This window comes from Microtus pennsylvanicus, chromosome 5 (assembly GCF_037038515.1).
Source record: "Microtus pennsylvanicus isolate mMicPen1 chromosome 5, mMicPen1.hap1, whole genome shotgun sequence".
In the NCBI taxonomy this organism is placed as follows: domain Eukaryota; kingdom Metazoa; phylum Chordata; class Mammalia; order Rodentia; family Cricetidae; genus Microtus; species Microtus pennsylvanicus.
In genome coordinates, this window is record NC_134583.1 from 82578889 (window position 1) to 82715511 (window position 136623).

Sequence of the window (136623 nt, forward strand, 5' to 3'; positions counted from 1 at the left end):
TCAGAGTTGAATGGAATGTGTTATGTGGGCAGAACTACTACTGAGGAGGGTGGGCACCAAGAAATTGGAAAGAAAAAACACAAGCTCAAAGAAAGCCTCTGGGAGGGAGGGGTGATCAGCAAGCTCCTGCATGCCAGCCTCAGTAGCCCCTAGCATGGGGGGGGGGGAACCAGGATGGTGTATTCCAAAATGAGCCTTGCTCTTTGCAGCCCGCTACCCCACAGCCTCACAGCTGGAGCCATGAAGAGTTCCCATGTGCTGAACACCAGGTCAGAATGGACTGAGAGCTGTGGGAGAGAAGTGACCAGAGGAGGAAGCCTGCCTCCACTCTGCATTTCATGGGTGAAGGGGGCCCTCCTTGCTGACAGGCAGGATTTTTCCTTTTAGTTTTCCAAGACAGAGTTTCTCTTTGTAGCCTTGGCTGTCCTAGAACTCGCTCTGTAGACCAGGCTGGCATCTAACTCAGAGATTCACCTATCTCAGCCTCCTAAGTGCTGGGATTAAAGGTGTGTGCCACCACCTCCCGCCTGGCAGGCAGTTTCTTTTCTCTTTGTAGCCTTGGCTGTCCTAGAACTCGCTCTGTAGACCAGGCTGGCATCTAACTCAGAGATTCACCTATCTCAGCCTCCTAAGTGCTGGGATTAAAGGTGTGTGCCACCACCTCCCGCCTGGCAGGCAGTTTCTTTTTCTTTCTTTCTTTCTTTTTTTTTTTTTTTTTTTTTTTGGTTTTTCGAGACAGGGTTTCTCTGTGGCTTTGGAGCCTGTCATGGAACTAGCTCTGTAGACCAGGCTGGTCTCGAACTCACAGAGATCCGCCTGCCTCTGCCTCCCGAGTGCTGGGATTAAAACGCCACCACCGCCCGGCCTGGCAGGCAGTTTCTAACTGAGGAATGATTCCAGTGCACTGTGGGCAGCAGTCCAGGTTGAAGGGGGGTTGCATTGTGAAGTTTCTGGATGTCCATCTGGGTTCAGGCTCCCACAAAGACCTGGGAAAGGGGATGGAACTGTGGGTGCCCATAGCCCAGAAGGATCAGGGCATGAAGGAGGACCTAGGACTTCCTGGAAAGCCCATAGGATGAATCTGTGACCCACACAAACTCAAGTAGGAAGTCTCTGTCCCTCCCAGCCCCATGCAGGTGAGGACACCAGCCCAGCCTTTATATTGTAACAGTTTATTTCACACTCAGCCTCTGCTCAGGCCCAAGGTCCCTACAGCCACTGGCCAGGTGAGGGCAATGTTTCCTTAGAGCCCACTGTAGCCTTCCGGAAACCTGCCCACTGTCACCACACCAAGGGGCAAGCTGGGGCCAGACGCACTATGAGGGGCTGCACAGCAGGTCTTCCTGCAGGCAGTGGGTGATTGTCACCCACTGGGCAGTTCTACTCTACCTGTGTTATTGCATTTATACGCTGTGAGACTCAAGGGGGTGTTGGGTGCAGGCAGGCAGGGTAGTCTTTTGGGGGGTATTGGGCTGGCACAACTGTAATGTAGACCCTCCATATTTCCTACCTCCACGCCAGGCTTTCAACCTCCCCCCCCCAAAAAAAACCAATTGCTGCTCTGGGCATGGAGTAAGGTGGTCCTAGCCTCAGGAGCTCTCCTGGGGCACGTACTGAAAAAGGGAAGGATCCCACCCCAAATTTAGCTGTTAAGCTTGGCGTTTTCACTCAGCTAGGACAGGGACAGTGGGTGGAGGTAGCTCTGCAGATTTGAATTCCCACCGCAGGTCGGTTCCCCTGCATCAGGCCCAGACAGACAGCCCCCAGACGCACAAAATAGAAGTGGGGAGAGAAAAACAGCCGTGCCCTTAATGTCCCCACAGGGCCAGTCTCCTCCACCACTTCTCTTTCAGGGCCCCACCCAGTGACCGTTCCTAGTCCAGGCTATCCCTCCTGCCCCATCCTAGTGCTTCCTGCAAACTGCAGAGCTGGGCTCTTGCCCCAGGACTTGGGAGAGAGTGTGCTGGGGTCAGTGGAGGTGGGTTCACTGTCGGTCTCTCTCCTGCTGCGTGGATGTATGTAGCATACATATACGTGTGTGTGTGTTTTTGTGTGTGTGTATAGATAAGTATCTAGGACCTTGCATGCACTATATATTCAGGTCTGTACAGAAAGTGGCTCTGTGCCTCCACCTGGACACCAGGCATCATTTTTTCCGGGCTAGGAAGACTACACCAAGAATTAGGGCCATGGTGGCCACAGCCACGCCCCCAGCCACTAACAAAGGGGTCAAGTTCTCACAAGGCCAGGGACCTCGGGCTCCAGTGTTGGACTCATCCTCCTCTGCCCCATCCCCAGGACCCTTCGGCTCTGAGGTTGCATCAGGACTGCTGGGGGCTGCAGGCACTGTGGGTGTTGGCTTCAGATTGCTGTGATTGTTGAGAAGAACAGGGTCTGCCTTGGCTGGCGTCTTCTTGGTAGTTGCTGGCCCAGGGGCTGCTGGTTGCTCCTGCTTCTCTGTTTGGGTGTCCTTCTTCACAGGCTTGGTCGAGGGGGCTTTCCCATCAGCAGCTGGAGTGGCCTTGGCCTCAGCTGTGGCCTGAGGCATCTTGGTGTCTGGCTTGGGGCTGCTGGCTGACTTTCCTCGGGATTCCATGATGATTTGTGCTGGCAGCTGGCTTGGGGCTTGCGGGACTGGCAGGCACTGGATCACAATGTCTCAGGACAGCTCACCTCTGGGCATTATATGGGTCTGGAGGGAGATACAACGAGGTGGTAACAGGGACGAGGCACCTTCTGTATAGCTCTCCTGGCCCTGCCTCTGCCCCTGCCCCTTGGAGATACCCTTCTCAATCCCCTGGACTCTCCAGGGGCTCCAACCAAGGAGAATCCTGGAAACCCAATCCTTCCTCTTCCTAGGCCTCGCCTCTGTTTGCTTCTGAGCATTCTTGGGGAAGCCCCTACAACTGCTGAAAAGTTGGGAAGGGGGAAGAACCAGAGGCCTCAGTTTCCTCACCTATAACCTAGCTTTGTTTCACATACACTATCTACCCCACACTGTTGCAGACAAGGATCTAAGCCCGGAAACTGGAAGAGAGAGTATTTGCTCAGGGGAGGCAGGAAGGCGTCATGGTGAGCTCCGGCAGAGCTGAGTGCTGCGTGCTATCTCGGGGAGCTTGTTGTGTTTCACAGAACGGGATGCTCTGGGGCCTTGGTCTCAGCCTGACCAGAGTCTGAGAGGAAGGGAAGGCCAGGGAAGGAGCCCAGAATCTGGGTTCTCAGATTCTGTCGGGGGGAGAGTGGATCCAGGTCACCAGGACTATCAGAACAAGAAAGGGATCAAATAGAGGCAGAAAAACCATTTGGGAATCTGCTAGCCTATGCTTCTGGTCAGCCATCCGCCCCACCCAGCTTAGATCTGGTGCTCTTTCCTCAGCACAGGCCTCCGCCTCATCCAGCTCAAGGGCAAGCATTTTTTGCTGTGCTATAGTAGTGCAGAGGGTCCCTGGCAGTAGCACAGAGTGGGGGTGACACAGAGTATGGTCCCCTCACCTTGATTCTCTGTGTCCTAGCTGGGGAGACTGGGGCCTGGCTACCCTGTCCCACAGGGGCTCCTGTCTGAAAGACTCAGGACCACCTGTCTCCCTCCATCCTGGGAGGACAATTGGCCCACGTACAGGGAGGGGGAGTCACTGCGAGAAGCCAGATCTCAAGCTCCAAGCCCCCCTCCCCACCAGGCAAAATGAACACACCGAAGGTCATTTGAAGGTCACAGCATGCGGAGATGACCAGTGTAGAAACCCAGATGCTGCCCACCTCCCAAGAAACCCTGGCGTCCCCTCCATGCCACAGTTCTGGAGAGACTTTAGCCTTTGGGCATCAAGTTGGCACAGGGCAGATCTGCCCCTGGTTATCTTTGACTTGCACTTACATCCCTTTCTTCCAATTGCTTCCTCGGCCTCCCCAGGGCTGCTGAGCCCAGGAGACCAAGGTGTTCACGCCACAACCCCAGTGACCTTCAGGGCCAAAGCTCTACTGCTTGGCCACTAGATCCAGCGCCCCCAGTCCCACCCTACTTCCCCGTCCCGGCCCGCTCTTGGAAGGGCCTGTCGCCTTACGTCTTCCTTCGGGCCTCCAGCTTCTCGCTGCGCACTCACTGCGCACTCGCTTCGCGGGTGGGACGACAGCGGGCGGCGGCTGCAGATACCGAGGAGTGCTCAGGAGTTTCCCACAATGCACCACTCTGAGCGCAGGACCCAAGGACCAGTGGCAAGGGGAGGGGCGGATAGCAGTGACAGCGGCTGCGTCAGCGGGGCCACGCCTGCCTGCTCCACCCTGGGAACCCAGGGGCGGGGTGGTAGGGTGTCCCTATGCCTAGCTCCATTTCTCACATCTAAGGAGATTGAACCGGAAGACTGGGCAAGGTTGCCTACCTGCACCCTGTCTAGACTGTGCGGTAGGAAGGAGGCGGTTGGAACTGCAAGGGTGGTGGATCTACAAGGGTGGAGGCATGGGCAATGCAGGTCTGCAGAGGAGAGAGCCCGGCTAACCACCCATGCACTCACTGTCCCACCCACGCACAGACTCTGAAAGCAAGCATTTATTTAGAATATTTATTTATCTTTTACATGACAAGACACAAAAATTACAACTTCTTAAACTCTTCAAAAGAAAAAAAATATAATTCTGTAAGCAGCAGCAGCAGCTTTCAAGGTACAGACATGATAAGGGGGGAGGCTCCCAGGAGCAACCGTGAAGGGGGGATGGCCCGGACTGGGGCCCCTGGTAGTGTCACTGGGAAGGGGCCTCCATGGAGGGGGTTGGGCTTGAGGGACACAGCACCAGCACTTCAGTCAATCACCAAACACAATCACATGGCCAGGGCAGGGGATGAGGACTGCTTTGATTCAGAACAGAGGATCCAGGGCTGGAAGGGTGTGGCTTCTCAAAAATGGACAGAGGCCCAGAGAGCTGCATGGCCCAGGCTTCACACTGGCCTTCGTGCTCCCCTTCCCCCACAAGCAATCTCTGTCCAGGAGTAGGGCTCTCCCAGAAGTTTCCAGGCTGGAGAACTAAACTACTGGACGGGTCAGCAGAAGACCTGAGGCACACACAGCACACAGCACGGGGCGCCTGACTCCATCAGGAAAGGCAACTGTGCCCTTGAGGGCACATCCCCGTGCAGCCTGGCCAGCCGACTGCTAGGGGGTGGGGGGCAACCTGCCCCATCACAGGCACACAGAGACCTCAAGCAATCCAGGTCCCACATGGGGTGGGGGCCCAAAGGCTCACCAGGAAGAGTATCTGTGGGGTGCCTGGGATCAGGATTGAATGTGGCAGCACACCCAGCCTAGGAATCCTAGCTTAACACGAGGATAGAACTTACTCCTGTAAGGCTGGCTGGGGAGGCAGAGTGGGGTCCTGGTTGAGGCAGAAAGAGCAGCAGGGCAAACAGACTGATGGACGGAGGACAGGCAGAGCCACGTGGGCACAGCAAATTCAATAAATAACTTTGTGTGTGTGTGTGGGGTCCCCTTCATAGACCAGGAGAGCCTCGGAGACCGGAGCCAGTGGACTACAGGGCAGGGTCTGCCTGCCCAGACCAGGCCTGGGGGCCCCAGCCCAGAGACCAGCTCTGTCTTAGGGGGTGTTCAGGCCAGGTAAGACTGGGTTAGGGTACAGGACTGGCTCAACGGGACTGGCTTAAGGAATGTACAGATTTCTGCATTTTCTACATAAATAAAACCTTGATCCCAATTTTTTGTCCCTCAGGACCCCATGGGGGCCTATGCGTGCACCACCCATGTGGACCCTGCACCCTCCCCCTGCCTTCTTGTTTGACGGGGAGGACTGGGGAGAGACCAGTCCTCCTCAGGCTTGTGCTGGTCACCCTGTTCTGGCCCCAGCCCATAGGCTAGGGAGATGCAGCCACGGGCTCAGGCCTGGGGTTCTTGCAGCAGCCCCAGCAGGGATTCAGCAATGCCCAGGAAGTAGACCACCTGGGCGATGCCAAACAGCGGGGCGATGACCAGTGCCCGGCAGTAGGCACCTTTCAGGAAGGCTGAGGGGCCCTCATGTCTCCAGATCTTCCTGTAAAGGAGCAGAAGGTCAGAACTGATGCCCAGCCCAGCCCAGCCCGGCCCGGCCCTGCCCCAGCTCACGGGACATGGAGCACCTGGCACAGTCCAGAAACCCCGAATAAGTGTCCTCATTGACGCCTCTCTCAAGTGACTGAAGTCGAGTCTTCACCACTACAAGGAACATATGAGTCATTAGGGGAACCTAGCCTCCCCCCCCCCCGCCACCAACCCCCCACTGCCCAACTGGGGCCCAGATCCAAGCACTGACCATCACAGGGGTTGACAGCCACGGCGGCTGCGCTCCCAGCCACACAGCCTGCCAGGAAGGACACATAGAAAGGTGACTTCTCCTCAGAAGATGGGCGGCCCAGCTGGTTCAGGTTGGCAAACAGGGGGAAGTAGACAATGGAGAAGGGGACATCCCTGTGGGGAAGGAGGGAGGCGGTGATGCTGGTGCTAGGGACCAGCCCGCAGCCCCCTTTCTCCCATATGCCCATCTTTCCACCTGAGCAGTGTGGCCCCCAGTCCCTTGTAGAGGCCAGCGATGCCGTGGTTCCGCAGCAGGTCACGGGTCAGCTGGGTGGCAGTGGGTCGAGGAGCAGCTGGAGCCTCTACAGAGGGCTGGGTACCTCCCTGGGCGGAGAGCTGAGCCTGAGCAGCCAGAATCTTCCTCTGAGCAGCTGGTGAGAAAGGATCTCTGGTCTCTTCCTCCTGGCTTGGGGAAGGGGCAGGGGACAGGGTCTAACCGTTGTACCCACCCAGGTTCTGTCCCCTCCCTGCACCTTACCAATGCGGCCTGCATCTTGCAACTGGATCTTCAGCATCTCCATGGGGGTGGTCACAATCACCTGGCAGGTGCCAGCTCCGCAGCCTGCCAACATCTCCTTAGGCAGAGTCAGCTTCTGTCTGTAGAGCAGGGGCAGGGCTGTGAGCGAGGTGGTGAGAAACAGCTCCCTACTTGGGGCAGAGGTGTAAAGGGGGATGGGAGCTGTGGAGGTCCCATAGGAGCACAGCCTGGGCTTTAGACCCTTTCAGCAATAGGCATCCAGCCCAGAGGACAGATGATCTCATATGCAAGGGCTCATGAAGAGAAATGGGGGGCGGAAGGGGCCAACCTTGTAGCCCCATACCCTAGTGATGGGATGGCTGCTTAGTGCCCCCAAATTCTAGCAGCAGACAGTGGCTGGGGGCCAACAGCCACTGACTCAGCAGCTGCTTTGTACCTCCTCACGTGGGCAGCAGGGAAGTGCCTGCCCTCACAAGGTCAGGGATGTTGAGCAAAGGGACTGAGATGGAAGAGCCTCTGGGGGTCTGATACCAGCTTAGGGGACTGCTGGGGCAGGGGTGGGATGAGCAACACACCCTTCCTTAGGACCTGGGCCCCAGCACCAGGGTGGCCGAGCCTCTCACCCATCCTTAGAGAGCTGATGTCTGAAGAAGTCGTTAGCCGCCAGCTTGATGGCCTTCTCGGGGGTGACCAGGGTCAGGTTAACTGCTGCTCCTATGGGGACACAGGCACGTCAGGTGGGGGAGAGACTTGTTGGGTAGCTTGGGTCAGGGAGGCTTTGGGATAACACTTTGCTCCACACTGGCAAAGCCTGCCTGGCACTCCTTGGCTGCAGCCTCCTGCCCTCTCACCCACATATGGGCTTGTTTTGTGCCAGGCAGGCGGGAACCAGGCAGGATGGGGTGGCGCTGTGTCCTCCCTCCCCTCGTTTTGCCCTCCCCAGAATTCCACCTCCATCTGTCTCTGATTTTGGCAGAACAGACCTCTCCTTAAAGGCAGTGAGGAGCAGGCCCCCAGAGACTGCAGTGGGCCTCCTTCCTGGGTACAGGTGTTCCCACTGGCGGGAGCAAAGTGTGGGTTTAGGCTCAGGAAAGGCTGTGAATGGCCCAGAGCTGAGGGCTCAGCATCTGGGCAAATCCACCCTCAGGGATTGTTTTCTAAGCTGCTTTGCATAAGCCCCCTGCCCTACTCTCTTTGTGGTCCTGCTCATCACATAAAGTAGTGGAGGAGATCCGAGCCACTGAGAGAGAGAACACACTCTGTCCTGCTCTTAGAGTAGGGGATGGATAGGAGAGTGTTCACGTGAGGGTGGAGACCCACCACCCTGCAGAAGAAATCCCCTCAGACATCCAATTCCCCCAGCACTAAGAGTGGGCAGAGGTCCCCATCGTGCCCAGATGCTACCAGCAACACATAACGTGTGTCCATACAGACCAAGCCCAGGCATGCACCTCTGACCCTCCTCCCAGTCAGACCCGCCTGTCGCCCCTGCCAAGCCTCACCCCTGTACATGCCGAAGTAGCCCTCGGAGCGGATTGTCTTGATGAGGCAGTCAGACCTGTAGCCAAGAGGATGGCAATAAGCTGTGGCCAGCTGGACCCTGGCCCTGAGTCAGGCAAGGGCAGCCAATGCCTTCTCTGCCCAGTATGATCATCCAGGGCCCACAGAGAAGCCAAATACTCTGCCTGCCAGGGCTAGGCTCTCCCTCAGGCGCACCCTACCCTGTTGCCCCTCTATCAAACCCAGGGGTGTGGAAGCAGAGATCAGAGGTGGAAGCTGTGCCCTCGTCCCTCCTACGCTCTTCTCACTCACATGCTGGCATACATGCGTTGGCCATTCTGCTGGTTCTGCAGCCGTGTCTTAGCCAGGTCGATGGGGAACACGCAGGTGACCCCGATCAGCCCAGCGATGCCACCATTGATGAGCTTGGCCGGCAGGCTGTGTATGCAGGGTCAAGTGTCAGGACTACCATACTCAACCACAGGATGGGGGGATGGGGAGGTCATGCTGGGGAGGGGGTGAAAGCCAAGACGGAAGCCTAGGGGTTGGGGGGTCCCTCTGACCTGATCTGCTTATCAGCCATTTACACCAAGTGAAGCAGGAGGCTGACTCAGACCAGGCGGTGTGTTAAGTGGAGGCACTGGTGGGGAGGGGCTGCCGAGGACAATGAGGGTGGCTGGCGGTGGTGGCTGATGTTGGCGGAGGGGATGTCCTCACCTTCAGACCAATTTCAAGACTTCTGCCACCTGAAAGAAAGAAGGGACAGAATGAGTGACAGATGGTGGCCTATCAGAGAAAGTCGCCTCCCACCCACCGACCATCTCACAAGGGCACGAAGCCCCTCACTCCCCAGACCCCGTGCTGCAGGCTGCAGTCATTAAGGCGCCCTGGGGATAAAGGGGGGAGATGCGGGAAGGAAGAAAGGGAGGCCACCCATCCCTGGGGCCACCTGGCTTTCCTTCAATGCCCTCCCCGTGGCGTCCTCCCAGGCAGCCAGGGACTCACGCTCAGGCGCTCATGCTCACGCACAGAAAGCAAGCTCCAGCTTTTAAAGGGCCAGGTGCCTTTTAGTGCAGTGGTACTCGGGACCCTGGACTTGAGCTGCAGCAGCCAGCTCCCAACCTTGAGCAGAGGCAGCTAGCATCTGCCACTGTCAGCGGGATAGGGCAGTGGTGGTTCCTCCTTTGTGGAGCTCCTGGGCAGAGCAGACTCAGTTCCATAGCAGCTCACCCTGGGCCACAGAGCCCCTTCCCACAGAAAAGCAAGATTCCCACCCACCCCGAGCTGATTGCCCACCTTCCTGTCCACTTCCCAAGGGAAGTGTTTCACTCCCGACAGACGCAGGAATCTAGGGATAAGGACACGGGGAAGACAGGACAGAAATAAATGGAACGAGCAGGGAAGTAGAGGGATGTCTGTCTCCCAAGGCATCCGTGATTGGTACACCCCATTCCCTTAGGGTGGCAGAAAGGCCTCTCCTATCAGCTGCAAGGATGGGGATTCGGGAGCCAGCCTCTTTATCCCCTGAGGGACACAATCATCAAAGCTGAGCTGGGGTGGGTTCCAGGAGTCCTGAGTCCTCCTCTGTGTATCTCCCTGAGCCCTCAGAGGTCACCTGTCACACACAGGCCAGTACCCTCAGTGCTGCCACGAGGGCTCACATGGCTGTCTCACACTAAAGAGCCTCTGGACCCGTTGCTCACCTCTCCCCATACAAGCCGCCGGGTTCTGCTCACCCTGAGCGCACCCCAGAGTGCGCACAACTGCTGCTCCGCGGCTGTAGAGCTAGCCCGCTTGCTGAAGAGATAAAGAGGCCGGCCGGGGAGGGAGGAGGCGAAGGGCTACAGGGATTGGCCGTGGGGCGGGGCGGGGCGGACCTGGGGGGGGGGACTTTCTCTTTCACTTTGGGCTAGGTGATAATCTCCGCAGCTTTGGGAAAAGACAGGAGTAAGACAACTTCTGGGGGTCTCGGGCTGGGCCTAGCCTAAGAGAGAGTTAAGAAGGGACAAACTAATCATAAGAGCCTACCCACAAGGACCCCAGGCCCAGGCCACCACGTTTGCAGGCCACTCGGTAGGTTTCTGTCGGCAGCCTATGGGATGAGCACAGCTGTCTATAGCCCTGGAACCCCAGTGAATGAGACACCCTGTTCGGATCTTTCAGCATGTGCCCTTGAGAAGCGGGTCAACACCCACTGTGCTGCGAGACCTGGGTGTACCCATCAGGGAACCTCAGGTTGGGGCACGAGAAGGTATACCTGTTCTCTGGGAAGGTCAAGGAAAGGATGCTTAACTTTCAAAGGCCACTGACAAGCACAGGCCCTGCTCACCTAACAGGTCCAGAGGACACGGGGGCGGCACTCCAGGCGCCCTCTGCCCTCTGCCCCAGGTGCCCTCTGCCCTCTGCCCCAGGGGCCTCAGTGGAGGAGTACCTGTCCTTCCTAAGCCTGGTATGTGCTGAAGGACTGAACTCTGAACTGCAGTCTGATTACCACAGCAGCTCTCCCTGCTCCCCCTTCTCCAGAGGAAGTCCATCCTTCCCTATGCCTCTGCTCTCGAGAATAGTGAACCTGCTGTCCCTCAGCTGCTATCTCCCCTCACAGCTGGGATCTGGGCACCTGGCTGATGTGTGTGTGTCCTGGAAATCAGACTATCTGAAGCCAGTACGGAAGAGCCAGGCAGGCACTGAGATCCCATGGACTGAGTCAGCCCTGCACCAGAACCAGAACTAAACAAAACAGGTTAACACCAGGGAGAACAGTTGCTGAGCAGAGAGTGAAGGGTTCCTGGAACAGCAGACAAGGGGAACCCTCTGGGCTGTTGTCTCTCTCATCCAGCCCCAGGATTTTTGTTTTTTTGAGACAAGATTTTTCTGTGTAGCCCTGGCTGTCCTGAAACTCCCTCTGTAGACCAGGTTGGCCTCGAACTGGGTGCTGCCTCTACGTTGGGTGCTGGGATTAAAGGGCTTTTTATTGTGGACTCTCATTAGTTTGAGACAGCTGTCAGGGCTCCCTTAGCACCCTCTATGTTACCATAGAAACCTGATTGCCCAGTCTAGCCGCTGTCCCAGCCTTCCGCAGTCAGGCCAACTGAGAAAGATCAGTTCAGCATACAGAGGCTAACAGCTTCTTCTGCATTTCCATGAATGAAGCTACCCATTTCCTGCCTAAAAGAAAAGCAGCCAGGCAGTGGTGGCGCTCACTTTTAAACCAAGCACTCGGGAGGCAGAGGCAGGCGGATCTCTGTGAGTTCAAAGCTAGCCTGGTCTACAGAGAGTTCCAGGACAGTCAAAGCCACATAGAGATCCCAACTGGGGGCGGGGAGGGGAATAGAAAGAAAGAAAAGAAAAAGAAAAGTGACTGGGCTGGGGCTGAGCCCCGCCACCAGTGTGCCCCTCCTCCCAATCCAGCCCCCTCAGCCCTTCCTCTTAGGGAGGTAAGCTTCCCCACGCTAGCTAGAAGGGTCATAAAGAGATCCTCTAATGCGAGATACCCCAGCTATCCTACAAAGAAAAACCAAGGATGGGGGTACATCCTCTGCTCCAGGGCAGATCATATCCTTTACCCCACGGTCAGGGCTGAGCTGGCCTCGCTATCTCCATCCGGACGACGCGGATTCTAACTATGTACGTGCCCACGCACATCCCGCGGGTTCCCACGTGTGCGGCGCCCCCAGCCCCAGAAAAAAGAAAGACTAAAAAACCAAAAGACAACTCAGGTCCAGCTCTGGGGCTTCCACACTGCTGGGACACGTGTGCGCGGGGAGCGCGCCCGGCAGCGCCGAGACCGAGCACGGCCTTCCACACCCGAGACAGCCGGTCGAGGTTACCGTTGGTCCAGGCTCTGCCGGAGACGCGGTGTCTGAACAGATGCCACCTCTCCCAGCCACCAATGCCACCCTTTTCCTCCCCGCAACCCAGCCAGATCTGGGTGGGCGCCACAGAAACTGGCCGGCTAGCACTCACCACACGGCCACCGCCGGAATCGCCTCCCCGCTGTGCCGCGCGCGGGGCCTGCACCTAAGCTGGGAGGCGCGTCTCTCGGAGGCGCGCCCGCTCCGCCCTAAACTCGCTGCTGTCGGCTCCCCCTCCCGGCCGGCGTGGCCACTGCCACCAGCCACAGCCTCAGGCTACCTTTGAGGGGGCTTTCTGGCGTATCCCGAGGCCCTCTTTGATCTTCCCACCTCAAACCGGGATAGAGACTAAGTACCGGGGGCAGGCAACGTGTGGATGGGGTGGCCCGGGGGAGGTTTGGTCCCAGAGCACCAAGATAGATGCTCCTTAGACACCGCCCACAGATACTGGTGGGCGGGGCCTATGCACCAGTCTGTTACAGATGACTTTGTATCCACACCTGCTACAGGGTTACTATGTAGAATGGCTCCTCCCCATCCCTGAGGAAGTGACACACGAGGACCTAGAAATGGCTCACTGGGTAATGGTGTTTGCAACTAAGCCTGGTGATGCCCGAATTCATTCCCAGGGAGCACTTGGAAGGGGAGAAACGGGAGAACAACCTCTGCAAAGCTTTTCTCTGACACACACAATAAATAGGTTTTATTTTATGTATATGGATGTTTTGCCCGCATGCATGTCTGTACACCACATGCGTGCCTGGTGCTGTGGAGGCCAGAGGAGGGTGTCTGATCCTCTGGAACTTGAGTTACAGACTGTTATGAGCCACCATGTAGGTACAACTTGAGTTACAGACTGTTGTGAGCCACCATGTAGGTACTAGGAATTGAAACTGGGTCCCTCGGAAGAGCAGCCAGTGCTGTTAACTGCTGAGTCATCTCTCCAGGCCTTTTCTGCCCTCATCTTAACAGGAGGACTAGGCTTCCGATCACTTAGGCACCCCTCCCTCTATCCTGTAAGTAATCAATCTCAGAGGTACACGGGGAGCTGGAGGCTAGCTTGGGCTAGACAGTAAGACCTATCTCAACTCGTAAATATACCAAGCTTTTAAAGCCATGAGGAGTTTCTGTATGCTGGGGCACTGTGCCACAGAGGTGAGGTAGAAGGATAGCGGAGGGCTCTGCCCACTGGTCAAGCAAAGTCAAGGGCCAGCTTAAGTCTGAGCCTAGGCCTGAGCAGACTCTGGGGTCTGTGAAGCTGAGGTGCCAGGCAGAGGCGAGTCCTCAGGGGCCAGTCCTGTGCGCCTGATGCTGTCCTGATACTTGTGACGGCCGAGCTCCAAGATGGCACGCACCTCTTCAGCCACATCCTGCCGGTCACTCTGCTCCAGGGCCTGCACCAAGTGTCCCACAGCCCCAGGCTGTCCAGCCTGGCGCTCAGCCCAGGAGAAGAGCATGTGGCGGATCTGCCCATCCAGGTCATCCCTGGGGGGGAAAAGAGCGGTGATGAAGGCATTCTGCCCAGGACCACCCACCACATACAAAGGCTCAATGTTTCAAAAAGGAGTTTCTTGCTCCATGGGCTGATGACCAGACCCTCCGTATCCAGGCTGGTGTTTGCTCCGCCTCCATCTTTGAACGCTTTCAGCTACTGTGTGTGTGTGTGTGTGTGTGTGTGTGTGTGTGTGTGTGTGTGTGTGTGTTGTGAAGTTGATGGGAGTCAGAAGCTCACCTGAATTCATGCCGGATACGCTGTAGCTCACGGTAGGGCATACCTAGGTGCAGGGCCACGGTTGGCCAGTCAGGACCTAGGCGTGAGGCCACACTCAACAAGTTGCTCTGAGTCAGGAAACCAGTTTCTGCATCACCCAGGTTCAGAGGCATCAGGGAGAAGTCTGTCCCCTGCCCACTTCCCTGGGGCCCCCGGAGTCTCTGTCAGGAGACAAGGATACAGTAAGCTTGAACCCATCCTCTTGTCTTTGCTCACCCAGGGATCTGTTTCCTCCTGTCAGCTCACGCCTCTCCAGTCTCACCGGCAGCTTGATGGGCAAGGTGGCCATCCACAGTGCATCTGTGCCCTTCCTCTGCCGGGCAGCCTCGGCTTCCTGAGGCACCTCCACGGGAAGTGAACCCCGATAAAAGGACACCTGGGGAAGGATCAGGTGGGTGCTAAGGAATATCCCTTTACGCTGTATGAATATATGTTGCTGTGATTGGTTTAATAAAGAAGCTGACTGGCCAATAGCTGGAAAGAAAGAGACTGGGCAGGGGAACCAGACTGAGAATGCTGGGAAGAAGGGCAGAACCGGGGGTTTGTCAGTCAAATGCAGAGGGAGCAGGAGATGAATGTGCCATGCTAATACAGGTACCACCAAGTGGCAGAGCATAAATAAGGAATATGGGTTAGCTTAAAATGTAAGAGCTAGTTAGTAATAAGTCTGAGCTTTGGCCGGGCATTTGTAATTCATACTAAGCCTCTGAGTGATTATTTGGGAGTGGCTGCATGATAGGAAAACTCTGTCTACAGATGGGGTTCAGAACTGTAGCCTTAGTCCAGGTACCTTGGGGGTCCTGACACATCAGCCCACCTGGCCTCGGACAGCCTGAGCTTCCCGGTCCAAGGCTGTGGTGATGTATACCTCCTTTACATTCTTCAGGTGTGAATAGAAAACAAAGCAGATTCTGCCATCCACGCAGTCTGGACGGTCTGTGGAGGGAGGGGGGTGCGAATTCAGTAGGGGGGAGTCAAGGGATCACACCCCAGTGCCCCCTGGAGAAGAGACCTACCAGCATCTACATCAATGCCCCGCTCAAAGGCTGCAAAGAACTTCTCACCCTCAAACATCTCCACGGTGTCAGAGGGTTCAGGGCCACGGTATCGATCCATCAGCCGACACAGGGTGGCATCGACCTGTGGAGCACCCACAGGGATTAGAGGTCAAAACTCTGTAGCCACTCTAGCCTTCAGGTCACACACTCCCCCCCCCCCCCGCCTTCCTGCTGCCCCACCTTGTTGCGGGGTAGGCACTGCAGCAGGACCTGCTCAGGGTCCCGGCGCCTCTGCAGTGCAATGAGGTTCACGCGGTGCAGCCGCAGCCGTTCCCAGGCCTTCCGTGCCAGGCCCCCTACACAGGTTTTGGTGGTATACCAGAGCCAGTACCTGGAAGTGCCGGAGTTGAGGTGTGGCCATACCCATGAAGGGCAGAAGGGGTGCTGAGGAAGCTAGGGGACACTGACCAGGAGAAGTGTGTGACCTGGAAGCGTGCGTACAGGTGGGTGAGTTCCAGCGCCACCTGAGTGGTGATGTCATCCCAGGTGGCTGTCGAGGGTGTTCGATAGAGCAGGTGTAGGTGGGAGCGGTCCAGACTGAACCCTGGACAGGAAATAGCAAACGGCTGAAGCCCTCTCTAAATGTAGCTCCCACTTCTAAGCACCCAGCTCTGGTCCTGAAGCAAGCAAGCCTCACCTGTAACACCAGGGGGCAAGGGCAACTGCACAGTGACTGGCTGTAGGAAGCTGGGGGGCCCGCTCTGTGAGAGGCACAGCAAGGGGCTCACTGATGCCTCTGACTCTTCCAGGAGGGCTCTCAGCTCTAGACCAGCCATATGCACTACCTGGACAGAGAACCGTGAGTGTCTTCCTGTATGCTGAGGCACCCCCTGCCACCCTTGGCACTGGCCTGACCACTATACCTGCATGGAGACTTGGCGAGGCTCTTCTGTGGCCCCAGAAGGAAAGGTGACTTTGACCCCAGGATGACCTGAGGAGCACAAAAGTGCTCCCTCTGGTGGCAACAGGCAAGTGTTGGATACTGGGCGTAAAACGACAAGAAACCAGGAGAAGTGGGGCACCTGGCATCGAGCCCAGAGCCTCTGGAACACATGGGAGGAAAGGGTCAGGGCAGAGATGATGGGCAAGGGTGGGTGGTGTCAGGGCAGGCTGCTCCTGTCCCCTCACTCCCAAGGGCCTAGGCAGCTGTCACCTTGGGTGCCTCTTCCTCCAGGTGGGTCTCTAGGTCAGTCCAGCTGTCGTCACTCCGCGTCCTTACAACTACCTCACGGCAGCGTTGGACTCGTGGGGGGACGAACAGCAGCCATAAGCTCACATCCTGTCAGGCAATGGTGGTGTGTGAGAGAAGGCCAGCCTACACCTGCCCCCTACCCATCCTTTACACACCTGCTGGAAAGCCACCCCATGGGGCTGCAACTCCAGAACACCACTTAGCAAGAAGTCATGAGGTCCCAGGGAGACCAGGTGAGGCTCCGGCAGCCACAGTCGATAGTGGATGGTGATGGGCGTGGTGGTGGCTCCTGCTGGGAACTGTAGGCGGACACCACAGGCCAGGGTCACAGAACAGCCATGGGGAGTCACAAGGAAGCTGAGTGAGGAAAGAGGAATGAGGGCAGACAGACAAGGTGCCCCATGTGTCCAGGGAGACAGGGTAGACAGATGTCTCAAGCCACCTTCCCACTGATACCTGTCCAAATCCGAGGTTAGGAAGAGCCTGGGCATTTCCGGAATCTGGGATATGTCTGCACAAGGGGCAGGCTTGTGGTTACAATGATGACATGCCTTTGTCTTCTTATAGCCTGACCATGCCCATGCCAAGCCTACCTGGGGGACTTGGGGGTGCTGGAGAGGCCTCACCCAGAGGGTTCCCCTGCACGCGTACAAAGGGGGCGTCTAGGAGCTCAGCAGGCAGGTTCCGGAGCTGGTTGTCCCTTAGGTCAAGCCGAGTGATCAGTGGCAGGTGGGCCAGGCCAGTGGGCACTGAGGTCAGGAGATTGCTGTGCAGAACAAGGAGCCGCAGGGACCGTAGCCCCGCTGCAGGCAAGTGCTGGTTTAGGGTTGGCTCTGGGCACCTTGACAAGATACTCACACTAAAGGCTTCAGGCTCTATCGTGTGGCGGGACAAAGATGGATATGAACTACGAGGAGCCAAGGAGGCAGAAGCAAAGTCAAGGGGCTACCTGGGAGCAGTGAGGGTTCACGTGCCAAGGCAATCCCAAGACTTTAGGGTTGCAGGGGCCCACAGGGCAATGGAGGTATGGGCACTGGCTGTGGGGGAGGGGCACACTGTATTAGCTGGTGAAACGAAGCTGGTACCATGGTTACTCACCAAGAGAGGCTGGGAGATTCTGCAGTCGGTTGGAGGCCAGATTGAGCTCACTGAGGTTGCTCAGGTTTCCAATCTCGGAGGGTATGGTGTCTAGAAGATTCTCAGAGAGATCAAGACGCTGAAGAGCGGACAGGGACCCCAGGGTTGCGGGTAGCTTTTCTAGGCAGTTGTGCCTCACAGAGAGGAAGGTGAGAGCAGGCAGGGCCCCCAGGACCTCGGGCAGCTCCGAGAGACGGTTGTGAGAAAGCAGCAGTGCATCCAAGCTGCGCAGCTCCAGGATGCAGGGCGGCAGCGTCTCCAGTCTGTTGAAGCTCAGGTCCAGGTGGGCCAAGCAGCAGGCCAAGTCACTCAGGCCAGCAGGCAGAGTGGTCAGGGTACCACGGAGGCAGGCACCCAGGGCGCCCCGGCTCTGGCCGCCTGGAAGTGGGGGAGAGAGCTGTGGCCCTCAGAGTTGGAGTCTTGGTTCAGCCCTGACTGCCAGAGGAAGTAGTAGGGAGGAAGAAGCTTCCCTGTGAAGCCGGCCGTTGGGATAGAGAAAAACAGAGAAGACCACCAGTGCCTATCAGATGACAGCATCACCCGACAACACCTGGCATCTGCAGGGACCCAACTGGGCACCTTCAGCGTCCTCACTGGAAAGACAGAGCCCAGCCAGCCGCACTGTGGGGAGGAAGGTGATAGGGCTGAGGACAAAGAAAGCAAGCCGTGGGGTAGGTGTTCACACCTAGGTGTAGGGAGAAGAGAGATCTGGAGCTAGGGTTGGGACAAGATGGCCTTTGTGGACCAAGAAGCAGAGGCAAAGCAGGACAGGGTCAGAATAAGGGTACTCACCTTTGAGGACCAGGGAGCGAAGGCGCAACAGACTCCACGGAACCTGGGCTAGGGTGTCATCTAGCAGTCGAGGGTCCTCGTGGGTACTGAGTCGCAAGAACTCCACCTGCAGCAGCTCTGGGGGCTGCTGGGAACACAGGTACTGCAGCCGATGGCAGCCCCCCGGGTGCACGTCTAAGTTCAGCTGGTTCCCAGCCAGGAGAAAAGGTGCCCCGGGCCTGGATTCCACAGCCTCCACAGCGGATCTTGCAGCATCCTCTGCAGCAGCTGCAGTTTCCTCCGGCTCCAGCCCCTCCAACACTGCAGCCATCACCCATGGAAGGTCCTCGGGGACCAGACATGTCCCAGCTTGCCAAGCAAGCCTGCTCAGGCAAGGCTGAGGAAAGCTGCAGAAGCAGGGGGAGGAGTGAGCTTTAGGGGACCAGTTCCTCCTCCCGATCAGAGTAACAATAACTCAGTCTGGAAGAGGGAGCTCTTGAAACCACTGGTCCAAGAATTCAGGGCCTGAGGGGTACAAAGTGGTCACTGCAGCCCAAGGACCTACGTCTGTGCTGTTAATGAGAACTAGATCCTCCTGTCTCAAGGGCCACCCGGAAGGGAGACTTTGTGAACAGAGGGGAACTCTGCTAGATCAAGGACAAGGGTAATCTGGCCATGTGACCCAGACCCCTCCTACAGGACTCTTGAAATAAGGGCCCACCCCTAACCTTTACACTCATCAGTTTGGGGAGGACCCAGGACCCTCTTCCACTACAGGCTTCGCTGTGCAATAAAGGGTCAGCAAACAGGGAGCCAAGAAAACTTTGGGTTTCCAGGGCTTGAATCTCACATCACGGCCCCTTGGAGAAGCTCTCGCGCCACAAAACCCAATTCACACCTCCGTCATATGGGAAATGTATAGAGGGGCTCCGTTGGCGTGGAGTCGCTTTGGTCCCGCCTCTGCAGCAAACTTCCCACCACCCACTGAATACCTGCAGCGACGATCCCCGCGCCAGTATAGGCGCGCTCCACGCCGGCTTCCCGCCGGCGCGCTTCCGGGCGGGCGTTCGGGCTCCGCCCTTCCCCGTTAGCCACTAGGAACTCCTGGGACGCTGACTCCCACCTCCTGTTTGGTTGCCCGCCCTGGGGAGGCAGGCTTCGCGCATGGAAACTGACTTTTTCAGCCCTCCACAACCCCAGACTTGCTGTGGCACTGCATAGTCCGGGCACCAAGTGCATTCTGAGGCAGAAATTTCGGGTAGAACTTTAGGGTATTGTCGCACTCCTTGTTAGAAGCTCAAACTCTGAATGCCCAATGCGCAGCTAGCACCAAGGGCTTCCTGTGGGAACCCTGTAGGACAGCAGTTCTCGACTTGTGAGTCGCAACCCCTTCGCCAAACCTTTCTTCAAAAATATTTACATTTGATTTATAACACTAGTAAAAGTACAATTATGAAGTAGCAATAAAAATAATTTTATGGTTAGGGGGTCACTTAAAACGTGAACTGTATTAAAGGGTGGTGGCAGTAGGGAGGTTGAGAACCACCGAGTGTAGGGCCTCCTTCCCAGGCTCTGCAGTGAACTCTAGGCTATTGGACCTTGGATGTCCTCGCTGAACATCAGGACCAGCTGCGCTGAGAATGAGCTTCCTGGCTATGCCTCTTTGAATCCTGTGGATCTCACAATAAAAAAACAAAAACATAAAAAACACAAAAAAGTTGAGATATAATATCTTGCCCAAGTCCTTTAACTGGTGAATAGCACAGTTAACACTCCACATCCTTTTTTTATATTTTATATTTATTTATTTATCATGTATACAATATTGTCTGTGTGTATGCCTGAAGGCCAGAAGAGGGCACCAGACCCCGTTACAGATGGTTGTGAGCCACCATGTGGTTGCTGGAAATTGAACTCAGGACCTTTGGAAGAGCAGGCAATACTCTTAACCTCTGAGCCATCTCTCCAGCGCAGCACTCCACACTCTCAACAGAGCTGGTGAACTGGAAATGAACAAGAGGACCATCAGTCAACAGTCTATGCCTCTATGCAACGGGCAAGCTCCCCGTGGCCTCCGGGCTTCCATTCTTCCTAGTACCTGTCTCTTTTTCACTGTTTCGACAAAGCTGTCAGAAAGATCCTTACAAAAACCAGTCCCACTGTACAATACAAGAACTTCTGGGGGGCTGGAGGGATGGCTCAGAGGTTAAGAGCATTGCCTGCTCTTCCAAAGGTCCTGAGTTCAATTCCCAGCAACCACATGGTGGCTCACAACCATCAGTAACGGGGTCTGGTGCCCTCTTATGGCCTTCAGGCATACACACAGACAGAATATTGTATACATAATAAATAAATAAATATAAAATATAAAAAAAGAACTTCCGGAGGCATCACAATCCCTGACTTCAAACTCTACTACAGAGCTACAGTACTGAAAACAGCCTGATATTGACATAAGAACAGACAGAAGGACCAATGGAACTGAATAGAAAACCCAGATATCCATCCACACATCTTCGAACACCTGATTTTTGACAAAGAAGCAAAAAAAATCAAATGAAAAAAAGAAAGCATATTTAACAAGTGGTGCTGGCATAACTGGATATCAACATGTAGAAGAATGAAAATAGACCCATATCTATCATCATGCACAAAACTCAAATCCAAATGGATCAAAGACCTCAACATAAACCCAGCCACACTGAACCTTATAGAAGAGAAAGTGGGAAGTACACTTGAACGTATTGGCACAGGAGACCACTTCCTAAATAGAACCCCAGCAGCACAGACACTGAGAGAAACAATTAATAAACAGGACCTCCTGAAACTGAAAAGCTTCTATAAAGCAAAGGACACGGTCAACAAGACAAAACAACAGCCTACAGTGTGGGAAAAGATCTTCACTAATCCCACATCAGACAGAGGTCTGATCTCCAAAATGTACAAAGAACTCAAGAAATTGGATACCAGCCGGGCGGTAGTGGCGCACTCCTTTAATCCCAGCACTTGGGAGGCAGAGGCAGGTGGATCTCTGTGAGTTCGAGGCCAGCCTGGTCTACAAGAGCTAGTTCCAGGACAGGAACCAAAAAGCTACAGAGAAACCGTGTCTCGAAAATTCAAAAAAAAAAAAAGTTGGATACCAAAAGAATACAAAATCCAATAAAAAAAAATGGAATACAGACCTAAACAGAGAACTCTCAACAGAGGAATCTAAAATGGCTGAAAGACACTTAAGGAAATGTTCAACATCCTTAGTCATCAGAGAAATGCAAATCAAAACAACTCTGAGATTCCATCTTCCACCTGAAAGAATGGCCAAGATCAAAAACACTGATGACAACTTATGCTGGAGAGGTTGTGGGGAAAGGGGAACACTCCTGCATTGCTGGTGGGAATGCAAGCTGGTACTTGCACTCCCCCCTTTGGATGTCAGTGTGGCGATTTCTCAGAAAATTAGGAAACAACCTTCCTCAAGACCCAGTAATACCACTTTTGGGTATATATCCAAAGGATGCTCAATTGTGCCACAAGGACATGTGCTCAGCTATGTTCATAGCAGCTTTGTTTGTCATAGCCAGAACGTGGAAACAATCTAAATGCCCCTCGACTGAAGAACGAATAAGGAAAATGAGGTACATTTACACAATTGAGTACTACACAGCAGAAAAAAATAACGACATCTTGAATTTTGCAGGAAAATGGATGGAGCTAGAAAACTATTTTGTGTGGGGTAACCCAGACACAAAAAGACAATTATCACATGTACTCACTCATAGGTGGTTTTTAACATAAAACAAAGAAAACCAGCCTACAAACCACAATCCCAGAGAACTTAGACAACAATGTGGATACTAACAGAGACTTACATAGATCTAATCTCCATGAGAAGTAGAAAGTAGAAAAAGACAATATCTCCTGAGTAAATTGGGAGCATGGGGACCTTGGGGGGGGGGGTTGAAGAGGGGAGAGGAGAGGCAGGGAGCGGAGCAGAGAAAAATGTAGAGCTTAATTAAAATCAATTAAAAAAAAAAAAAAAACCAAACCAGTCCCAGCTGGGCGGTGGTGGCGCACACCTTTAGTTCCAACACTCGGAAGGCAGAGGCAGGCGGATCTCTTGTGAGTTCGAGACCAGCCTGGTCTACAAAGCAAGTTCCAGGACAGCCAGGACTATTACATAGAGAAACCCTATCTCAAGAAAACAAAAATAAATAAATAAATGGATTAATTAATTAATTAAAAACCAGTCCCGAAGCTTAGTATAATTGTGCTCACCTGCAAGCCCAGGACCTACCTGAGATGGGAGGATTGTCAGCTTAGGCTGTACAGCAAGACCTGTCTCAAAAACAATAATTGTACAACTGTTACATAACTTTATACTACTGAGCTTGGTATGCTGGTACATGGAATATAAGGTGCAAAAGTTCTTCACCATAGAGCAATCTCACCAGCCCTGTTATGTATTAGAGTTGTGTTTTTGTTTTTTGTTTTTTTAAAAATCATAGCATAGGGCTAGAGAGATGGCTCAGAGGTTAAGAGCACTGACTGCTCTTCCAGAGGGCCTACCTTAAATTTCCAGCAACCACATGGTGGCTCACAGCCATGTGTAATGAGATCTGGTGCCCTCTTCTGGCCAGCAAATATACAGACAGACAGAGCACTGTATACAAAATAAGTAAATAAATAAATCTTTAAAAAAAAATCACAACATAAAAAAAAATCATGCCAGGTATGGTGTGCATGTGTTTAATCCCAGCGCTTTGAAAGTAGAAGCAAGTGGATCTCTGTGAGTTCCAGGCAAGCCAGAGTTTCATGAGTCACGTCTCAAATAAAATAAAATAAAAGAGAAGTCTGGAGAAAGGGCTCAGTATCCTCATTAGGCATCTTTAAGGTTGCCCCCCCTTTTTTTTTTTTTGAGACTGGGTTTCTCTGTACCTTTGGAGCCTGTCCTGGAACTAGCTCTTGTAGACCAGGCTGGCCTCAAACTCACAGAGATCCACCTGACTCTGCCTCCTGAGTGCTGGGATTAAAGGCATGCGCCACCACTGCCCAGCTCATATCAGGCATCTTACTACTGCCTGTATGTCCAGTTCCAGGGGAACTGATGTTAAATTCTGGCTTCTGAAGGCACTGCACACATGTGGTACACATACAAACAAGCAGGCATATACACATTCCCATTAAAAGAAAAATCAACCAGGGGCTAGAGAGATGGCTCCGTGTTTAAGAGCACTAGTGGTTCTTTCAGAGGACCTGAGTCACGTGGTGGCTCAGGACTGTCTTTAATGGGATCTGATGTCTTCTGTCATGCAGACATGGAGGAAGACAGCACTCATCCATAAATAATTCTTCCAACAGCAACACCTAGTCTGGACTCATTCTAGTAATGTGAGGCACTACACACAAAGTAAGGTGACACTGTCCTGGAGGTTGTCCCCCACAGTTGGCTTCTGCCAGCATGACCTATTTCAGGCCAACTTGTACTGTAGTCTTGGCAGGGTTAGAGCAGGCTTCTCATTTCTCAGCTCAAAGTTACTACTTGTGAAGATTTACTGGTCTTGTAAGACGAAGACTTTTTTTTTTTTTTCCAAGACAGGGTTTCTCTTGCAGCTTTGGAGCCTGTCCTGGAACTAGTTTTTTTAGACCAGGCTGGTCTCAAACTCACAGAGATCCACCTGCCTCTGCCTCAGGAGTGCTGGGATTAAAGGCGTGCGCCACCACTGCCCAGCTAAGACAAAGACTTTTTTCTTTCTTTTTTTATGCATTTATTTATGCATTCATGTCTGTGGGTTGGAGGACAATTTGTGGGAATACCTAACTTCTTTCCACCACGTGAATCCTGGGATGGAGCTCAGATTGTCATGCTTGGTCCCATGTACCTTTTACGCGCTACACTATCTTGGGAAGATAGGGGCAAAATAAGGCTGCTAACTCAGGCTTCATCATTACTCAAGGGCATGGGTACCTGTTCCAACAGCATTTGAAGCACTGGTCTCTAGTGCCAGACTCTTCTGGCCTAGCTGGGAAGAAAGGTAGGCTCTCAGAGGCGAATGTAGAGACACGCTTTTGTTGTTTTTCTAGACAGGGTTTTCCTGTGTAACCCTCACTCTTCTGGAACTGGTAGACTAGGCTGGCTTCAAACTCAGAGATCTTCCGCCTCTGCATCACAAATGCTGGGATTAAAGGCGTGCGCCACCATCGCCCGCAGAGGCACCCTATGCTGGGATTAGAGGCACCCCCCCCCCCCCCCCGACAGTCTTTGTCCCGGCTGTCCTGGAGCTCAGTGATCCACCTGCCTCTGCCTCCCGAGGGCTGAGATTAAAGATGTGCTCCACTATGGCCCGCACACTAGGGTAGAAGAGGCAGACGGATCTCTGTGAGTTCGAGGCCAGCCTAGTTTACATAGAGATGCCCGGGATAGTCAGAATTATATGGCGAAACCCTGTCTGGGGAAAAAAAAAAAAGATGTCACCAGATATGGCTGCAGACACTAACCCCCCAGACAGATAGCCCACCACCCCCGGGCCAGCTGAACATGGGATCCATTATCCCTGTAAGACTTCGGACTTCTGGTGCCTAAGGCCAGGGGACGATTGGCACACAACCACAATTTGAACCTCCAGCCCCACATCTAGCCCACGTGCAACAAGAGAAGGCCAAAGGGGGGCGCACTTCCGGTGGCAAGCTTCACCCTGGCAATGATGCATCATGGGACTTGCAGTTCACTCGGGTGGGGCCTCAGCACTGCATGTTGGGAGTTGTAGCGCCGCGTGGCATGTTGGGAATGCGAGGCGTTAAAGGGGTTTGAAAACTCCTGGAGGTCCTTCCTCCGTGCCCTCATGGGTCTCGGGGGACTCTCGCCCACATTACTTGAGCACCTGGTCCCCGAACAACCTGCTGTCCTCGCTGGGGTGAACACCTGACTTCACTCAGGGCGATGGCTTCCTTCCGGTTGCCCATTTCGTCACTGGGAGGCGCCCCCGTGCGGCGCCGTGCGCGTCCCGGGGGCTTCTGGGTAGCGGTTTACCCCCGCCCACTGCGTCAGCGTCTTCCTTTCACCGCCTGACGCCGCCGAGGTCGCACGCGTGAGGCCGGTCCGCAGCAGCCGAGTGAGTAGACTTGCCTGTCGGGCCGCCAGCTGGGGTTCAGACTGAAGGGTGGGTGGCGGCGGGGATTCTAGAGGTGCGCGGCCTCCCATGGTTGGAAGTTTCGGGCCGCACGTGGTCTCACTTGTTGCCTAAAATGGAGGGGTAAGCCGTAGGCCTCTTGGTAACGCCGCCGCTGTTTCCTCTCTCTGTCCCGTTCAGCATGCGCTACGTCGCCTCTTACTTGCTTGCCGCCCTTGGGGGCAACTCCTCTCCTAGCGCCAAAGACATTAAGAAGATACTAGACAGCGTGGGCATCGAGGCGGACGATGACCGGCTCAACAAGGTAGCTTGCTGCTTGCTTCCCTTTGGTCCGGGTACAAATGTCGGCCCGTGGCGGCCCTTACCGTATTAAAGCAGGGTCTTAACTAAATTGTGAATGGCTTGTTGGAAATGGAGGGAGGGAAGAATCCTAAGCCGGACTTAGTGGTGGTTTCTTTTTAAATACCCTTTTTTAAGCTTCTTGTTCAGGCCAAGAAATGAGTGTAAGACAAAAGCCAGGTCATCATGCTTTCGTGGAAGTTTAGTACGACTCAATTCGTGTAGTTCTAATAATTTTGAGACAAGGTCTTACTTTGTATTTCTAACCAGGAACTCGCTAAGTAGACCAAGTAACTTTATTGTGTTCTTATTAATTACGGTGTGCAGTAGGTGATACACACACATGAGTAGTTGCTTCAGAGGCCAGGAGTATCTGGATTTCTCTGGAGCTGAGATTAATGCTGTCTGACTGATGGAAGTGTTGGGGCACGACTTGGGAAGGGTAGCCACCCAAGCTACAGAGTGAAATCCTGTCTGGAAAGAAAAAACAAAAACAAAACAGTAGTACATGGAGTTATCAATAGAGCTACTCTTTGCCCCTAAAATGTTCTAGAAAAGTATTTTACCCTCTTTAGGCTGCAGGGATGGAACCCAAACTCCCGTCATGAGCCTTTGAATGCTAGCATTTGAAACTTAACCACTGCCAGCATTATTGTTCAGAGGATTCAGTCCTGTGGCTCTTGGCCAGCTGCTGTGACAATGGTGCGGGTCTAGAACCTTCAGAACACTTGGCCCCTATGTTGTACCACCAATTGTGGCTGGGAAAGTGTTGATACTGACCACTAGGTGTGGTTGTCTACCACAGGTCATCAGTGAGCTGAATGGAAAAAACATTGAGGATGTCATCGCCCAGGGTGAGTTCATTTATATGCATGTATGTTTGTGGTCCATCCTAATCCCTGCTGATCAGTCGGTGATCTGCCAGGCTTCGCTTGTGGACCAGAGCATCCTAGAAGCCCTGCCAGAGCTAAGCGAGGCCTTTTTAGGCTTGTGCCAGTGGCGCTTCTGAACACATTCAGGAGCTGGCAGTGGGAGCACTCTTTTGCTCCTTCCAGGACGTCAAAAGCTTTTTCTGTGGGCAGGGGCTGGGGACCCTAAACATTGGTACAGATGTATAGGCTTGCCTCTGCTGGGATTAAAGGTGTGCACCACCACCGCCTGGCCAGTCTTTAAATTTTTTAAGCTCTGAGTAGTCCTGCTGTCCTGGGACTCCCTGTGTAGGCCAGGCTCAGATCCACATGACTACAGGTTTATAATGTATCACTGTGAAATTTGTTCTTATGTTCATTGGTGAGGATGTCAGATCCCCTGAAACCGGAGTTTCATGAACTGCCATGTAAGTGCCATGAATTGAACCTGGGTCCTCCAGAAGAGCAGTAAGTGCTCTTGAGTCCTGGGCCATCTTTCATTCCTAGCTTGTTTGTTTGTTTAAAGGTTTTGTTTTGTTTGTATGTATAAGAGGAGCCCTGGTCTTTTGGTTTTTCTTGACTGTTTCTCTATAGCTTTTGGAGCCTGTCCTAGAACTAGCTCTTGTAGACCTAAACCAGGCTGGCCTCAAACTCAAAGAGATCCACCTGCCTCTCTTGTACTGGGATTAAAAGCTTGCCCTGCCACTGCCCGCTGACTTTTTTTTTTTTTTTTTTAGAGACAAAGTTTCTTTATATAATTGCGGCTGGTCTTGAATTTAAGATTTTGTTGTGGTTAAAGCCATGCACTCACTATACCTGGGTTGTTTGTCTTTTTTTTAATACTTCATTTAACTTCATGTTTCTTGGTATGAAGCTGTCAGATTCCCTGAAGCTGGAGTTTGAGACAGTTGTAGGCTGCCATGTGAGTGCCTTGGTTGGTCTCTATATGGAAGAGCTTTCTTGGCTGGACCCCTGTTCTGTTCTCATGTTTTTTTTCTGTTTATGTAGGTGTTGGGAAACTTGCCAGTGTGCCTGCTGGTGGAGCTGTGGCTGTTTCTGCTGCTCCTGGTTCTGCAGCTCCTGCTGCTGGTTCTGCCCCAGCTGCAGCAGAGGAGAAGAAAGAAGAGAAGAAGGAGGAGTCCGAAGAGTCGGATGATGACATGGGATTTGGCTTGTTTGATTAAATCTGTGCTCCCCTGCAAATAAAACCTTTTTATGTATCTTGAGTGGCCTTTACGTGTATTGTCAACATGTGACATCCATGCTGTGTCCTTAAGCCAATCTCCACCCAGAGAGTTGGGTAGCGAGGAACTGGACCTCCTATGTGTCCTTTACTTATCTTAGTAGGGCCATTACTTGGAAGAATTGTCAAGCCCTGTGAGAGAATAGATAAAGATTTAACTTAACTGAAGCTTGAAGGTGAAAATGATCCAGTTTCCTTGTAAGGATTGTGATGTGAGGTAGATGGCTTCCGTCATTAAGCTTTTCATTGTGTTCTAGCTAATGACCCATCCTCTACATTGGGCATATGTGGAAATGTGGGTAAAGGGTTTTCGGCTGGCTGTAAACTTAATCCTGGGGTGGGCAGAGTCTGTCTCACAGGCTACTCTGGAATGTGAAGCCCAGGCCTTTTTAACTCCCTCCACAAGCTGATCAACAAGGGGTCTCTAGGTCTGCCTTTTAGGAGGGGCTGGAGGCAGTCGCCCTGGTCCCAGGCTGTGGTGACACGGGCCTTTAATCCCAGTACTTGGGATGTTGAGGCAGGTGGATCTCTGAGGCCAGTCTGGTCTACAAGAGCTAGTTTCTGGACCACTAAGGTTGTTAGAGAAACCCTGTCTTGAAAAACAAAAATAGGGACTGCATGAAGCCAGGAAAGACGGTGGGTATAGAAAAGATCAGAAGCCATAGCTTCATAACCGGAGTGAGCTAGCTACAAGGGAGCAGGTAAAGCTATGTCTAGGGACAGGAGGGTCTATACTTTGAAGAAAGGGACCTGTCCTCATAAGGCTGCTGCTAGTGGGAGTTACCCGGTTTCAGCATTCTGAGAAAGGCCAACCATGTTCTTGGCACCAGCATCTCCCAGGGGCCTGAAAGCATGTGTACCCAAACAGCCTGATGCACTGTGGAAATAGGAGCAGAGGTCCTACTCAGCTAGGGAGGCACTGTCCCTTGGGCCTGTTACTGGAAAAAAATAAATTGTAGGGAGGATCTTAAATCTTATGACCACCATGGTAGTAAGCCCTAGGCTTGCTGGCTCTGAGGACTTGTTCCTGTACTGTATCATGCCTCTAAACTGCATATCCATATTTCCACCTTGAGAGCATTTGATCTCAAATTCACTATGTGGCCCAGGCAGTATGGGACAGATTTGCCTTGAGTGAAGGATCTTTAAAAGTGAGCCAGGTGGTGGTAGTGGTGCATGCCTTTAATCCCAGTGGAGTTCAAGTTGAGGCTGGCCAGGGTGGTTACACAGAGAAACCCTGTCTCAAAAATTCTGGGCCAGGGGTAGTATAGTGGCAGAGTACTTGCCTAACACCTAGGACCCCCTGGGTTTAAACCCCAGAATTAAAGGCGTTCCCCCACCACCGCCCTGCTAAAAGCACTGTTCTAACAACCCGAGTTCTGTTCCCAGTATCCACACTGGGTGGTCTGGTCAGTCACAACTGTAGTTCAAAGGGATCTGATTTCTCCAGACTCTGGACACCTGAACTCAGGTGCACATACCCCTTCTACATAGGCATAATTGAAAAGTAAATCATAAGCTGTGTGTCGAGGTGCACTTGAGAGGTAGAAATGAGTATATCTGAGTTCCAAGAAAGCCAGGACAGCCAGGGCTGCAAACACTCAAAAACAAAATAAGGTGTTGGCAATATGGCTCAGTGGTTAGGAGCACTGGCTACTTTCCCGGAAGACCAGGGTTCAGTTCCCAGCACCCACATGACAGCTCATAACTGTCTTTTACTCGAATTCCAGGGGATCTCATACCTTCACACCAATGTATCTATCTTAAAAAAAAAAAATTCAGGTGGTGGCAGCACACGCCTCAAATCCTAGCACTCAGGAAGCAGAGGCAGGCGGATCTCTGTGAGTTCAAGGCAGCCTGGTCTACAAGAGCTAGAGCTGTTATACAGAGAAACCCTGTCTCAAAAAAAAAAAAAAAAAAACAACCCAAAAGTTCTATTACATCTTCCCTGGACTCTGTTTATCTGATTGTTTGCCAGAGCTCTACTCAGTAATCCCAGGATACCTCACTCACTTTGACTCCACAGTGTGCTGGGGCACTGTTGACCTCACCTTGTTAGCCTGTTCCTATGCCCATGCCTGCGCTGAATTGTGCTGAGTGTGAAATGGCTCCATCACAACCAGGATGAACAGAGAAAGGTCTCCTGTGCCCTTGCAGCCACACAGCTCTCCATCCCAGATGCTGGGATCCCTTCTCTGCCTTCACTTCTTTCCCTCCATCTACCACCGTGTCTCCTGGCTTCATGCCCTGGAGACCACCAGAGGGATTTTTAAAGCCAGCCCTGGCACCCATTCACCCAGCCCTCACTCTGCTGGTGCACATTTCCTTCTCTTGATGGCTGACATCCAGGGGTTTTCAACATTATTGACCAGACCACCTGCCAAAGAACTGTACTCCCTTTTCTGGGAAAACCTCACAAACAAAGTGACTAATAAACTCAACTGCCTCAATCCCATTCTTCGTGACATGTGTAGGATCCCTTTGAGTGTTTACTCCCTACACACTTCCTTCTCCAGCTGCAAGCCTGTATGGTATACCTTTTAAAGGCTCTAATCCCAGCACTTGAGAGGTGGAGGCAGGTGCAAGACTTCAAGGACTGAAGTCCATAGATAAGGAAAAAAGTGTATTAGCACTCCTTTAGCTTATATCTAAAATCAGTTTATTTCTAGATTAAACAGCTTCAAAATCCCTCCAAGTTGCACACATGGCTACTGCTCAGGCAGGTAGGCACATTACTATGGCTGGTGCTTGGCTCTTGAGTGCCTGCCTCTCATTTGTATGCTTAATAAACTAACTTCATTCCTACTGGTTTTGGAATTCTTTGTGGTTCATGTCAAGGACCTGGGTCACCTGAGTAAGTCACTGTGGCTCAGAGATCTTCTGGTTGAGTTGTTGGTAACTCATTTGTACTACTGCTGTTGTGACAAGCCTAAAGTTGAGTTTCTGGGAGTGAGAATTTCTGGGCACAAAGACACTGTCACCCATCGCCCCAACCTGGGCCTGCTCCTTTTTGTAGGGCTGTTCCTGGGTCTAAGCTAGCCTAGCCTGTCCCACAGCTGAGGGAACAATGCGGGGAAAAAGGGCGGGAGGATGACAATATCCAGGAGTTCACCGCCTCCTGGGACAACTAGTTAGGGTGAGGCCTTAGTCTGAGACCAGGTAGACCTCATAAATTAGGAGCCAGGATCATCAGATAGCTATAGGCCCAGGAGCCAGGGTATCGAAGGGACCCCTTTAGGGTGAGCGGGACTTGTCTGTGGCAGCGTTTGTTTGCTGGGCCAGCGCCAGTCTGCTGTTGGGTCCATAGGTTTTGGGAGCTGAAGCCTGAATGGCTCAGGTTTTCGGGTCCAAGGGGGTTCTGTCTCTGCGTTTTCACCCAGGTCCCAGGACTTTTGTGTCTGCTTGGGTGTCCCTGGAGAAGGGGGAGGCTCCTGTTCACAAACCAGAGCTCTTCTTAGCCCCAGTACCCAGGTCTGTATGGAACTCTCACCTCTCTACTTACTCAGGCCATACGAAGGCCAGCGGCTGCCCACGCTGTGGGGTCGAAGGAAGGAGGCCAAGGAGTTAGGAGGCCCTCCGGATCACTCAGCCGGCTTGGCCCAGCAGGTGTCGTGGAGAGGCGGGGCCTCGGGGGCGCGGCCGTTCCCGGCGCGATCCAGTTGGGTCGCGCGCCCAGGTCCGGCCCCCTGCCGACCGGGCTCCGCCCTCGTCCCCGCACTAAAACACCTCCTCCTCTGCCTGCCGGCACAGCGTCTCCGCCTCCGCCGGCGGGGACCCCAAGCTACCGCGACTGCGGGACCCACAGCCCGCTGGACACTGAGCCACGATGTTCCCGAGGGAGACCAAGTGGAATATCTCGTTCGCTGGCTGCGGCTTCCTCGGCGTCTACCACATTGGCGTGGCCTCCTGCCTCCGAGAGCACGCGCCCTTCCTGGTGGCCAACGCCACGCACATCTACGGAGCCTCGGCAGGGGCGCTCACCGCCACGGCGCTGGTCACTGGGGCCTGCCTGGGTGAGCCGAGTTGCGCGGAAGTTGAGCAGGGTGTGGTGGGTACCGCGCGGGCCCGGGTGGATGCTCTAGCGTCCCACGCCCAACCCGCGTAGGGAAGCTGATCCAGCAGCTAGCACAGTAGGCGCGGTGGAGGGGGCGTCTCTGCTCGTATCCCGGAACTACTACTGAAGGTCCAGTTCTGAGTCCTGGTCGGGGCGGGTTCTGTTTTGTTTTGTTCAGAGTGTCTAGGGTTTGGGGTGGGGGCATGGCTCTATCCTGGCTGGTGGCATTACCTCTGGTGCCCGCGAAACCCACCTCTAGGGGCACAAAAGTTGGTGACAGGCAGGTGCTGCCAGACTGTGTTATTGGAAAGAGAAAGTAAATAGTGGGCGGGACCGGGAGAGAGAGAGAGAGAGAGAGAGAGAGAGAGAGAGAGAGAGAGAGAGAGAGAGAGAGAGAGAGAGAGAGAGAGGAGCATACTTTACCCGAACAGGCTGCCAGCGGTCACTGCGTCCTGAGCTTCTGCTGCTGCAAAGTGCTGTGCTTCTGGGGCCTAGTACAAGGGTTCCTGGAATGGGCATCTGGACACTGTGGTATAGTCCCTAAAGGGACCCCTAAAGGCAAAGTCCAGCTGGAGTCAGGGCTGGGCATAAGTGCTTCCGCTGTCCATGGTGTATTGACAGCCTGACTCCCCAGCTGTGTCCAGCTGACCCACTTGGGGGGGGTGGCCATACTTCTGTGCTCTGACCTGTTTCAAGAGTACAGAAATGGAAAGGGGGGGGCTGGGTCTCCAGCTACTGCCATGGTACTTCCGGCTACCACGTGGGTTGTTGTTTACAGCACACAACGTTCTTCCTCCTTAAGAGTCCTGGGAACTGCTGCCCATCCCCCCATCCCATAGGTCAGCCAAGGTGACCAGGGAGTCCAGCTCAGCTGGGGCCTCTCTAGGGTTCTCTGCTGTCTCTCTCCCATCACCTTTGCCCTAAGGAGGGAAAAGGAGAAGTTCCTGGTACCTTGGGGGTTCACCCTGTGATCTTGCCCACTGGCTCTCATGGAGGCCTTCAGAAGAGTGGGTATAGTGGCCAGTTGGTCTCAGACATACACCAAGACTCCACCTGAGTTGGAAATGAATTAGGGATACCAGTCTCACAGAACTACTTACTATCAGTACGTCTCACGGGTGATCCTGAGCAGTAGAACCTTGACACTGGCAGGTGACAGCTGTGAGCCCTTGGTCTGTGTATATTCCGTGCCTGCTGTGAGGGAGTCTTAGGGGAGGCCATAGATGGCCAGGGAAAAACACTATACTCTCCTCTCCCTGGTGACTCTACTTCCGGGTGGGCCAGCACCCATGGGCTCCTAAGAGTGTTAGAGTGCTTGCTATTGGCTGAAGTGAGACCATCGTATCCTCCCAAGAGGTAGGATCCCCATTTTAGCTTGATATTCTCGAGGTTGTGCCTCCTGGGCTGAACTGGGCTTTGTGGAACTGCCCACCCACCCGTATCTGGTCAAGTAGGTGAAGGTTGAAGCAGGTCAGAGTTGACCCTATCTCCCCCACTCTCTGAGCCACGTGCCATACCATGTTAGGCACAGTGACTCATGGGGACAGACAGTTGGGAAATACCAGGCATAGGGCAGGTTCCAATCCCAGCTTGCCATCCCCAGGGTGGTGGCCTGCCTCTTTCCACTTAGGTGGCAAAGTCCCAACTGTGAGCCAGTCCCCAGTGTGGACATGGGCGTCTTAAGGATCAACAGATTGTCACACATCTGAGTACCTCCTGGGTGTGGAGTCCTGGGGGAAGCATGATCACTAAACTGGGAGAGTTATCACTAATCCTGGTCCTGCTGTCCCAGGTGAAGCAGGTGCCAACATTATTGAGGTGTCCAAGGAGGCCCGGAAGCGGTTTCTGGGCCCTTTGCACCCTTCCTTCAACCTGGTGAAGACCATCCGTGGCTGTCTACTGAAGACCCTGCCTGCTGATTGCCATGAACGTGCCAGTGGACGCCTGGGCATCTCCCTGACTCGGGTTTCAGATGGAGAGAATGTCATCATATCCCACTTTAGCTCCAAAGATGAGCTCATCCAGGTAGGCCCTGAAGAAATGGTGCTGGGGAGTATGGGATTAACTCAAGGCCGGTGCTACTACTGCCCTGGATCTTGTCCTTCAGGCCAATGTCTGCAGCACTTTTATCCCGGTATACTGTGGCCTCATCCCTCCTACCCTCCAAGGAGTGGTAAGTATGTATCCCTGCTTAGCCCTGCTCTGGAATGACAAGCATCATCTACTGTCTAGGCCGTAGGATAAAGGGGTGGAGGAGAAAGGCCAGCAGGGCACCTCGCTCCTCTCCAGTCCCTCACTGCCTGTTGCCTCACTTCCCATGACTCAAGATGCAGGGCAGCCCTGGGGAGATGCACACTTCCTGTGGCTGGTGCCCATCCCAGTTCCATCTGTTTGCCCATTTGCTGAGTCCCCAGGGGCCAATGCCTAGTGGGCAAAAGGCTCAAATGGAATAGGTACCAGATAGAGCTTCCAGAACACCCAGCGGGCCCCTAACCATGTGGCTATGAATGTGTGTTCTTGCAAAGCGCTATGTGGACGGCGGCATTTCGGACAACTTGCCACTCTATGAGCTGAAGAACACCATTACAGTGTCCCCGTTCTCAGGAGAGAGTGACATCTGCCCACAGGACAGCTCGACCAATATCCATGAGCTTCGCGTCACCAACACCAGCATCCAGTTCAACCTGCGCAATCTCTACCGCCTCTCAAAGGCTCTCTTCCCACCCGAGCCCATGGTGAGCCAGCACAGCTAGTCCTGACTGCGCTGGGGAGAGAGCTGCTGGCGACTTCTCAGCGCTGGGACAGCTCTGGGACTCGTGTATGCTTTTCTAAGCCAGGCCAGGTTGTCCGCGGAAGCAGCTGTTTCAGGGACTTACCTGTTACAGCAGGACGTAACTGCGCCGGTCTGGACTGATGTATCCATTCCTCTCACAGGTTCTCCGGGAGATGTGCAAGCAGGGCTACAGAGACGGACTTCGATTCCTTAGGAGGAATGGTGTGTGGGCAGCTCTGGGTTGGGAGAAGCTGGCTCTGCAATGCCCCCTGCTGACCATAAACACTGATGGCATCTGTCACCCCATCCCCAACCCAGGCCTATTGAACCAGCCCAACCCCTTGCTGGCGCTGCCCCCGGTTGTCCCCCAGGAAAAGGATGCAGAGGAAGCTGCTGTGTCTGAGGAGAGAACTAGGGAGGAGGACAAATTGCAGCACCATGGACAGGATCGAATTCTAGAGCACCTGCCTGCCAGACTCAATGAGGGTGTGCCATGGGGAGGGAGGTCGGGGGGAAGGAACAGGGTCCTTTTGGAGAAGATTGGCCAGGAGGTCTGGGAGGCTTCCACTGCCCTAACTGGCTACCGCCTTCCTACTTGCAGCCCTTCTGGAGGCCTGTGTGGAGCCTAAGGACCTGATGACCACCCTCTCCAACATGCTGCCAGTGCGCCTGGCCACTGCCATGATGGTGCCCTATACTCTGCCACTGGAGAGTGCAGTGTCCTTCACCATCCGGTGAGGGTGGGAAGGGGAGTCTGGGGAGAACACATCAATATATCATACATCGGAGATGGAAGTCTAGATCACCCCTGAGCCATAAGCTGCTTGGGAGATGTGGGGAGGGTAGATGTCAGTATCTCGCGGGTGACCATTAGAGCCTAAACTGCCGTTTCTGAGGTCATACTTGGTGCTCCTTTGCTAGCTTGTTGGAGTGGCTGCCCGATGTTCCTGAGGATATCCGGTGGATGAAAGAGCAGACAGGCAGCATCTGCCAGTACCTGGTGATGAGGGCCAAGAGGAAACTGGGTGACCACCTACCTTCCAGGTGAGCTGCCACGGCTGCCTATCCACCCGGAGCCTGAGGCCTGGGCCCTCGGACCCTCACTAAAGTCTTCCTTTCCTCCATGCCTCCCCCCCTTGTAGGCTGTCTGAGCAGGTGGAGCTGCGTCGAGCCCAGTCTCTGCCCTCTGTGCCACTGTCTTGCGCCACCTACAGCGAGTCATTGCCCAACTGGGTACGAAACAACCTCTCACTGGGGGACGCGCTGGCCAAGTGGGAGGAATGCCAGCGTCAGCTGCTGCTGGGTCTCTTTTGCACCAATGTGGCCTTCCCTCCGGATGCCTTGCGAATGCGCACACCGGCCAGCCCTGCCTCCACAGACCCAGCCACCCCACAGCATCCACCTGGCCTCCCACCTTGCTGAGAACCATCATTCCCAGTTTCCTCTGCTACCAGCCAAGCTCCGAGTCGCCCTGCCCCACTTTGAGGAGCTCTGGGGTAGACCAAGCCCCTGTCCCTTGGCTCTCTCCCTTACATGTTGTGGAATGAGGACATAGGACCCTGCACAGCTGCAAAAGGGGGGGGGGTTGATGGAAAACATTTTACCAGCCACTCACCGTGCTGCTCCCGGCGGGGAGGGCTGAGGTGCATCCTCTCTGGGAGCCCACAGAGCCCTTCCCTCTCACCTGTGCCTTCCTCTCCCCTGCCCACCACCTTCTCAGTGCAGGGTCAGTCTTGAGAACTCCACAGCTGCTGCTGCTGCTCCCCGTTCTTCAAGTTTCCTTGCAGAGTGTGTCAAGAATTATTTATTTTTGCCAAAGTAGATATAATAAAAACCACAGCTCAGCTTCCGCCGTCCTCCCCTCACATGTTACTCTGGCCTCTGACCGAGGTCGGCGGACAGAGCCATCTCTCCGATGACCAGTGTCTCAATAGCTAACTGCTGGGCCTCGCAGAGATGCTTTGAGACCCGGCAGCTGGCGACCCTCTCCTAGGGTCAGCCCTCTGGCAAGGACTCATGGATGCCGCTCTGCTTGCCCAGAGGCCTCCTGACTGTCTCTTGGGCAGTGCGTCAAGTGCCAGCTGATATGTTTAGGACTGAGAACCTCAGTATAATAAAAACTAAAATGTTGGGTTGGAATAACTCAGTGGTCGAGCCCTTGTCCAGCAGGCACCAGGCCGATTCCATCTCAAGCACTAGGGGGAAGATGTTTACAAAAGGTGTCACCCGCACATCCGCTCCACGCGGTGACACAGTGAGGGTGTGGATCAGGGCTGACTTCAGGGCTGGGTCCCTGTGAAGGGTGAAGCTTGTGGACCTGAGGCCTGGGGACCAGGGAAGCTCAGTCCCGGGCCCAGACTGGGCGCCTTGCTCAGAACTTGGTGCTTGGCTCTTCTTTCTCGGTTGTCACACTCCTCATTGCAAGGTGCGTGTGTGCATGTGCCTTTTTTGTCCTGTGACTATACCTGTTTCCTCCCATAACCTTGGGAGTGGTCTGGAGTACCGAGGCAAGGTAGTGAGGTCCTAACTCAAGGGAGCAGCTCACCATGGTTTCCTGAAAGTATCCCCTGCTGGGATGTGTGTGGTGGTGTGCAGTCTCCGAGGAAGGAGAACTGGGAGGGGTGAGTTTAGCTATCAATCTGCGGGACTTGGCTTAGTCCTCCCTGCTCAGCACCCGTTTGGCCCCTCCCAAAAGGTGCACAGAGACTGCGGTTGCAGCCCCTAGCCAACAATAACGGTTGGTCTGGTTATGGGACCTGGGACAGCAGGACTGGGCGAGCCGGCCAGGCAGGTCCCTGGCCTAGGTGCCAGGGGCCGCCCCTCCTCTTGTCTCCAGGTCTTGTCCTATAGGGCCAGCCTGTTGTGGTTCTACTTGAGAAGCACAGGGCCCCCCAGCGCCTCCGCAGCCTGTGACACCCAGGCCAGCCTTTTCAGGTCAGTTTAGGGGCTTGATGGGGGGGGGGCATACCCTTGGAAGTGGATGGATTTCCTCCGAAGTAGAACTTTGGCACCATCTCCTAGAGTTCTCCTAGGCCTAGGAGGACCCTGATCAGGACTGTGCCCCAAAAGGAGCACTGGGGGCAGACTGCTGAGGTGGCCTCACTGTGGCCTCACACTTACTTCATTCACACGGGAGTGCCGCTAACGCTCATGTCGCTAGCATTCAAACTTAGAAGACTCCAAGCTGAAAAAGTATAGAGACGAAAAGTCTAGTCTCCCGAGCCCTAGATACGGCCACTGAAAGTATTTGGTCTATTTCCTGCTCGGCATTTTCCTACACACACTTCTTGGCACCCTAAGTCTGGATATTCCGGGCGGAGTGGGGGCTGGTATCTGCACCTCTGCGGCCTTGATCCTGTCCTGGAAGAGTCCTTGGGGTGGGGGTGAGGAACACGACGTCAACATTGCTGCCCCCTGTGGCTCTCCGGGGAGAGTTAGCCACCCTGAGTCGGGCCATCAAGATAGGAGAGGCGGGACAAAGCAAAAGCAGCGCTCCGGTGGATTCACCCGGACGTACTATCACGGGGTCTCCCCGCCTGTAAGGCCGCAAGGCCGCTGTGGGTCCGGGCCCCTCGCAGGCTGTCGGGGTCCGGGCAGAGGCGGGGCGCGCCGTGCGTTGCGTTTCCGGGAGGAGCGGCCAGTCTGCGACAGGTGCGGCGGTGCGGCTCGCAGGTAGGTATTGGTTCGCAGGTCCCGCGGCTGGGGTCCCAGCACCGCAACTGCCGGGCTTCCCTAACCCCAACCCTGGGATCCCGGCCCCGGTGGTCGCACCTTCGGGCTGTTGTGTGGAGTGGCGACCGCACGCGTCTCTCTGGGACGGCTGTGTTCCCGAGGTACACCACAGCTAGCCTAGACGTATGTGGATGAGGTTTGCCTGTGGGCCCACCCGCTGCCTTTCCTCTGGACTCCCCGGAGCATGGCTGCAGCTCAGCTTCCGGCTGGGATGGACCTCCGGTCCTGTGAAGCCCTGGAGCCGTTGCTGACCGTGTCTGGTTGAAGAGAGAGTAGCCGTCAAAGGGCAATGATTCCAGGTTGTCCTTTCCTGCTGCTTCCTCGTGTTTGCTAATTGGATTATCATCCCTCTCCTCCTGGAATATGGGTTAGGGGGACTGAGAAGTGAGATAACCGGTCTGAGTTGGTGTCACTGGGCTGTAGCTTTGGGAAACCTGAGGTTAGGGCACTGTGGGACACACAGGTGGTCCTGCTTAGAGGTGGGATGTTCATTCCAGGAGGTGAGAGGGAGGCCCCCAGGGGAAGAGAAAAGGATCTGAGGCTGTCTTAAACCAAGATGTGGGGGTGTTTCTTACAAAAGCCGTCCAGTGCCTGGGGCTGGGACCTTGCACCTGCACCCTTAAGGCCTCATTGGCAGGTGGGAGTGGCTGATGGAGTTTACTCTCTGCTTGCCAGCTGTCAGAAGGCCAGGGTATCACAGGCTCCGGCCTGAGGCTAAGGACTTGGTCAGGAGTGATTCAGCCCTCTTCCTTAGGTAGCCCCAGCTTGGGCTCTCCCAAGGCCAGGATCACCGTCTGGCCCTCTGTCACTGCAAAATCTCTCTCCTGGCTGCCAAGAGCTGGCCACCTGTTTCTACAACTCCACCCTCTCACTTTTCTCCTCTTCCTCCTTTTTTGATTCTTAGAGACAAGGCTTCTTTGTGTAACAGTCCTGGCTGTCCTGAAATTCACTTGGTAGATCAGGCTGGCCTCGAGCTCACAGAGATCTGTCTTCGTCTGCCTCCTGAGTGCTGGGGCTACAGGCTTATGCCATTATGCATGGTTTCTCATCCCCCTCTCTCTTTCTTCTTTCTTTCTTTCTTTTTTCTTTTCTTTTCTTTTTTTTTTTTTGAGATAGGATCACACTACATAGCTTTGGCCGTCTTGGAACTGCTGTATAGAGCAACCTGGCTGTGAACTCTATCTAACTTTGCCTCCAAAGTGCTGGGATTAAGAGTGTGTGCTGGCCGGGCAATGGCGCACGCCTTTAATCCCAGCACTCGGGAGGCAGAGGTAGGCGGATCTCTGTGAGTTCGAGACCAGCTTGGTCTACAGAGCTAGTTCCAGGACAGGCTCCAAAGCCACAGAGAAACCCTGTCTCGAAAAACCAAAAAAAAAAAAAAAAAAAAAAAAAAAAAGAGTGTGTGCTGCCCAGCGGTGGTGGCACGCAATTTTAATCCCGGCACTTGGGAGGCAGAGGTAGGTGGATCTCTCTGAGTTCAAGTTCAGCCTGGTCTACAGAGTGAGTTCCTGGACAGGCTCCAAAGCTACACAGAGACACCCTGTCTCAGAAAATAAAATAAAATAATAAAATAAAAGTGTATGCCACCTCAGGACAGCCAGGACCATCACACAGACAAGCCCTGTCTCCTAAACCAAAAACAAACAAACAAAGTATATGCCACCATAGCAGATCACCCTCACTTTCTCAAACCAGCTCTGTCCTGGGAGCCTTTCCCCCAAATCTCGTCTTCCTGAGATGGCTGGTCCTGGGCAGCAACTCTGGTACCAAGTCTGTCTGCTTCAGCCCATCCCAGTGACACAGAGCACGCCGTCACAACGCTTTGCCTTCTGTTCATTTTCCTACCTGGAGCAGGCAGGTCCCAAGCCCTCGCTCTGTCTGTACCCTCTGCCACACCTTCATCCCCCCTCCCATGTCTTCTAACTTTCCCTTGGCTTCACAGCACCCACTAGAGCCAAGATTTGCTCCTATGGCCAGCCCTGGGCAGCCTGCGCCTGGGGAGGGCCAGCAGGAAGAGGAGACAGAGGGAGTCTCAGCAGGGCATTGTGTGGAAGTGCTGCGGCAGGCCCAGGAGCTCTTTCTGCTGTGTGACAAGGATGCTAAGGGCTTCATCACTAGGCGGGACTTACAGGTGAGCTACAGCTCCCAGAGGCTGCCAGGCCCAAGGCCGACCTTGGCTGCTCACCTTGGTCTTTCTTGCCTGGCTAGGGCCTACAGAGTGATCTGCCCCTTACGCCTGAGCAGTTGGAGGCTGTGTTTGAAAGTCTGGACCAGGCCCACACTGGCTTCCTCACAGCCCGGGAGTTCTGCCTAGGCCTGGGTGAGCAGGTCCCAGCCACCTGGAGACCTTACTGAGGCCCCTGTGAGACTCTACCCAGCCTGTGTCTTTCACAACTCCCCAAGCATTCCTGTCTACAGTCACCTTGTGAGCTGCAACAACCCCTCCCCCCACCTACTCTGCTGCGCATTATGGTCTGCCCTCCCCCAATCTCTTCTCTGCCAACCCAGGTGGGGCGGGGGAGCTGGCTGTCATTTCCCATTCCCAGGCCAATAGAACCAGAACAAGGAAGAAAAACAGGAAACTGGGCCTTGAGAGAGGGCAGGATGTGTTGTGTGTGACGGGGGAGTTGGGGAGGTCCTGGGTGTTAACCCACAGTCCTGGTCATCTTTCCCCCCATGTCTGCAGGGAAGTTTGTGGGGGTGGAGTGGGCCCAAAGTGGGTCCTTGAGGACGCCTGAGGAAACCTTTGAGTCAAGCACAGGGGGCTCTCTGGAAGAGGACGACGATGTTGAGACATTCTGCACTTCTTTAGAGAAGCTGGGAGTGGCCCGGGTTCTGGGCGAGTGAGTTGATGATGGGCCCACTCCCTTTTCTCGCTTGTTCCTTCTCAGCATGTTCTGTCCACCTTGCCTGCCTCTCTGTTGCCACGGAACCCCTAGGCCGGGCTAGTTTATCTTTTGTTAGTCTGGGAGAGTGGCCTGGCGTGATTTTCCTCAGGATTTGCATTTCAGGAGGCTATAGCCCTGCAGGGCAGGGCGCCACCAGACACCTAGTAACCCACTGGCATAGCTCTCGGTACACAAGCCACCTTGCGGACTAGGCAGGCATGAGGGCACACTCCATAGGTATGAGCCATGCGCGGCCGAAGTGCTGCCAGTTCTGGGCCACTGGGTTCTCCAGGGGGTTCACCGTCCGCAAAGGGGACACTCTCCCCCTGCACCTGCCAGCTCCAGTCTCCGTTCACGCCCTTTAGGCAATGGGCGGTGAGGACACTCTGGGTCGGGCTGCAGCGCGAGCGACCGGAGCTCCTGGGCTCCCTGGAGGAAGTTCTGATGCGCGCGTCGGCCTGCCTGGAGGCGGCGGCCCGGGAGCGCGACGGTTTGGAGCAGGCGCTGCGGCGGTGAGGGCTGGACTGGCGAGGTTTGGGGGGGGGTGTCTCACGAGGGGACAGAGACGAAGCTGGCAAATGATCTGAGCATGCCTGTGATATCCCGGTTCCTCGAAGGCGGGAGAGTGAGCACGAGAGAGAGGTGCGCGGACTCTACGAAGAGCTGGAGCAGCAGCTGGGGGAGCAGCGACACCGCGGCCAGAGCCAGGTGGGCCCGCGTATGCCACGCCCAGCCTCGCTGGCTTCTCTGGCTCCGCCTTCCCCGAACTGGTCCCTCCTCGAAGGACTCACCTCCCGGGAGTCCAAGCTGCCCCAAGTCCGGGGAACTCTGCCTCCGCAAGTACCCCTTCCCGCGCTCTCCACCCCTTCGCTCCCCACCCTTGTCTCTCTGCCTGCCTCCTCTGAGCCGGGTGCAGAGGCTCTAGTGCGGCTGTACATCCCAGAAACTAGCCCGGGAGGAACAGAGGGGCCACCTGGAATTGGAGCTGCAGACCCGTGAGCAGGAGCTGGAGCGCGCAGGCCTGCGACAGCGGGAGGTACGCCCTAGTCAGTTCACGCCTGCATCCTCGCACAGACTCAACTTCTTTGGGGGTTCCTTGTGCCTCCGGGTCCTCGGCTAAGGAGCCTCAGGGGCAAAGGGTCAGTTTGGAATTGTGGGTGGGGGGAGCGTGGATCTCCAGCAGCCTTCCACCATTCCCCAGCTGGAACAGCAGCTTCAGGCTCGGACTGCGGAACAGCTAGAGGCACAGGCCCAGCACACCCAGCTGCGTAGGGCCTATGAGGCCGTGCGGGCACAGCTGGATCAGGCGCAAGAGCAGCTCAGCCGACTGGAGGGCGAAGCGCAGGGTCGTCAGGAGCAAACCCAAAGGTGCCATGAGGTGCCTGTGGTGAGGGTAGAGGGTCCCTTCCCCCACCTCGCATCTGGATCACCACCTTCTACCCACAGAGATGTGGTTGCTGTCTCCAGGAACATGCAGAAGGAGAAACTCAGCCTCCTAAGGCAGCTGGAGCTGCTGAGGTGGGTCAGGCCTACCTAGGCTGTGTGGAGAAGTGGCTTCAAGTTCTCAGATATTCTTGCCTCCTACCCATCTTGCTGGAAGTCTTTATGTCTGCCCTATAGCCTCTGGACTCAGGGGGACCAAACCCACGTTCCCCACCCGCTGCCTCCTTTAGGTCTTAACCCCCTCAGTCTCAAACTCTTCTTCTCTAGGGAGCTAAACCTGCGGCTTCGGGATGAGAGAGATGCCTGTGAGACTAAGCTGCTGGGCAGCAGTCACAGGAAGGCTCTAGCTATTGCCCACAAGCCTGGGCCCACCTACTGCTGCTGCTGCTGTGGCTGGGCTCGGCCCCCCAGAAGAGGTTCTGGCCATCTTCCTAGTGCACGATGACCAGCCCCAAATGACTCACTGGGACTTTCTTATGACCAGCCGGTTATGTGTAGTGGTTGTCTGCTAAGTATGTGGCTGGAAGGCATCACCTGCCTGAAGGAGCTAACCTCTGAGTGGTCAAGGCCTTCCGTCTCCATCCTGTCTTCATCTCTGTTTAGCGGACCAATAAAGGCCACTGACCACTGTGCGCTTTTTGCCTTTTGTGTGTCTGGAAAGCACAGCACATTTGTGGTTCATGCTTGGCGTCCGTTGCACAAGGGAGACATAGAGAGATTCACAGGTTCGTACTAACCTGCCATTCCCGTGGCTGTGGGTTCCTGTGTGCTTGTGTATGTTCTGTGAGTCTGGTCCCTTCCTCACCATCCTTCTCCGCTGAAGCTCCAAGGACTCAGGTTTCAACAAGCGTCCACTCCCATGCCAGTCCTTAATGTGGAAAGGGAGTCTTGCCCCTCACTTCCATGGTCAGCTACTCTGGTCTAGGCCCTTACTCCCTCATCCTCTGGCACTGTTCCTAGACAGGCCATATGCCCTCCTGACTTGGTACTTCTTGCAGGGCCCTCACGTGTCCGTGGGTTTCCTGGCACTCATCACCACACTGTACCTGGAGCTTCCCCTCTGGCATTTCCTCAGCCGCTAGAACCTGCAGCCTCAGAGTGGTTCCCTGGCTTTGACTGGAGGAGAATTTGGTCTTGGTCTCAGTTCTGGGCAATGGTGGTCTAGGTGCCACCTTCTCCACCTCTCCACTCCCCATCCGGGTTCTGCCTCCCGCCTAGCTCTTCTGTCTCTGAATGAGTAGGGGGTCTTGGTGACCACCGGCGCCCTCAAGTCAACTTTCCGGCCGCACAGACGGGGCAGGTTCCAGGTCTCACCGTGCTGTGAGGTCTCCCGCGCGCGCGCCGTTGCACCAAACCGGTTGGGACTTGCCCAACCCAGGCCGGCCGTAGGCGGGGCTGCGCCCGGGGCGGGGTGGTTCGCGGGGCGTGTCCTCGCAGGCCCCGGGCTGAGCATTCTGAGCACTCCTAGCGAACACTCCTATAGCCGCCGCCGGGGCTGATACTCCAAAGTGTGGTTGGTGAGTGCTCCACGGAGCCAGGTCGTAGGGTGTGGGGATCAGCGTCCCGAGTGCCTCGCGCACCGATGTCTGTAGTCCTCACCGCTGCCTCGGGGACGCCCAGGAGGCAGCGCCAGTAGGAAGCGCTGCAGGCTCCTTTCCGGAAGATCGACGCCGGGCGGGAGAGTAGAAGCGGAGGGGGAAGGGAGAGGGCCTCCAGGCTTCTTGGACAGGCCTGGCAGTCCCTTTCATGAAGAAAACCAGAGAGTCAAAATCTGAGCACCCGATTCATTGTCCCTGGACACCGGTTCCCTCCCCCTGAGACCGCAGATCCGCCCATTGGCATGGGGGGTGGGAGTGGGAAGACGGGGAGGGGCGGTAGTGACTTCATTTCGGTGACGCGGGGATTCCTCGCCTAGCCGCCTTCAGTCCCTCGGTGAGGCGGGTGCCAAGTGCCATGGAGGGCACAGAAGTCCAGGGGCTGAGTGTAGGGCGGTTGTGTCCAGGCCCAAGAGCTATTTCTGGCTGATCGCGTCTCCCACGCCGGCCCTTTCTCAGGAAATTAACATTCAGTCCGCTGACTGTGCCTTAGGTTGCTGGGTGTGTTCAGAAGCAGCACCCCAGAGATTCTGAGCTTTTAGAGACTGCCCCCGGGGCATGTATTGTGGTCGGGCCTCTGTTTGTGTCATGCCCTTCCTTCAGTGAGACGGCGTGTATTTGGGTCCCATTTCCAAATGAAGGTCTGTAATTTCTCCCATCCCCAGTGGTAGACAGTTGATCCCCCGCCCCCTCCAGTCTGCAGTCGATGCTGTTTGGTGGGGGAGGGACAGTGGTGGATGGGTCTGGAGGGTGGAGCACCTGGAGAAGGCATTTGGTTCCTCCCTAGATTAGGCTGGCCAGCAATATCCTCTGCCCCACCCTGGTCCAGAAGAAAATAGTAGGCCTGACTGTTTTGCCTGCTTCCAGATCCGGTGGCACTGGAACTCCTTCTGACCACTGCATCAGCCGCCAGAGGAGGAGTGGCACGATCCCACCTGCCAGGTGAAGGGCAGACCACTGACTTTTGACCTGTACCAGTTGTTCTTTCTGACTTACACAGGTGAGTGCTGAGTGCTTGGGCAGAGCCTGCAGGTGGCAGGGGAAAAGTCCTGCATAGTGGCATAGTGCCTGTCTAGAAACCTGGCCTGGGGTGTTCAGCTGAGGTCTGTCTGTACTGCATATGGTCCCCAGGGAAGACACTGTTATGTCTAGGGCAGGATGTGCCTAGGGGACCTTTTGGGGAATGGCACATCCACTTCTATGGAACTGAGGGCCCCCTCCTACTGTCTGGAGGGGAGCTGACTGTGCAGGCTCCACCTACCGGCACCTCTATTGTCCCTGCCCTGGCTGAGAGTAGAGAGGTTGCTCCTTGAGCCATCACGGTCTACCTGAGGTCGGTCTGCACTCTGCTTCTCTGCCACATCTGGGGTATTAGTGCTAAGCAACCAGCCTGATGTGGGGCTCCGGGAATGCTGTGGGGGTGGCAGTCTACAGAAATGCATCCCGTCCCGTCGTGTTGTCCCGTGCCCCCCCCCCCCCCCCCCTTGCCAGCAGGAACGAGTCACCAGATCTTTGAGGGTCTTCCATGACAATTCAGTATGGGTGTCTGGCTGTGAGGAGGAGTGTTAGACCTGACCAGTTGTCCAGGAAGTGACTCATACGTTTCCTGGGAAGGCTCCTCTCAAGGCAGATTGCTGGCTGAGCTCCCAACTCTGAAAGTATCTGGGGGATGGCTGCATCCCCTCCTGTCCCATTGGTTTGGAGCTTTCTCTTCCTAATTGGAGGCCTGGTGCTTCCGGCCGTCTGACCTCCACATTTCTGCAGGCCCAGCATGGGTGAATTCAACGAGAAGAAGGCGACATGCGGCACGGTCTGCCTCAAGTATCTGCTGTTTACCTACAACTGCTGCTTCTGGGTGAGATGCACTGTATTCTCCCTGCATCCCTGTTCTTCCTCCTCCTGGAGTCCTGGCGTAGGGCCTTGGTCCCAGCTGCCAGACCCAGGCCAAATGTGGTGACCCGTACACATTTCCTACAGCTGGCCGGCCTGGCTGTCATGGCAGTGGGCGTTTGGACACTGGCCCTCAAGAGCGACTACATTAGTCTGCTGGCTTCAAACACCTACCTAGCCACAGCCTATATCTTAGTGGTGGCCGGTGTTGTTGTCATGGTGACTGGAGTCCTGGGCTGCTGTGCCACTTTCAAGGAGCGACGGAACCTGTTACGCTTGGTCAGCAGGGCCTGGTGGCTGGCACATGGTGGGAGTGGTGGGACTGGGGATGTCTGGCATGGGTTTCACAGGGGCCCATGGTACTGGTTCTAGGACTTGATAATGGTTAAGTATGTTACTGCAGGCTGTCCCCGTTGAACTCACTGGGGCATCCCCTAGCTGGACCAGCTGAGGGCATACACCAGGTCCAGAGAAGTATCAGAATCCAGGTGGCCCCAGCCTGTAGCTAATTGGATTCCTCCTGCTTGGTCTCTTGGGTTGGGACTTGCTTTGTGGTGCTCTGGCACTATGGAACCCCAATTTACTGGGTCCCTGCTTCCTAGTACTTCATCTTGCTCCTCATCATCTTCCTGCTGGAGATCATTGCTGGCATCCTGGCCTATGTCTATTACCAGCAGGTAAGGGCCTGCACTGGCCATAGGGTATATCCAAAACAGGTGTGCACATGGGCAGGCGGGTCCCAAGGCTGACTTAGCACTTATGGGGAGGCAGGTAGGCATAGGGTGTAGAGGGTCACTCATTCCAGGCTGGCCTTGCGCTTGCCCGCCTGTTGACTCCTCTAGTTCTGTCAGTCCCGCTGGGGGCGGGGGGAGGTCCTGACTTCAGCTTTGATCCTACCCACAGCTGAACACAGAGCTCAAGGAGAATCTGAAGGACACCATGATCAAGAAATACCAACAGCCAGGCCACGAGGGTGTGACCAATGCTGTAGACAAGCTGCAGCAGGAGGTGGGTCTCCCCCATAACTCTCCAGTTTCCCAGCATGGTGCCATGTTCTGGCAGGATGCAGGGCTCAGCCACATGTCCCTTGCAGTTCCACTGTTGTGGCAGCAACAATTCTTTAGACTGGCAAAACAGTGAGTGGAGCCGCTCTGTGAAGGCGGAACAGCGTGCGGTTCCTGATAGCTGCTGTAAGACTATGGTACCCAAATGTGGTAAGCGGGACCACGCCTCCAACATCTATAAAGTAGAGGTAGGTGGGCACTCAGCAAGGGACTAGACTGACGTGGGTGGCTGGTCTGGCTACATCTTAGGGTAGCCTGGCCCAAAGGGCTGTATGTGGGAGCCAGCAAGGTCCACTACTGCTCTCTCCCCCGCTAGGGTGGCTGTATCAGTAAGCTGGAGACCTTTATCCAGGAGCACCTGCGCGTCATCGGGGCTGTGGGCATCGGCATTGCCTGTGTGCAGGTAAGGAAACACAGGGGTGAAGAGGTGGGAACGCTGGGGTGGCTGGTGGTCCTCAGCCCTGTTCACACCAGCCTGGCCCTCTGCAGGTCTTTGGCATGCTCTTCACCTGCTGCTTGTACAGAAGCCTCAAGCTGGAGCACTACTGACCACGGTGCCAGGCAGGCTGCCAGCCTTGCACTATGAAGCTGGAGCACTACTGACCACGGTGCCAGGCAGGCTGCCAGCCTCGCACTATGTCCTACCCCACTACGAAGTACTACTGAATTAGACCGCTGACTGCCAGAGAGGTAGCTGTCCTCATGCCATCACTGTGGCCCCTGGTGACCCCACCTTAGGGGTGGCTTCAAGTGCCTTTCACTGCATACCAAAGTCCCAAGGCTTGAGGCCGTGTACTTGCCCCAGCGTAAGAGGGGCAGGTATGCCAGTGTTGGGCTAGGCCTCGCTGGTAGAATAGGTTTTAGATTATTTGACAAAAGTGCCTCTTGCTCACAGGCTACTTTCCTGCGGGTAGCTGTGATTTACAGTAAGTTTGGGGAGAGCTTGGGTATACCACCTGCATGGTGGGTAGAAGCGGATGGGAAGGGACCTTTCTGGGTGAGCTAGGTATCTTTCTGGGTGAGCTAAACCAATGGGGCAAGTTGAAGGGAACTCCATCCAATCCCACTGTATATGCCCTGTCCTCTCCACCCAGGCCTCTCTTGCTCCTAACAGCTTGGCCCTGGCTTTTCCCCACTTCTGAGAACATCATGCAAATGGCCCATGTTCCTGTACACTGTCTCCTTTTGGAACATCTCTGCACGGGGCATGGCTGTTTTTCATCCACTGCTGTATCCCACATGCCCACACATGCTCCTGCTATGTAACAGGTGCTCAATAAAATGTGTAACAGTCGAGTCAGCTTGCTGACGGGACGAGACAAGGATGGGGAAGCCCAGTGGCAGGGGTGGTTAGGCTGACCTCTGCTAGCTGGAGACGCCAGCTCACTGTGGCCTGGATTGAGCCAGGTAAAGGACTGCCCATACATAACAGCATGGGAATGTACTCTAAGAGCCGATTCCTGTGCTGTTCTGTGCCAGCCAGAGAAGCAGGGTCCTAGCGGACCTCTGGAGTCCAGCCCAAGGCAAAACTTTTCTCCTCTTAAAAATTAGTATGTGCGTGTGTGCCCCACCCACCTAATCCCAGCGCTCAAGAGAGTTGCTGTGAGTTTCAGACCAGCCAAGGCTACATAGTGAGACCCTACCTCAAACAAACAAAACCCAAAACAACAAAATTTCAGAGGGATCAATGTGCTAAAAAGAACCCTGGGACATTTAATGCAACTACCTAGGCGCCAGAACCTTGGACAGCCTTTGGGAGGTTTCTTAGGGCTGGGTACTTTTCCACTTCTGTGGGGATTAGGTTAAAGGGCAAGACACGCCTAGCTGCTGGGTCTGGGAAGATTTTGGGAACAAGATCCTCAGACATGAGTAGCAGATGGGCTCACAGCTAATGTTCTTTTAGATCCAGCTAATGTTCTTTTAGATCCAGGAAACTTGGTTCTTTGGATTCCAGAAGACAGGACATAAGTCTGTGGCCTTGGGAGTACTTAGAAGTTGGAAATGGCTCAAATTAACAGTACTGGCTACTCTTCTAGAATATCCGGGTTTGGTAGTGTGATTAGTGGCACACGCCTTTAATCCCAACACTGAGGAAGCAGAGGCAGCCTGGTTTACATACTGAGTCCCAGGTCAAGGCCTAGTCTTCGTTTTGACATCCTGGTAGTGGTCTGGGACCAGAGAAACAAGCAAGGGATTCCCCACAAGACTGGACTCCCAAGTCAGGAGAGGGGAAGGAGACCAGTCCAGGTAACCTCAAAGACAGCACAGACATGATGTTGACAGTCTTACAAGTTAGACAGACCTGCTGGTGGGTCTGCAAAGATCTTTATTGACCCTTCCTTCAAGGGTGAGGGGACCTAGCCACAGGGCCACGGCCAGGCACCTCAGTTTGAATTCAGCATCACAGACTGCCCACGGCCAGGAGAGGAGAAGGGTGAGCTCCGGCAGTCATTTCTCTAGCGGAGCGTAGTTTAGCAGTTTTTCAATCAGGTCCACGTGTGCTAGCAGCATGCGGCGGCAGCAGTAGCGCTTCAAGCCCAGAGCGTCCAGGGCATCCCTGCAAGGAGAGAGGAGTGAGGCTGGATGTGGTCCCTACAGCCCACATAGGCCACCTCCAACTTGTCTCTGTGCACTACTGTGGACAGGGGTTACCAGACATATCTACATAAATGGGGACCAAACCCTGACAGCAGACCATAGGGAGAGGGCCTAGGCATTTCTGAAATAAGCACCCGGATGCTTAGGGGAGGCTGGTGAGTCCCTTTGCTTACATAAAAGTACACTTGATTCCCCAGGTTACACCTATCCCATATATATGCCCACAGGCCTTCTGTCCATACTTGCTTCTTAAGTTTCATTTTATGTGTCATGGGTGTTTTGCCATGTATGCCTGGTGCCTGCCGAAGCCCAAAGGAGTTATAGACATTTGTGAGCCACCAGGAGGATTCTAGGAATTGAATTTGGGTCCTCAAGAACAGCTAGTGCTCTTAACAGCGGAGCCATCTCTCTAGCCCCCTACTTCTGCTTCTGGCTCTTTTTATCCAGGGCTGGGGTAGCTTTATGGGCTTCTAAAATTATTTGGGGGAATCTTAAGAGGCTAATACCCCCTTGCCATGGAGCTGAATTCCAGGCCCCACGGGTGGACGCTGAGCGAACAATGTGACTGGCTGTTGTCTCCCTCCTTGGCCTATACCCCACATCCAGAAGAGTTCGCAAACCAGCTAGGTTCAATTTCTCTGGCACCCAGTCAGCTTGAGAAGTTCCTGCCCAGGTAAAGAGGGTCTCAGCTACTCACCCACAATGCTCATTATAGCTGCCCATTCAGCCCCACTGATTTATGGCTTGTGAGAGGGAACCCCTTGGTGTTGCTGTGGTGGCCAGAGGTCTGACTACTACGGGAAACAGTCATGGTAGTGACTGCAGGGGGAAGGGACAGCATGAGCAGATGCCCACAAGGCTGGAATACCAGAGTTTGTCTTGCATTTTAAAAAATTATATTATTATTATTTTTGTTTTTTGAGACAAGGTTTCTCTGTGTTAACAGCCCTGGCTGTCCCAGAATTCACTCTGTAGACCAGGCTGACCTTGAACTCCAAGATCTGCCTGCCTCTGCTTCCCAGGTGCTGGGATTAAAGGCGTGTGCCACCACCGATTGGCGGCTTTGTCCTGCCTTTTATTTATTTATTTATGGTTTTGTTTTTCGAGACAGGGTTTCTCTGTGGTTTTGGAGCCTGTCCTGGAACTAGCTCTTGTAGACCAGGCTGGTCTCGAACTCACAGAGATCCGCCTGCCTCTGCCTCCCGAGTGCTGGGATTAAAGGCGTGCGCCACCACCGTCCGGCTTGTCCTGCATTTTAAAGGGTCCCAGGGGTTCTAAGTACGTAGAAGCAGGCCTGAAAGCAGACAGGTCGGGGAGTAGGTGGACAGGGAAGAGGCCTGATGCTCTGTTGTGGATAAAGAGGTGCCTGTCACCCATGGGAAGGATGCTCAGAAGTTTCCAGGACAGCAGTTTGAATCCACCTTCCCAACTTCAGAGAGGCTGGGCGTGGTAGCAAACGCCTTTAATCCCAGGAGACAGGAGGATCTCTGGGAGTTCAAGACCAGCCTGATTTACAAACAGTGTTCCAGGCCAGTCAGGGCTACACAGTGAGACCCTGCCTCGAGAAAAACTAAAGGAAGACTCATTCTTCCGGGAATACATCACAGGACCGGGCTGGAGGATAACCAGGGTTTGAAATTCCCAATGCAGAGTTCCCTACTCTCGCTGCCGCAGACCCTCCTCCTCATCCGACCCCTCAACCCCTGGCTTGCTTCTGCAGACTGGATTCCAGTCAATTCTCTACCCCAAAGTTTCATCTATCCCTGGCCCAGGATATCTTAGTCTTATCTCCGGGTCCGCCGCAGAACTCTCACCCCGACCTCCCCCGCAGGCCCGCCACCTCACCCCTCGGTGTACTCGGCCTGCAGCAGACCCAGGTAGGCTTCCCATTTGTTGCCGACGATCTTCCCGCAGGTGAAGCAGCGCACCGGGATGATCATGGCGGCGTCTGGCGCGCAAGCTGCCGGCAGCGGTATTTCAAGGCCCGCCCAGGCGCGTCCACAGCGCGGGGCCCGGTGCGCCCGAGCTCCGCCCCGCGCGATCCTGAGCCCCGCCCCGCATCTCCCCAACCCTGCCGCGGCCCCGCCCCCACTCCCGCGACGACCCTGCGGCGGCAGCGTTCTCTGCTCGCCCCCACCCGGGGCTCCTAGAGCCTGCGTGTCGCGGCAGCATCCCGGGAGCCCCCTCCCGCCGTGGTGGTATATCCCGGCGCTACGGTGTCCGAGCGAGGCCTAAAGGACCGCGGCCCCGGCGGTTCGCGTTTCTCGTGTCTGCTTGACTGACAGCTGCTTCGCGGAGCTGCGGCGCGCGCAGGTACGGCGGGTTCGCGGGCTGGGGTCCCGTCGGCCTGACCGCATCCAGACTCGAGCTAAGAAATGGCAACAAGTGGTGGTGGCGCGGCTAGGACGCGGACTGCTGAGAGTGCACGGCCAAGGCGGTCTTCCCGCCTCCTGGCCCGGACTCCGAGGGGTCTCGGTCTGGAGCCCTTACCCGAGGTGCCCAGCCAGAGTCCGAGCTGTGGAGCTTGGGGCGTCCCCTTCCTTCCGCCGCTACAGAACCGTCGGCCGTACGGTGCCCCGGGTCCCGACGGTGTCCTCCCGCGCTCAGCAGTCCACTTCTTCCCTGAGAAGGGAATAGAAAAGGCTTTTCCCTCGGAGAGGATCAGGGTGGTGGTCCGGGAAGGCGTCGTGTAGGAGCACCCAATGAGCAGGCTTTATAACTTCTTTCTCCCGGGAAACTTGGCTTGGACGTGGAGGTTGCCCGGGGGACCGCTAGGGGCCACAGGTCTGCCTCACCTGGAGTTGACCAAAGTAAGGACTTAAGGGAATGGACGCAGTGAGAAGCTGGAAAGGTCCGTGGAGCTTGGGAACTTTGGGGTCTCGTTAGAGTGACACCTCTAGTTCCCCTGAGGGAACAAAAGCTGTGCTCTCCTTCATTGCAGGGGAGGTCAAGAAGGGTCTCCTGGGTCTTGAGTGTAGCTGGTCAGAGCCACTGCCCAACTTGGTGGCTATGCTTCCACTGTCACCCTGGACAGTCCCTCTAGCAACGTTTGACGTTTGACATCCCCCATGAAGCCACGTGCAGAGCCACGAGCTAGGCGACTTCCCGGTCCGGTCCAGTCCCCTCCCCCAACATCCTGCCCTGGCCAGAGGGGCAGTGGGGGCCTGTGAGTCACGGGGATCAGGCTCAGGATCAGAACTGAAGACTGCCCGCGGCCAGAGGTGAAGGTGGCAGGGGAGTGGGTTAGGAGATGGTCTGTAGGGTGGGCCCTAAGGATGGGGTGGAGGCCAAAGACTTCTTGAAGGAGGGGCCCAGTTCGGTCCTGCCCCTGGAAGACTTGTTTACTTAGGGAGAGTTGGAGAGGGAAGCCTGTGCCAAGCTGACATTCCTAGAATTCCTCGTGTGTGTGTGTGTGTGTGTGTGTGTGTGTGTGTGTGTGTGTGTGTGTGTGTGTGTAAAGCCCACTAGCTTCCAGTGCCTGTTGTGGGTGGTGGCATTTTCTCCTTCCCTAGTTCCCGCTCCAGCTCCCTGGATTCCCAGAAATGACCCAGGCTAGAGAACTCCAGGCTGTTGCTTTATCTGCCCAGCCTTTTGCTTATTACCCCTGAGGGGTGTGTGTGTGGGGGGGTGACAGAAAGGGGTGGGGGGTGCTGTGGGTCACGTCTCTCCAGAGCCCTGGCCAGGATCCCAGGCTCAGCTTCTACCGCTACCTTTTCCTGAGCGTTGTGGAGTTCCCATCTGATACTGTGCTGGGAGACAGATGGGGGTCACTTGTACCTGCCAGCTGGGCTAGCGTTCACCAATGCAAACCGCCTGACTGGTCTTTGGACTGGCAGTACCTGCGTGAGAATGGGTGCCTGCTTCTGTAGGGCAAGAGGGCACATCGAGCGAGATGTGCTCGCTCACACGCAGTTTCTAACCCATCTGCCACAGTTCCTGCCAGAGGAGGGGTCACTTCAGGGCAGGGGACAAGGAGGAAACCCATGATTGAAGTTTTGGCTGCCCAGTCCCTCCCACCCTGGGTGTTGCCCTGCAAATGGCCAGCCAAAAGAGGGTGCTCAGCCAAAAGAGGGTGCCGTACTGTGTGGTCCGAAGCACGGGGCTGGCTTCCAGCTGCCTTTACTGCCTGGACCTAGATCACAACCTCAGTTTCTCCATTTGTGAAGTTCTGGTGGGACCAGAAGCACGCACGAGGAGGGTCTCAGTTCCTCCACGTAAGGCTGACCATGAACTGGGGGAAGTGGGCAGAAGGGACTTCTCCTCAGGAACTAGTGTCTTCTGGCTTGCTCTTGTTCGTCACCCTTAGGGTATGGTGTGTGAGCACACACCCTCTCATACCTCACTCCCAGGCCGTAGCTGCGGCACACACACTGAATGTGTCCTCTACAAGCTGTCTAAATAGCTCTCGGAGCCTGTGGCTTGAAACTGAAGTGACCAACCTAAGATCCTTTTGGGCTGTCGAGGCTGGGGTACTTGGGACCCACACCTGAGCCGTCTCAATGCTTGGGGGCAGGTGTGCTTTATCGCATCATAAGCATCCTCTGGGTTTCAATTAGGTCCCTTCTATTTCCACTGCCACAGGAGCTCTAACAGAGAAATACCTGAGGGGGTAGGGCAGAAAGTTCAGGAACGGTGCTGTTTGTGGTGGCCAGAGAGCCCAGGGAGGAAGACTGAACCCTTTTACTGGCTGCACCAGAGAGATCTGCACCCCCAGCCCTGGCTCTGCCCCTGAAGAGGTGGGAGGCTGGAGGTGTCCAGGAGCTCTTGTTAGGCTGTGTGTGGCCCTCAGTCCTTGCTTCTTGGTGGGAGTTGTCAGCCTGCTGGACCAGGAATTCTTGGTGCTCCTGCCCAGGGTGGGGGTCTAGGGCAGGCACAGAGGCCCTGCAGGGCCTGAAGCCACAGCAGGAAGGCAGACACCACAGCCTGTTTGGATTGGCACAACTCTCCCTGCCTCATCAAAGAAGCTGTAGAGCCTCTCAGCCTAGGGCAGGGAAGGGAGTGGGGGGTAGCGGGGGCGAGCTCTCCTTCCTGAGCTAGCTGGGCTTGGAGGGGTTGGTTACTTGGGGGCCTAAACAAGCTGCTGAGCCACTTCATGCCTCTACCCTCCTGAGAGGTCAAAGGTGGTTTGCTTTGCTTGCTGGCAACTACTAGCCCCAGGCAGCCATGGTCAAACTTTGTCCAGAATTTGGGCAGGTCTCTTTCTGAGTAGGAACCTGGTCTGGTTATGTGGGTGTCCGTGGTTTCCTTGGCCTATCCCAGGCTTCCCATCTGCACCCACTCATGACTGAGAATGGCCTTAGCCGGGAGCCTTGCTGGCAGGTGGCCCCTATGTCCAGATCACTGTGGTTGGGCGTTGGGCCAGGGTGTTGAGAAAGGCACCCCCTCCTGGTTCAGATGGGGTGGCCTTGCTTTGGCCCTTCTGCTGTTATTGATCAGCCTGCACACCACGCCCTGGGAATTTTATACTTGGCAGTAGAAATGGACCTCATGTGACTGTCCTGAAGTCTGCTAGACTTCATGAACCCTGCTCATGTGGGTTTTATAGACAGGGCCTTCTAAACAGGAGAGTGGCACATGGTTCAGAGGACAGTGTGCAAATGCTGGGCTCACTGCAGAAACCAGAATGGCTCTCCTTTGTCCCGAGAACTTTTGGCACCTCTTGGGGAGCCCTTCTTATCCCCTTTGGCTGTGCTAGTTACTTTCTTCTCTCTCTTCCTCTTTCTTCTCTTTTGGTTTCTCGAGACAGCGTTTCTCTATGTAGCCCTGGTTGTCCTGGAACTCATTCTGTAGACTATGCTGGCCTCAAACTCACAAAGGTCTGCCTGCCTCTGCCTCCTGAGTGCTGGGAGAGAGAGACCAAGAGAGACCAAGGAGGGATGACGCTTATTGACTTGCTCTTCATGGCTCACCTAGCTTGCTGTTTTCTTTGTTTGTTTTTGTTTTTGTTGTTTTGAGTTTTTTGTTTTTTTAATATTTATTTACTTATTATGTATACAATATTCTGTCTCTATGTATGCCTGCAGGGCAGAAGAGGGCACCAGACCCCATCATAGATGGTTGTGAGCCACCATGTGGTTGCTGGGAATTGAACTCAGGACCTTTGGAAGAGCAGGCAATGCTCTTAACCTCTGAGCCATCTCCCCAGCCCTGTTGTTTTGTTTTTTGAGACAGAGTTTCTCTGTGTAACAGCCCCAGAATTTGCTCTGTAGACCAAGCTGGCCTCAAACTCACAGTTTGCTTTCTTATACACCCCAGAACCATCTGCTTAGGGTAACACCACCCACAAGGGGACTGGGTCCTTTCACCTTCATTATTAATCAAGAAAATGCCCTACAGAAGATTTTATGTATATAGGTGTGTGTCTGCATGTATACCTGTATACCACGTGAGTGCCTGGTGCCCACAGGGGCCAGAAGAGGGCATCAGATCCTCTGGAATTGGAGTTATAGAGGATTGTAAGCTGTTATGAGGGTGTTCGGAATTGAACCTAGGTTCTCAATTAAGAGCTAGTGTTTTGTTTTGTGTGAGACAGGGTTTCTCTGTGTAACTAACAGCACTGGCTGTCCTGGAACTAGCTCTTTTTTTTTAATTGATATTTATTGAGCTCTACATTTTTTCTCTGTTCCCCTCCCTGCCTCTCCCCTCCCCTCTTCAATCCTCCCCCAAGGTCCCCATGCTCCCAATTTACTCAGGAGATCTTGTCTTTTTCTACTTTCTACTTCCATGTAGATTATATCTATGTAAGTCTCTCTTAGTGTCCTCATTGTTGTCTAAGTTCTCTGGGATTGTGGTTTGTAGGCTGGCTTTCTTTGCTTTATGTTTAAAAACCACCTATGGGTAAGTACATGTGATAATTGTTTTTCTGTGTCTGGGTTACCTCACTCAAAATAATGTTTTCTAGCTCCATCCATTTTCATGCAAAATTCAAAATGTCATTATTTTTTTCTGCTGTGTAGTACTCCACTGTGTAAATGTATCTTTTTTTTTTTTGAGACAGGGTTTCTCTGTAGCTTAGGAGCCTGTCCTGGATCTAGCTCTTGTAGACCAGGCTGGTCTCGAACTCACAGAGATCCACCTGCCTCTGCCTCCTGAGTGCTGGGATTGAAGGCGTGTGCCACCACCGCCCGGCTGTACCATATTTTCCTTATCCATTCTTTGGTCAAGGGGCATTTAGGTTGTTTCCAGGTTCTGGCTACGACAAACAAAGCTGCTATGAACATAGCTGAGCACATGTCCTTGTGACACGATTGAGCATCCTTGGACATATACCCAAAAGTGGTATTACTGGGTCATGAGGAAGGTTGTTTCCTAATTTTCTGAGAAATCGCCACACTGACATCCAAAGCGGTTGTACCAGCTTACAGTACCACCAGCAATGCAGAAGTGTTTCCTTTACCCCACAACCTCTCCAGCATAAGTTGTCATTAGTGTTTTTAATCTTGGCCATTCTTTCAGGTGGAAGATGGAATCTCAGAGTTGTTTTGATTTGCATTTCTCTGATGACTAAGGATGTTGAACATTTCCTTAAGTGTCTTTCAGTCATTTTAGATTCCTCTGTTGAGAGTTCTCTGTTTAGGTCTGTATTCCATTTTTTTATTGGATTTTGTATTCTTTTGGTGTCCAATTTCTTGAGTTCTTTGTATATTTTGGAGATCAGACCTCTGTCTGATGTGGGGTTAGTGAAGATCTTTTCCCATTCTGTAGGCTGTTGTTTTGTCTTGTTGACCGTGTTCTTTGCTTTACAGAAGCTTTTCAGTTTCAGGAGGTCCTGTTTATTAATTGTTTGTCTCAGTGTCTGTGCTGCTGGGATTCTATTTACGAAGTGGTTCCCTGTACCAGTGCGTTCAAGTGTACTTCCCACTTTCTCTTCTATAAGGTTCAGTGTGGCTGGGTTTATGTTGAGGTCTTTGATTCATTTGGACTTGAGTTTTTTGCATGGTGATAGATATGGGTCTATTTTCATTCTTCTACATGTTGATATCCAGTTATGCCAGCACCACTTGTTAAATATGCTTTCTTTTTTCCATTTGGTATTTTTTGCTTCTTTATCAAAGATCAGGTGTTTGAAGATGTGTGGATTGATATCCGGGTCTTCTATTTGGTTCCATTGGTCCTGTCTGTTCTTATGCCAATACCAGGCTGTTTTCAGTACTGTAGCTCTGTAGTAGAGTTTGAAGTCAGGGATTGTGATACCTCCAGAAGTTCTTTATTGTACAGGATTGTTTTGGCTATCCTGGGGTTTTTTTTGTTTTTTGTTTTGCTTTTCCATATGAAGTTGAGTACCGTTCTTTAGAGGTCTTTGAGGAATTTTTCTGGGCATTGCGTTGAATCTTTCTGGAACTAGCTCTTGAAGACCAGGCTGGCCTCGAACTCACAGAGATTCGCCAGCCTCTGCCTCCCAAGTGTTGGGATTAAAGGCACATGCTGCCATCGTCCAGCTTTTTTAGTTTTGAAATAAGTAAGGTCTCTCTATGTATCCCTAGCTGTCCTGGAGCTTGCTGTGTAGACCAGATTGGCCTTGAATTTACTAAAATACCTCTGCCTCTGCCTCCTGAGTGTTGGGATTAAAGGCATGAGCCACCATACCCAGTTTAAAGGCCAATCTGATGGAGGCATTTTCTCTGTAGAGGTTCCCACTTCTCAGGTAACTTTAGCTTGTGTCAAGCTGACAAAAAACTAATCAGCACAGCTACCCCTGGGGGAAGAGAACTGGGGTCCAGGATGGCTGCACCTGGATTCTCTTGCTTATATCCTTCTGGCTGCAGTTCTGCCTCCTTCTCTCCTCACGGCCCTAGCTGATGCTCCCATGGTGTACCATGGGGAATTGCAACGCCAGCCCCAGATCCAGGGGATAAAGATGACCAAGTAGACAGTCAGCTTATTTATAGACTGCTGGAGCTCAGCTGTATATCTGACCCAGGGCTTCAGGCTTTCCTCCAGAGGAGTGGTCTGGTCACTAATCCCATTTGGGTGATGTCAGGATGGATGATGGTTTGGTCAGAGGTGGGGGTATAGCTTTTTCTGGTCAGTTTTGGATCTTTCCTGGCCCCTGTGGCTCCAACACTCTCCACTGGTGTCTAGATACTTGTGTGTGTGTGTGTGTGTGCGTGTGTGTGTGTGCGCGTGTGTGTGTGTGTGTGTGCGTGCGTGTGTGTGTGTGTGTGTGTATGTGTGTGTGTGTGTGTGTGTGCGTGTGTGTGTGTGTGTGTGTGTGTGCGTGTGTGTGTGCATGGCCTCTTACATGTATAATATACCATTATATAGGCACCCCCCCCAACCCCGACTGGTGTGTATCTGACTGAATCAAGAAGCCAAGGGAAGAGGGCCAGGGGCCAGGGGCCACAAGGGTTTTTAGGAGTCACCAGCTGCCTCCTGCTCTCTAGGCAGAGCCTGCAGGCTGTGTGTGGTCTCTGGTGGTCTGTGGGTGTGGTCCCTTTCCAGGGGTTCAGACACCAAAGAAAACTTAAGAGGAATTGAAAGGTAGAGGGCTGAGGTAAACCCCAGGTTGAGCAGGCACTTCCAGGCACACATCCGGCATTCTGGGGGCTCCCCTGGACTCACACATCCCAAGAACTGGGACCCTGAGCATGCAGCCTTGCGGGCCGGGGTTGCAGTTCCCCATTGTGGCCTCTCGGGGGCAGCAGTAGGCTGGTGCAGTGAGCCTAAGTGCTGGGCTGGGAACTGCAGACCTTACTTAGGCACCTGGGGTTTCCACTAAGACGCAGCCCCTTTAAGAGCTGCCCATGGACATCCTTTGTTTTTCTCTTTTCCTCATTCTTCCCGTTCCCTCTTCTTTTTCCTCACTCAGAGACCTTCAGCAAAAAGGTTTCCTTGTTCTGCTTTCGCTCCTGTCCTCTGGGCTGCAGATGAGATGGGGAACCTTGGCCCCATGTTTAGTACCTGGCCCACACTTTGGGGCTCTTATGATCTGCATCCTTTGGTTGGGTTGAAGCTCAGAGATTGGAGGATGGGACCCAGCAAGGGGCCATCATCTCTCCATCTTTGATGGGCTAGTGTGTATCTGGGCACACCTGCAAGGGGCAATGGTGCCAGTTACCATGTGCTTGTCTGCCTGGGATGGTGTTAATTAGTCATGGGCTGATTCTCCCTGAGCGGGTCAGAGTGAGACGCCAGGTCCCTGGTTATGCAGTTAGGCACCAGTGGGACTCTCAGAATGGCACATGGTTCCGATGGAATCTGGCTTTGCTCCCACTACCCCTAGGAGAATGGGCTGGACCAGAGGCTGAGCTGATTCAGTGAGCACTCTGGGCCAGCAGGGGGCCGTCTGGGGTTCTTTGGCGTCTCTCCTCTGCTACTTTGGTTCTTGAATTCTCTTTTTAAGTTAGGAAATCTCACGGACACCGCACCCTCCCAGGCACCACGGGCTCCCTAAGGCGCTTGAAAGCTAGAGCCGCCCAATTGCCACCAACAGCAATTGGGTCACCTCTTGATTTGCTCGGGGCTTTTCAAATCCTTCTTATGGTTGAAGAACTGCTGCAGAATGGGCGGCGGGCCTGTTGGGGGTGGTCTGGGGTGTAGGTTCGGGGCCGAGAACTGCTGCGATCTCATTCCCGGCCCAGCCTCCTCAAACGCTCCCCTGTCCTTCAGCTGCATCTTCCTCGGAGACCCCGGGAGGGTGACAAGGAGGAGGGAGCTCGGGGTCGCTGCGATTGGCCGGTGGGGCGGGGTCCTCGAGGGGCGGGGCCGCGCTGGATTGGCCGGGTGCGCTCGGGGCGCAGCGGGCCGGCCCGCAGGTGTCTGGCCGAGGGGTGGGAGCCAAGCTGCGCGCCCGCTGCTACCGCGGACCCGGGAGGGGTGGGAGCCCGCCGGTGTGGTGCGGATGGGGTGTCCGGGGGCAGCGGGCGCGGATCGCTGACAACGGCCGCAGCCAGTGAGCCTGGCGGCGGGGGCCTAGGCTCCCCAGCGCGATGCGCCGTTCCAGCACTGATGAGTCCACATACCGGCGCAGCCCTTCTCCGGAGAGCAAGGAGCCGGGCTTCGCGCGCGGGGGCCCCTTTAGGCGCTGCAGCAGCTTGTACGGGCGCGCGGGCGCCGGGGACGCCGGGGATGCGGGCGGCGGCTTCTTCGGCCTGCACACGAACCCCGGCCCCAAGGCGGCCCAGGCGCGCTATACTACTCCCAAGGGCAACAAGTATGTGGTCTTCTACCTAGACCTCTCCTTCATCTTCCTTCTAGAGCTGAAGCGCTGCAGCATGGCGCGCGGCTGCCTCCAGGGCGTCAAGTACCTCATGTTCGCCTTCAACCTACTCTTCTGGGTGAGTGCGGGGGTCTGAAGGACCGGGGTTCGCTGCTTTACCAGTGGATGCCAGAAGCCCTTTCCTCTCTTCTCCTCTGCTGTGGAGACAGGGTGTGTGCGCACGTGCTCACAGGACCGGCTGGTACCCAGCCTTGCCTCTCCTGGACTCCAGGCGTAGAACTGATCACCGCTTCTGTGCCACTGAGCCATGGGTGCCTTCCTCAGCCTCCTCCCGGTCTTTCCTCTTTAGCCTACGTCCTTCCCTCGCCCCTTTCACACAGTGCCCCTCTGGGAGATTGACCCACCAGGTCCTGGTCCCCAACTGGTCCCCCTGGATCCAGAAGATCAAGGGTATGTGTACTGCCCGACCGATTAGGGTCTAGGAACGTATCACAGACACTGGCCACGGACTCTTCACGGACATGGGTGACATCTGGCTCCCTGCCACCTCAGCAGAGACTCCAACTTTTGCTGGGGTATGCTGAGGTTGCTCAGACACTGGGTAACGTTCAGTTGGGGCTTGCATTATGGTAGAGCAGGAGATGACCCCCTCCAGTCTGGATAAAGGACAGTTTGCATACCCTCACCCCCTACTCCACAGTGTCACATCTGATTACCACCTGGTATTGGGACTTGGCTGAGCCTGGAGCCTGAGCGGAGGATGCTGGATTTGATTAGAGGTGACCCTTTATTACCTGGGCATAGCCTGGTGCTTCACTTACTAGCTAGGAAGCTTGGAGAATGGTACCCAAGGTCATTCCATATTCTACCTTGGTTTCTGAGCCAACTTTCTGAGAGTGGGTGTGACTGAGGTTGAGGGGTGTGGTTGGGAGCGAGGGAGTGTGGGAGTGGGAGGATAGGGGGCATCACTGGGATCTCCACTTGCTGCTCATTTGCGTGCAGTCCAGTTCAAGTCAAATGTGCAGACACCTAGGTCCACCTTCCTGACCTCCCTTTTCTTATGGAGCTGGGATTTGCTGGGACTCTGGGCTGCCTATGGGCAATAGTCCAGGGAGGTTGCTGCCCCACCTATCCCATCTTCCCCCAGCCCCATCAAGAGGTCTCTGCCAGAGGCTCCTAAGGGATGGGCCAGGTCTAGGAGTACTCACGTAGCAGGTGGGTATGAGCAGTAGGTGTGGGCTGAAGCTGTAAGCAGCCTGTATAAGGGCAATGCTTCTGTTTGAGGGACTTCAGTGGGCACCAGGGTATCTCTGACACTGTGACAATGGGGAGGGGGTGACTGTAGGCAACAGTATGACAGGTGGACAAGGCTCAAGAACTGCAGATGACAAAGTGACAAGTGGATGGGTGTAGCACTGTGACCAGACCTGACAGCTGTAGGTCCCTATGATGGCAGTAGGCAGCGGAGGTGCAGAAGGAGGGTTAGGAAGCAAGAGTGTTGGGCTGGGTAACAGTGGGGTAGTGTTGGTTTGGGGAGGCTGAGGCTGCTACTGAGCAGGCACATTCCACTGACCAGGGGATAACATCCTCTACCAGCAAAAGAAACGATCAGAACCCTTCCCGGCACAATTCCTGTGCTGAGAAACCCAGTTCCCTCCTCTTACCCACATGTACCTTCAGCCTGGCAGACAGGCGTGCATGCTTCAGCACCATCATGGCTTTTCCCTCCAGCTTGCTTCCCAGTGAGGGGTTAGAGACAACCACGCGAAGGTGCTGTGAACAGCATGGCTTTGCCTAGACATACCTGTGCTGGGCTTGGCAGAGTCCATCTGGGCTAGCAAGTGTGAGAGTCCGTCCATCTGGCCTGGTCAGTATGATGTCAGTCCACATTGTCCCTGGTATCTGTGAACTCAATCCCCCTCCTGCTGGTAACAGGCTGTGGGTGGGAGGGCCAGGGCACCCCCTACCTGAGCCCCTGATGACTCTTGCAAGAGAGGCTTTGACTCCCACTTGCCACCTAAAGTGTATGACCAGAAGACAGGACCCCAGCCTTTGCTATGTGTCCCGCCTCAGTTTCCCAACAATTAACCAGGCAACTAGGGTCAGAGCTGCACTGACCCCTAGACCTGTGTGGGGACCTGAGACGCCCATTCCCTCCTTCAGCAGATAGGCTCTCGCTGGGCAGTGATGCTCAACTCTACTGAGCACTTGGCTAACCTGCATTTGAGGTGCGCACAGGGCAAGGACTAGTTGGTTGGGGGTTGGGGGTGCCTCGGGAAGTAGGCTGAGCACACGGCCCTTGAACACAGTTGAGTGGGTAGGTGGTGTTGGGTGCTGGCGAGCAGCCCCTGGGACCCCCGTCTCAAGCCTCTGAGGCTGCACTGTAAGCTGGGCTTCTGCCAGCGAAGCTCTTCCTGTAATGGAAGTTGAGGTCCCTGGGGATCGGAGGGAGTCAGTAAAGCCTGGTTCTTCCTGTCTCCTTTCTCCTTTGCCTTCCCCTCCCCTGCCCTGGGCTCAGGGACCCATCCACCTTCCTGGGCAGCTACTGTGGTGTAAGGACTAGTCTGAATGGGGCTGAGCTCCTCAGCAAGGCCAGGGCGTTTCCATGGCTCTTCTGTATCCAGGTGCCAGAGACGCTGCTGGCCAGGCCTTGGCCATGTGGTTGGCTCCTCCCATAATGCACTGACCAGTCGGAGACCCTTCCTGTACTGCTTCCAGGCAGGTGACCCTCCCCAGTCCTTAGTCTAGCACAAGGTACAGCTGTCCCCTGCATGGTATGGTCAGTGTCTGTTTGGGCAGACAAGATGGAGGTTAGAGTCATGCCTGTTACCCAGACACTCTGTGACCCAAGAAGATCCTGTATTTGTTTGTTTGCTTTTTTGAGACGGGGTTTCTCTGTGTAACAGCCCCAGCTGTCCTGGAACTAGCTCTTGTACACCAGGCTGGCCTCGCATTCACTGAGATTCGCCTGCCTCTGCCTCCCGAGTGCTGGGATTAAAGGCGTGTGCCACCACTGCCTGGCGAAAATCCTGTATTCTTGGCATTTCAGATTCTCCATTTTGATCATGCAAAGTGACACAAAGGTGTGTGGATCAGGGTCTCCCAGCTCCCACCCAGGTGGCCTGTAATGACCTGAGCTGGAGGAGGCATAGGAGTCAAGCTCCACTTTCCTTTCCTTAAGGGAGGGTACTGGAGCCCCACCCTGGCCCTGCTCTGCCTGGGCTGTCAGCATTACAGCCTCAGTACCTGCCTTATGCAGTCCCCAAGGAAGGTCCGGCCAGGCACAGGGATCTGCCCCCACACTGGCAGCAAGTTGCAGGGCACATGCCTTGCTAGGCCCTTGGTCGTCTATTGCCATGATGAGCTGAGGTGGTAACTGATGAACAGTGGTCCTGGTGTTGGCCGCTGGCACTTTTAGTCTGGTGGGTGAGGGGACCAGGACTGGGACCAGGGACTGGGGGACCTCTCTGCTTCCTGTAACAGCCTATATTTGTGATGGGGGTGGCAGGGAACTGCCCATACAGAAAGTCACAGACTAGTCTGTGCTTTGGGATGTTGGTGGCTCCAGCAATGTCCTGAGTAGGAAGAAACAAAGTTATGTTTTTAAAGTATTTTGAGACAGTCTGTCTCACTTAGCCCAATCTTTCCTTACTTATGATGACACTGAACTCCTGACCTTGCTGCTTCTACCTTTAAAGTGCCAGGAATACTGGCGTGTGCTACTACACATGGTTTATGTGGTGCTGGGTGTCTAACCCAGCACACACTTGGCAAACACTCTACTAACTCAGGTACATCCCCAGGCGTGCATTCAATTTTAAGTACACAAACTCACCCCACTGGGATAACCAATGTCCTAGCCAAGATGGGGAAGGTTCCTGCCAGCCTGCAGGAGAGGGGCTTTTGGACATAGCCTTGGTTTATACAGGGGGCCCAGCCCTTCCACCTCCACCAAAGATGTGGCTAGCTGCCCGGCCATCTGCCACATTGAGTTGTATGGCTGGAGGGGTGGTGGGCAGAGTCTTGTTAGCACTCGCCTCTGTGGATCTGGACAGGCACATTTGGTGGGCACCCAGTGCCATGTGGCACTCAGCCTGAAGCTGATCCGAGGGGCTGGAGGCTAAGGTAACTGCTGTGCACAGGTTTGGGTGGTACCTCATTACACCTCTCGGACTGCCACAGGCATCATAGAGTGCCTAGCAGGTGGCCAAGATAGGCTGTGCTTGGGATGCAGGACCATGGTGGCAGGAGGTCCTGCCCCTGGGTGTTGTTCCCAGCTACTATCCCTTCAGGACCCTAGCTTCTCTAGATTGCTGTGGGGAGTAGGCTTTGCCTCCCACCAGGGCTCCTCTATAGTCTGGTGGTACAGCTGCAGAAGAGTGAGCCAGCAATAGGAGGTGGTCTGCCTTAGAAGTGGGGCTCAGGAAACTGGGGAACATTGTAGATTCAGGATAGGGGTTTTAGCTCCATCCCCAGTTTTGATTCAGGAGAGACCTTGCTCCAGGCCCCCAGGGCTCAGCCCTAAGTCCTGCTTTTCTCATCTTCTGAGAGTCTCACAGGCCCTTTTTCTTTTGATCTTTGAAGCTGTAATTTTCCTGCCAAAATGTTTTAGAATCTGCGTGCACTAAAACATTTTTAAATTACAGGTACAGTACTCTTAGCACACGCACGTTTTCATTAGTGCACCCTTGCATGTGGCATTGGCTCGGGCTGTGAAAGGGGTGGCCCATGAAATGTTGGTGGCTCTGCGTGTGCTGCTCATGTGTGACAAGGCATGTGACACCTCTGGGTGGCAGTGAGGGGCATCTGGGCTGCTGTTTGTCTTTTTCTCAGCGAGGGTGACAGGCTATGTAGTAGTTAATGGAGATTTTTCCTGCTGTCTCTGGGTGGAGGGAAGCATGTCTCACCGTGTCAGTGAAGGAGAACGCTTCTCTTCTGGGTGTGGGGTTCGGGGTTCTTCCCATTCTACTCTTGGAGATTGCCCCGTCCTGGCCTCCTGGAATGGGGTATCTCCCCCACCCCAGTGGTGCCAGCTGCTTTGCACAGCGGTGTCCTTCCTATGCCCTTCTCGGTCCCGTGGGGCAGGGGCACTCCAGCAGCTCACTTTCCTGCTGACACGAGCCGTCTGCTGTCTTTGGAAGGCAGAGGCGGATGGTGCAGACAGCTTGGGTCTTAATGACACTTGCCTTTTACCAGCATCTCCCCTCCCCCCTGCTCAAGGACCTGCCGTCATGAGTGCTCAGCCTCATGAAGGGTCATGGCTCCTCTGGGGCAGTGTTATGCTATGGGTTGGTGTTTCTTGAGGCCTCTTGCTACTTTTGACTTGCAGCTCTTCTAGGGCAGGTACAACGTAGAGTGAGCGTGGGGTGTCCTGCTCTTACAACTTTATAGCCTTGGTAATTCTGATCCAGTCCAAGGTAGCAGGTAGGGTATTAACTTCTGCTTAGCAGTGTGGGGCCTTGGAGGTCCTTCCATAACCTGTGAGACACATTACTGGGTCCTGGAAGACTTCGTGATGCTTGGGACCTTATGAAGGTTATGGGACAAACCCATGGAGACAGGAGAGACCTTGTTTGCTATGGCCCTGGAGAAGCCTTCCAGATCTCTCAGCTTTGTGTGTTTGTGGAATGATATTGTGCCTTGTGGTTGGGTGATTGATTCAGTGACTATCACATGGCAAGATCTCCATTAGGGACACTTCTCACATGTTGAATGGGGATGTCTGGCCCATCCAGCTGCTTTACTTGATCAACACCATAGACAACACCACCTCTCAACCACTGGCAGTCCTGCAGAGGTCCCAACCATAAAGGAGGCAACTCTGTAGACTGGCTGTGAGGAGATGTCACCCAAGGCATATGTATCCCCCCGCCCCCGAGGCAGGTTTCCTGATCCTTCTCCTGGATGCAGAGCTTCCCATATGGCCAGCTTTCCCAGGTCCCTTTGCTTCCTGCTGACTCCATAGTAGTGTCTCCAGGAGCTACCTGGAACTGAGAACCTTGGGTCAGAGCCCACATCATGGGCTCCTGTGCCATGCCCTGTCCAGTTCTTTGTTGGGCTGCGAGGCCTTTTCCCAGAGCCCATCAGCTGGTGGTCCATCCCTAGCCTCTAGGAATACATCTTCTCTCCTCTCCAAGGCCTCAGGTGTGGTGGAGCTGTAGCTCCCCTACCACCATGGCAGCCCCCTATCCTGAGGCAGACTAGATGTCCCTGTCACCATGCCACGATGAGCCCTCTGTAGTCAGCCGCCATATGCCTTTCTTCCCTGCTTTCTCTTATTTGGATTTTTATAAAAATGAGTGATAAAAGAGTCCGGTGGGTGGAATGCACCTTTAATCCCAGCACTTGGGAGGTAGAAGCAAGTGGATCTCTGAGTTCCAGGACAGCTAGGATTGCACAGAGAAATCCTGTGTCAAAATAAAAATGAAAAAACTGATGAAGCTCCGGGAGGCTCGGAGAGGGGTGGATGTCTGGGCAGTAGCGGGTGCTCTGGTGAGGCCCTCCGGTTGGTACAGAGAGCTACTGCAGTTTGATTATGAGCGGGAAGTGTGCCGAGCCAGGGTTATGAGTAGCCCAGGGCAAGGGGGCCACATGGCTGGGTGGGCCGCTCAACTGCCATGGCCTCTATAGGGTGTAGGGAAGGAAGGTTGCAGGATCAGAGGGCCCAAGGAGATTCAGTCCCTTCTGGCCAGACACTGGGTCGGTGGATGCATCGTGCAGGGAATCTGGAGGTACAGTCTCACTGGGGCTGTATGAGGAGGTGTACTCTGTCACAGGCCACTGTCATTGCGGGGAAGGGAAGGGACTTGAGGCGTGGTGCCCTGCCCCAGGAATTAAGATGTTTCCAGTGGTTCCCAGGCTGGCAATGTTGGCCTGAGCTTGTGGGTGGAGCCCCGCCAGTCACCTCACCCCTTTTCTCTCTCTTTCTGTATTGCCGCGGTCCTAGCTGGGTGGCTGTGGTGTCCTGGGCGTTGGCATCTGGTTGGCTGCCACACAGGGAAACTTTGCCACCCTATCATCCTCATTCCCATCCTTGTCGGCTGCCAATCTGCTCATCGTCACTGGTACCTTCGTCATGGCCATCGGCTTCGTGGGCTGCATTGGGGCCCTCAAGGAGAACAAGTGCCTACTGCTCACTGTGAGTGTGTTGGGCCCCTTTGTGGCTCTCGGTGCCATCACCTTCACTTCAGGGGCCTGTCCAGCACCAGAGGGGTTGCTCAAGAGAATACATTATAGCTGGGGTCGGGGGCTGAGGCAGGACAATCATGAGGTCCAGGCTAGTCTGGGGTCCAGAGCAAGACCCTGTCTTAAATAAAGTTTAAAGGGGGAGGGCACTAGTCTAGAAGAATGCTTGCATGATATGCATGAGGTTTGAGTCCCAGCACCACACATAGAAAAAGCATACCACAGCTTGGAGGGACAAGGCATAGACCCAAGAACTTAGGCGTGCCCACATGTGGCCTTTACCGGACTGTTCTGAGACTCATCCTTGTGGTGACCCCAACTTGCCCCTGGCCCTACCCTCTGTGGAAATCTCACAGCACCATTTGGCCTTGGCAATATATTTATGGCAAGGAAGCTATTTCCTCCTCCACAGTTTATAAAGTTAATCACAGGTAATTAGGAAAGGGCTCCTAGAGGCTCTTACAATTAATGTTCCTGACAGGCCTCAAGCGGCAGGGCAGTGGACTGAAGCTCCGTGTCAGAGGCTTTGAATGGTTCCTTTCCTCTACCTGGGGAGGGTTTTGCTCAGGGCCTCCGTCTCTTGTAGAGACAATCTATTCCCTCTCCCGCCCCTAAAGGGGGTACTGCAGAATGTTTACAGGCTGCTGATAGGTGATGCTTGGGATCTCTTTTATTTTTATTTTTTGGTTTTTTGAGACAGGGTTTCTCTGTGTTACAGCCCTAGCTGTCCTGAAACTAGCTCCTGTAGACCAGGCTGGGCTCGAACTCACAGAGATCCACCTACTTCTGCCTCCCAAGTGCTGGGATTAAAGGCGTGCGCCACCACTGGGAATGGAGCCCAGCAGTAGAGTACTTGCCTAACATGTCCTGGGAAGGGGAGCATGTAGAGGGAGACCCAAACAGAGGTGTCAGGCCAGGAGCCCGGGAAACAGGGACATATACCCACATGGGGATGTTTAGATCATGCATGGGGCTCTCCAGGAGCAGGATGTGACTAAGGACATCCTCTCTACAGTTCTTTGTGCTGCTGCTGCTGGTGTTCCTGCTGGAAGCCACCATTGCTGTGCTCTTCTTTGCCTACAGTGACAAGGTATGTTGCTGCGAATAGACAGCACACGGGGTGCTGGGAGAGTCAGTGTAGACACAGTACCCAGGGATCTGTCTGTGGCTCTGGTTGTATGGGTGGCACAACAGCACTCTTCACTCCTCTTGTGAGTGCAGGCTGCTAAGTGTACACTGTTCCAGCCACCCCAACCTGCAACTGCAGCTTACGTGTGCCATGTGTTGTTTCCCTTACCTATCTGTCTGTTTAATGGGTTTACTGAAAATCTGGGATCTTGAGTTATATATAGCTAGCACTATGTTCCAAGCTCCTGTGTCCCTGACTTTCTGTAAAGGACTGCAGGAAGCTCCATGTACAGGCTGGGAGTTGCCTTCTTCAGTGCCCTAGCTCCTTTACTGAAGACCTAGGAATGATGCCCATCCCCTCAGCGGTAGAGCAGACACGCCTGCTTGTACTAGCAAGTAGACTGTAGTCCTCCCTTAGCCAACAAGAGGAAGCCTACAGAGATGAGAGGACAAAGGCCTGAACTAGGGCCCTTGTAGTTCTGGGAGGACAAGAACCTGGGTGTGATCAGGTGGTAGGGTAGTGGGTAGTCCCAGGAAACAGGCAAGGGAGGGGCATGTGGTATTGCTGAGGGATGGTGTCTGTCGTGGAGGGTATTCACTGGTGGCCTGTTAACAGATCGACAGTTATGCCCAAGAAGACCTGAAGAAGGGCCTGCATCTGTATGGCACACAGGGCAACGTGGGCCTCACCAACGCCTGGAGCATCATCCAGACTGATGTGAGGCTTGGGCAGCCTTCTTGGTATGGCGGGACAGGCTAGCGGGGGTGGGTGTTGTGGCTGCCTCCCCACCAGCCCTTTGCTTTCCTCCTGCTCCTAGTTCCGTTGCTGTGGAGTCTCCAATTACACTGATTGGTTTGAGGTATACAACGCCACTCGTGTGCCTGACTCCTGCTGTCTGGAGTTCAGTGACAGCTGTGGGTTACATGCACCTGGTACCTGGTGGAAATCGGTAAGGGCTTTTCCCTCTTTTGGGTGGCTGCAGAGGTGGGGTTTCCCCAGCTGATCCTGGCTCTTCTGCAGCCCTGTTATGAGACAGTGAAGGCCTGGCTCCAGGAGAACCTGCTAGCTGTGGGCATCTTTGGACTGTGCACGGCGCTGGTGCAGGTGAGCAGGGCAGGGCAGGGCCTGGGAATCTTGACCAGGGAGCACAATGGCAGAGGATTTACCCTCAGGAGCCTGTGACCTGGGCAGGGAGGTAACAGTGCAGACTGTAAGAAGCCGGTGCCTTGGAGGAAGTTCACTAGGGGAGCTGACCTTTAGTTTCTCAAGGACTAAGTGCTGCTCAGTGCTCCCTGCCTGTGCAGAGTCTGCTGTCACCTAGTGGGTCAACACAGCCAGGCAGCCATACTGGTTGGGAGTGACAGGACTTCCCAATGCAGAATGAGGGTGGCACTTGAGACCCTACTGCTTCCAAGGCCCTGCTCTCCTCCTGGGTTCATAGCCATCCACAGAAGTGCTGAGAGTTGGCAGTGTGATGCTCCAGGCTAAGTGGGGCAGACTTACAGGGCAGCCAAAATTCATCTGGCAAACAGATACCAGTTGGCTCCAGCTAGAACAGGTGGTACAGTAAGGGAGATGGCCTGGCTCAGGCCAGGTCGGAGAGGAGTGTGACCTAAAGTGCAAACCACAACTTACCCTGGGGATGAGTTGCAGGAGTGGGGTAATACCAGGCTACCCAGGAAGCCCAGGCCCTTCTGCCTATGGGCAAAGGCCTGTGACCTCTTGTCTCCACAGATCCTGGGCCTCACTTTCGCCATGACCATGTACTGCCAGGTGGTAAAGGCGGATACCTACTGCGCATAGGTCTCACAGCCTCTGCTTCTCTGCCAAAGGACCCCGCCCATGGGGGAGATGTCCAAACCCGCTTCCCATGCAGGACTCGGTGCTCTGCTGAACACAGGGGGAAGAGCTTGAGGCCAAAGCACCCAGGATCCACCCCTGCACCCAACGGGGCCTCTGCTTGGGTGGCTGCAGTCACCAGATTATAGTGTTGGTGCCATGCATGGCACCCAGGGCTAAGAGCCCAGGGAACTTTGACTTTTTATATCCATATATCTTCCAGTATTCGCACAGGATAGGGTCCCCAGCCTTGCATGGATGCCAGGTTGGGGGCAGGCCCAGTCTGCTCAAGGCCCACAATGGTCCTGGTGCTCCAGGCAGGGCCAGGTTCCATTGATTCACATTCCATGATGGTGGCGCCGGACCAGGTGCATCTTAATAAAGTATGAGTAGCCCCTGTGTCTAGCTGGACACACAAAAATTGTACAGCCACAGCCTCCAACTGAGGAAGTTCTTTCATTAGCCAAGGGTCAGCAGAGTTGGGAGCACTGCTGACCCACTGCAGATTGGGGGAAGAGATGGCCTCTGTCCATTCCTGTCTCTCCTGGGATATCACAGACACTCTTGTATCTCTGTCCTAGGAACTCTGCCCTTGGATTGTGCAGACAGACTGCAAACAGCACCTCTAGGTGACACAAGCCTTGCCAGAGTTAAAGCATCAAAGTTGTGTCTTCTTAACCAGGGGGTAAAGAAGAACCCTAGGTGAGGGCCTCTAGCTGTAGGGCTAGTACCCTGGGTGTTTAGGTGACCTCCTCCTAGGGCCCTCAGGAGCTGTGAGGCACCTGACTCCCAGTCCCTACATCCTGCTGTCTGAGAGGCCTACTCTGCGACACAGTTCTCATTAGCGGTCATCCTTGTGACTCGCACACCTGAGAGTGACGTGCACTGGAGAGAATCTCACCAGCTATCTGTGGGGTTGCTGCTACCCTTCCCATTCTCTGGCTCTGGGCTGAATCCTTGCTTCCCACTGTCCTCTCTCTAGTAGAAGCCATAGGACCTGAAGAATCTCAGAATTACTATGGAGTCAGCTGCTCCAGACAAGCTGCTAAATTAGCAAAAGGCCCTTTTACTTATAGGTTGCTAAACAGAGGAAGCTGCATTCAGAATACATGGTGTGCTGACTCTGCTCAAAGCCTTGGCCCTCTTGAGCTTCCCTCAGGTCCCAGGATGCCCTTCCCATCCCCTCCTCCTTTCCATCCCCAAGCTGAGCAGCTCTCAGAGATGGCTCATGGTCACCAGACCACCATAGCCACTAACAGCCCACAGTGCTTTACCCTTACTGACTGAATTTCTATCCACCAGTCGGTCAGTTCTTGAACAGCACCTCTGTGCACCCCAACTTTGCTGACCCAAACCCAGAACCTGAATTTACTGCTTAGGGGGGTTGCCCCTGGATGGCTCTGGGGTCAATCTTCAGCACCAATGAGGAAAAAGAAACCGAGAAGCGAACTGGGCTGCCCACTTTTCTGTAGCCCTAGAGAACTCACCCAAGTTCCCATCTACTCCTGTCATTGATATCGTCACCCCATTCCAATCAGGACCCTTGCCTGTGGCACTCTGACCTCTACTGCCTTGTCCCTGTACCACCTTGGTCACTCCATCTGCTCACCGCAGGCTGTGCCCCAGCCAGCCTGCTGTTGTTACTTCTCCAGTACTCTGCCCGCAACCAGGTAAGCTCCATGCCACTCACTTTGTTTTTGTAGACTAGGTTGTTCTCAAACTCACAGAGACCCGCCTGCATCTGCTTCCCGACTACTGGGATTAAAGGTGTGTGCCACCGTGCCCGGCTGTCGCTCACTCCTTATATTCAGATATTCCCATCTACTACACCCTCAGAGTCAAGGCTGGAGAGAGCCAGGGCCAGCCAGTCCCAACTCCTACCACTCCTGTAACACAACACAGCACAGGAGCACACTGACGACCACTTCTTATAGAACGGGAGGCCAAGATGCCTCTGTCCCCTCACACTCACCTTGTCCTGGTCTGGCTGTGTCTCTTTCTCAGAGCTGGGGGTGGGGTGGGAGTAAGGGCAGCCCCCAAGGACTCTGTAAGTATCAGCTAGCAGAGTCTGTCCACCTTACGATCCCCTGATCCAGCACCCCAAGTTCTCAGCCCTGGCTACACTGACCTGAGTGGCCAGGATCCACTTCTAGTCTGGCAGAATATAGTCAGTAGGTAGCCCAACTGATGGCTAGGTAGGACTTTACCCACTCCAAAACAACACCAAGAGGCACAGAGTTGGGCCTAGGCCTGTTGCCTCAGTGTCTTCTTCATTCCTAACCTTCAGGATCCTGAGCTACATATCAGAAATTCACAGGGCAGAGTTCTGGTCAGCGTTTCTGGCCTCCATGACTTGGGCCTTGGCTAGTGGATTAGAAGGCTTCCCCCAAGGGCCTGTAGGACCAGGGATCTGTATGAAGATCATACCCAGCAGGGATGGGAAGGGGCACGGACACAAGTGATGGACAAAGGAACTTGGAATGAAGAGGTGAGGTGATAAGGGTCAGCTACTCTTCACCTGTTGGTACCTCAGGGTTCTTAGACGTTTCCCCAGCACTGGCTCAGTTCTCTAGACCCCTCTGGTCCCACTCAGCCCACAAGTCCTACTGCTGCCCCCTAGGCATGCCCTATCCCTGTGCCATCTGGTAGATTATGGGTTATGGGCCAGTTTCCAATATGGCCCCACAACCTGGTCACACCAAGCTCAGTAGGGATACGTACCGGTCTGTGGCAGGCAGGTAACTGTAGTGTGAGGGCAGGGCCCTCTGCACCGCCCTTTTCACGTTTTAGGGTGTGTTAGGAACGGCTGTTTTTGCCAGGACTAGAAGGGTCTGATTGTTTATATCTTCTAAACCCACATCCAACACAGGCCTTGCAAAGCACCCAGGAGGCCCGAGTCCTGAGCCAGACTGTCACCGGGGGATGGGAACTGTTTTCAGCTGGCCCACAGGAAGCAGCGATGAGTAGTGAGTAGGAGGAGCCCCAATTCTTAGCCCAGGCCAAGAATCACTCACGTGGGCCCTGCTGAGGAGAGATGTCTCACGGAAAACAGAGAAGAGGCCTATATTTCACCAGTCACTTCATGGCTTAGAAAAGTCCATAGTCACTTGGGTGTTGCTGTCCAGCCTACAGCAGGTCATAGAAGTAATCCAGGCCTTGGCCCAGCTCCCAGATGGAGACCCCGACGCCCAGCTCCCTGGCTAGCTCCAGCCGCACCTGCAGAGACTGTGGGCAGACAGAGGTGTAGGCACCTGCTCCACCCACTTTCTCACTAGCCCCACAATGTATCCAGAATCATTCTCAACAAGACCGCAGGACAGACCTCCAAAGCAGATGGCAAGTACTGGTACCATTAATGTCATCTGGCCAAAACTGTCACCCCCCACCAGAGCATTATGGTTGACAGCCAAAGCACATGGCACATACCTTCAGAGTTGGGTAGAACACAACATGCCTCCCGCCGCGATTCCTGCAGGAGAAATGGGACCATGTACCCTGCCTTCTGGCTAGGCCAGAGGGCTACAGTCTCCTACCACCAGGGTTAAGGTCACCAGTCCTGGCCCCTTAAGTTTCCCACCCCCACTGCTCCTCATCAGTATCCTCCCCACAAGGCTTCCTGTCTACAAACGGCCACAAGTCACTCACTCACTTCTTGTACTCAAAGAAGTGTTCCGCAGCCTGGCTGTCCCATACCAGTCGGGGCCTGTGGTCCTTCAGCGTCTGTATGTACCTGGAGAGATCAGGTTTGGGTGTGAGAGCTGGTCATATACCCTCGCCCGTCCCTAAACCCCAGCTTCTGTGTGGCTGTCATAGAAAGGGTCAGGGATACACTGTCCCTAAAGGTCCACAGAGAGCCAACAGCACTCAGCTTTATTTTCAGCCAGTAAGCTCGGGTGGTCAGACCTCAAGGTCCCACTGCACACAAGTCCTGCACCACAAAACAGCAGTGTTTGTGAGCCCAGATAACAAGCTATCCAGTGTCTGGATTTCAACTGCTCCACTGGTGTGAGCTAAGGATTAAAGGACAGGGCTTTCTCCTGGACAGTGGGCAGAAACATTGGCTTTTATAGGCTAAGTCTCCCAGGCTTTCATTTCCCGGGGTTGTGGGGGTGGGGACTGCTTCATTTCCACAGCTGAAATTGTGCAGCCACTCCTGCTGAAAGGTGTGTTCTCAACTGCTAGGGTCAGGAGGACCAATGCAAGGAGGACCCAGGGCACATAGTCCATCCATCATATGCTATACATTTGAGACCAGAGCAGCATCCCTACCAGCTATAGGCCTTGGCCACAAGATTGTTAATAGATGGCCTTGGAGATTCTCCTCTGTCTACAGCTGGGAGTTCTCCCTGGTCCAGCAGGCACAATCAAGGAGGAGCGTGGTCACAGTGTACATGCCTGTTGTAGCCTGAGGTGGGAGGGCTATTAGCCTGCGTTCTGACAGAAGCACAGTGGGCAGCAGAGGCTCTAGCATGCTGGTCTATGAGGCATGGAAGCTTCTAGTATGTGGGGGTTAGGGGAATAAGAGTAGCAGAGGAGCTGCCTTCTAGACCTGAGCTATGGTTGTCTTAGGCTCCTGACAATAGCAGGCTACTGTGCTGGTTAGGGTAAAGCCCCAACAGCACCAAGGAATCTCGGAGACTTGAACAGCTGTCATCTTATCCAGCTGTGCTCCAGAGGCTGTCCCTGGAGAACTGCCTTGGCTTCATGCCACATGGAATGGGAGCTTCTGTGCAGGTATTAGGGCCTCCTAACACCAAATAAGACACAGGGACCAAGGCAAGTAAGGAATAAATAGCTCTAACTAAACAGCCTGGCTCACAGCCACCTCAACCCAAGCTGAACTCTTGTAGTGAGCTTGTGGTCACAGTTCCACCTCCCCAGGCTTGGGAAAACACTGTTGTCCTCTCTGCTCCTGAGACAACACCCCAACTCAAGGGATATGAACTTGTCCCTCAGTGGCATGCAGACCGCAGCAAGTGAAGGCAGAGGCAGTACTGGGAAAGGTGAGTCAGTAGACACCCCTCAGGGAACAGATGCAGGGCATTGAGGTACCCTCTTCATGTCCATGGCAGCAACCTGATAACCTGAGTAGCTGCAGTCTTCCCTACACAGCATAGCAAGAACCACCTTGTACTATGGTTCTGTGGGCACTTAGTTTTGGAGACAGTCTCATTATGTAGTCCAGGCTGGACTCAAGCTCACAATCTACCTGCTGAGTGCTAAGATCACAGGCCTGTGTTTCCATGCAGGCTTTGTGGATACATTCTGCTTAGCTTGTTCTCTATGCCTTTCTGGTCTTCACTGGTCCCTCCTAAAAACTTAATAAAGGCAGGTGCTTATTCAGGAGGGATATCACTCAGGAAATATTAAGGGGTTTGTGGAGATCAGCTCCCTGAAGAGGACCAAATACTACTTGGCCACCTGACTCAAATGCCAATGAAGGTACTAACATAGTTTGTGGCTTTCCACCCAAGCTAAGCTGAGATATTCTCTAGAAGAGCCAGAGATGTGCAGAGCTTGTAGCAGAGGTCATAGGGCTGGGGGTCTTAGGGCCTGTGGCCACATACACTGCAACTCCTGCTTTTGTGGTCACCATCACAAGACCTGCAGCCTCCTGAGTCTCAGTCAGTATACTTTAGAGAACCGGGTCCTTCCTTCTCAGCTAGTGTATGTGTGTATGCTCGGCCCTATAGCAGCAGATGTGATCAGAACAGAAGGACCCTTCAGCATGAACCCCAGGAACTGCTTCTCTAAGCAGGCTCTGAGGACAAAGAATTCAGAGTCAGGTGAAGGTGTAAGAAGTGTGACTGCTCTGGGAAGCAGGTGTAGCTGCCAATTTGTCAAGGACAGAAGCAATAGCCAAGGGTCTCCTGTGCATGCCTCCTTTCTAGGCCACCCATGATACCCTTGTAACAGAAGTCAGTCTACAGATGTCTGCAGGATGGACAGAGATGCTGGGGGCGGGTACAGGCCAGACACTCAGAATTATACGCCAATTCCCAAGCACAGCAGAAACGAAGACCTGTAGGGCTTATGCAACTCCATCTGGGGGCCAGGTTTGTAGGCACAACAGCAAGGATCACACACACCTCTCTGAACTCAGACAGAAGCAAGAAGGATGACAGCAAACATGCCGTGAGAAGAGAGATACGGAAAAGGTAAACAGGATGACATGGGGCTGGTCATGGGCACCACTTGAAGTCTACAGGAAGGTACAGTAAATACTGAAGACGGAAGAAGCTAGAATGCCTGTAGTCAGGAAGACTACACCTGAGCCTAGAGGTTGGGACCAGCTCAGAGACACAACAGCCACTTCAAGGAAGGAGAATTAAGGACTGGGCATTTCAATAAGCTAAGAAAAGCCTCAACTACATAGTGAATGATTCCATTCTCATGTAACACAACAGGCAAATCTTCAGAGACATGATCCAGGGTAGAGGTCAACAGGAACCGAGGCGATTGAGGCATGACTAGTAAGGGGTAAAAGGCTTCTTTGGGGGATAATAAAATGTCCTGGAATTGGAGAGAGTTATACACTTTTATGAATATATTATCTGCACACTCTGAAATGGGGGTATGATATATGACACAAGGCCTCAGATGAAAGGGTCAGCATGCTGATGGAAGCATGTGTGAAAATCTACCCAGACACTTCCCAGAGGAGCTCAGAGCACAGGGACACAGGATGTTTCTAGTATAAAAGGTTCTCAGGTCTTCCTGGCCCAGCGCCTAATGAGTGCACTGTGATTAGTGGACAGGGCCAGAGGACAAGACTGCACAGAGAGCAGGAAGGAGCTCCCAGTCTCAGATCCAATCGACAGTGGGACCCTCAGTCTCCATGGTGGGCCTAGAGTGATAACTCAGAACAAGGTTCAGCCACATACAATTCACACTGTGACACTGGTCCTTTCTGGTTCCATCTGTACATGGATCTCTGATAGCTCCATGAAGAACTGACTACAGCTAGACACACTGCCAGGTCAGTACCAACAAAAGCTATGTTGGGGCAGGTTAGAGAGATGGTTCAGCAGTTAAGAGCATTTATTGTGTTGTGGGACAATGGTCTTGTACCCTGTCACTTATATTGTATTGCTTTAATAAAACGCCTTGGCCAGTAGCCAGGCAGGAATTATAGGCGGGGTGATGAGAACAGTAGAATTCTGGGAAGAGGAAAGGCTGAGTCTGTAATTGTCACCCAGACTAAGAGGAAGCAAGATGAGAATGCCTCACTGATAAAAGGTACCAAGCCACGTGGCTAACACAGATAAGAATTATGGGTTAATGTAAGTTATAAGAGTTAATAAGAAGCCTGAGCTAATAGGCCAACCAGTTTATGATTAATGTAAACCTCTGTGTGTCTTCTTTGGGACTGAACAGCTGTGGGACTGGGCGGGACAGAAACCTCTGTCAACATTACTGCTCTTGCAGAGGACCCAACATTGGTTCCTGGTACCCACATAGTAGCTCACAACTGTCCAGAATTCTGGTTCCAGTTTTGGATTTCTTTTCTTATGTCTGTGAACATTAGACATGAACACAGTACACATACATACATGCAGACAGAACACTCATATACATATGGATAAATAAACAGGGCCTGGAGAGATGGCTGGGCAGTTATGAGCACTGGCTGTTTTTCCAGAGGACCAGGGTTCAAATCCTAGTGGCAACTCACAACTGTCTGTAACTCCAGTTACAGGAGATCCAGTACTCTCTTCTGGCCTCCGTGGGCACCAGGAATGCATGTGTACCCAGGCATACATGCATACATACACCCACACACATAAAGTAATTAAAAAAAAAGAAATATATATATATATATGTAAATCTTTGTTTTGTTTTTTCAAGATGGGTTTCTCTGTGTAGCCTTGGCTGTCTGGAACTAGCTCTGTAGACTAGACTAGCTTCAAACTCACAGGGATCTACCTGCCGACTACCCTGCTTTTACTTATGATTTATTTATTTTTATTTTTTATTTTATGTTATTGGTGTTTTGCCTGCATGTATGTCCATGTAAGGGTGTCAGAGCCCAGACAGTTGTGATCTGCCATGTGGGTGCTGGGAATTGAACCAGGGTCCTCTGGAAGAACAGTGAATACTCTTAACCCAAAAGTAAATTTTTTAAAGCTAGGATGTAGTCACCCCTACAGGACAGAAGGTCTGCATTTCCACCCCACTGACCTGCCCAGGGCCCAGCCCTACAGGCTCAGTCCAGAAGGGAGACCCATCATTTCCCTAGGGTATCTCTCATATGGCACCTGAGCTGAGGGCCAACTGCAGGAAGGCCTTGAGCGAGGCCAGTGTCATGGGCTGACCATGCAGAGCTGGCAGGTGACAAAAAACCTTTTTGTTTTTTTGGATCTGCTCAAGAGGTCTCCTAAAAACCAGGACTGTCAAACAGAAAATGAAACCACATTATTTACAGGAAAATGAATGCAATCAGAGATAATCATTTTAGTGAATTAAGTCACTCTCAGAGAAGTATTATGTTTTCTCTTATTTGTGATCCCTAAATTTTATGTAGCTATATAAAATCACACACAAACACAAAACCTGAAGTCCAACTGTCTAGGGGGCAGGAGAGACTAAAAACAGGCAGAAGGGGAGAGGAAAAGGAGGATAAGGACAAGAAGCGGAAAACGCTCAACATACAATATATACATTTGGGGGCTGGAGAGATGGCTCAGAGGTTAAGAGCACTGATTGCTCTTCCAGAGGTCCTGAGTTCAATTCCCAGCAACCACATGGTGGCTCACAACCATCTATAATGAGATCCGGTTCCCTCTTCTGGCATTCAAACATACATGGAAGGAATGTTGTATACATAATAAATAAATAAATCTTTTAAAAAATATATATATACATTTAAGAAAACTTTTAAAAATTCACTTAAAAAAAAAAACAGGGACTGGAAAGCAGGCAGTGGTGGCACACTCCTTTAATCCCAGTACTCAGGATATGGAGGCAAATGGATCTCTGAGTTTGAAGCCAGTGTGGTCTACAGAGTGAGTTTCAGGGCAGCCAGGGCTACACAGAGAAACCCTGTCTCAAAAAACAGAAACAAACAAACAAAAAATAGAGGCTGGAATGGTGGCTCAGCAATTAAGAACCCAAATTCAGTTTCCAATACCCACACACCCATCTCTAACCACAGCTCCAGGGACATTTGACAACCTCTGACCCTTGTATTCATACACCCCCCCCACCACAATGTACATAATCAAAAATAAAAACAAATTAAAAATTAATTTAAGGGGTTGGAGAGATGGCTCAGTGGTTAAGAGCACTGTTGTTCTAGAGGACCTGGTTTCAATTCCAGCACCCACATAGCAGCTTTCAACTGTCTGTAATTCCAGGAATTGACACTCTCACATAGGCATGCTAGCAAAACATCAATGCAAATAAAATAAAAAAATAAATAAATAAAATGAATTTCAGAAACAATCAGGGCCAGGAGGCAGTGGCACACATCTTTAATCCCAGCACTCGGGAGGCAGAGGTAGGTGGTTCTCTGTGAGTTTGAGGCCAACCTGTCTACAAAAGCAAGTTCCAGCACAGTCAGTACTGTTACACAGAGAAACCCTGTCTCGAACCCCCACCCTCCTAAAAAGAATAAAAACAGGGCCAGTGAGAAGGCTCATGGGTAAAGGTACTTGCCACCAAGCCAGATGACCCAGGTTTGATCCCCAGAACCTATGCAGTGAAAGGAGAGAACCAACTTCTGCATGTTGTTCTCTGACCTCCATACAAGCGCTATGGCATATGTGTGCTTTCCCATCCCCAAAATAATTTCATAAACACAACAAAAAGCCGGGCTGTAATAAGCGGGTTTGGTCAGAATGCGCTGGACACATTGATATGCAAAAGTAAGCTGGGGCTGAGCAAGGAAGAACTCAGAGAGGTGGCTCAGGATCTCTCTTGGGTCGTCTAGTGTGAGAGATGCATATGCAGGGTGGGTAGGAATGGGGACCATGCCTCTAGGCCTCATCTTCACCTGGCTTCTAGCATTGCCACAGTTAGGTCTTCTCACCACAGGACATAAAGTTATCAGATATGCTGACAATGGAACTCGCCTTGGCGTCACAGGGTAGAGATAATCTTTAGCACCAAGGCTGGCTCTCCATTTGACAGGCTGCCTGGACCATGATGGCTTCCAAACGTATCACAGGAGAATTACAGCATCACCATGTTAGGAGCATCCACAGCCCATGCTGGGAGGAGCCCACACACTTCCTGGCCAGCTGGCCTTGATTCATCACGTCAGTAAACTACGGCTCATCACTAGGATGATTCTATGGCCTGGAGGCAGGGTGGAGCCAGGGGGACACAGTCCACGAGAGTTCAGCTTACATGAGATAGAAGGGAGAAAAAAGCTGTCCAGTAAGTCAGTGTATGTGCAGTGGCTGTAATGCTTAACCAGCTCACTTAATGCTGAGTTAGCCAAGTGAGGGGACGAGGATAGGAACCCTAAACCTCAGTTTCTGCTACTGTGAGGGGTGCCATAACTCTAGAGACAGGCAATGAGCAGGCCATCCCAGAGCTTCCTTAGGAGCCCTGGTCATACAGAAAAGGGACACTACTCTGTAGATCCCACCATCGGGCACAGACGTCTGCTTGGCTGCTAGAGACAAACATACCACAGTCACTGGCTTGAGAGAGGTGACTAATCACCCCATCTCAGAGCCTTGGCTCCATCTATAGCTGAGCAGATGGTAGGAGGCTGAACCATATCTCCCTTGGAGAGGAGGGCTCTGTGATGGAGGCTAAGGTAGGCTGGCAGATCGTCCTGAGACCCTGCTTGGATTCTCACAGAAAGAGCAACTGAATCCCAAAGAACTGAAGAAGCTCACCTGCATCTCGCCCAGTCATTATCTGCCCTAATGGGGGCATCAGTAGAGGTAATCCAGGTGACAGACAGAAAGGGCGACATCCTGCTAAGCTGTGTTCTTGAGGAGCAGCTAGACCCTAGTCAGTCTGTCCCCAACACCTTCCCACAGAATCTGGGCCTAGATGCTGTTCCTGGCCTGGGGGCCTAGGGGATTGCAGCTGGACATTGTCAGCAGGGGAAGGTCTGTTTGCCTCATGGCCACCTCGCTTATCTGGATTCAGCTCCACCACAGGGAAAAGACTGTGACCTATGGCCCCAAGATACCCTGTGCCATCAATCTGAAAGAAATTCTGCTTTGGGAATAAAAGTCAATGAAAACCCTTGTAGAGGCCCTGTCTACGACAGGCCCCTTGACCACACACACAAATCTAAGAGAATTTGGTGGGTGATCAGCAGCCAGGGTTGGGCCCTAGACAGAAGGAAGAATGAGGTTGACACTCAGTGTCAAAGGGTTGCTGCCACAGGAAGGGCACTGGTGAGACTCTCCCCTTCCCAGCACCCACATCTCTTGGGAGGAGATGGCAGCTGATGGCAGAGCCACCCCCAAACCTTCCCTGTGACAGCAAAACCTTGAGTCAGACATTCATGGTTTCATAGGTTTAAAGGTCTCACACTTCAAGGCGAATCTCTACTGGCTTCTCAGCAGATACACATTCCCCTCTGGGGCTTCTCATGTCTGTGGATACAAGAACTGCTGGCTAGCCTGATCTACTACCTGTCTTGGCAGAGGAACTCATGTCTGAGGTCTAACCTTGGTCAGTGAAAGCCACTTAAAGCCAGGGTGCCTACACAGCCTGGGGATTTCGAGGGGAAGGAACCCTTCACCCCAACACTGGTTGTCAGATAATGCTTAGAATTTGGGAGAACAAACTAAATAGAAAATAAGATCTGGGAACTGGAGCTAGCTCAAACATGAGGACTGTCCTTAGACGTAAGTTAGCCTGAGCTACAGAGTAAGTTCTGGGGCAGCCTGGGCTACAGAGGATGATTATCTCCAAAACAAAAGGAAACAAGAACAAGGAGAATGGGATAAGGAAGAGAACACATAGTTTCTGTGACAGCAGGGACACAGAAGAGTCACAGTACTGGATTCATCCTGTCTTGCCACCTTGCCTTGCACAAATCCCAGTAGAAGAGACACAAGATGAAAGAACGAGAGTTCTTCACTCTGGAACAACATGGCCTGGAGGGACCCTGTGAACAATGTCACTGGGCATGAGTACACAAGTGTGTATGGACAGCAGTTTGCTTTACCCAAGGCACAGGTCCAACTGCAGTTGACAGTGACATCAGTAAGAAACAAAGTTGTGCCAACAGCAGGTGAGGGCAGAGGGTGGGCGAAGGCTTTGAGCTGAAAGCACAGCATTTCCGGAAATAAGGATGAGTAACCCCAGTTCAGGCACTGGAAGGAGAAGGCCCACAGGGCACCCCCAAATAGGAAGCCTATCTCACCTTGTGCTCCTAGAAAGCTGAATTCTGAGTCAAGAGTGGACATCACACAGCCAAGGCACGACCATGGGGTGTAAACGGGCAGGTTCTAAGGGGTGCTATAAGGAGTAAGCATAGGAAGCTTGTCTGCAGTAAGGGGTCAGATGTCACTGGGGGCGAGGTGACATCAGGAAGGGTATTCTGTGGATTTGAAAGCCTGGCAACAACTGAGTTCCCACTCAGGGAACATCAGCAGTCCTGAGCCAGAGATCTCCCAAGAAAAGGATCTAGCAGACACCAAGCACAAAACTATCTGCAGGCAGCAGGGTCTGTGGGGCATTCTTGTGTCCTCCTAGGTCTCTCTCCCTGCAGGTCAGCCCCATAGGCCAGAACCAAGGTGAGGGACACATGTTTCCTGCTAAGTACCCTTGAGGCAGAAGTTAGCTGTGCAGGGTCAGTGCTCTGGCTGGTTCTGTAGCCATGAGGATGTCTGTGTAAGTCTGGCTTGTTATTTATTCCAGCTTTGGGGGAAGTGGCCCTGCTGAGTGGGCATCTATACTGCAGCCCTGACAAGGTGAGGCTGGGCAGGGAGTATCTTTCTGCACAAGCAGGCTAGCAAAAGCAATCAGCTGGCTAGGCCTAGCTCAGGGGAACCATTTTCTTTGCCTAATTGTTTCCCTTGGGAAGGCCCATGTCCAGGTTGGAGCATACATGCCTTCGTCTTGCCTCACAGGAGCCATTAGAGAGATGAGGAATGAGAGGTAGTACCTTCCTTCCCCAGCTGAGCAAATCCTGGCAGGCCAGGAGGCCAAGAACAACGTGTGTAGATATGTGTGCTCCCAAGTGGAGCAGTAGTCGTCACCTGTGTGGCAACTCATGTCTAGTTCCTGTCACACACATCTTCAGGCACAGGACATAGCTGTGAGAGGCTGAAAAACAGCAGGTGGCTAGCCACCAAGGCCTGGACCAACTTCCCACCCTGTCTGTCCCATGTGCAAGGCCCTTCTCAGACAGCAACCCTGCCCTACCTTGTCTGCTATTAGACCTCGGCTCATGCCACAACAAGGCCAGGAATACTCAAGTCTGTGATGAACCGCTGTTGCCGGGAACACTTGTGTGGATATAGAGAAGCACAGATGTGTAGGGAAGACAGAACTCCCACCCATGGCTTTGAAGCACTGCTCACCCTAATGCTCCACCAAGGAGAGACCAACGGAAGAGTGGTTGGATGAGAGACGGTCTTAGTTTTGATGAGTGTACTTCCACAAAATACAGACAACCAGGGGCCGCAGAGAAGTGTTCCAACTTTTCCACTCACTGCAAACTCAGTCAAAGGCCAACCAAGTCACCTCTGTCTCTGTCCTGGAGCTAGGATGGAGACAAACCTTGGAGCAGAGACTGAATAGAGTATCAGCACTCAGCACAAGGCAGTGCCCTTGGTGATTGATGTGTACTGCACCCTCCACAGAAACCGCCAGGAAAGCTGTAACCAGGGGGCAATGACAACCAAATCTGTTTCTGGACACCATTCTCCATGAAAATCACTAGGAAAGTGGGTAGTTTATCTATTATTTTTTTAACTTTTAAATTTTATTTTTGGTGTCTTGGGACAGGGTTTCTCTGTGTAGCTTTGGAGCCTGTCCTGGAACTAGCTCTTGTAGACCAGGCTGGCTTCAAATTTACAGAGATCTGCCTGCCTCTGCCTCTGAATGCTGGGATTAAAAGTGTGTGCCACCCACTGCCCGGCTGAAAGTGGTTAGTTTAAATGGCTTATTTTTGTTTGAAATAGGGTCTAAGTACTTAACCCTGGCTGGCCTGGAACTTGCTACATAGATCAGACTGTCCCAAAACTCACAGAAATCTACCTGTTTCAGCCTTCCAAGTACTGGAATTAAAGGTATGCACCATCATGGCTAGTTAGGTTTTGAAGCAACTAGCTGAACCCCGAACAAAGGCCCCAGATTTGTAAGAATGCTAAAATAGCTATCATTCAGTAGTAAAATTCTGCACATCTGACATCTCAGAGGGGGCTACACAACAGTCTCCACCCCTTCACCCTCCCATTTGAGAGAGAAGTCACCAGTGGAGGCCAATTCTGACCCAGAAGTCAGAATTCTCAGAAGGTAGCTGGGTAATGGTGGCACATGCCTTTAATCCCAGCACTTGGGAGGCAGAGGCAGGCGGATCTCTGTGAATTCGAGGCCAGCCTGGTCTACAAGAGCTAGTTACAGGACAGGACAGGCTCCAAAGCTACAGAGAAACAGTCTTTAAAAAAAAAAAAAGAATTCTCAGAAGGTGACCTTAAGCATTATCACAAATGAATCCACAGAGATGTAAAATAAAAACTAGGAGCTGGGCAGTGGTGGCGCACGCCTTTAATCCCAGCAACAGGAGGCAGACGCAAGCGGATCTCTGTAAATTCAGGGCCAACCTGATCTACAAGAGCTAGTTCCAGGAGAGGTTCCAAAGCTACAGAGAAACCCTGTCTCGAAAAACCAAAACCAAACCAAACCAAGCCAAAAAGAACTAGAAAACTCATAGATGTGAGACAAAAACTGGGGTAGAGTTAATAGCAGAGGGAATGGCAAAAGAAACCAGCTTTAGAGGCTGGAGCAAGATGACTCAGAGGTTAAGAACACTGGCTGTTCTCTCAGAGGTCCTGAGTTCAGTAACCACAAGGTGGCTCACAACTACCTGTAATGAGAACTGGTGCCCTCTTCTGATCTGCAGGCAGAACACAGTATCATCTAAATAAATATTTTAAAGAAAAAAAAATAAGCTTCAGAGACAGCAATAGAAAGCAACCAAAATTAAAATAAAGCCATTAGAAGTCTAACACACCTCGGGAGCCAAGGGGCAAGCTAATCAGGCCAGCATGTACCACACACACTCTTGTCTGAGGGAGCAGAGAGGGAGGAAAAGTGGAGGAAATTAAATGCTTTCCAAATCTGGTAAGAAGCTTGAGTGTGGCCGGGCGGTGCTGGTGCACACCTTTAGTCCCAGCACTCAGGAGGCATAGACAAGTGAATCTCTTGAGTTTAAGGCCAGCCTGGTCTACAAATCAAGTTCCAGGGTAGCCAAGGCTAGACAGAAAAACCCTGTCTTGAAAAAGAATAAAAAGTGTGAGTGCACAGTCCATGGAGAGCTCGACAAACACCGAGCACAGGTGACACAGATGGAGCTGACCAGACTGCTGAGACCCAACAGCTAGTACTGAAGCTTGGAGGCAGTGGGGAGATGAGCACACAGGAAAAGCACAGGGAGAAAGTGGGAGCAATCTTTTAAAACACAGATGCTTGGGCTCACATTATTAGAACCACAGAGCCAAGATGTTGGAAGAGACCCTAATTGGAGGAAATGATGGGACCAGAAAGGAGCTAGTCTTGGCCATGCCACATGACACAGGCGCAGCCCAGACGAACCACGCACAAAGCCATGTCACATCCAGCCCTGTTCCCAATGGCAGGACAACTGTACCACAAATGCAGACCTTGGCGATAACACCAACACTGTGGGGAGGCTGCTAGCCCTCACAGGCCTGGGGTGTGTCCAACAGAGAACTGAGGCTTTCTGTTCAACCCATATCTCAGACCCCACAGTCTGCAAAGCCCAAAGGAACCCACCCCTAACCTTCTCAGTCCCAACTTTTCTCCCTTTTCCCAGGGATTGAAACCCACACGTCTACGACTAACCACACCTGGAATGTGACCCGGAGGACCCTGGGCTCACCTGGCCCCAATGACAGGCTCACGGGCATCTTTGGAGGCTGCATAATCCATGCCGTAGAAGTTCAGCCCCAGGAGGATCTTGCTTCGCCACTGTGACTTGGGGTCTAGGACTTGGACACAGGCTCGAATCCATGACAATGGAGCATTAGGGCCAGGCCTGCGAGTTAAAGGGAGAATGGGGCCACTCTTAGCAGCCAGCAAGAAGCCCTGCGTCTGCCTAGAGTCTGGTCCTCGAGGTTATCCACTTGAACCCATTTCCTTCTGTGTCATAGCAAATGCCTCTCAAGAATGGGGATGCCAGGGATAGTGGTGCACACCTCTAACCACAGCATTTAAGATGCAGAAGCAGGCAATCTCTGTGAACTCAAGGCCAGCCTAGTCTACATGGTGAGCTCCAGGACAGCCAGCGCTACACAGAGAAACCCTGTCTTTAAAAAAACAAAACAGGGGGCTGGAGAGATGGCTCAGTGGTTAAGAGCATTGCCTGCTCTTCCAAAGGTCCTGAGTTCAATTCCCGGCAACCACATGGTGGCTCACAACCATCTGTAATGAGGTCTGGTGCCCTCTTCTGGCTTGCAGACATACACACAGACAGAATATTGTATACATAATAAATAAATAAGTATTTAAAAAAAATAAAAATAAAAAACAAAACAGCCGGGTGGTGGTGGCGTACACCTTTAATCCCAGCACTCGGGAGGCGGAGGCAGGCGCATCTCTGGGAGTTTGAGGCCAGCCTGGTCTACAAGAGCTAGTTCAGAGACAGGCACCAAGGCTACAGAGAAACCCTGTCTCGAAATAAATAAATAAATAAATAACAAAACAAAAAACCAGGGCTGGAGAGATAGCAGAGAATCTGAGTTCAGTTTCCAGCACCCACATCCAGAGGCTCACAAGTGCCTGTAACTCCAGCTCTAGGGGATCTGACACCTCTGGCCTCCTTGAGAACCCACACATGTTTATACTCCCCCCCCCACATATGTATAATTAAAAATAACAAAATAAATCTTAGAAAAATGAGACTCTGAACACGTTACAATTTTTTTTAAACCATAAACATATCATTGAAGTACCACAGGCAAAGTGGCCCCAGCACTTTTTGATGGGACCCACAGGGGCCTTGAATGGGACAGATTACTAACGTAACCTCCCCATCCCCAGAGCAGTAGGAACAGGTCTGGAATACTGGGCAAAAAAGGGTCAGTAGACATGCAGCTGGGGCCAAGGCCCAAGGAAAACAGAAACAGCAGACATACTACGCCTATGTTACTGGTAACGAAGCACCTCCTAGGGAGAGACCACCCAAAGAATCACCTCTCCTGAGAATGAGGCCTAACACCATCTGCTTCCATCTGGCAGCATTCAGGTGCAGAGAAAGTGACTGTCCATCTATGCAGAGCCACAGAGCCCATAGGCAGATGTCTGCTTGAGAGACCAAGGTGCAGGTCTGTGTCTTCCTGAAGACTCCCTGTACCTACAGCATCCTACCAGCGCATACTCACTGTTGTGATGTGGAATAGTCGTATGTCATGAGGCTGAAGCCATCTAGTACAGGGGCCAGTTTTTCAAACTCCTTGTGTGTAAACATACCCAGCTGGTCGGTCCTGTGACAAGACAAGCATATCTACCTCAGGTTACTATGTATGGCCTTCCCCAGTCAGAGTCAGATCAAACACGCTGTCTGGAATTCCAGCCTTCTCTTCCCTCTACGAGGACCTTCGGCTACTTTCCCTCAGGAATGGGGGCAAAGTGCTATCTGGCCGAGGCCATCCATACTCCAGGTGGTAGGATAAGGGCTGAAATCAAACAGAGATATCCCTATTTCCTTGCCCCTAGAAAGTTCTGAGGGAAAAAGAGGCAAGAGCTGCACAACATATCTGGGACTCAGCCCTGTGCCAGAACCAATCCATAGTGGGAACATATGGGACAGCACAGACTCATGGAGGTCTCTGTTGCCCAGACATGGATAAGCAATTTCCCCATGCCCCCAGGCCTGGACCTCTGCAAACACATTATCTTAGCCCTGTAGTAAAACAGTTGCTCTTACTTCTGCTCCCAATCAAATGAGGCCCAAACATTCAATCCAGAAACATAAGGGCTCTGTAATGACTGGAATGAGAGGGCTCCTTCCTATATTTGAGTATTTTGTCATCAGTTATTTGAACTGTTCAGAAAAGTTAGGAGGTGTGGTCTTGCTGGAGGAGGTGTGTCACTGAGAGGGGAACTTTGAGGTTTCAAAGAATGTCCCCGCTCCCCCCGCCCCCATAGTTCAGGTTCAGGATGTAAAGACTTCAGCTACTGTTCCAGTGCCATACCTATCAGCTTCCTGCCATGATGATTATAGACTAGCCTAAAACTGTAAGCAAGTCACCAATTAAATACTTTTCTTTTACGAGAGTTGCCTTGGTCATGCTCTCTTCAGAGCAATAGAATAGTAACTAAGACAGACTTCAGCATGAAAAAAGCTTGCCTACTCCTATGTGGGACCCTCATCCAAGAACCCACCAATGTTTCCAGGCTCCTAGTATGTCAGGCTCTGCTGTTTCTAGATCTGGGTGGCTGTAGCTGGAGGCTGGCGGAGGAGCAGCCTTCCCTAGTCCTATCTTGTGACAAAGATCAGCAGTATGGCTGGAGGAAGGCTCAGATGGGTGTGGCTGAAGCCTTTGAGCGAGAGGCTGTTGGGGCCTAGAAGGCTCGAAGCAGAGTAGCTACACCGGGCAAAGTCCCACCAAGGATCTGTAGCCTCACCGAAAGCTGGGAAAGAACTGAAGTCTTACAGCAGTCCCACCAGTCACCATGAAGAAAAGCAGGCCTCTATCAATGGGAAGATATATCTGCATAGACATTTATTCCTTATACAGGGAGGGGACACGGATCCAGTCTGAAGCAACAAGAACCTCTTCCCTTGCTAAATCACACTGGTCAGGCTGCAAGTATACTCGGACCCCAGGTCAGAAGCTCAGAAGGAACTGTAGACAAGGACTAGTCAAACATCTACTAGATAACAGCCCTGCCCACTGTCTGGGCTCCTGAGACCTAGAATGGTACCCGCTACTGGTTGTGCTTCTTGGAGCACCTGACCTACTAAGTCAGACCTCACCCAGAGGCGAAGGCCAGGCCAGAGGGCACTCTGCTCGTTCAAGGTAGATTACAAAGGTCTGGTCACCACACGCTTCTGCCCAGGCACAGCTGGTTCCAGTGCACAGTGTTGTTTGCTGTCATCTGACCTTTGGGTTCACTGTCTCTAGGCACAGACCCCAGCGGTCACCTGCCCTCATCGTGTCACTGGGACGCTCACTGAGCAGGGCAGGAATGGATGAGAAGACAAGGATGGCTGAGAGCAGGGGCATGAGGAGCGCCTGGAGAACAGGGGTGGGTCAGAAGTTCTGATACCAAAGGAGAGGCAGACCCAGCTGCAAGGCGAGATAGAACACAGGGGACAGGAGTGGGTGGGGATGCTGCAAAGACCATGGGACCCTGTGGGGACTATTTTCCTGGGACACACATTATTCCCAGAGGTCCACTCATAAAACCCTACTCCATAGGCTGGGGCAACAAGGACCACCCACATGTCAGAATGGCCATGTTCTTAAGTAGTCATGACAAGACAAAGACAAACAGGAACACAGCCAACACTGACCTGAAATGGTGGTGGCCATCAACAGGAAAGAAGAGATGCCACTAGGCTTCTTCCTACTGCCCCTCTCCCACCCTTCTAGCTATGTCGTTGGGTGCTCTCTAGGAATGTGTCACCCCCTTCCGCCTTTGAAGAAGAAAGGCTATGCAGAGGCTGTTACTAGAGCCATCTCTCCCCAGCCTGTCCTGTTCCTGCCCCAGAACCCTGGGAAGCCTGGCCACTGAGCTGTTTCTCTTTGATCCACAGCACCAGGACAAAAGGGGGACATACATGTTTGAGAGACATAAGAATAGCCTGTCAAGAAGCCACACACAGCATGACTTCCAATAAACAGAAATTACTACTCTTGCTTAAAACCTCATATTCTGAATTAATTTCTAAGGGAGGAAAACAATGTAACAAAACATATCACTGTCAGCTCTATGCAGGGGATAGCAAAGGAGGAAGGAATTCAGCCCTAGCAGAGAGACACTTTTAAGTGCCCACCAAGGACTTAAGATGGGGGTCATACCCAGGCTACCTTCTCTTTCCAGTGATGAGTGCCTCTCTTCTCCAGAGAGCAGGACTGTAATGACACTGAGCTAGGCCTCTCCAGCCATGTGGTCCTTTATCCAGACACCCTGCAGCTAGGAAAAAAGCCCAAATGGTGCTGGGGCACATGGTGCAGCTGCAGCCTGCAGAAGTTACTCATGATAAGTCAGCTGTGGGGGACACACCTTTCATCTCTGCATTTGGGAGGTAGAGGCAGGTGGATATCTGTAAGATTAAGGTCAGTCTGATCTATAGAGCTAGTTCTAGGACAGCCAGGACTACACAAAGAAACCCTGTCTCAAAAAATCAAAAAAATAAGTTACTCATGAGCATTGCGAGAGTTAGGCATGCAGCTATGAACCCACTGGCCTCACTCATTACCACCTGCAATCTCAGGGGAGACAGGGCTGCCAACTCTTAATCATTCCCCAAGGCCACTTTATCTTAGCAATACGGCACCCATTCCTACTCTGGAGAACCCAATACACAAACCTTTGCCCGCTGTCCCTCAGCCCACAGGGTGTGCCTCCTTCCTTCAGTGGCCCATTAATACCATCTACAGTTGGCAGCTCCACATTGGAGTTACACAGACTTAAGGACAACCCCTCCTGGAGCTGTCCCACAGCTTTCCTCTGAAACCTCCTGCCCTTGTCCCTGTGACCCTAGCCACCTCTGACTCCTGTCTCTCCATGCCCCTGGGTGGTGAATCAACTCCCTGTCCAACTTCTAGGACAACTGAATGGGTATTTAGCGCAGGTTTACCCTTCAGTCACCAGTCCCTGTTGCCCATCTTGCCTGGCCTTGTTGTTCCTATGGTTTCTGTAATCAACCTAAAAGGTAGGTAAAGAAGCCAAGGAAATGTTGGTGATTGACCTGGCATTTACCTTGCCATACTCCTCACCACCACTCTGGACAGTACGTTATTGGTCCCTGAGAAACCCAAAAAGCTGGCTAGAAGCAGACCTGATATTTCCTATGTCCCAAGGATGGTGTGTTGCTGGCCCCTGCAGGTTTGAGGATCTAATTAAACTAGGTCTTTAAGGCTGCCACTCTGCCCTGGTTTTTATATTGCTAAAAGCACCCAGATGACCTTGGAAGAAATGTTCAAGGTCAGCATGGCTAAAGAGCTACCCAATTCTAGGGCAAGTTCCAGGACTCTTCAGTGCTGTGGTAGCACAGCTGGAGGCCAGCCCTAGCAGCTCTGACCTAACCTGCCTTTGGTGACAAAGGATATAAGTGAATTTTCATTTGATGTCGAGAAGCAATTCTCTGTCCCCGCCCCCCCCACCAGAGCTGTGTTTTAGCCTTTGGGAGATGAATTATAACATGACTGTGTCCTGCTGAAGATGCAGGGCACAGCTGCTGACTGGGCTCCCTTGCAGAGGTGGCTCTCTAGCAAGGGGTGGGGGAGGACACAAAAGCACTCCTATGCCCTGGAGTAGTACCAGCAGAGCCTCCACAGAAACGGAGGGTTCTAGTATCCCACTACACTCAAGGCAGAAGGGTTGATCCCCAAATCCACAGGGCCTCAATCAGTCCAGGGCCCTGCTTCCCCTCAGATTCTTACCACCTCTTGGTCTTTCCAGCTGCTACAGATGTCTCCCTCCCTCTGGGAGCCCTCCAGAATCCCTCTCCCCATGGCTACATGGGGAGAACTATGTGCCTCAGTCACTGCAAAGTGAGTGGTGGAGTCGGCCTCAGCTTCCAGGACAGGACCCACTTCCAACAAAGGACTGGGAGCTTGGGTGAAGATGCTTGAGCTGAGAGATCCTCCTCAAAATCTGGCACCCTAACCCTGACCAGAGCCTCACCAACTGCCCAGGCTGCTGAGCTGTCCACTCCAAGTTTCCACCCAGTTATGGCACCCCAGCCAACATTATACCAGTTCTAGGCAAGCTCAAGGATCAGGGCGTCAGACAGTCTAAGTGCTCCACACAAAGATGCAGCCTGGAGAATAACTCAGGCTGCAGTCCCTGGACAAACCCCTGACTTGGGTTCCTCTCACAGGCAAGGATAGGATCACTGAGCTACAGGTGCAGACCTGACCTGGGATCCACCAAGGCAGAGATGGATTCCTCCTCACTTAGCATCTCGTGGTCAGCTCAGCTTGTCTACATGGTGAGTTCCAGGCTAGCCAGGGCTACACAGTGAGATGTTGTCTCAAAATTTTAGGAAGTGATGAGTTAATGTCACACCTGCACCATGCTTAGGCAGCTGACAAGGATGCCAGCTGCTGGAGACCTACCCTGTGTCACTGCGCTCACTCCTGGGCACAGTGGTAGACAGCCCTCATGCTTTTCACTTCCCGGGTTCCTACCTAGAGGCACCAGAGCCCATTGTACTCTGGATCAGCACTTCTGGGACAAGCCTGAAACCAATGTGGAGAGACTGCAGCTATGCTCAACTGTCCCCCCCTTAATGGGCTGAGAGCCAAGAGAGGTTTAGGGAGAAAAGTCAGACAAGAGGCAAAAACCCAGGCCATATCAAGGGCCTTGGCACTCGCAAGGTTGGGATGGGGAAACCACCCTGGGCTGGTGGGTCTGCTTGAGTAGTATCATCTGTAGTAATGGGAGGCACTAGGTATGTTTCCAGCAACTAATGTCTGTATCAGCTGCCCAAAGCATCTTGCAGATGCTACATTAACTCAAGTCTTTTTTTAGACATCTCATTGTGTAGACCAGGCTGGCCTCTGAACTCTCAGAGCTCTGCCTGCTTCCAACTCCTAAGTGCTTGGAATAAAGGGACCTGCCAACATACAAGGCACAAGTCATTTCTTTTATAAGCAGTATCCATCAGCCTGCCAATGATAGAACACAGGCCCTGGAGGCATATCCAACCACATCCAGCTACTGTTATTTCAGACAGCTGAAGGCCCAAAGAGAAAAGGGTGTTTTCTTTCAATGTGTAGGTCAGGGAGCTCAGCTTCCATCTCAGGGGTTAAGGGCCAAATAGATAGGGCTGCCCCGGAAGCTACTGGATACCACAAAGATTCCCAGGACTCCCACGCAATAATTCAACTCCTTTTCCCTGTCCCATTCCTGCTTCAGCCTGCCGTGCCCAAGGTCTACCCCCAGGTAATTCTGAGTCTCCTATTTCCCAGTCTTGTTATTTTTAAGCCAAACACTGGTGACTTCTCTGAGATGTTCTAGGCAGGGTGGACATGGGAATCCAGTTGCCTTGGCTCCACTCTTAGTACCCAGGTCACTACATCTTGTCCCAAAGGTTCCAAAGGAGCTGTCTCACAGGACTGGGAACAAAGGCCCACCCAGGTCCATTCAGTAGCCCCAGCTATAGTGTACTATGTTATAAGCATAGCAAGTACTGACAGCTTAAGCACTGAACTTAGTGTCTTGGAGTCCCAGAGACAGATAATGAATCTAAACACGTAGATTCTCATGTTGATGAATTTCTCAATAGTATACCTATATTGAGGGACAAAACAGGTGAGAAATGCAAGTTGCCTTTTCCCACCCCACAACCCAAGCAGAAGGTAATTAGCATCCAGAGATTTTTTTTTTTGGAGAGGGGAGCTCATGCTGATGAGAGGTGGACCCTTGACCAACTGTTTTCCACTAGAGTACACTTACCCGGGGGTGACAGCAGGTGGGATGACCAGAATGACCAACAGCCTGGCCTGGTGCAGCGCCTCAGCCAAGTGAGTAAGCATGTGGATGAGGCCTCTGCAAGAACCGAGAATCAAGATTAGCCCAGAGTACTGTGGGGCTCCCTGGCACCCACTGCTTCAAGAACGTAACAGATAAAATCTTAGCCTTAGGCTCTATCGAAGAACTCCAAGTCCCTTCACAGGGTTTCCCATACCACCCTTCAGTGGGAACCCCTGAAGGGGACTGACGAAAAGGAGACCATACTCCAGCTGAGTTAACCTTTCCTCATACTTGGGTATCACAAGAGAAGGGGTGTTTGGGGGTCACTTAAGGGCTAGAACACTGACCCAGAGGAATCCTAGTTACCTTCAGGCTGAGAAACAGCACAAAACACTTTGAGCAACATACCAGGTAGGGGCCCTGGGAAGGAAGATGGGGTAGGATGCTTGGATTAGATACAGAAAAGCAGGAGGCAAGAGATGGGGGAATCAGATGCGAAGGTGGGAGGCAGCTGGTGGTGGACCTCAAGGACAAATGTCAGCTTCTCTCCATGCATGCTCTGGGAGCCCACTCCTTACGCCTCTAATGGACTGCCCGTGACATGCTCGATACCAGCTGCTTCCCTCAAGGTGGCCATCTTACAGGAGTTGGCCCAATGTAACTCAGGAGGTTCTACTGTTCCTATGTGAAGGAGGTCTTCCCTCCCTCTTGTACAGCTGCACCCTCAGAAACAGCTCCAATAGCATACAGGTTGACAAATTCTACACTTGCAGGGTCAAAGCTGAGTGCCCTACTGGCCATGAGACCTGCCCCTAGTACATCCTGCCCCTAGTACATCTCTGCAAACAGTCTGGAGTCCTCTCTGTGGCCAACTACTGGACAGCAATGGCTTCAGTCTCTCCGATGTGGCCCAAACTGAGCTGTAAGTTCTCAACGTATCAGTGATTATACTGTGACAAATCTAGCCACAAGGGGCTAAGGGCACTCAAGTTCCAGCTGTCTGTTTTTCTTTGGTCTGCAAACTTTGCAGGCTGCAGGTGACAATAAAAGTACGACACAGAGTTTTGGGGCAGCACATCCTCACATTTCCTGCACACCACTTATGCAGGTGGGCAAGGAGAATGCTGTCCATGCTGTCAGAAACCCAGGAATATGGGAAGCCAACCCCACCAAAGAGACCCTTCTGCCTAACTGTAGGACAAACAGCAGGATGATCTTTTTCAAGGACATCCAAGACCTAAGGACTAAGAGGGGCTAAGACTGCTCCAGGGGTTTGCAGAAGACAAGTATGAGCCTACCTCATCCCTCTCAAGGGCCCACAATACAGCCACTCTGGATGCAGGGACTCCACAGAGTTCTAGTGGGCCTGGAAGTAGTAGTGTCCCCATAAAAGACCCAGTCAACAGATCCTGGGGGCAGCCTGGCTCTGAGCCTGTGCCTAGTAGTAGCTAATGCATGTGATCAGAAGCCACTGAGCCCTTTTGGGCTGGTACACTGGGATGAGACCAGTTGAGGGGCACAGAAAATAGGCACTTGGTTAGCAGTTTCTCTCCAACCTTACCAAGGGACCAGCATGTTCCAGAGACAAGGTTACCACAGAGCTGACAAACCTAAAAATCTACTGCTGCCGTCAATAGCCATCACTTCCCCTGCCACTGTTGCCATCCACATTTTGGGGGAGATTACTACTATAAGACCCGTGGTGGTTACCGAGATGAGCCCTGTAAATGGAATTAATTCCTGGCTAACGTCAGACTGCTGCCCATAACATTACCTACTTCAGGGGCAAACAAACTGGTACTTCATGGGGATTGGGGGTTTGGTTCCTTCCCTGAAGAGTCTTAGGTGGGGAATGTAAGCAGAACAGGAACCTAGCAGGACCTGCTCTCATAGGTACCTGCAATCTGAAATTAGGTCCCCTGAAGGGCCTCTAGCCACTCCTGCCATTGTCTGCAGCATCTGCCTAAGAACAGATGACTGTGACAGATGGCAATCTGAAGGAAAGACCCCAGAAATGAGTCACACAGTTCCCTGACACATCTACTATGCTCTGGGAAAGCTGGGCTGTCTCCTGAGACAAAGAGTCATGGGCCCTACCATCACCTTGGATGAAGGGCAGGCACATATGTACCAAACAGGCTGACTTAGCTCTTCAAATCCGAACCAGATGTGTGTCATAGTGAGAGGCAGGAAATGGCAGTCAGAGCAGTAGTCCCCCTAACCATTCCCACGGTGTCTTACCACAGCCATGTCCATCCTGGGACAGTGTCCAAAGGAATCACAAACCAGATGGCTTTTGCTGCTCAGGACCCTGGCCACTACCTATGCCTCAGCCCCATGACTGCCCTGCAAACAGCCGTCCACTGTTCTGAGCACAAAGGCCCAGGCAGGCTGCTTCTACCTCCACCCCTCCTACTGTGGATGCTGAGACTCCCACCCCTAGACCTCCCTATCTGATATTAATGATCCATTGGGAGCCCAGACACAGTGCAGCTGTGACTCGCTGCCTACTTAATGTGCTGAAACACAAATGAATTATCGCTAGTCTCTGATTAATAGATCTGTAGTCTCCAGAATTAAAAGAAGGGATGGCTGGCAGCAGAGTCAGCACTGGTAGGGCTCTATGCCCAGCAAAGACACAAAGCTGGGCCTGGAGATGTCACATGGCTGAGAGTCTGGGGCACCTAACCCTCAGGTCAGAACTGGGGTCCTTCAGGGGCACTGCAGCAGAAAGTTCCCCACAAACTCAGGAACGCATTTCTCCTGTAGTGTTCCCTGGTTGGGGTCTTTCATCAAGGGCAAGGCCCAGGCACACCTAGCTTTAGGAATACCTTCCTCCGGGCTCTCAGAATGGAGGGCCTGGACATCCCTTCATCAAACATCCTTTTCATCCCCGCCCCTACAGTGCTTCATCTAAACCAGGACTTCCCTTGCAGACCACAGGAGAGTCGTGTGGGGATGCTGCCTCCAAGTGGGCAGAGTTGAGACTACAGTCTTCTGTATACAGCAAAGCTTCTAAGAATAACACAAGGAGAGGGAGCCCAGAACCTTGTGAGACAGTAAAGGATAAGCTGTGGCTTAGGAAGCATAAGTGGACTCCCTTACACAGAAGAGAAGTGGAGCTGACTCCTCTACTGCCCAAACACCTGGGCTCTGCAGCTACGGGCTGCACAAACCTCTACTGAGGGTGTGCCCGGACAGCACCAGCCCTAAACAGGGCAAATGTTCTTACGTCATCTTCTATAGGGCAGAACTCCCAATTTGGCAGAGCTAGAAAAGGTATCTGTTTCAGGTTAGGCAAAGAGCCCGAGCTAAGGATCGAGGAGGGGCCTTTCCTCAGTGCTATGGTCAGTCTCCAGCTGTGCTGGAGCTGTGGGCACTTTCCATGATCCCCTCCTTTCCTGGTCTCACTGGCAAAGTGAGTTTCAGATGCGTTGTCTGCTGGCCGGTACTATGGGAGCAAGGAGACGTGAGGACTTGTATAGCCTCCTCCCAGCAGACAACTCCCAAGTGCTTGATATTCTTTCCCCAGTTGACACCGACCATCACACCCCAGGTCTTGGCCATACTCAATCAGCTTCTTTTCAATGTTCCTGGGAGTCTCCTTTGTGCTCAGTGAGGAAATCTCTACTTGGGTTCAAGCTGGACATCTGTAGCACAGACCTGGCCTCCCTTCTCTCACTGAGTCCTCTTGGGTGATGGTCCCTCATTTCCTTTAGCCATTCAGGAGGGGCCTCCAGACTAGCACAGTGATGTGGTCAGGACAATCTGCCTGCCTCATGGCTATTCCTAGCTTCTGAGTAGGCCTCCACCTTTTGCAGGGTCTCATCCCCAACCCAGAGCCCAGAAGCTGAGGAAGGAAGGCCCTCCCAGGCCTATTCCCTCTCCCTTGGTCTTCCCTCAGGCTCCTCCAAACATAGGGGACCACATTCCCACTCACACATGCTTCTGGCTCAGCAACTGGCTCCAGACCTCCACCACAAAACCATCAAAATGCTGGTTCTGAAAGAAACAGGCAGGTGAGGAGAAATGGGAATCTAGGAGGATTAAGGGAAGACAGGAAGAAGTCACTGGCTCTGCCACCTGGCAAAGTAGCTCAATCACTTACTCACAAGGCAAGACCTAAGTCTGCACTACACATTCATTAATTCCTCTGAAGTAAGCAGCATGGGGAGGAGGTACACATGGCAGCCAGAAGGGCAAAGGTGCTCAGTTGCCCACACTTCTCCACCCTTGCTGTAGCCCAGGCATACTGATGGCCAGCAGGGATGGGCCCACCCCCCACCCCAGGGAGAGTTATGGGGTTTTAGCCAAAGGAAGCTTTCTGGGCCTAGAGACAAAAACTATCCCACCTTTGGGACTCCCACAGCTATGAGCAAGAGGGGGTATAGTCTGAGTGGGGCTTATGCTATTTACCCTGGATGAAACAGGTTGCAAAGAAGACATCCATGAAAAAAGTCAGGCAAGAGGAGCCAGGTCATACCACTTGTAATCTCAGTCCTGGAGGTAGAGGCTGGTGGATCAGAAGTTCAAAGCCAGCCTCAGCTCTACATAGTGAATTCAAAGGTCAGTCTGGGCTATGTGAGATACTGTCCCCAAAAACTTAAAATAAAAAAGGCCACTAAGATTGTTTAGCAGGTAAGGATGCTTTCTGTCAGGGCTGAAAACCTGAGTTTGATGTCTGGAATTCATGAGGCGGGAAAGAATAACTCAGCAAGTTGTCTCTCTGCCCTCTACAAATAAGTGTGCCATTACATGTACACACAAAAATAAATAACTAATTCTTTCTTTCTTTCTTTCTTTCTTTCTTTCTTTCTTTCTTTTTAAAAAAAAAATAGGCACTGGGCATGGTGGCGCAGGTCTTTAATCCCACCAGTTGGGAAGCAGAAGCAAGTGGACTTCTGTAAGTTTGAGGTCAGCCTGTTTACAGAGGGAGTTCCAGGCTAGCTAGGGCTATTACACAGAGAAACTCTGTCAAAAGAGCCAAAAAGCCAGACAGTAGCAGTGCACATCTTTAATCCCAGCAGTCGGGAGACAGAGACAGGTAGATCTCTGTGAGTTCAAGGCCAGCCGGGTGTACAGAGAGAGTTCCAGAACAGACTGCAAAGCTACAGGGAAACTCTGTCTTGAAAAACCAAAAAAGAAAAAAAAAGAAAAAAAAAAGAAAAAAAAAGAGGAGCCAGGTGTGGGCCCTTTGGGAGCCTCAGTCAGAGAGGGAAGCAAATGAGGAGAGTGGGGAGTGGGAGGTACAGCCTGTTGGAGAAGTGGGGCCTGGTGGCTGGGTTCCAAGCTTTATGGGAGCTTACAGGTCCTGAGGAGTGCACAGGTCTCACCTTTGCCACCTGTACCACAGTCTTGCCGAGTTCTTCTATTTCATCCTCACTGTCTAAGACATTCTGGAAATCATCGTAAGTCCAGTCTTCAAAGAGAAGCCGGGGCACTGGTAGCAGGAGAGAACACACAGAAAGATTGTGGCTATGAAACACTGAATTACCTTCTGCTACTTGTTTGCAAAAAGGTACCCCCTTGGCTCTCAGACCAGTGACAAGCAGGGAGGCTATCCAAGGCAACTATGGATCTATACAGTACAGATATCCTATACACACACAGCCTAGCAGGAGGAGGAGGGGGACAAGGAGATGCTAACATATCAAATACTCCTAGGGCTCCACCTTTCAGGAAATTGGCTGGGCCAGACCCCAGTTCATTTAGATCCTTGCTGCTGCTACTCTGTCTACCTCAATCTGACCTGGTAGCTTCCACTCCTGCACCACAGGAGGGGAATGCCAGGCCCCTTCCTGTCATTGCTTCTGAGCCTCCAGTAGTTTCCCCTAAGCCTGAGTCCCACAGGCTTCCTCTGCTGTCCTCAGGTTCGTGCTGTTCTTTGGGAAAATTTTCCTCCCCATACCAGCTGTGAGCTTCAGAGGCATAGGAAAGGTTGGGACAAAGTCACCCTCAGGCAGGCCCAGCCTAGGGTCTGGCTCCAGGAAACTCAGTAACGCTTGCTGGACAGGAAGAAAGAAGGAAGAAAGAACTATGCAGGAAAATCACCAGCCAAAGAAGGAGGTGCTTGTTGGTGGTCAAGCTTAGCTGACTGCTCAGAGCATTCAGGGGAGAGATTTACCCTCAAGTGGCATAGCCTAGATGGGATGGAATGTAAAAGGACCCTAGGTCGACCCTCGGAAGGTTGTGTCATCTACATAGTATGGCTGAGGCTGCTCTCCTGACCATGCCCAGGCCTGCCGGACTCACCTATGCGCAGGCCTTTGGCATGCTTTTTGACAGCTCGCATCCACCCTGTTAGAGATGAAAGGGACAGTCTGTATACAGCATATGTCCAGTCCAAAGATCCAGACCATTGCCCACTCCTGTCCCAGCCCAGAGGCAGCCTTACAGTTACTCCTATCCTCTATCTCCTCTACACCACTTCCTGCCCCCAGTCCCTTCCTCCCATCATCTTTCCCAGGTCTTCATGGCATCGGAGAAAGCCATTCTTGGTCTCAGAACTCCAAAACCAGCTATCCCTCTCCTATCAATTCCGTGGTTCAGCTGTGTGGAGCAGGCCCCTCAAGAGCAGGTGTCAGCAGTGAGCTGTCCTTCTCTAGCCTATGCTCCTCTTTGGACACCAAAGGCAGAGCACTAAGGAAGCGACTGACAAGGGGGAGCCAATCACTTCACTGCTCAGCTGTACAACTTGCCTTCCTTACGCTCACATGCAGCCCTGACATTCATGAGAAGGAACAACAGCTCCTGGGTCTAGATTCAGAAAGGAAAGGAAAGGAAAGGAAAGGGCATAAATTCCCAGTGCTCTTCAGTCTGTCATCTACTGGACAGTCTGTCACCTCCTATAGCTGACCACACAGAGGACCTTACAGTGGTGACCACCTCAGGGACTATCTTTACCTGGCAGACCATGCCTCACACTGTGGGCCCAGCCATGTGGTGTGAGACGGCAAACTACATGTCCCTCCACTCACACCCACGTACATACCTAGTCACACTTGACATCTCTCATGGTCACACTCCTACAATCACATCCAGAGTCATACCCACATAGGCCTTGAATTTATAATTCTCCTGCTTCAACTTTCTGAGTAGCAGGGATTACAGGCCTATAACAGCAGAGTCACAATCAGCATATTCACACTAATACTCACTAGTCACGATACCTAGCTGGGTGTGGTAGCACTTGGGAGGAAGAGACAGGTGGATCTTTGTGATTTCAAGGCTAGCCAGGGCTACATAGTGAGACTCTGTCTCAAAAACAAAACAAAACAAGTACATAACCAGAGTCACATACTCTCAGACACACACAAACACATCCACACCCACACATAGTACACTTTTATACTCACACAGACACATGTGCACACTATCATACTCTTCTTAGCCCTCAGGGCACACAGATAAAAAGAAGTGGAAAAACCTTGGTCCACATCATGGAGGCCTGTGATTTCAAACATCTCACGACCACGTCTCTTCAGCTGTAGCCAGACTGGTGAGATCTGTGTGAACTTGCTCCCAAAGACTTTGGCAACATCATAGCCATGGCTGTTCCACTGGTAGAGGAAAGAGAGGGGAGAGAAAGAACAGTGTTGCCATGCTGCCGTCACTTGGTGCTCTGGACATGTCCAGGGCAGCCGTCAGTGGTGTGGAAGAGCCTTCTGTCTATGGATTGCTTTTATTGGTTAATGAATAAAGAAACTGCTTTAGCCTGTAGTAAGGCAGAACTTAACTAGGCAGGGAAAACTAAACTGAATGCTGGGAGAAAGAAGGCGGAGTCAGGAGAAGACATATAGCCCAACTGGAGACAGACACTGGAATTTTACCTGGTAAGCCACAGCCTCGTGGTGATACGCAGATTAATGGAGATGGGTTAATTTAAGATATGAGTTAGCCAGAAATACACTTAAGCTATTGGCCAAACAGTATTGCATATAATATGGGTACTGTGTGATTACTTCAGGGCTGAGCAGCAGGAGACAAACAAGTGGCCTCCTACTACACATCATTATCAACAGTGCAGGACTTGAGCTACCATCAGTTCCCTGCCTGGGCTTCCTTCTCTCCCTTTACAAAACTCCTGGGATTGTAACCCACTGCCTGGGATCTAGGCTGATGTCCCTTCACTGAGGCTCTACAAGCCCCTACTTCGACTAGACAGCCCTAGAGTCCTCTCTACACTCAGGAGGAATTGCTGGGGGGAGGAGGATCACCTGAAGCCACAGGGAGCAAGCCCGAAGAAAACCATGGTACCCTCCCCTCTGACATCTCTATGTTAGCATCTCTCCTACAGTCTGACAGGAGCAGCAGCCAGGGAGAAAACACCAGCCAGGAGGACAGCCCGGTTTGGCACCACAAAACTTTGACTTACCGGAGTGACATAGCCTAGGACCTCTCCAGCAAAGTTTCTCTCCCGAGCCCTTGCTGAGCAGTAGCTACGATGTTCAAGAACCACATCCTCAGCTTTGATGTCTGTCACCACCAGACCCCGCTCTTGGACAGGTTTATCTGAAAACTGAGTCTGAAACAAAAGGGAAAGAAGAAAGCTGACTGATATCTGTTCTCTCCATGAAATGTGGCATTAGAAGCAGCAGGAGCAGCAGCAAGTCTGTTCTTTCTGTTCGGCTGCAGACCATGTCTCTGGATTAACATGGCACCGCTCATCTAAAGACCTTATAGGTAGAGGACTAAGGCCACTAATTTAGAAGGGCTCTAGCACTCAGTGAGCAAAGCAGCATTTGCCAGGGGCTATTCAACCCTTAATCTGAGCTGGAGATCTGGCAGGAGGCTACTGTGGCTCCTTCTACATATGAAGATTGACATTTAATCAAGACCACTGGGCATCTAGGCACCATAGGTCTATACACTGAGGATGTGTCAAACATATGCTATCCCACTGGCCAAGCCCTACCTGCATCTCCCAACCGGGATGCTAATATGCCTGCCTCTACCCCACCGCTGCTCCTAGAAGTCTTCCATCAGGTTCTCAGCTGGCCAGTTCTGTCCACACTTTGGGGGCCCATTGTAGCCTTCCCTGATTTCCCAGTGTTTGACTCCCTGGTCTTCCTGTGAGAGACAGAGTTTCTATTGCTGTGATGAAACACCACGAATTGAGAAAACTGGGGAGGAAAGGACTTTATTGGTTTACATTTCTGTATCACTGTTCATCCCTGAATGAAGTCAGAACAGGAACTCAAATAGGGCAGGAACCTGAAGGTAGGAGGCAGGAACTGATGCAAAGGCCATGAATGGGTGCTGCTAACTGGGTTGCTCATCATGGCTTGTGTGTAGGCTGCTTTCTTATAGAACCCAGGACCACTGACCAGGGATGGTACCACCTACAATAGGCTGGACCTTCCCCCATCAATCACTAATTAAGAAAATGCCTTGCAGGCTTGCTTACAATCCAATCTTATGGAGGCAATCTCTTAATTGAGGTTCCCTCCTCTTGGATGACTTTAGCTTGTATCAAGTTCACATAAAACCTTCCAGCACAGATAGAGATGCCCAGTGTATGGGTTCTCTGCCCCAAAGTACAGAGCATCTATCGGTTCAGGCCTGGGTCATAGGTATGGTCCTGTGTCAGCAGCCTGGTCAGCAGCCTGGTCAGCAGCATGGGGACTACTGGGGCTAAGGAGTGATCTGGATGGGGGACCGCGTTTGGGTTTGCAATCCCTAGAAATGTCCCAAAAGAACAGCACAAGGGTCATGACAGAAACACAGTTTGGAACTGTAAAGATGAGAGAATTCAACAACCATGGAATAGTGACATCAGACAGAGGATGGAAAATGTCACAGCATACAGAGTCTGAGTAAGGAGGATGGATAATGATACCAAAGGGCCTGTTGCTTCCAGTTCCAGAGGCTGGAAACTCACAGCCTCAGCGAGAGTCATTCCCAGAGTCACGTAGGCTGCCTACTGGCACAGTACTAGCTTGTCAGAAAGCTGTGTAGGCGCCAGGAGCCAAGACACTCCTGGTTCACAAAGGTCCCAGCCAGGTAGACAGGCTAGCTCTTAGCCACTGTGTTCACCTCAAGTTCCCTACCTTTTCCAGCAGCATCTTTGAGGCAGCTTTTTTGGCATCTGACTTTGACAGGGTGGTGTGAACGGAGCCACAGGCCAGAGCAAGCCAGAGGACATGAAGAAGTGGCCACATGGTGGGCGTGTCACAGAAGGAACCAATTTCTAGGTCCAGGGGGCTGCAGAAAGAAAGGAGTACATGAAGGCAGATGACCAGAACAGAAATACAGCATGAACAGACAAGTGTACTTATACTAATGGGGCTTACGTCCTCAGGGCCCTTAGGTCAGCCCTTCCTACTAAAGTTAAGCCTCTAGACTTCTAGATTTCCCTGCCCAGATCACCAGGTCCCCTCAGACAATTGCAAGCTGTCCAAAGATGTCTTCCCAACACAAACCAGCCAGCCAACTAGGAAAACTGACTCCCACATTCCCCACAAATCTAAAGAGACTTCAGTAGCAATGAGGCTGAAGTATGAAATAATGAAGTCATAGAAGGTGCTAGAACAAACTATGGACAACTACTTATGTAATCCCAGGGCAGAGAAGCAGTTTTCAAGTATATCAATAAGGAGAAAGAATACAAAAGAAAGTATCACCAGAGTTCAGTATTTAAAAATGTGTAACTTTCAGGGCTGGAGAAATGGCTCAGCAGTTAAGAGCACTGACTTCTTATCCAGAGGACCCAGGTTCACTTCTTAGCACTCACATGGCAGCTCACAATTGTCTGTAACTCTAGTTCCAGGGGATCTGACACCCTTACACAGACATACATGCAGGCAAAACCACCAATGCACATGAAATAAAAATAAAGTTTTTAAAATGTGTAACTTTCAAAGCTGGGCACTGTGTCAAGTGCCTATAGTTTCAGCTACTGGGGAGGCTGAAACAAAAAGCTTGCTTGAGCCCAAGGAGATCATGGCTCGCTTGGGCAACACAGCAAGACCCTGCCTTAAATTTTTTAAAAAGATAAGTAAAACTTTCATTTATAAAGTAAAAAGCAGCTGGGCGGTTGGTGGCACATGCCTTTAATCCCAGCACTTGGGGAGGCAGAAACAGGTGGAACTCTATGAGTTCAAGACCAGCTTGGTCTACAAGAGCTAGTTCCAAGACAGGCTCCAAAGCTACAGAGAAACTCTGTCTCAAAAAAAAAAAAAAACAACAACAAAAAACCCACCTTGTTTGGGACACATTTGACAAATTTCTACCATAATATTTAAGAATTTTTTTTTTTTTTTTTGGTTTTTCCAGACAGGGTTTCTCTGTGTAGTAACCCTGATTGGCCTGGAACTCACTCTGTAGACCAGGCTGGCTTTGAACTAGAGATCTACCAGCCTCTGCCTTCTGAGTGCTGGGATCAAACACCAGCCAAGGAAATAAAAATAAATTTTTATTTTATAAAAAAAGCCTGGTGTGGTAGCATGTGCCTGTAACCCAGAACTTAGAGAGGTAGAGGCAGCAGGATCAGGAGTTCCAAGGTCAGATATGGATGTGGAGGCCAGTCTGTTACATGAAACTCTGTCTCAAAAATAAACAAGCAAACAAATGGACCAAAAAGACATTCCAGTAAACAACATCCCACTATAAATACAAGAAGAGGTTTCAAATATAGAGATACTTAAAAGCCCGGGAATAAAGAAACAAAACACAGATGAAACATAAGATGGCGTCTCCACTCAGTATGTGAAGGGTTACAAAGAATGCTTCCTGGGAAAACAACTCACTTGGGCTCAGCGGGAGGGCTCAGCGGGAATTTCGCTGGGAAAGGCCTTTGAATGCCAATGTGGCCATAAATATTACACTCTCCACCACACACTTCCTTCCTTTTACAAGTTCCACTTCAAAGAACTTGTCCATCTGTCGCCCCACCCCCCCACCCCCGCACCCCCGCCCCGTTCCCCCTCCCACCCCGCACAGGAATCAAGCTTAGGGACCTAGAACCTCTGATACTGGAACTCAAACGAGCATGACGGTGCCTATTATGGTGATCAATGCAAAAACACCACAAACTGCATTCATGCAGCACAGCCTGTTGTCACTTGCTTGAGGCAGGATCTTATTAGGAACATCCCAGCTGGTCTCCAACTCAAGATCCTCCTGCTTCAGCCTCCCAGTGACAGGACGACAGGCATCCACACACCGTCATCCGAGCCCAGCTGTCTTGTTTTTATGTGCATAGTGCGCACATAAAGTATATAAGGAGCAAAAGTAGAAGCTGATAGAGATCTACGGGTCGTTTCCTTTCACCTCTATTTTCTGCTCCGATTTTTCATTAGTTGTACAATTCACTTTTAAGTTCTAGGAGATTCTGGATAAACATGGACCATCTGGGCTGTCAATCCTTCATGGGACTTCAAGACAAGGTGTGCAGAAGTGTATCAATCTAGTTGTATGTTTCTGGCAACACACAGTTTACTAGACCAAGCCAAAGAGCTCACATAACCCCAGGAGGGTTCCGTGGAGACTGACCCAGCTCAATAGATGAGCATACAGTTTTCCTCTGTGGTCAAGAGCACCTAAAGATGCCAGAATCCTAGGCTGAAAGGCTCCAGAAAAGGCAGCCAGACAGAGTATGAGCCATTAACAGTACCTTAGAGGCAGGTCCACTCCAATGCCTGCCCACCCATTCCCAGGACCTCCTGGGCTGGCTGCTTGTTTCCCTTCTACTTCCCGTTGCTGTCACTTCCCTGAGACTGCTCCTGGGGTGACCTGTGGAAAGCTAAGATTGTGGCCGTAAGCCTCGAGGACACCCACCAACACACCTGTGTGGACTTATGACTAACAAGTGGTCTTTGAGTAAGGCAAACCAGGAAGATTCCATTAACTACAAAACCAGCAGAAAATCTAGACCTCAGGCACTGAGGACTTAGGAAAAAAACTGGAGAGTATATAAAATAATACTGGATGCTTGAAGCCTCCAGCAAAGGCACTGTTTGCTCTAAAAACTGGCTGTTTAGGGGGGTAAGATCTATGATTCTCTCACCCTGGTCTCCCATCCCACCAGTTTTTCCTCCATGACAAAATGAGAATTAAGAGGAGATAATTCTGTATGTCACGTTACCCAGCTCGCCACCCTGTCTTCACAATTGTGAAGCTTCAACTCCGAGGTTCGTAGCCCCAGGGAATGGGAAAACCTGACCACAATATAGGCTTGGGACCAGTGGCCCAGAAAAACATACAGCTTGCTTGGCCAGTGTGAGCCTGTGACTACCCTAGTTCCCAAGGATGTCTTTAGTCTCTGCACCTACACAAGCAAGGCTTCTCTCCCCTGGGTGAAGAACTGGGTCACAGAAGGAAAGTAATAAGAAACCAGGGGTAAGTAGTCCAGGACTGAGTGTACATCCAGGTTCCCTGTGATCTTGAGTCTCTACTAATATCTGTTATCTAGAACTGCAGCTGAGCCTCTGTTCACCTCGTCAAAAGGCCCTTGGCCTACAAGCTCCTTATCCCCTGGCCTGAGACCTTATACCTACAGGAAGAAAGGGTGAAAAAAGCCTAGCCTGGGGGCCCAGGCCTAGAACCCCACTACTTGGGATTTGAAGTACAAGGATCTAAAGTTTAAGACCTGCCTGTACTAGACTTCTAAACCGGTTTAGATCACTCATCAAGACCCTTTCTCAAAATAAGGAGGAAAGGCTGGGAATGTAGCTCGGTAATTTGGCACTTTTCTAGAACACACAAGGCCTTGCATTCAACTCCAAATGCCCACTTGCCAAAAAATAAGGGAGATGGGATGCGCTGAAGAGATGGCTCAGCAACTCAAAGGATGCTCTGCGCCTGCAGAAGACCTGAGTTAGATTCCCAGTATTCACAGCAGATGCTCACCACCACCTGTAACCCCAGCTCCAGGGGATCTGACACCCCTCTCTGATTTCTGTAAAACATCTGCATTCACATGCTCACACAGACACAAACATCTATGTGTACTTAAAAAAAAACCCAAAAAAAACAAACAACTTTTTAAGGGATAGAGAGATGGCTCTGTGGTTAAGAGCACCAGCTGCCCTTTCAAAGAACCTGAGTTCAATTCTCAGCATCCACATGGTGGCTTACAACCATGTATAACGAGATCTGGTGCCCTCTTCTGGTACGCAAGCATACATACCAGCAGAACACTGTACACATAATAAATAAATCTTAAAAAAATTTTTTTAAAGGCAGGGGTCTATCTGGACACATGGAAAAAGAAAATAGGTCCATTAGCTTGTGTCTGGCAGCAAGGCAGAACCAGAATCAACACAATACTACCACCATGTACTTACTGCTCATAAACATCAGTCTCCAACTTTCTAGACCACCAGGGTGTGGATGGGTGAGGCATGTGAAGGGCGCCCAAGCTACTGCACCTTCCGTGGCTCCCAATGCCCAATTATCATCTCTCATCATCATTAGGGCAAACTCTCCATCATGATCTTCATATAGCAGACTCCTAGGGTCTTACAGTATTCTCACATCAAAATGTGTTTTGTCCTCCAGCATTAATGACCATCCTTTGGGCAAAATATTCTGCATGCTTGAGTTTTGGCCCCTGCTTTATACCAAGCTAACAATGGAGAGCATGCTACAGGCCCAGAAACTCTGGGGCTACAGATCCCATAGCACTGGAAGGACTGTCTTAGTGAGGCCGACAGTTACAGCAGAAGCTTTCAAATCTTCCTCAAGCGGACTTGAAGCAATATATGTCAGGTGCTTCCTACAAAGAAATGCATTAATGTGTGCAAACTGTATTTATGTGTTGCGTGTGTGCAGAGTTAAAGAAGCTAGTCAGAGTCGACTTCAGTTCTCTTTTAAGAACTAGCTTTCAGGGGCTGGAGAGATGGCTCAGCAGTTAGGAGTGCTGGTTGCTTTTCCAGAGGACCTGGGCTTGATTCCCAGCATCTACAAGTCAGCTCACAGCTGCCCAACTCCAGTCTCAGGGGATCTAATGACCTCTTCGGGCACTGCCAACACTCGGAGCACAGACAAACATGCAGAACTCACACACACACACACAAATGAAGTTGGTGAGAACACTACAAGTGGGGTAGGCTGGAGAGATGGCTCAGCAGTTAAGAGCATTGGCTACTTTTCCAGAGGATCCGGGTTCAATTCCCAGCACCCACATGGCAGCTCACAACTGTGTGTAACTCCAGTTCCAGGGGCTCTGACATCCTTCAGACAGACAGACATACCAGCAAAAACACTAATACACATAAAATAAAAATAAATAAACCACTTTTTAAAAGTAAAAAAGGAAAGAACTAGCTTTAGACTGGGCATGGTGGGTCAATCTGAGATGCCAGCACTGGGAAGATGGCAGCAGAAAGATTAAAAGTATAAGGTCTTAAAAAACAAATGAGTACAAGGTCAGTTGTACCTACGTAGTTGAGTTCAAGGCCAGGCTGGACTAAGAGATCCTGTATCAAAACAACAATAATAACAAAAAGATGGCCTTTGGCCCTCGGACTGATCTCCTGCTTTGGTATTGAAAGACTTTTGAGGGATGCTGACTGATGTGCCTGACTAACTGTTAGCTACCACCACCTATTAGTGTTTTAGTGCCAGGAATCAAATCCATGGCTCCACACATACTAAGCAAACACTGGGCCACATTTTTATCCCTCTGAGTTCTTTAATAGATTCACTGCTCTTATAGCAAACATGACAGTCATCCTACATTCTTACTTTTGAGGACACATTTAGGAGCAAACTGTTCATATGAAACGGCAGGTGAGTGCATGGTTGGAAATGAAGGTGACATAAGAAACAGGATGATCACAACCCCAGGTGACATTTATTGACCGTATGCTGCATGCCAAACCTGGTGAGTTACCCACAAGTTCTCTCCACAGCTCAGGACCCAGGTATCAGTGTTGTTCCCATTCACAGACGAGGAAAGCAGTGCAGGGGGCAGCCCACTAAGCCTTGGGGCTATGGCTACCACACCATGACCAAGTGCACAAGGCAATGCAAACATGACCACTAAAAGATGGCTCAAGTTCCAGCTCCGTCAAGAGCACACTGTCTCTTGGACCCATGGGCGCCAGTCTAGAGGCCCATGGAAAGTCCTTTGGAAATGTTCCAGGATAGTCTTCAAGGTCTGAGGGTGTGCTGAGGGTAAGACGCGGCCTCATGCACCCAGCAAACCTGAAGGAACCCACACAACTTGCTGTATACCCTCCTACCTCAGGCTGGGCTTGCCAGCCACCATTCTGCCACACTGAGCTCATGCCTCCACTATGGCCCCACTAACTTGTTTGCACACTTGTGACTCCACAAGTTATGTACACTAACTCACACAACTGACAACCTCTGACCCTTGCTCCTCCACACGCAGCCACTGACACATGTTCACACTCATTACTGCCGACGTGCACACACACACTTCCTGTCACTTCTCCTCCTACCCCACCCCCCTTTTTTCCGACACAAGGTCTCATAATGTAGCCTGCTGTCCTGAACTCACTGTGTAGACCGGGCTGGCTTAGAACTCACAGAGACCCATCTGCCTGCCTTTGCCTCCCACGTGCTAGGATTAAAGTCCTGTGCCATCGCTTCCGGCTCTCTCCTGTCTATATAGTGACTTGTGAATCTCACAGTCTCATATTACTGTTTGCTCGAAAGCGCCCTCACGTTAACACGCTTGCCCTGGCACTCCTACACAAGGACAAGGTCACATTCTCTTCCGGACTTTCTCTCATCCTGGCACTTACTCTTTCACCCTTGTTCCCACTAACACAGTTGTTCCTGTCCTCACACTCATTCTCGCCCTAGCAAATTCATTCATCTTCACACCTGTTCTCACCTCACACATACACATTCGGGCCCTAAACTGCCGCTCACCCTCATTATCAGCTCACTTTACACACTGACACACTTGTTTCTCACTGTCACACCTGCTCGTTCTCACACTAGCTCACACTCACCCTCATATCTGCTCCTTCTCACACTAGCTCACACTCACCCTCACACCTGCTCATTCTCACACTAGCTCACACTCCCCCTCACACCTGCTCATTCTCACACTAGCTCACACTCCCCCTCACACCTGCTCCTTCTCACACTAGCTCACACTCACCCTCACATCTGCTCATCCTCACACTAGCTCACACTCACCCTCACACCTGCTCATTCTCACACTAGCTCACACTCACCCTCACACCTGTTCGTTCTCACACTAGCTCACACTCACCCTCACACCTGCTCCTTCTCACACTAGCTCACACTCACCCTCACACCTGCTCATCCTCACACCTGCTCATTCTCACACTAACTCACACTCACCCTCACACCTGCTCATTCTCACACTAGCTCACACTCACCCTCACATCTGCTCATCCTCACACTAGCTCACACTCACCCTCACACCTGCTCATTCTCACACTAGCTCACACTCACTCTCACACTAGCTCACACTCACCCTCACACCTGCTCATTCTCACACTAGCTCACACTCACTCTCACACTAGCTCACACTCACCCTCACACCTGCTCATCCTCACACTAGCTCACACTCACCCTCACATCTGCTCATCCTCACACTAGCTCACACTCACCCTCACACCTGCTCATTCTCACACTAGCTCACACTCACCCTCACACCTGCTCATTCTCACACTAGCTCACACTCACCCTCACACCTGCTCCTTCTCACACTAGCTCACACTCACCCTCACACCTGTTCGTTCTCACACTAGCTCACACTCACCCTCACACCTGCTCATTCTCACACTAGCTCACACTTACCCTCACACCTGTTCGTTCTCACACTAGCTCACACTCACCCTCACATCTGCTCATCCTCACACTAGCTCACACTCACCCTCACACCTGCTAATTCTCACACTAGCTCACACTCACCCTCACACCTGCTAATTCTCACACTAGCTCACACTCACCCTCACACCTGCTCCTTCTCACACTAGCTCACACTCACCCTCACATCTGCTCATCCTCACACTAGCTCACACTCACCCTCACACCTGCTCATTCTCACACTAGCTCACACTTACCCTCACACCTGCTTGTTCTCACACTAGCTCACACTCACCCTCACACCTGCTCGTTCTCACACTAGCTCACACTCACCCTCACACCTGCTCATTCTCACACTAGCTCACACTTACCCTCACACCTGCTTGTTCTCACACTAGCTCACACTCACCCTCACACCTGCTCATTCTCACACTAGCTCACACTCACCCTCACACCTGCTCGTTCTCACACTAGTTCACACTCACCCTCACACCAGCTTATTCTCACGCTAGCTCACACTCACCCTCACACCTGCTCCTTCTCACACTAGCTCACACTCACCCTCACACCTGCTCCTTCTCACACTAGCTCACACTCACCCTCACACCTGCTCATTCTCACACTAGCTCACACTCACCCTCACACCAGCTTATTCTCACGCTAGCTCACACTCACCCTCACACCTGCTCATTCTCACACTAGCTCACACTCACCCTCACACCTGCTCCTTCTCACACTAGCTCACACTCACCCTCACATCTGCTCATTCTCACACTAGCTCACACTCACCCTCACACCTGCTCCTTCTCACACTAGCTCACACTCACCCTCACATCTGCTCCTTCTCACACTAGCTCACACTCACCCTCACACCTGCTAATTCTCACACTAGCTCACACTCACCCTCACATCTGCTCATTCTCACACTAGCTCACACTCACCCTCACACCTGCTCCTTCTCACGCTAGCTCACACTCACCCTCACACCTGCTCCTTCTCACACTAGCTCACACTCCCCCTCACACCTGCTCCTTCTCACACTAGCTCACACTCACCCTCACATCTGCTCATTCTCACACTAGCTCACACTCACCCTCACACCTGCTCCTTCTCACGCTAGCTCACACTCACCCTCACACCTGCTCCTTCTCACACTAGCTCACACTCACCCTCACACCTGCTCCTTCTCACACTAGCTCACACTCACCCTCACACCTGCTCCTTCTCACACTAGCTCACACTCACCCTCACACCTGCTCGTTCTCACACTAGCTCACACTCACCCTCACACCTGCTTGTTCTCACACTAGCTCACACTCACCCTCACACCTGCTTGTTCTCACACTAGCTCATACTCACCCTCACACCTGCTCATTCTCACACTAGCTCACACTCACATCTGCTCATTCTCACGCTAGCTCACACTCACATCTGTTTATCCTCCTCACACCGCTCATTCTCACACACTCCCTCACCCTCACACTCGCAGCTCGCTCAGACGCTCTCATCCACGCGCTCTCCTTCCCGCTCACACTCTGCCCGTTCTGTCCAGAGAGAGCCTCGCTGCCCGGCGTTCCTGCATCGTGACGCGGAAGCGGAGGCAGTCCACGAAGGAGCAGGCGTCGCCGCCGCTGCCGGGCTCACCTTCATGTCAGAAGACCGGCCAGACCCATCAAGCACGGCCGGAAGGCGATTCATCGGGCCGGAAGTCCCGCCCACAGGCCACCGCGCGCTATCGCTGCGCCACGCCAGCTTCCTATATGCCATGCGCACGGCACGCTGGGATCAGGCGGGGCCGAGATGGCTGGAGGGCGGGGTTTATAGGTGGAGCCTCGTAGAAGCCGGCTGGCGGAGAAGGGCGGAGAAGGGCGGAGAAGGGCGGAGAACGGCGGAGGGTGGGCCGGGACTCGGCAGTTGGGTGGGGACAGTGCCGCGAGCGCGGACTGGGTACTGCGTGACCGTGGATCTGTTTCCGCTTGTGCAGCCAGTCTCCTACTTGCTCAGGGCCTGGCCTGCAGTAGAATCGTGCAGTCAGATCCCGAGATCCTCGCGGAGCTCCTGCTGCTGTTGCTGAGCGTCGCCGGCTGCGGGGTTGCTGGCTGTCTGGCTTAGTGCCCGCGCTGAAGTCTACGTCACGTCCACATTTGAGACCATCCGGGCGTCCAGCCTGAGGGTCTTGGGAACCTATCCCTGCCAAGCCTGGGTATCACTGGCGCCTACGCGCGTGGTCAATTCCATGGTCTCCCAGGTGTGTCAGGACCGACCCTGTTTCATGCACTCTGTGCGCTAGGCCTTCCTTCCTTGGCCCTCTCTCTGCATTACCCCTGCTGCTACATTTCTGTCACCATCTACAGATCTGCAGTGCCCACTGCACTGTCTCCAGCAGGGACACTGCGTCAGGAGATGTAACATCCTTTCACGGATGGCCTCGCACAGCGAACATTCTGCCCGTCTGAATCCCAGCGCTGTCCCTGTCTTCGTTTTGGTCTTGCAAATTGTAGGAGCCAGAACCCAGGGAGGCAGACAATTCTCTCTCCACCCCCATTTCAGCCTTAGCAAGGGGAAGGCCAGACAATTCTACGAGTGGGTTGAATGCACACGTGACCAGCATTTTTTATTTTTTCATCAAGCTGACTGGTCCCCACCCCCATCCCTCGCTGTTCCCAGCAGTTTCCTGCAGAAAACCACATTTGGCCTGTACACACCCAGTTAAACCCTCCGCCCGGCTCCACCAGGGCCTGTTGCGAATTCGCAGTGTGGCTGTTTCCCCATTCCTGCTGCTGCAGAGGTTTCTCACTGAGCTGAGCTTGGTGTTCTTCCTTCCTAATCACGTTTCCTCCTTTCTCTTCCCCATATTCTCTGCCAGCGGGGCCGGGCCTGTGTGCTAAGGCAACGTGCATCACCATCTGCTTTCCTGGCATCCAGCTCAGCACCCTGCTGCCCAGAATGGTGACTTCAAGTGCGGCAGAGCTACATTGGATGTCCTGAGAATGGTGCGGTCCTAGAAATACTAATGACCCCAACGCTCTTTTTTTTTTTTTAATTGGTTTGTTTGTTTTTCGAGGCAGGGTTTCTCTGTGTAGCCCTGGCTGTCCTGGAACTAACACCAGACTGGCGTCAAACTCGCGGAGATCTGCCTGCCTCTGCCTCCTCAGTGCTGGGATTAAAGATGTGCACCACCACTGCCCGACTGAGACCAACATTGTCTTAAGCCAGCAAAGACATTTTGGCCACCGATCCAATTGAGGTCAGAGGTCTCTGAGCTAAAAAACTTGCAAAATCCACTAAGGATTCAGTTCTTGATCTGTGTTGCTAAGAACAGAAAGCAAAGAGCCCAAGACCAGCCCCTCTGCAGGGCTTCATTAGATAGATGCTCAGGAGCCTGTTGAGAAGCTAGCACACACAAAAAAGCTCCCCACCCCTTCCACCCCTAACCCCGCCACACAGCTGGACCAAGGTGCAAGATCCCTGGTGTGTGTGTATGTGAACACTGGCTTTCCCCCCTCCGTGTTGGGATTGAACCCAGGGCCAAACACCTACTAGGTAAGCGCTCAATCACTGAGCTACATCCCCAGCCCCAACTTGATTTCAAGTAGCTACCCACATTTTAGTCACACAGAAAATACAAAAAGGTGGATAGAAAAGTCTAAGAGAATCAGAACCAAAGCATCAGCACTGCCGTCATAATGAATGCATCCATTTTTAATGTTTCTGGAATATTTAAGGTAACTTCAGATTTACTGCATTTACTTTTCTATTTGGAAAAGATGCCTTCCATTTACATTTATTTATTTGGTGTGTGTGTGTGCGCGTACAGCATGCAACAGCAGGAGGTGTGAGGAGGTCAAAGGACTTTTGGGAACTGACTCCTTCCACCATGTGGTTTCTGGGGATCAAGCTCAGGTTGGCAGGTTTCTAATCAAGTGCCTTTACCCTAAAGCAGCTCCTTGGCCCAAGGAATTAACTTTTTTTAAAAAAATTCAAGTTCTTGAGATTCCTGAGCTCTTGTTGTTCATTTAAACAAAGTACAAAAAAAAACAAGAAAAAAATAAATGTTTATTTTTGAAATTTAGACCAGATATGGTGTTCCACGCCTCTGTAATATCAGCACTTAGGAAGCAGATACACTCCTCCTTAGGAGGAGAGCCACAAGTACAAGGCAAGCCTGGGTTATATATCAATATATACATACATAAATATTCATATTAAAATGTTGAAAATGTTTTTTTTTTATATTTAACTGTGTTTGAAGTGGAACAAAGTATGATGCAAAGGCATCTAAACAGTGACAGTAAAAAGGCAGGCACAGTGGCTCATAACTGAAATCTGATATCCATTGAGTTCAAAAGCAGCCTGGGCTAAATGAAAAACCCCTAAATCCCAATTATTTAACTTTAGTGTCAATCTGAGTATAACTCCCCTGGCCAGAGCACTAAGGCGGACCTCAGTCAGTTTCTTGACCTTTGCTACCACAGCAAGGTTGGAATGTCCCAGCCAAGGTTCATGCTCCACCTCTGAGCTGTGGGCCCCCGGCTGGTGTTTGGAGACTCTTTAGCTTGTACCACCATCTGCAGTTGGCACTGGAAAGTAGACAGGAGCAAGGCAGTTACTGTCTATCCAGTGCCAATGAAATCCTTGCTTTTGTTCTAGGAACACACTCGTGAACACGGTCAGTTAAGGATCTTCAGCCCAAGGCGATTTTATGGGGACGACCTAAGAGGTGTCCCTGAGTTACTGCAAGCAGTCCAGCATGTGATCATCACCTCAACAATGCTCCTAGGTGGGGTGAAGGTAGAGTCTTGAAGGCAGCTCTGTGCCAGGCCTCATTTGCCAAGTCAGCACCAACAAGGCACTGCCTGACAGTGAAGACCCATGTCTGTATGCTGTTTTAACCAAAGCTTTGGCCTGGGTCGTCTGGAGTTGTCCGTTTCATGCCACTCCTCGATTAGAGACACCCGAGTGCAAAGGGTACAAGTCCAGAAGGCTGGATGCATCCCAGCAGTCCCTGCTGTAGATCCCTCCCCCATTGTGGATAGAGACGTCCTCTCTCAGTGCTGGAATAAGCAATTCCAGGAAAGAAGGAAAGAGGAAGTTTCTGGAAAGAGCTCCCGGACCAGCACAGCAAGTTGTTTGTGTTCCACAAGGCTGGCCTGGCTGACCTTGGCCATGATGATTGGTGTGTATAGGTGTCTGGTCAGCAGCTGGGCAAACATCTGTGATGGCATGTGGCCCTATAGCTACAGCATTTGAGCTTTTCAAAACCCCGGTGCCTCAAGGTGTCTGCAGGGGATTTTTTTTTTATGCTTTTTAGTATTCTGAAACTAACCTAAAACCCCAAACTAAAAGGAAGTGACTGGGTAGGTGGCAATTGGATGATTATGTTGAATGGTGCCCCCTCCTCAAAGCACTGTGCAAGTCCTAACTTCTACTACTTTTCAATGTGACCTTATTTGTCAATAATAACTATGCACATATAATTAAATTAAGAATCTTAGATTAAGGATTAGGGTAGGTACTAAATCCAGTGATGTGAGGAGAGGGTGTCCTTAAGAGGATGAGAGAGCGATTTGAGACAGACTCAGGTAGGAAAGCCATGAGAGGGTGAGGACATAAGGGAGTAACTCAGCTCCGAAGCCAGGAATGCCCACAGCTACCTGCAGCTGCCTTAAGGCTTCCAGAAGAACCCTGTATGTATGCTACCTTTATTTTGGACTTCTGGCTTCTAGAACTGTGAAAAAAATAGACTCCTGTTTTTGTAAGCATCCTATCTTAGTTACTTTTTGGTTGCTGTGATAAAACACCATGACCAACACAAATTATAGAGTGCTTGTTTAATTTGGATTACAATTTCAGAGGGTTAGCGTCTATAATAGCAGAGTGAAGGAACAGCTGAGAGCCCACACATCTTGATCCCTACCCGTGAGGCAGAGAGTGAGCAGTGGGACTCATATAAGGTTTTTGAAACCTCAAAGGCCTTCCCCAGTGACATACCTCCTCCAACAAGACCACACCTTCTAATCCTTCCCAACTACTTCTATGTAGTCAGACTTTCCTTGGGCCACTAACTCACAAATAATGACACTGAGACTTATTATTAATTATGAAAGCTTGACCTTTAGCTTAGGCTTGTCCCACTGGCCCTTATAACTTAAATTAACCTGTTTCTATTAATCTACATTCTGTTATGTGGCTTTTTTACCTCTCCTTAATTCTGTATGTCCTACTCCCTCCATATTTTATTGGCATCTCCACCTCTCTTCTTCCCAGAATCCTCTCTCTCCCCAGAAGTCCCACCTATTCTCTCCTGCCTAGCTATTGGCCATCCAGCTCTTTATTGAACCCAATCAGAAGACACCTTAGGCAGAGACACATCTTTACAATGTACAGAAAGATTATCCCACAACAGTTCTACCAAGGGGGACCAAGTATTCAAGCGTGTATGCCTAAGAGGAAAATTCTCATTCAAACTGCCACAGCCCACATCCTGTCCCCATATTCTTTCATAGTCTCAATACCATTTCAATGTCCCAAATCCAAGTCTCTTTTGACATAGAAAGAAATCTCTTAATTGTAACTCTGTGTAAACCAAAATGTAAATTATGTACTTCCAACCTAGAATGGCACAGACTATACATTACTATTCTAAAAGGAAGAAACTGAGGCCTAATGAGGAAATTCTGGACCTAAGTAAGACTGAACATAGCAAGGCAAACTCTGTTACTGTAACTGTAGCTCCATGTTCAATGTCAAAGGCTTGGATAGCTCTGCCTTTCTAGCTTTGGTCTGTGCAAGATATATCTCTCTTTCCAGCTGGTTCTACTCCCTGTGTGCAGCTCTAATTGCAGATTTTCTACGGCTCTGGCAACTTCTAACACACTGGATTTACAACACAATCTAGGCTTTACTTTCAGAGCTTCACACAATGGCCTTTTAGGCCCTCCATGCAGGCCTACCCTGCCATCCACCTGGCCTCAGTGGCTCTCCTTAACTCTGAAGGGGGATTCCACAACCCCTTTACTCATGTATCCTTCAACTCTGAAGCCTGAACCACTTAGAAGACACTGTCAAGTTTGATGACCACCTTGGAGTGAACTCTGGACCCCTTGAATCACATTTGCAACAACTTTGATTTGTTTTTGATTTGTAGGGACATAAATGTATGTCTTTTTCCTTTCTCAAGTTGCAGGACTATCTGGGTGAGGTGTTGCCCTGAGAACACCACTCCCTTTACTCTATTATGGGTCAGGCCACTCTTTGATCTCTTAATCTCTTTCATCACAAACCTTGGTTTCAACATTAAATTTCCTGGTGCTATTTTTCCTCTTCAGATTATACATTTTGTATTCCTTTTTACCCCACTTGCTCTTTTTCATGGTAGAACTACATAAGGAGGATTACTAGTAACTATACAACAGAGTCAATAACACTACATTGTTTCAAAATCTCCTCCAAAGAAATTATTTTCTAATTTAGCTTCAGAAAAAATTATTAGAACAATGGAAAAAGGCAGCCGCATTTTGGGTCAAAATATCACAAGAATTTCTCTTGACCCATTGCTAGTACTGTTCTCTGAAACCTCTCCAGCTGGGCCTCCGTAGTTTATATGAGCTCTCAGCACTGTTGTCTTTCAAGCCTAGTAGGATAGCCCAGTAAGATCTACTAATAAAAGCTAGGTGGTGGGTGGCGCACGCCTTTAATCCCAGCACCTGGGAGGCGAGGCAGGCAGATCTCTGTGAGTTCCAGAACAGCCTGGTCTACAGAATGAGCTCCAGGACAGCCAAAGATGCACAGAGAAATTCTGCCTTAAAAAGCCAAAAATTAAAAATAAAAATATAAAAGAAAGAGAGTTTAAAATAAAGCCAGATAAAGATTGAAAATACACAGAGAGTCTGGATACTGTATATTATTGTGTTGTATTTGAATTGTAGGATTGCTCAGGAAGGAGCAACAGCCGTTAAAAGACATTTGATTATAAATGCTGCTGGATTAATCTAACATGTGTATCTTGAAAATGCCTTGACTTCAAAATTTAAGTCAAAAAGTATGTTACTTTGGAGAAGCGGTTTTACTTTTGTTTCCACAGGAAATGAGAGGCTGTGGATTCATTCTGGGCTAAGAAAAATAAGGTTTGATCAAGGAAGACCCCCTGAGAAATCTCTGATAGGAACAGATGGCCCAGTTGTCTGAGTTCTATATCCAGAACAGCCTCAAGACTGCTGGCTGAGATAATTAAGCCTCACAGAATATTCCAGCCAGGACTTGACCATAATTCTAAATTTTCTTTAGGCCCCCATAAGATTATCAGCACTCCCAATCAAGAGGAAGTAGCCTGGAAAAACTATGCCCACATTCTCCCAAAATGGATTATCTATCTTTGTTTAGAGTGTTGGTTACAAGATGTTATGGATAATGGTCTGGACAAAAAGCTAAACAAAGAATATTAGAGTCAAAGTTCTTTTTTTTTTTTTTAAAGAAGGGAGAGAAGTGTTTTGGGACAATGGTCTTTTATCCTGTCACTTGTATTATTTTTTAATAATACACTGCTTGGCCAGTAGCCAGGCAGGAAGTAGAGGTGGGGCGACTGGGGAGGAAATAGAGGTGAGGCAACAAGGAGAATTCGAGGAAGAGGAAAGCTCAGTCTGTAGTCATCACCCAGACAGAGAGGAAGCAAGATGATAATGCCTCACTGATGAAAGGTACCAAGCCACATGGCTAATACAGACAAGAGTAATGGGTTAAGATGTAGGATGTAAGAATTAGTTAATAAGAAGCCTGAGCTATTAGGTCAACCAGTTTATAATTAATGTAGACCTCTGTGTGTTTATTTGGAACTTAACTGCTGTGGTAGTGGGTGGGACAGAAACTTCTGTCAACAGAAACCCTGTCTCACCCCCTCCTACCACCAAAAATGGATCTGCATACAAAGCCGGGCAGTGGTGGTGCACACCTTTAATCTCAGCATTCAGGAGGCAGAGGCAGTTGGATCTCTGAGTTCGAAGTCAGTCTGATGTACAGAGTGAGTTCCAAGACAGCCAGGGCTACATAGAGAAGCCCTGTCTTGAAAAAACAAACAATGATCTTACAGTATTCAGCTGCTTTTCTAATACAAAGTCCAAAAGTCTTCCAAATTCATCAAAAAAAAAAAACATCAAAAAACAAAACAAACAGCAACAACAGCAAACCCACAGGGTCGTGTCTGTCACAGCAATACCCACTCCTAGTACCAACCTCTGTCTAGCTACTTTTCTACTGTTGTGATAAAATACCACGACAAAGCAGTTTATAGAAGAAAATTTTTGATTTGGCTTACAGTTTCAGAGGGTGAGAGTCAATGATGGTGGAGTAAAGGAACAGCCATGAGTTTATGTCTTGGTTCACAGTCACAAGGCAGAGAGAGAAAGCATTGGGAATCCACAAGTCTTTCTTTCCTTCTTCCCTCCCTTCCTTTCTTTTTTTTTCTTTTCCTCTTTCTTTTTTTGTTTTGTTTTGTGTTTTTGAGACAGGGTTTTTCAGTGTAGCTTTGGCTATCCTGGAATTCACTGTGTAGACCAGAGCTGGCCTCAAACTCACAGAGATCCTCCCACTTCTACCTCCCAAGTGCTGGGATTAAAGGCGTGTGCCATCACTGCTTGGTCCCACAACTCTTTTTAAACTTCAAAGCTCACTCCCAGTGACACACTTCCTTCAATAATGCCACACCTCTTAATCCTTCCCAAAGGGTTCCATCAGCTGGGGACCAAGCACTCAAACATATAAACCTATGGGGCATTCTCATTCAAACCACTACATATCCAATTGGATGACGGTATCTCAACAGTTTCAAGAAAATCATTCAGTGGTGTCAAGTGGTCCAAAGCACTATTCCCAGTGTCCTGGGTTTCCGTTGTTGTTATGATTGCAATTTTTTAAATGTGTAAATTTGACACAAGCTAGAGTTATCTGAGAAGGAACCACAATTAAGAAAATACCTCTGGCCTCTAGGGTATTTTCTTAATTAGTGACTGATGTGGGAGGGTCCAGCCCATTGTGGGTGATGCCACTTCTGCCCTGGGCAGGTGGTTCTGGGGTTTATAAGAAAGCAGACTGAGCAAGCCATGGAGAGCAAGCCAATAAGCAGCATTTTTCCATGTCCTTTGCTTCAGTATTTGCCGCCAGGTTCCTGCTTTGAGTTTCTGCTCTGACATCCTTCCATGATTACTTACAAATTGTAAGATGAAATATACCCTTTACTCCCTAAGTTGCTTTGGACATGGTGTTTTTATCACAGCAATAGAAAGAAACCCCAACTAAGTCTGGCATGGTGGCTTTAATTCTAGTACTTGGGAGGCAGAAGCAGATGGATCTTTGTGAGTTTGAGACCAGCTTGGTCTACAAAACGAGTTCTAGACATAGGGACCTGCCTTTCAGGTCAAGGGGAATATTTCTAGACAGGTTTCTCTGGGATCCTGGAGGCCCAAGTCTTTAGTTTTTGGAAATGAGGAGGCCTGAAGGGTCTCTCTGTCTTGTCTCATTTTGTCTGTCTCATCTCTGTCTCTGTCATGTCTCAGTATCTCTGTTTCTGTCTGTCTCTCTCTCTCTTTCAACAAAGTGGGAGTCCATTAAGAAAAGGTCTTGCTGGGTGGTGGCGGTGCACGCCTTTAATCCCAGCACTTGGGAGGCAGGGTAGGTGGATCTTTGTGAGTTTGAGGCCAGCCTGGTCTACAGAGTGAGTTCCAGGACAGGTTCCAAAGCTACTGAGAAACCTTGCCTTGAAAACAAACAAACAGACATGCAAGGAAAAAGAAAGGTCTTAACCATGCTCACATACACCCAGCACTTTGGAGGTAGAGACAGAAGGATCAGGAGTTCAAGTTCAGTCTACCCCAGACAGGAGATTACCATAAATTTGAGGTCAGCCTGAGCTACATAGTGAGTTCTAGGGAAATCTGGGATACAAAAGAAGACCTTGCTTCAAAAACCCAACCAACATGGGGCTGAAGGTCTGGCTCAGTGGTCAAGACAAGTGATTGCCCACTCTTCCAGAGTACTCAGGGATCCGCTGTTCTCTTCAACCTCCAAGGGCACTGCATGCACAAGGTGCATAGATATACATGCAGACAAAACACACACACATAAATAAAAATAAATAATATATTTTATTAAAAGTGAAGGAGATTGGATTAGATGATTTTATAGGTAAGGGCACTTGTTGCTAACTCTAAGGACCCTTGTTTATTTTTTTAAAAATATTTATTTATTTATTATGTATACAATATTCTGTCTGTATGTATTTCTGCAGGCCAGAAGAGGACACCAGACCTCATTACAGATGGCTGTGAGCCACCATGTGGTTGCCGGGAATTGAATTCAGGACCTCTGGGAAGAGCAGGCAGTGCTCTAAACCACTGAGCCATCTCTCCAGCCCAAGAACCCTTGTTTAATCCCCAACAGCACATGGTAGAAGGAGAGACTCCTGAAAGTCGTCCACTGACCTCCACACATGTGTTGTGGCATCCCCACCCCCACACAAACATGTTCAACACAGGGAATAATGAATTAGTTAATTAAATGTTAAAAACAAACAAGCAAACTTTAAAACACCAGGTTTCCAGGGCTAGGAGAGAGGATAGGAATGCAAACCATGTCTGCAAATGTGCACACACCACCTCTATTATGGCCTGAATTGTCCCTTTTACAATTCATGTGGTGAAGTCCCAACTTAGTACTTCAGAATGAATAGACAGGCTTAGGGCAGGTGTGATTATTTCAGATGAAGTCATGAGGGAAGATGGCTCCTAATCATATATGGTAGAATTTAGATTTATTTAATTTTATGTGGGTGAGTACTTTCCTACGTGTATGTATGTGTTTCACATGCATGCTTGGTACCTGTGGAGGCCAGAAGAGGGTGTCAGATCTTATGGAACTGAAGTTGGAGGTGTGAGCTGCTATGTGGGTGTTGGGAACTAAATCCTGGTCCTTGGCAAGAGTATCATATGCTCTTAAGCACTTAGCCGTCTCACCAGTCCTGGTAGAGTTCTGATAAGAAGAGGGAATGGAACACAAACAAACCAAGCACCATCATGTGAGGACACCTGGAGAAGATGCTACCTACAAGCCAAGGAGAGAGGCCTTTGGAGGGGCCAGTTATATTTTATTACTTTTTTTTTTTTTTTTTTTTTTGGTTTTTCGAGACAGGGTTTCTCTGTAGCTTTGGAGCCTGTCCTGGAACTCGCTCTGTAGACCAGGCTGGTCTCGAACTCACAGAGATCCGCCTGCCTCTGCCTCCCGAGTGCTGGGATTAAAGGCGTGCGCCACCATCGCCCGGCCCTTTTTTATACTTAATTTTTAATTGTTTCTATTGAGCTATATATTTTTCTCCACTCCCTTCCTTTCCTCTCCCCTCCCTCTCCCATGGTCTCCATGCTCCCAATTTACTGATGAGATCTTGTCTTTTTCTATTTTCCATGTAGATTAGATCCATGTATGTTTCCTCTTAGGGTCCTCTTTGTTGTCTAGGTTCTCTGAAATTGTGAATTGTAGGTTGGTTTTTCTTTTCTTTATGTCTAAAAGTCACTTCTGAGTGAGTACATACGGTATTTGTCTTTCTGGGTCTGAGTTACCTTATTCAATATGATGTTTTCTAGATCCACCCATTTGCCCGCAAATTTCGAGATATCATTATTTTTTTCCGCTGTGTAGTGCTCCATTGTGTAAATGTACCACATTTTCCTTATCCATTCTTTGGTTGAGGGGCATTTCGGTTGTTTCCAGGTTCTGGCCATGACAAACAAAGCTGCTATGAACATAGTTGAGCATATGTTCTTGTGGTATAATTGTGGTATATACCCAAAAGTGGTATTGCTGGGTTTTGAGGTAGGTTGTTTCCTAATTTTCTGAGAAATCACCATAGTGATTTCCAAAGCAGCTGTACCAGTTTGCACTCCCACCAGCAATGCAGGTGTGTTTCCCTTACCTCTCCAGCATAAGTTGTCACCAGTGTTTTTGATCTTGGCCATTCTTTTTTTTTTTTTTAATGATTTATTTATATATTTGTTATGTATACAGTGTTGTGTCTGCATGTATGCCTACAGGACAGAAGAGGGCACCAGATCTCATTGCAGATGGTTGTGAGCCACCATGTGGTTGCTAGGACTTGAGCTCAGGACTTCTGAAGGAGCAGTCAGTGTTCTTAACCACTGAGCCATCTCTCTTGCCTAATCTTGGCCATTCTTACAGGTATAAGATGGAATCTCAGAGTTGTTTTGATTTACATTTCTCTGATGACTAAGAATGTTGAACATTTCTTTAAGTATCTTTCAGCCGTTTTAGATTACTTTGCTAAGAGTTCTCTGTTTTAGGTCTGTACCCCTTTTTTTAAATTGGATTATTTGTTCTTTTGATGACCATTTTCTTGAGTTCTATGTATATTTTGAAGATCAGACCTCTGTTTCATGTGGGGTTAGTGAAGATCTTTTCCCATTCTGTAGGCTGACGTTTTGTTTTGTTGATTGTGTCTTTTGCTTTACAGAAGCTTCCCAGTTCCAGGAGGTCCCATTTATTAATTGTTTCTCTCAATGTCTGTGCTACTGGGGTTATATTTAGGAAGTGGTCTCCTGTGCCAATGTGTTCAAGTATACTTCCCACTTTCTCTTCTATGAGGTTCAGTGTGGTTGGTTTTATGTTGAGGTCTTTGATCCATTTGAACTTGTGTTTTGTGGATTGTGATAGATATGGGTCTATTTTCATTCTTCTACATATTGATATCCAGTTATTTCAGTACCATTTGTCGAATATGCTTTCTTTTTTTGTTTTATATTTTTTGCTTCTTTGTCAAATATCAGGTGTACGTAGGTGTGTGGATTGATATCTGGGTCTTTGGTTCAGATCTTTTTGGTATGCCTGTTTGTTTTTATGCCAATACCAGGCTGCTTTTAGTATTGTAGCTCTGTAGTAGAGTTTGAAGTCAGGGATTGTGATGCCTCCAGAAATTCCTTTATTGTACAGGATTGTTTTGGCTAACCTGGGTTTTTTGCTTTTCCAATAAGTTGAGTATTTTTTTTTTCTTGAGGTCTGTGAAGAATTTTTTGGGTTTTGCTGGGCATTGCATTGAATTTGTAGGTTGCTTTTGGTAAAATTGCCATTTTTACTATGTTAATTCTACCTTGAGATGGAGATCTTTCCATTTTCTTGTTTCTTCTTCAAGTTCTTTCTTCAAAGATTTAAAGTTCTGCCGGGCGGTGGTGGCGCACGCCTTTAATCCCAGCACTCGGGAGGCAGAGGCAGGCGGATCTCTGTGAGTTCGAGACCAGCCTGGTCTACAAGAGCTAGTTCCAGGACAGGCTCCAAAACCACAGAGAAACCCTGTCTCGAAAATCAAAAAAAAAAAAAAGATTTAAAGTTCTTATCATACAGGTCTTCCACTTGTTTGGTTAGAGTTACTCCAAGATATTTTATGCTACTTGTGGCTTTTGCAAAGGGTGATATTTCTCTGATTTCTTTATCAGCCCTTTTATCATCTGTGTAAAGGAGGGCTACTGATTTTTTCAAGTTAATCTTGTTTTCTGCTACATTACTGAAAATGTTTATGAGTTGTAGGAATTCCTTGGTAGAATTTTTGGGGTCGCTTATGTAAACTATCATATCATCAGCAAATAGTGAGAGTTTGACTTCTTCTTTCCCAATTTGTATCCCCTTGATCTCCTTTTATTGTCTTATTCCTCTAGCTAGAACCTCAAGTACTATATTGTATAGATATGGAGAGAGTGGACAACCTTGTCTTGTTCCTGATTTCAGTGATATTGCTTTGAGTTTCTCTCCATTTAGTTTGATGTTGGCTGTTGGCTTGGTGTATATTGCCTTTATTACGTTTAGGTGTGTTTTGTGTATCCCCTGATCTCTCTAAGACCTTTATCATGAAGGGATGTTGTATTTTGTCAAAGGTATTTTCAGCAGCTAATGATATGATAGTTTACCTAATGATAATCGTTTTTTTTTTCATTTGTTGATGTGGTGGATTGTCGTGGCCACCTCGACCCGCAAGGATGACGCAACACCGAAGCTCTTCCTGCTAGCAGTTTATTCAGGACCTTTTTTAACAATTGTATCTCTCTCTCTCCGGGCAAACCTCTCCCAGCCCTTAAAAAGGCACGGGCCGCCAACCCCGGATTGCCAGGTGGGCACTGCCTATAGGTTCACGCATATGCAAGCAGCTGACAATCATTGCGTGATCAGGCCTTAGCCATAATAGGAGTTAGGTCTTAGTCAATATTAAGAGCTGATTATCAGGTGTGGCTCCATGCAGCTCTCTACAGTGGATTACATTGACAGATTTTTATATGTTGAACCATCCCTGCATCTCTGGGGTGAAGCTGACTTCATCATGATGGATGATTTTTCTGTTGTTTTCTTGGATTTGGTTTGCCAGTATTTTATTGAGTATTTTTGCATCAATGTTCATGAGTGAGATTGGTCTCTAATTCTCTTTTTTTTTGTTTGTCTTTTCCTCCATTTCTTTGAGGGAATTTTTTATTTCCTCTTTAAGGGCCTCAAACATTCTCCTAAAGTTATTTTTTAGGTCATTTTCTTCTGCTTCATCTATATTTGGGTGTTCAAGTCTTGCTGTTTGTAGGGTCACTAGTTTTTATTGGTGTCGTGTTGTTCTTTGTGGTGTTGAGTCTGTTCTTATTTGTCTACCTATCTTTTCCTATGACTGGTGTAGTTGGGGATGTGTCTCTGGTGATCAATTTTCCAAGTGCCAATGAATCCAAGGCTCAGATCGTTGCTCATTGTGGGGCAAACAGGACCACAATTCTAGTCACCCTTGAGGTCACTGACGTTCCTGGAGGTCACTCAGCACTCCTAGGGGTTGCTCTGCAATCCCTGAGGTCGTTTGTGCCTGCTCCTACAGAGGTTGCTTGCTTGGGACTACTCCCACTGAGGTCGCTACCTTGGGCCTGCTCTGGCAGAGGTTGCAGCCTCAGGCTTGCTCCCTTGGAGGTCACTGATTTGCACCAGATTCCCCAGAGGTCTCTGGCTGGGACCTTCTACGTCAGCGATGGAGGAGGCAGTTCTTGATCTTGGAATTTTAATGGTGTAAAAGAACTCCAGGACTGTGTGAGAGCCAGTGCTTGCTATATCCAATCTAGCCCTACTGTGGTGCTGGTTATGGAAGGTGTAAGAAATTAACATTATCCTTCACGTTCTGTTATCATCTGGCAATGTCAAGATGCAGAGAAGGCTGGGGAATAATATAGTCTTTATTCTGGGTGGCCACAGGTCCATTTAGGGTTTGGCTCAGGAGTTCGCTGAGTGTAAAAGGAGGAATCAGCTGTAATCTCCACCATTGGCATGCAAGTCTCCCCACCGCTAGCTACTTCCTGCTCAGCAGGTCCTCTTTGTGTAATAGCTGTGGGATGATGCAAGGAACAAAGGCCTTAGAAGCTCAACTCTGCAGAGAGACCTCAGGAGGAGTTCTTTTGTGGCTCTCTGGGGGGACTTTTCAAGAAAAAATATTTATTTTAGCAGGTGGTGGTTGCTCAAGTCTTTAATCCCAGCACTTGAGAGGCAGAGGCCATTCTATCTTTGAGTTCAAAGCCATTCTGGTCTACAGAGCAAGTTCCAGGACAATCAGGACTATGAAAACAGTTTATTGCCAGGTGGTGATGGTGGTGCACCTGCCTTTAATTGCAGCACTCCTTTGGCAGAGGCAGGTGGATCTCTGTGAGTTCGAGGCCAGCCTGATTTACAAAGCCAGTTTCTAGGACAGCAAGAGCTGTTACACAGAGAAACCCAGTCTCAAACACCACCACCACCACCAAACATACAAACAATTTATTTTTAGAGAGAGTGTCTGTGTCTGTGTGTCTCTGTGTGTGTCTGTGCATGCAAGTGCTCCCAGACCCCAGGAAAGGGTGTCAGATTCCCAAGAGCTGTTGTGAGCCTACTGATATGGGCAGTGGAAATCTAATGGGGTCCTTGTGAGAGAAGCAAGCACCTTCAACTGGGGAGCCATCTCTCCATCTCTCCTGTCCTTACTTCCTTATTTTCTTCTTTGTTTAAAAATTATTTTACATATATGGATATTTTGCCTCTGTGTAATGTCTGTGGACCCTATGCATGCCTGGTGCCCACAGATGCCAGTAGAGGGCAATGGATTCCTGGAACTAGAGTTACAGATGGCTCTAAACCGCTTCATGAGTACTGAGAATTGATCCTGGGTCCTTGGAAGGGCAACAGGTACCCTTAACTGCTGAGACATCTCTAGCTCTCCTGAGGATTTTACACTGTAGTCCATGATAGCCTGAAATTCACTAGGTAGCCAGACTATTATAGCACGAATTCTAATATTTCAATATTAGCGGGTAAAAGTTGAATCAGAGAAGCAGTGCGGCCAGCCACAAGAAAGACCTTTTTACCATATCATTGCTCAGACTGAAGGGGCAATCCCTGTACTCTCTTCTCAGACTGCATTCTCAGACTGCACTGAGCTCCTGTCTCCTTCCACCTTATATTCCTCTCTCTGCCCAGACATATCATTCCTGTCCCCAATCCACCAGTCCTAGGATCATCTTTGTGTGAGGTCTGTTTCTCTTTTAGACAGATCCAATCTTGCCTGGCCTAGGGTAGCCTTGAACTAACAGAGTTCTCTGTCTCCCGAGTCCTGGTATTAAAGGTGTGTGCCATTACTCCCTGGCCCCTAGTGCCTTAGCTCTGCACTCTGATCTTCAGGAAAGCTTTATTTGTTAAAACGTAAACAAAATATCACTACAGACTAGCTCTGAATTTGTGACAGTCTTCCTGCCTTAACCTCTTGACTGCTGGGATTGCAGACTTAAACCACCAGCCCCTGCTTTGTGTATATAGTGTTAAGGAGAAACTCAGAGCCTCCAGCATGATATGGAACCCCTGGCTCTACCCTTTCCTTTTCTACTACCTGAGAATGACAGGCGAAACAAAGATTCAGAAGACAAAGAGAAATGATTTGTGCTGGGGAGCACAGAGCCCTCTGCCAGCCCTGCAGTGTGGACCCGTGGATATTCCATAAGGGAACAATAGCATTCTTCTTCTTTAAGTCACTATATCTGAAGTTCTCATCAGCTTGGCCTCTGTCCTCATGCATTTGAGAAAACAAAGAGCTTTTAGCCAGGTCAATAGCTATGGGTGTGGGCCTGAGCTGACGGGATTTGTTGCATAAGGAGGAGAAAATATTTCCCTTGGAATCCTCAGCAAGGAAGTTAATGCTGAACCAGAAAGATTTTTTTTTCTTTTTGAGACAGGGTTTCTTGACTCTCCTGGAACTAGCTTTGTAGACCAAGCTGGCCTCAAACTCAGAGATTTGCCTGCCTCTGTCTTCCCAGAAAGAATCTAACAGTGATCTAAGGCCTTGTTGAGAGTGGGATAGCCTGGGCACAACCACAAGAGGAGCTGCCTTTGCCTGAAAAGAGCATTGATTTGTCTCATGGCTGGATTTACTCATTTCTGTGGTTTCATCTGTTCTGTAAACTGTAAGACTGAGGTTCTGGGGCTATAGCTCAGCCAGCAAAGGGCTTGTCTTGAAGACATAAATGATACAGGTTCCTGTATAAAAGCATGCCTGTAAACTCAGCACTTAGGAAGTAGAGACAGGAGGATGGCCGGGGCTAACTAGCCTGGTTGTCTAGAATAATTAATGAGCTCTGGACCATTGCCAGACTCTGTCTCAAAGAAGGTGGATGGAATTCCTGAGGATGATACCCAAGGTTTTCCTTAGGCCTTCACATGCACACAGACAGACAGACAGGCAGGCAGACACCAGGCATACCACACATACATAATTAAAAATTTATAAGAGTACCACAGAAATGGTGGAGAGAAATTAAGATGGATTTTGTTGTTTTCTAGTTCAGGTTTGACCAACTTGCCATCAATCCTATGTCCTTTATCAAGTTCTGGACTCTCAGTTTTTATTTATTTATTTATTTATTTATTTATTTATTTATATTTTGTATATTTTCCAAGTGTGTGTGTGTGGTGTGTAGAGGTCAGGTGACAACCTTGAGTGTCACCCTCAGAAACTCAAATCACCTCCTTTGAGGAAGGGTCCCATCAGCTCACTGCTCACTAACTAGGCTAGACTTGTTCTCCAGTGACCCCAAAGGGTCACCCACTCTCCTGGTTAGTTAGTTTGTTTTATATTTTGAGACAGGGTCTCTTTGTGTAGCTTTGGCTGTCCTAGAACTCACTCTGTAGATCAGGTTGGCCATGAACTCACAGATATCCATCTGCCTCTGCCTCCCAAGTGCTGGGATTAAAGGCGTGCACCATCACCTTCCAGCTTCTCTTACGTCAAATTGACAGGAGCAAGAGTGATCTAAGAGGAAGGAACTTCAACTGAGAAAGTGGCTCGATAAGAGTTGGCTGAAGGCAAGCTTATTGGGTATTTTCTTAAGTAGTAATTGATGTAGAAAGAAAGGCCCAGCCCATCGTGAGTGGGGCCATCCCCAGGTTCTATAAGAAAGCAGGCCGAGCAAACCATGAGGAGCAAGCAGCACCCCTCTATGGCCTCTGCATCAGCTCCCGACTCCAGTTTTTTGTCCTGCTTGAGTTCTTGTCTTGACTCCCTTCTGTGATGAACTGAGATATGGAAGCGCAAGCCAAAGAAACCCTCTCCTCTACAAATTGGATTTGGTTACAGTATGTCATCACAGCAATAGAAACTAAGACAAGCCATTCAGTACTGGGATTCAGGATGTCACCGTGACCTGCTTTTTCACCCAGTTTCTAGGGTTTGAAACTTAGATGCTTTCATAGCAAACATTTCCAACCTTGTTTGTTTTCTGAGACAGGGTTTGAGGTAATTTACTACTTAACTGAGGTTGACACTAAAATCCTGAACGTCCTACCTTCATCTCCCGAGTGCTGAGATTATAGCTGTTGACACCTTGCATGGTAAATGTTGACTGTTTTTCACCAGTGTTGGAAATTGAACCCAAGGCCTCGTACATGTTAGGCACTGTTCTATTTTCATTCTGTCGCTCTCATAAAACACCAACTAAAAGCAACATGAAGAGGTCAGGGTTTATTTGGCTTACATGTCCAGGTCACGTCCATTATCACTGAGGGAAGTTATGGCAGGAACTCAAGGCGCAAACCTGGAGGCAGAAACCATAAAAGAAAGCTGTTGGCCCACAGCCTCCTGCTTAGCTAGCTTCTCCCTGCTCCCCACCCCCCACAAGGTTTCTCTGTAGCTTTGGTGCCTATCCTGGAACTAGCTCTTGTAGACCAGGCTGGCCTCGAACTGCATGAGCCACCACTGTCCAGCTTTAGCTAGCTTTTTTATTCAGCTCAGGATCACTCGTCTAGGGCTAGAACCACCCATAGTGGGCCAAATACTCTTTCATCAGTTACTATTCAAGACCATCATTCAGACATGCCCCCAGGCCAATCTGATCCAGACAATTTTTTGAATCAAAAAGCTTTCTTCTCAGATGAGTAGAGACTGTGTCAAGTTGAAAAACCTAATTAAGATAGGTTAAAAACTCTACATCTATGCTACATCCTAGTATTTATTTGATTTTTTTGTTTATTTTTGAAGTAGAGTCTCTTGTATTCCAGGCTGACCTCCAACTCATCATCTAGCTGAGGATGACCCTGAAGCTTTGATCCTCCTGCTTCCATGTCCCATGTCATGGGATTACTGACATATCATTAGTACATATGTATGTATGTATGTATGCATGTATGTATGTCTTTTCCTATTTTGAGACAGGGTCTTGCTGTGTAGCCCTGTCTGGTTTGGCATGTACAATTTTTTTTAATTTTATTATTCTTATTTTTTTTTAGGTTTTTGAGACAGGGTTTCTCTGTAGCTTTTGGTTCCTGTCCTGGAACTAGCTCTTGTAGACCAGGCTGGCCCAGAACTCACAGAGATCCACCTGCCTCTGCCTCCTGAGTGCTGGGATTAAAGGTGTGCACTACCACTGCCCGGCTAGATTCTGTTTTGTTTTGTTTTGTTTTTTTGAGACACGGTCTATGTATTTACAAGTTGACTAGTTTTCCTTTTAGATTCTGTGGATAATAAAACTGAGATACCATTACAGCTATATACCTGACAATCCAGAACACTTCCTGAATCTTACTCCTTTAAGCGGCTGGGCAGAGCAGTTAACTGCTACAGACCACACTCCATTCTCAGTCTGGTACTGAGAATATTTGAAAAACTTCCAGCACTATAGAGCTGGGAATATAGCTGAGTTGTAGAGCACTTGTCTCGCATGTGTGAATTCAGCGTCCTATAAAACACACTCACACACACACACACACACACACACACACACTCACAAACACACAAAACAGAAATGCCTTCCTACAACTATAATCCTAGTACTTTGGAAATGGAGGAAGGGGGATCAAGAGTTCAAGATTATCCTCAGCTACATATTTAGTTCACCAGGCCATTTCATCAGGACTTCTGAAGGTGGGCCTGGCATCAGTGAGCAGCATCAGAATGTTGGTTACAGAACGGCTAGTAAAGAGTTAAAGGGATGGGTAGGTAGCACTTGGGAAATGAAGGTAGAAAAACAGAGTTGAAGTTCATTTTTGGTTCCATAGTGAGTTTTAGATCTGCCTGGACTACAGGGGCCTCTGTCTCAAAACAAAACAAAACAACAAAACCCGGGGGCTGGAGAGATGGCTCAGTAGTTAAGAGCATTGCCTACTCTTCCAAAGGTCCTGAGTTCAATTTCCGGCAACCACATGGTGGCTCACAACCATCTGTAATGAGGTCTGGTGCCCTCTTCTGGTCTGTAGACATACACACAGACAGAATATTGTATACATAATAAATAAAAAAATAAATATTAAAAAAACTCCAAACAACAACAAACATCCCCCAAATCCCCAAACCCAAAACAAGCAAAAACAAATATACATAAAACAAAGGAGCTAGAGACATGGCTCAGTGATGAAAAGAACTGGCTTCTTTTGCAGAGGACCGAAGATCAGTTCCCATCTATAATTCCATTTCTAGGGGATCCAATGTCACTTTCAGTTCTCTGCAGGCACCAGGCACCCACATAGTACATATACATACATTTAGGTAAGCACTTATACCCATAAACTAAATCTTTTTTTTAAAAGAAACAATAACCATCAGGGGAGGGGGAGGGAAATGGGAGGCGGTGGTGGGGAGGAGGCAGAAATCTTTAATAAATAAATAAATTAAAAAAAGAAACAATAACTATGAAAAGGTTGGGATGGCTAATTTTACGCCAAATTGATATAAGCCAGAGTCATCAGAAAGGAGGGGACATCACTGGAGAAAATGCCTCTGTAAGATTGGGTTGTAAGCAGGCCTGTATGACATTTCCTTAATTAGTGATTGATAAGGGAAGGCACAGCACATTGTGGGTGGAGGACACCTCTCAGCTGGTAGTCCTCGATTCTACAAGAAAGCAGGTTGACTTGAGTTTAGTGTTGCTTGCATTTTATTCCAGCACTCAGAAGACAAGAGGCCAGCCTAATCTACAGAGTGAGTTCCTGTACAGCCAAGGCTGCACAGAGAAACCCTGTCTTGAAAAACTGAAGGGGGGGCGGGTAAGGGAGGGAGGGAGGAAGGGAGGGAGGGAGGGAGAGAGAGAGAGAGAGAGAGAGAGAGAGAGAGAGAGAGAGAGAGAGAGAGAGAGAGATAGTCCTGAACAAGCTATGATGAGCAAGCTGGGTTTAAGTTTCCTGCCTTGGCTTCCCTTAATGGATTGTGACTTCAGAAGCGTCAACAAAACAAACCTTTTCTTCCTTAAATTGCTGTTTTTGGTCATGGTGTTTCATCACAGCAATAGTAACGCTAACAAAGACAGAGGTGAATTCAGAGAGGTTTCACTGAGGACAGAGGCAGAGAGCTTATTTGCATGTGGTTAGATAAGATATTAATTAACTAGCGACAAGGGAGAGTTGTTGGAGAAGTGCAGGAGCAGGGCCATGGCAGGACTGCGTCTAGACGGAAAAGTGGACAGACTGAAATTTGAGTGGACAGTGACAAGTAGTCAGACATCCTGCCCCAGGGAACAATAAGGAGCTTTTTTTTTTTTTCGAGACAGGGTTTCTCTGTGGTTTTGGAGCCTGTCCTGGAACTAACTCTTGTAGACCAGGCTGGTCTCGAACTCACAGAGATCCGCCTGCCTCTGCCTCCCAAGTGCTGGGATTAAAGGCATGCGCCACCACCGCCAGGCTAAGGAGCTTTTTTTAATGTTTATATATCCCTCAAGGCACATATTGCATGTGATGGCCATGTGATGGCCATGTGATGGTCATGTGACGGTCAGATGTCAGTTTATGGGACTATCTCTGCCACCACTGCTGTCATGGGAGAGTTAGTTTTCTCTCTTTTTAAGTGTCTGGTGTATTCAATACATTCAATTTCTTTTTTTTCTTTTTTCTTTTTAGAGACAGGTTTCTCTGTGTAGCCCTGGACCAGGCTGGCCGCGAACTCAAAGATCTGCCTGCCTCTGCCTTGGAAGGGCTGGGAGTAAAGGTGTGCACCACCACCACCCAGAAAGGCCTGGCTTTTCTGAGACCATTTTAATGCACCCATGTATCCTTGTGTTCCAATATATTTTGATAAGCTTGTAGGTGGTAACTTTGCAATTTCTTAGTAATGTCAATTATCAGTCTGTGCCTCATGGGTGGTGCTGGAAAGGTGGTGATGCCTATGTGCTTGAATGAGATACAGGGTTGCCCTGCCTCTACTTCTGCACTCAGAGTTACACGCTGCTTGTAAAATGGAGTCACCCAAGACAAGGCACAGCCTGAAAGCTGTGGTTTCACATAAAATGTAGTAACTTAGAGCAAGTACAGCCTGATCTCTACACTAGGTTAGCCTTTGACCACTAAGCTACAACACTAGCCTTTGAAAAGATTATTTGAAGACCAGTATCAGCTACAGAACAAGCCTGAGGCTAGCCTGAGCCACATGAGACCCTGTCTAAACGAAAATTAATTTCGAGACAGCGTCTCATTAACTTGCCTATTTGATCTTATACCTCC

At 51.1% G+C, this 136623-nt stretch overlaps 10 protein-coding genes, 1 long non-coding RNA gene and 1 other non-coding gene across 41 annotated transcripts; 7 read left to right on the forward strand and 5 right to left on the reverse strand.

Moving 5' to 3' along the window:
- Positions 1–1156: 1156 nt before the first annotated feature.
- On the reverse strand, positions 1157–4196 carry Cend1 (cell cycle exit and neuronal differentiation 1). Its single transcript, XM_075972753.1, has 2 exons — positions 4059–4196; positions 1157–2692 (listed from the first exon to the last, which is right to left on the reverse strand). Exon 2 carries the CDS (start codon positions 2594–2596, stop codon positions 2147–2149), a length of 450 nt encoding a protein of 149 aa, XP_075828868.1. The 5' UTR covers positions 2597–2692; positions 4059–4196; the 3' UTR covers positions 1157–2146.
- Positions 4197–4539: 343 nt separating this feature from the next.
- Positions 4540–12598, reverse strand: Slc25a22 (solute carrier family 25 member 22). 17 transcript variants are annotated; one of them, XM_075972756.1, is made up of 12 exons: positions 12271–12364; positions 9604–9655; positions 9313–9502; positions 8871–9053; positions 8620–8745; positions 8310–8365; positions 7431–7521; positions 6808–6926; positions 6526–6700; positions 6289–6443; positions 6116–6191; positions 4540–6030 (listed from the first exon to the last, which is right to left on the reverse strand). In XM_075972756.1, the coding sequence occupies exons 4-12, from the start codon at positions 8888–8890 to the stop codon at positions 5877–5879; spliced, it is 972 nt and encodes a 323-aa protein (XP_075828871.1). In that variant the 5' UTR covers positions 8891–9053; positions 9313–9502; positions 9604–9655; positions 12271–12364; the 3' UTR covers positions 4540–5876. The 17 variants fall into 17 exon arrangements, with proteins under 17 accessions (XP_075828871.1, XP_075828879.1, XP_075828876.1 ...); XM_075972764.1 differs by having other exon boundaries at positions 9337–9502; positions 12271–12321; XM_075972761.1 differs by lacking the exon at positions 12271–12364 and adding an exon at positions 10044–10114 and having other exon boundaries at positions 9337–9502.
- A 230-nt stretch (positions 12599–12828) lies between these two features.
- Pidd1 (p53-induced death domain protein 1) lies at positions 12829–19163 on the reverse strand. 2 transcript variants are annotated; one of them, XM_075972773.1, is made up of 16 exons: positions 19080–19163; positions 18109–18494; positions 17278–17694; positions 16773–16982; positions 16636–16690; positions 16335–16536; positions 16141–16266; positions 15851–16030; positions 15625–15772; positions 15396–15531; positions 15168–15318; positions 14946–15069; positions 14747–14865; positions 14192–14305; positions 13891–14090; positions 12829–13643 (listed from the first exon to the last, which is right to left on the reverse strand). In XM_075972773.1, exons 2-16 carry the CDS (start codon positions 18416–18418, stop codon positions 13385–13387), a joined length of 2751 nt encoding a protein of 916 aa, XP_075828888.1. In that variant the 5' UTR covers positions 18419–18494; positions 19080–19163; the 3' UTR covers positions 12829–13384. The 2 variants fall into 2 exon arrangements, with proteins under 2 accessions (XP_075828888.1, XP_075828887.1); XM_075972772.1 differs by having other exon boundaries at positions 12837–13643; positions 14994–15069; positions 19080–19157.
- Positions 19164–25069: 5906 nt separating this feature from the next.
- Rplp2 (ribosomal protein lateral stalk subunit P2) lies at positions 25070–27678 on the forward strand. Its single transcript, XM_075972774.1, has 4 exons — positions 25070–25193; positions 25392–25515; positions 26356–26404; positions 27467–27678. The coding sequence occupies exons 2-4, from the start codon at positions 25393–25395 to the stop codon at positions 27640–27642; spliced, it is 348 nt and encodes a 115-aa protein (XP_075828889.1). The 5' UTR covers positions 25070–25193; position 25392; the 3' UTR covers positions 27643–27678.
- LOC142851466 (small nucleolar RNA SNORA52) lies at positions 26434–26565 on the forward strand. The gene has a single exon (XR_012910784.1). It is a non-coding gene; the product is annotated as a small nucleolar RNA SNORA52 (small nucleolar RNA).
- Positions 27679–31435: 3757 nt separating the features above from the next.
- On the forward strand, positions 31436–36377 carry Pnpla2 (patatin like domain 2, triacylglycerol lipase). Its single transcript, XM_075972786.1, has 9 exons — positions 31436–31714; positions 33548–33780; positions 33863–33928; positions 34281–34490; positions 34690–34750; positions 34847–35014; positions 35130–35262; positions 35450–35572; positions 35671–36377. The coding sequence occupies exons 1-9, from the start codon at positions 31528–31530 to the stop codon at positions 35948–35950; spliced, it is 1461 nt and encodes a 486-aa protein (XP_075828901.1). The 5' UTR covers positions 31436–31527; the 3' UTR covers positions 35951–36377.
- A 459-nt stretch (positions 36378–36836) lies between these two features.
- Cracr2b (calcium release activated channel regulator 2B) lies at positions 36837–43223 on the forward strand. Of its 9 annotated transcripts, none has more exons than XM_075972785.1 (11): positions 36848–36953; positions 37365–37462; positions 38107–38200; positions 40203–40391; positions 40469–40580; positions 40947–41103; positions 41514–41660; positions 41766–41856; positions 42092–42184; positions 42350–42666; positions 42859–43223. In XM_075972785.1, the coding sequence occupies exons 4-11, from the start codon at positions 40230–40232 to the stop codon at positions 43034–43036; spliced, it is 1257 nt and encodes a 418-aa protein (XP_075828900.1). In that variant the 5' UTR covers positions 36848–36953; positions 37365–37462; positions 38107–38200; positions 40203–40229; the 3' UTR covers positions 43037–43223. The 9 variants fall into 9 exon arrangements, 8 of the variants coding, with proteins under 8 accessions (XP_075828897.1, XP_075828894.1, XP_075828900.1 ...); XM_075972778.1 differs by lacking the exon at positions 36848–36953 and having other exon boundaries at positions 37271–37462; positions 42350–42516; positions 42595–42666; XM_075972779.1 differs by lacking the exon at positions 38107–38200 and having other exon boundaries at positions 36842–36953.
- Positions 43224–43992: 769 nt separating this feature from the next.
- Positions 43993–48434, forward strand: Cd151 (CD151 molecule (Raph blood group)). 2 transcript variants are annotated; one of them, XM_075972792.1, is made up of 9 exons: positions 43993–44108; positions 45054–45186; positions 45951–46041; positions 46164–46355; positions 46679–46753; positions 46980–47084; positions 47170–47328; positions 47457–47543; positions 47630–48434. In XM_075972792.1, the coding sequence occupies exons 3-9, from the start codon at positions 45958–45960 to the stop codon at positions 47687–47689; spliced, it is 762 nt and encodes a 253-aa protein (XP_075828907.1). In that variant the 5' UTR covers positions 43993–44108; positions 45054–45186; positions 45951–45957; the 3' UTR covers positions 47690–48434. The 2 variants fall into 2 exon arrangements, with proteins under 2 accessions (XP_075828907.1, XP_075828908.1); XM_075972793.1 differs by lacking the exon at positions 43993–44108 and adding an exon at positions 44153–44827.
- A 991-nt stretch (positions 48435–49425) lies between these two features.
- On the reverse strand, positions 49426–51782 carry Polr2l (RNA polymerase II, I and III subunit L). The gene is made up of 2 exons (XM_075972794.1): positions 51584–51782; positions 49426–49697 (listed from the first exon to the last, which is right to left on the reverse strand). Exons 1-2 carry the CDS (start codon positions 51676–51678, stop codon positions 49589–49591), a joined length of 204 nt encoding a protein of 67 aa, XP_075828909.1. The 5' UTR covers positions 51679–51782; the 3' UTR covers positions 49426–49588.
- Positions 51783–51833: 51 nt separating this feature from the next.
- On the forward strand, positions 51834–71477 carry Tspan4 (tetraspanin 4). Of its 4 annotated transcripts, none has more exons than XM_075972791.1 (8): positions 51834–52051; positions 60935–61014; positions 67843–68034; positions 69097–69171; positions 69826–69927; positions 70028–70159; positions 70231–70314; positions 70945–71477. In XM_075972791.1, the coding sequence occupies exons 2-8, from the start codon at positions 60952–60954 to the stop codon at positions 71011–71013; spliced, it is 717 nt and encodes a 238-aa protein (XP_075828906.1). In that variant the 5' UTR covers positions 51834–52051; positions 60935–60951; the 3' UTR covers positions 71014–71477. The 4 variants fall into 4 exon arrangements, with proteins under 4 accessions (XP_075828906.1, XP_075828905.1, XP_075828904.1 ...); XM_075972790.1 differs by lacking the exon at positions 51834–52051 and adding an exon at positions 52853–52959; XM_075972789.1 differs by lacking the exon at positions 51834–52051 and adding an exon at positions 53932–53952.
- Positions 71478–74096: 2619 nt separating this feature from the next.
- Positions 74097–114406, reverse strand: Chid1 (chitinase domain containing 1). The gene is made up of 13 exons (XM_075972787.1): positions 114268–114406; positions 104916–105069; positions 103241–103390; positions 102293–102425; positions 101119–101163; positions 100200–100306; positions 98807–98868; positions 94849–94941; positions 88596–88697; positions 87095–87250; positions 74699–74779; positions 74476–74518; positions 74097–74274 (listed from the first exon to the last, which is right to left on the reverse strand). Exons 2-13 carry the CDS (start codon positions 105024–105026, stop codon positions 74176–74178), a joined length of 1182 nt encoding a protein of 393 aa, XP_075828902.1. The 5' UTR covers positions 105027–105069; positions 114268–114406; the 3' UTR covers positions 74097–74175.
- Positions 114407–114549: 143 nt separating this feature from the next.
- On the forward strand, positions 114550–118359 carry LOC142849925 (uncharacterized). Its single transcript, XR_012910627.1, has 3 exons — positions 114550–114871; positions 115490–115616; positions 117274–118359. It is a non-coding gene; the product is annotated as an uncharacterized LOC142849925 (long non-coding RNA).
- Positions 118360–136623: the final 18264 nt, after the last annotated feature.

Bases quoted from the DNA above. Each gene is read 5' to 3' on its own strand.
- Cend1 (XM_075972753.1), bottom strand. From the start codon at position 2,596: ATGGAATCCCGAGGAAAGTCAGCCAGCAGCCCCAAGCCAGACACCAAG.
- Slc25a22 (XM_075972754.1), bottom strand. From the start codon at position 8,890: ATGGCTGATAAGCAGATCAG. The intron at 6,701-6,807 runs GTAAGGTGCAGG...CTTTCTCACCAG, and splicing joins GCAAGATGCAGGCCGCATTG to CTGCTCAGAGGAAGATTCTG. The intron at 6,031-6,115 runs GTGCTCCATGTC...GCTCCTTTACAG, and splicing joins GGGTTTCTGGACTGTGCCAG to GAAGATCTGGAGACATGAGG.
- Pidd1 (XM_075972773.1), bottom strand. From the start codon at position 18,418: ATGGCTGCAGTGTTGGAGGGGCTGGAGCCGGAGGAAACTGCAGCTGCT. The intron at 16,031-16,140 runs GTGACAGCTGCC...CATGTGTTCCAG, and splicing joins TGGAGGAAGAGGCACCCAAG to AGGCTCTGGGCTCGATGCCA. The intron at 15,773-15,850 runs GTATAGTGGTCA...TTCTCTGTCCAG, and splicing joins CTCGCCAAGTCTCCATGCAG to GTAGTGCATATGGCTGGTCT.
- Rplp2 (XM_075972774.1), top strand. From the start codon at position 25,393: ATGCGCTACGTCGCCTCTTACTTGCTTGCCGCCCTTGGGGGCAACTCC. The intron at 25,516-26,355 runs GTAGCTTGCTGC...TGTCTACCACAG, and splicing joins ACGATGACCGGCTCAACAAG to GTCATCAGTGAGCTGAATGG. The intron at 26,405-27,466 runs GTGAGTTCATTT...CTGTTTATGTAG, and splicing joins TGAGGATGTCATCGCCCAGG to GTGTTGGGAAACTTGCCAGT.
- Pnpla2 (XM_075972786.1), top strand. From the start codon at position 31,528: ATGTTCCCGAGGGAGACCAAGTGGAATATCTCGTTCGCTGGCTGCGGC. The intron at 33,781-33,862 runs GTAGGCCCTGAA...CTTGTCCTTCAG, and splicing joins CCAAAGATGAGCTCATCCAG to GCCAATGTCTGCAGCACTTT. The intron at 35,573-35,670 runs GTGAGCTGCCAC...CCCCCCTTGTAG, and splicing joins GGTGACCACCTACCTTCCAG to GCTGTCTGAGCAGGTGGAGC.
- Cracr2b (XM_075972777.1), top strand. From the start codon at position 37,278: ATGGGACCTGGGACAGCAGGACTGGGCGAGCCGGCCAGGCAGGTCCCT. The intron at 38,201-40,202 runs GTAGGTATTGGT...TTGGCTTCACAG, and splicing joins TGCGGCGGTGCGGCTCGCAG to CACCCACTAGAGCCAAGATT. The intron at 41,857-42,091 runs GTGGGCCCGCGT...TGTACATCCCAG, and splicing joins GACACCGCGGCCAGAGCCAG to AAACTAGCCCGGGAGGAACA.
- Cd151 (XM_075972792.1), top strand. From the start codon at position 45,958: ATGGGTGAATTCAACGAGAAGAAGGCGACATGCGGCACGGTCTGCCTC. The intron at 46,042-46,163 runs GTGAGATGCACT...CATTTCCTACAG, and splicing joins CCTACAACTGCTGCTTCTGG to CTGGCCGGCCTGGCTGTCAT. The intron at 47,085-47,169 runs GTGGGTCTCCCC...TGTCCCTTGCAG, and splicing joins TAGACAAGCTGCAGCAGGAG to TTCCACTGTTGTGGCAGCAA.
- Polr2l (XM_075972794.1), bottom strand. From the start codon at position 51,678: ATGATCATCCCGGTGCGCTGCTTCACCTGCGGGAAGATCGTCGGCAAC. The intron at 49,698-51,583 runs GTGAGGTGGCGG...CTCTCCTTGCAG, and splicing joins CAGGCCGAGTACACCGAGGG to GGATGCCCTGGACGCTCTGG.
- Tspan4 (XM_075972788.1), top strand. From the start codon at position 60,667: ATGCGCCGTTCCAGCACTGATGAGTCCACATACCGGCGCAGCCCTTCT. The intron at 61,015-67,842 runs GTGAGTGCGGGG...CCGCGGTCCTAG, and splicing joins CCTTCAACCTACTCTTCTGG to CTGGGTGGCTGTGGTGTCCT. The intron at 69,928-70,027 runs GTGAGGCTTGGG...TCCTGCTCCTAG, and splicing joins GGAGCATCATCCAGACTGAT to TTCCGTTGCTGTGGAGTCTC.
- Chid1 (XM_075972787.1), bottom strand. From the start codon at position 105,026: ATGTGGCCACTTCTTCATGTCCTCTGGCTTGCTCTGGCCTGTGGCTCC. The intron at 102,426-103,240 runs GTAAGTCAAAGT...TTCCTCTACCAG, and splicing joins TCCTAGGCTATGTCACTCCG to TGGAACAGCCATGGCTATGA. The intron at 74,275-74,475 runs GTATGTGCCATG...GTCTGCCCACAG, and splicing joins TGTTCTACCCAACTCTGAAG to TCTCTGCAGGTGCGGCTGGA.